The sequence below is a fragment of the Budorcas taxicolor genome, chromosome 21, assembly GCF_023091745.1.
Source record: "Budorcas taxicolor isolate Tak-1 chromosome 21, Takin1.1, whole genome shotgun sequence".
NCBI lineage: Eukaryota > Metazoa > Chordata > Mammalia > Artiodactyla > Bovidae > Budorcas > Budorcas taxicolor.
In genome coordinates this window covers 25,895,846-26,039,613 of record NC_068930.1, presented here as the reverse complement: position 1 = coordinate 26,039,613, position 143,768 = coordinate 25,895,846, and the positions used below count along the sequence as shown (strand labels likewise).

General features: G+C 46.2%; 1 protein-coding gene, 1 long non-coding RNA gene and 1 other non-coding gene across 3 annotated transcripts; 1 reads left to right on the top strand and 2 right to left on the bottom strand.

Annotated features, from left to right (window-relative positions):
* Positions 1-566: 566 nt before the first annotated feature.
* LOC128066784 (uncharacterized) lies at positions 567-2,875 on the bottom strand. The gene is made up of 3 exons (XR_008201243.1): positions 2,787-2,875; positions 2,021-2,069; positions 567-747 (listed from the first exon to the last, which is right to left on the bottom strand). It is a non-coding gene; the product is annotated as an uncharacterized LOC128066784 (long non-coding RNA).
* A 37,531-nt stretch (positions 2,876-40,406) lies between these two features.
* Positions 40,407-130,154, top strand: HOMER2 (homer scaffold protein 2). The gene is made up of 9 exons (XM_052659406.1): positions 40,407-40,579; positions 92,748-92,904; positions 100,425-100,556; positions 114,308-114,400; positions 119,924-120,030; positions 124,086-124,242; positions 126,409-126,519; positions 127,691-127,771; positions 129,243-130,154. Exons 1-9 carry the CDS (start codon positions 40,575-40,577, stop codon positions 129,429-129,431), a joined length of 1,032 nt encoding a protein of 343 aa, XP_052515366.1. The 5' UTR covers positions 40,407-40,574; the 3' UTR covers positions 129,432-130,154.
* Positions 89,288-89,360, bottom strand: TRNAG-GCC (transfer RNA glycine (anticodon GCC)). The gene has a single exon. It is a non-coding gene; the product is annotated as a tRNA-Gly (tRNA).
* Positions 130,155-143,768: the final 13,614 nt, after the last annotated feature.

Sequence of the window (143,768 nt, the reverse complement as noted above, 5' to 3'; positions counted from 1 at the left end):
CACAGTTTAAATATCTGGGACGGAGAACTGGGTGGACAATGAATGCAATGGGAGACATCAATTTTGCTGGTGGATAATGCTGTGAGAAAGAATGAGACTCCTCAGGAAGGCTATGGAAAAAGAAAGAGTAACAAAAAACAATCCTAGAGAACATCACCATATAAAGATGATAAAGAAGGGATAAGAGGAGAATCCCAAGAGATTATCATAGAAGGCAAGAGATTAAAGAATGAAAGGTCATCAGTGTTGAATAGTAACTGGAAAGAACCAAGAAGAAAAAATTAATTCGATTTAGCCATTAGGAGCTGATTAGAGTAGCAGGGATTAAAGCAGGACTACAATTAATTAAGAAGTAATTGGAAAGTAAGGAAATAGAAATCTATACCGATTAGTCTATAGTAAGCTTTCAAGAGGCCTGGCTGGAGACACACACAAAGGGCAGTAGCTAAGGGCTTACTGGAAGATTATCTTTTTTTTTCCCCAGACTAAAACACCTGATGGTTGGTGACAGGAAAATAAAAGAGCCAACAAAGAAAGAAAAAGACTGAAAATACAGTGAAGTGAAGTTGCTCAGTCGTGTCCACTCTTTGCGACCCCATGGACCGTAGCCTGCCAGGCTCCTCGGTCCATGGGATTTTCCAGGTAAGAATACTGGAGTGGGTTGCCATTTCCTTCTCCAGGGAATCGAACCCGGGTCTCCCGCATTGTAGGCAGATGCTTTTACCCTCTGAGCCACCAGGGAAGTCTCTGGAAAGACAAAAAGGCCTTTAAACATACAGCTATTAAAGTCGAGGGTAATTACTATAGAATGGTATCTATTTTCTTTTTTTCTCTAATACATTCTTATTCTAGGTGTTCTGACACACGAAAACAAGTACTATAAATATTATCTAACGGCTATGAAAACAGAAGTTTTTTTCAGCTGAGTTTTCCAGGGCAATTATGGATTCACATTTGAAGCAGTATTTAACTAAATTTTCAGAGAGCCCCCTACCTCTGAGAAAAGATTTGACTTAGGCTGCAGAAGGCCTAATCCTTGAGGAACCAAGGAAGAAAGAGTTCACTTCTTTTTATCTTCAACCAAGATCTGGAAGCCAGCCAGCCCCGGAAGTATTTTGGAGGTAGCCCCCGATGCCCTTGGGCTTCCCTGATAGCTCAGCTGGTAGAGTCCACCTGCAATGCAGGAGACCCTGGTTTGATTCCTGGGTCAGGAAGATCCCTTGGAGAAGGGAAAGGCTACCCACTCCCAATATTCTAGCCTGGAGAATTCCATGGACTGTATAGTCCATGGGGTTGCAAAGAGTCAGACAGGACTGAGCGACTTTCACTTTCACTTCACCCAATGTCCAGTCCTTCCTTGATGCAGTCCCATCCCCTACCTTTCCTAACCTAAACCCTATCTTTCTATTCTTTGCCTCAAGACGTTTTATGATGTGGGGCATATGTGACACCATGTTAAAACTTTAAAACCAAATCTCTCTTATTTGACATCCTAGAATTATTTTTCTTCCTGTATCAATTCAGTTTATAATAAAAAGCTTTTGTCAAAGAGATGTGATATTAGAAGACAGCTTTTTGATTAGTTTGTCTTTCCTCCAAACTCCTCAAAACTCATGCGAATATTTATACTACTGTCGTCCCAACGAAATTACACAGATTATTATTTGGATTAAAGAAACAGTATCTAGATGTTTTAACTTCTTATATGTCTTATTAAATACCAATGTGTCTGAGATTGGCAAACAGCTGTCAAATTCTCAAATCCAAGGTATAGTTGAAGATAAATTCAGCAAATTAAAACCGTGCCTCAATTTCTATAGGAATTACTGGAATCACCAGAAAGGTGACCCATACCTAACCATAGGGATGATAAAAATCATAAGGCAAGGCAAATGTGCTACTGTATTTTTATGTTCTCCCAGGATCCCCCTCTCACAAATAAGCAAATGTTTATCATCTTTATCATTACTGGTGAGGATGAAACTTAAATAGGATTTTAATTGATCCATGCTTTACTCACCTCAGGGATTTGAGGCGACTGTTCTGTTTAATGTTTAGACTGTGTAGATCTGTGGGAAGAAAAACAATAAACTTGACTCCCTTGAAAGAAACTCTCAAAAGGTGTGTGCCGCGGGGACGGGAACCGTTAAGGGTCTTTAATTAAGTGGTAGGATTAAAAGACTTCCGACGCTAATTTGAAAGAGGAAATTGCAACTGAAAGTGCTACCGAAGAGCTAGAAGATGCTACAAGACGCCCTCTGGGCCTTCAAAATCAATTCGAGCGTGAATAATAACTTAACAAAGGACGTTCTTTTCTGTTAAAAACAAACACAACAACAACAAACAAGGCAGGTGTGTACTCGAGGGCGGCTAGTTTTGGGGCCCTAAATAAAACCACACGGAACTTTCGCTGTGGGTCACTAGCCTCGGAAAGGACTACCCAGAACGGGCAGTCATGCCCTAAGAGATGAACCCAGAGAATTAACCGACGAAGACACCGACTGAGAACCGCTGCGTTTCTCAGTTCTCTCTCGGAGCTTTGGCTGTTGGGCTCCTTGTAAAACACCTCGGCCCCAGGCGCGAGGGAAATTAGAGGCCGTGAGGGTGAAGCGGCTTCTGGTTTCTCCAAAAAGTCCGGTCCCAGAACTGCAGAGCCCGAGGACACCTCGCCGGCCACTCAGTTCGGCCTGCCCGCCCGACTCCCTCCTCCCTGCGGCCCGAACGGACTCCTGCGCCCAGGACTGTGTCTGTCCCGCTCAGGGCTCCGGATGCGCAGGGAAACCTACCTCCGGTCCAGGGCGCTGGCACAGTACCTCTCTGTACACTCCTGCAGCTCTCCCAGGTAACCGAGCCACTTCGGCCAGAATCCGACCGCCTCCTGACTTCCGCTTCCGGCGCGCTGGTCCGAGGCTGGCCTGTGAAGTCTCGCGGGATCTCCAGCTCTCCGTGTGCGTTTTCCCCAGTTTTCTCAATGCTGATGGCTCGCGCGGGGGTCTGTGAGAGAAGTTGCTGCTGCTGCTGCTGCTGCTGCTGCTGCTGCTGCTGCTGCTGCTAAGTCGCTTCAGTCGTGTCCGGCTCTGGGCGACCACATAGACGGCACCCCACCAGGCTCCCCCGTCCCTGGGATTCTCCAGGCAGGAACACTGGAGTGGGTTGCCATTTCCTTCTCCAATGCATGAAAGGGAAAAGTCAAAGTGAAGTCGCTCAGTCGTGTCCGACTCTTCGCGACCCCATGGACTGCAGCCTACCAGGCTCCTCCGCCCATGGGATTTTCCAGGCAAGAGTACTGGAGTGGGGTGCCATTGCCTTCTCCGGCGAGAGTAGTTAGGTCGGGCTAAAAGTGTTGATGGTTTCCATGCGCTTCCAACCGGCCTAGTGACTGGCAGGAAGAGACGCATCGCTGTATTTTGAGCCCTCTTGATTTGGAGCCGGCGACGGCTAGGGACGAAAGTTCTGGAACTTCTCAGCTGAGAAGGGCGGGAAAAGCTGCTTTCGGCCGCCTGCGCCGAGTCTGCGTGAGGAACTTAAGGCGATTGCCCGCCGAGTAGGCGCGAGGGGATCCCTTCAGCGATACTACACCCTTCACTCCTGCTCGGGCGAACCTCAGTAGTAAGATTTCTCTAGTCCGTTCTGTACCTGTTTTTGCCGAAACACTGCCCCGCTCTGCTCCAGCTTAAGTCGTCAGTACCCAGCTCCCTTCAGGAGGCTTGTCCGTTTCTTCTGGAATGTTCGTAGGTGTATAAACGCTGACTATCCCGCAGAGTATTTTGGCCTCCTTCCTCCCGAATTGCTTTCCAGAGTGGCTCCCTCATTTCTTTAATACTCTCATGAGTTTCCAGCTTGGAAACATCAGTGTTTCTATTTGATGCCGTTTCTGTTTCCCCATTGATACTGACCAGCGTTTTTGGCCTTTTCTCAAACAATAGAAATTGACTAGTGACAAGAAATTCAGGGGAGGCTCTGTAGAGGCTCATGTCTATATCTTGGGATGTTGACATTCTATCCTTTAATTAAAGCTGAATGAAATAATAGCTCCATCTAGAAATAAGTTTTCCTTCTACTGAATGTTCATTATGCTTTGGAAACCATTCTTAATCTGTTCATTCAGTACCAGTTTCTCAGTTGGAACTTCCATTTATGTACAAGTCTTTTCTCCCTACTAGACCATAATCATTCATTTCTGCATCCTGAGTGTGTAACGTAGTGCATTGTATAAAATAAGCACTCTGTTTGTGGAATGAACGATGAACTGTGAATTTTCCAGTCTACGTTTTAGAGACATTATCCTAGCTCAAGTGTGAAAGATAGTATGGATGAGAACATAGGATAGTCTTGGTGTTGGGTAATAAAGGTGAGAGCAAAAAGACCAAGATTACAATAATTGATCAATTGGATTGACCATCCAATTGGTCCAGCCAAGTGGATGATGGGAGAAAAGGATCAGGAGGAATCAGAAAAGACTCCAATTCTTTAAGTCTTGGAAATTGTAACTGAGAAGGGATGTGCATAGCATGTGTCGGTTTTAAAACAAAGATGAGCTCAGAGCTCAAAAAAGATTTTTAAAACTTGAGATAGTAGTGAAATATTCAGAAGAAAAATCTTAGGGGGTTTTTAGAAATACAGGACTAAAGCTGATGAAAGAGAAGTTGTACCTAAATAGGTAAATGTGTGAGTCATCCATGAAGAAACAACAGTTGAAAACATCAGTGTATATGATCTTTCTGAAGGAGAAAGTATTTATAGAGAAAAGCAGAAGGCCAAAACGTACAGCTCAGGAAATAAGCCATATTTAGGAAGGGGAAATAGGAAACAATAAACTTGAAGGGGAAATTGGAATAAAGATGGGTAGCAATGTAACAGTTGAAAAACTCAGGCAAATGCTTGCTTGGTTGGTATCAGCAGTCAGAGACGATATTTGGGAAATCAGTTTTTGAGTCCAGCTTTCTGATTTCTTTGTGACTTTATTATAGTGTTATTTCTAGGTAATGAGAATTTACATATAAAAGAGTATATTTATTTTCTTTAAATTCCAAAACTGCACTTAGGAGCTCCTAGGCTTCAGAGAGTTTCTGTGAAAAACTGGGGATGCCAGCCAGTTTTCAAATGAAACTATCTATGCACATAATATTTTCTCATATTCTGATATCTTGTCAGTTACTATATTTCACTTTCTGGCATCACTGAGAAATAATCTTGTGTGTGAAAGGGAATTTTCCAGTTAACTGACAGTCTTTAAGCACCAAAACTTGTTCACTGGAACCACTTTTCTAGAAATATATGTAAAATGTAGTACTTACTTCTGTACCATAACCAGGGTAAGTGGGCCATAATTTAATCTTTGCTTGGCAATTAAGGATAATTGTTACAGCATCAACTGCTTGCCCAGTGGCTCAGTGGTTAAAGAATCCACATACCAGTGCAAGAGGTAAGAGTTCAATCCCTGAGTCATGAAAGATCGATCCTATGTAAAAGGAAATAGCAACCCATTCCAGTATTCTTGCCTAGAAAATCCCAGTGGTCAGAGGAGCCTGACTACAGTCCATGGGATCACAGAGTCAGCCACGACTTAACGACTAAATAACAACAGCAATAACAATTCTATTCTGCTGGGTCATAATGTGTTTGGGGCCTGTTGACAACCTATGGAAAAAATTTCCTTTTATTAGTTGACTTTGCTGTTTCTGTTATTACTGTTGTAGCTCAGTGTTTTATCTTCTCATAGCTTTATAGATTGGCCTAATTTGAAGCCTCACTTTGACCCAGAGATCTAGAGGCAAACACGCTAGCAGAAGTCCCAGGGGGAATTGTAGCAGCAGAGAGTTTTCTGAGGCTGTGAGTGAACTTAAGACAATAATCATTTTTAAAATGATTAAACTGGAGCTGAAGAGGCAATATAATTTATTCAAAGGAACAGCCAGTAAGTGGCAGAACAGGATTTGGAGCAAGTCTGTGATACTTAAGAAGGCCTTGCTTTTTCCTCAGTGAAACACTGTTTTCTCCTTTTCATTCCCTACTGTACAAGTCTTGAGCCACATTAAACAACTTTGCTGCTGCAGCACAACCCGAACCCTTCCTCTCCACAGTTGATGTAGAGCTCCAGAAAACAGGAACTCCTGCAACCTCCCCACCAAAAAGTGAACTCCACGTGGTACCTGTTGCCTCACATTGCTTACCTTAAAAACAAAAAATCTCTTGAAGTTGTATTTCATAAGCAGAACCGAAGTCAAATGGCTTGTCCCTGGCTTAAAGGAAGACTGGGCCCTTGAACTTCTAGTATCATCCTTGGAGAGATAGTGCTCATCAGGTAGTAAATTGTCTGAACAGAAAGATATTCAAAAGATGCTGGGCAGCCCAGAAATGTGACATTTATCCACTTTAGCTTAATTACACTTTGCCTTGTATTATGGTTCATTTTATATATATAAAATCACAATATTGAAGTGGTGAAAGGATCATCTGGTTGAATGCTTTTTTTTTTTCCCCTCTACTAAAGACCCCCAAGAGATTAAATAACTTCTCCAAGGTCACAGAATTGATCAATGACAGAACTAGACCTTTAACCTACAGGCATTCTTCATTAGTTTGACATCTTTTTGAGTGTTAGATGCCAGGTACTGTTCTAGGCCCTGAAAGGATAAAAGCCCTGCCCTCATGGAGCTTCTATTTCTAGTGGGGGAGATAGACAAAAAAATGAATATGTACATGCTATGAAGAGTAATTAAGCAGAGTAAGAACACAGAGGGTCACAGGCTGCTGCTTTGGTTAGCATGGTCAGGGAGTGTGTACGTGATAGTTTTCATCTCAGCCCATTTCCTTATATGGTGGAGTCCCTCTTTTCTCTCCTATCATGAAGGTAAAAATTGAATACTTTGTTTATTTTTAACATCCATACCATTCACAAGGGAGTAAAAAAATCTCTCTCTCATTTCTGGGACAAGGCAGATTTGCTGAGTTTGTAGTTTCATAGACTGTGCCCAGTGGCACAATTTAACTTCTGTTTCTATAGCTTGAGTTGGAATTACCGGCTCCTAAATATTCTTTCGTCTTTATATTGTGTTATTCAAACCATTTCCCCCTTTCCACCCCACCCACTCTACTGCATCACAGACACACCAGAGCACAAGGGTTGAACTCAAAAAATGAGAATTTTAAAATGATAATCTTCCACTCATTTTTTCTGACCTGCAAAAAATCTCATCATGTTTCCCTGCTCTGATTTTAGCTTCTGCAAAATGGGAATAATAATCCTTGTTGATTGTCTGCTTTGTAAGATTCTTGTAAGAATTAATCATTGCATGTATAAAGCACTTTAGGTGCCAATGAGGAGAGATGCTATGTAAATTATAATGATGAAGTTATTATATGTTACATAACGGTTTAATCTCCAAGAGGGAAACATTTCAAGTTATAGGAGGCATTGGTTTAGAGCCACATTTGTACTCCTGTGGCTTTAATTACATGGAATGGTTTTGGTCAGAGATTATAGGATCTTAATCCAGTTCTCCATCTCAGGGTCGGCTTCCCACATCCAGAGTCCTTTGTCTAGGGGCCTTTATTCAGGACACTGCAGAAAGCAAGCCAGTGTTTATTGCAAGTTTGTTTGCTGTCTGAGTATTTCTAATTACCCTAGAAGCCAGTTGATATTGTTAAAGAAATCACAGAAGGAGAGAGAAGCAATCTTGGGGATGACAGAACTATGAATTGGTCTTAGTAGGTTGGACTTAAGTCTTTTCCACTTCTAAAGTGTGTGATTGTGATATGAAGGTGTTTTTTCCTCCTTTTCCCTAATGTTAGATGAGTTAAGGACACAAGCTATGTTTTCCAAGTAGACATAATTTCTTCCCATTTCTATTCCATTTGACAGGCCTACCCACAGCTAAATGATGGCTCTAATCTTCGTTATCCTTCCTTTGTATTTTTGGTGACTGTTTTCTCTGTGTGCTCCACTGGCTAGCTCTAGTCATCAGCGCTTGGTCCTGTCCACCTCTTCCTCAGATGTGTGTGTTACCCTTAGAAAGGACCTTGGAAGTGTGGAGAGGCCAAGAGGCTTGTCCACAGTTTACTCTCAGCCATTCCTTCCCCCATAACACCATACTCTCCCTCTAGGTACTTTTCTAGAATCTTTTCCGGTGAAGTGATGCTCACAGTTTGAGTGTTCAATGCATTTTCCAAGCACTGGAAAGAGGCATGAGTAAGTCAGGATCTCTGTCCAAGGGTGAACAGCTGCTATCTTACCCATTAAAAAAAAAATTTTTTTTAACATTTATTTATTTGGCTGTGCCGGGTCTTCATTGCAGCGCATGGGATCTTTAGTTGTGGCATACAGATTCTTTAATTGCAGCATATGGGATCTAGCTCCCGGACCTAGGACTGAACCCAGGCCCCCTGCATCGGGAGTGTGGAGTCCTAGCCACGGGACCACCAGGAAAGTCCCTTACTCATTTCAAGAGGGCACATCTCTAGGTCCCATTCCTGGGTTTTGGCAGGCTCACTGTCCTTGGTGACAGGTGGCATAATCTTCCATTTTGTGAAGCCCGCCTTGCCTGGTCATCTTTCAAAAGAAAGATACAGAAAAGCCCCATTTTCAAACAGATGTTCAGGCAATGCAGATGTCTTCAAAACAAGTGAATATATTCTAGGGAGTAGAAAGAGGACCAGGCAAGGAGTCAAGAAACTTGACTAAATCAAACTATTACTCGCTATGGATTATCATGCAGACCAAGGCCCTCTCTGGGCCTTGGTTTTCTCATTTTCTTATTTTGCAGATAATATTGAGGCTTCAATATCAGTTCCCTTGATTTCCAGATCTCACAGGGAAAGACCTCTGGTGCAGGGTGCCCTCTTTCTGCCCCTTCCACCTTTCGTCTTCCAGTCTCTTGCTGCTGCGTCTTTGATCAGTGTCCCCTCAGCTCTCTGAACATCACTCCTGTAGTTACTCCTTCTCTTCTCTGTTTTCAGCTCTCCTTCTGGAATGGCTCCTCCCACCCCCACCACACCATATAAACTTGCTCAAGTTTCTCCAGTCTCAAAACAAAACTGATACCCTGCCTCAATCCTGTGTCCTCCCATAAAGATCTCGGATCTCCTTTCCCCCTCATGGGGCGCATCTTACAAAGAGTGCCCACAGCCTCAGCATTCTACCCTCCCCTCTTTTCTGTCCACTGCAGTCAGGTTTCTGCCCACAGACACGCCACTGAAACCACACTGGCAAAGTTCCCTAGACAAAGTTGACCTAGGGCCAAGTTCAGCTGCTGTTGGTTTTAAATCTTCAGTTTATTTAATATCTGGGAAGCATTTGACACTTTTATCTCCTCCCTCCCTTAAATCTTCTTCTCACTCTGTCTTCAGATTTCTCATGATTCTTCTCTGCCCTGGATTGCTGTTTCTTTCTCCTCGGCTGACCCCTCATTCCCCTACCCATGGCCCTGACTCTGCTCTCCTGGTGTTGCCCTTGGAGACTCAGACTCTGCTATGACTTCAGCTTCCCGCTCTGTGCTGATGACTCAACAATGGATATCCCCAGACATATCTGAGCTCTAGACTTGAAAGTATTGCTGCATGCTAGAAATTTCTATCTGGATGTCCAGCAGACATCTCCAGCATGTATCTTAATGTGAATTCATCTTTCTTCCTGAACTTGTTCATCTGCCTCTATCTCTGTTTTCAGAGAATGATTCTTTCTTAGCCACATCAGAAACCTGGAAGTCACCCAGGACTCCTCCTTCTCTCCCATCCTACCCGCCCAGGCCCTCCCCAAGTCCAGTGGACTTCAGCTCCTGACCACCTCTTCTATTTATTTACTCCTTTTTCTTCCATCATTCTCTTAGTTCTGACCCTCATCCCTTCTCATGCAGACCAGGTGATGGCCTCTAACTGGTCCCCACATATAGTCTGTGCATTTATCACAGTGTATTGTAATTTGTTTATGTGCACTTAAATGATAAGCTCCTTGAGAAGAAGGCTGTATCTTTCATGCCTTTAGCAATTAACATAGAGTCTGGCAGCCCATATATAGGAACATTATATGAATAAAGTTCAATAAATGTTTATTGATCTTGCCCCTACCTTCTTCTCCATTGTATGTTAGACTAATCTTTTCCTACTTCCTCCCCTCTTAGTTGGAGAAGGCAGTGGCACCCCACTCCAGTACTCTTGCCTGGAAAATCCCATGGGCGGAGGAGCCTGGTAGGCTGCAGTCCATGGGGTCGCTAAGAGTCGGACACAACTGAACGACTTCACTTTGACTTTTCACTTTCATGGATTAGAGAAGGAAATGGCAACCCACTCCAGTATTCTTGCCTGGAGGATCTCAGGGATTGGGGAGCCTGGTGGGCTGCCGTCTATGGGGTTACACAGGGTTGGACATGACTGAAGCGACTTAGCAGCAGCAGCAGCAGCCCCTCTTGGTACACACTCTACCTAGGTAAAGACTCAGCTCACCTCCTGAGCATAGCACGTGTTCCCCAGACACCCGTTTATCACGGCACCTGCATCACCTCACTGAGTCTGTTTCCATGTCCGTCTTCCCTGTGAATGTCAGTGCCGGGAGTCTCTGCCTTGCCAACACCTAGCCCCGGGACTGACACACGAGGCAGTGAAGAAGCCCTGCGACTATATGAAGGAAGGAGTTAGACTTGCTGAGCTTCAAGTTCTCCAACTCCAAATCTATACTGTTTGACACAAAAACTGACATAATCTCAAAGTTTTCTCCCAGCAGATGGTCAGAGCAGTCGAAACACCAATTCAAACAGTTGGCAAATACAAAGGTAAACATTTAAGAAAGTGAGTCAGAATGAAGGTGAATCCTCCAAAAGGAGTGAGAACATTGACAAAACAGTGTCTCCATGTAGTCACAAGCACCCCCTCTGCATCTGATGGTGGGTTCCATATGTTCCTCTCAAGGCGTGTGACACATATGCCTTGAGAGCTTCTCAGCAGGGTGGGTGACAACCTACTGATGACTAAACCCCCACTGGCTAGAAATGAGCTGAAGGCGTGTTATTTCTCTGGAACAAAAATTAATTTTTTTTCAGCGTTTTAATTTGCTCATTTTTGTAAACACAAACTTTACTCATTTATTTAATATTTGTCTCTGTTCAGTTAGAACTCTAGGAAAAATCCCTAATCTAAAGACTTAAGATTTGCGACTTATTTTTTCACTCCACAAGCATTTATTAACACCCAGTATATATTTGTAGGCTCAGTGTTGGGGGAGTGAAAAGATTTTTTAAAATATAAATTATAAATCTTAAGATCTAATTGAAGAATCAAGCAGAGGATATGGATGTAGATATGCATAATGTAAAAGAGCACATGGTAACATGATGAAGTGCAGGAGAAGGTGATTCCAACCAGATATCCAAGTACGAGAGGGGTCAGAGTGGAGACAATATCAGCTCAAAGGGAAAGCAACCAGGAGAAATTTACTGAAGGTGGTAAATCTCCAATAAGCACAGCAACACACAGAGTAGCAGTAGCACTGGTGTGTAATTTGGATTCGAGGGGTAGAGAGGATGGAGACTGGTCATCCTTCTGTCGAATGTGCTTCAGAGAAAGACTGAGACTGCTCCATCTCCCCCTTCAGGCCACCTCGTACTACTCCTCTCTCCCAAGTCCCCTTGGGGGACCCCTGACCCACTGTCATATTTGGGGTACGAGCTGTGATCCTGGCTCACTTGGGGAAATGCACGTCTCCCTTCAGAATTTTGCACGTTCCAGTTAGACACTGTCAAGGACTGACTGTTTTCCCCAGGGCAAACAGGAGTCGGCCCCCACCCACAGGTAGGTGGGCATCTCCACAGAAGTCATCAGCATCTGCAGGTGGGGAGACTTTAGCCAAGAGAGAGGTTTAGTTTCCTAATTTCTAAAATGCAATTATGATAATCATTTCTACCACCTACAATGTAAGAATGAACTAATTCATTTTTTCAGCACTTTTCCAGACCAAAGGAGAACACTCTGACTTGGCTGATTTAAATAGTAGGAAGAGGTTCTGATGCAAACATTTCACAATAGCCCTGGTAAAACAGCCCTGTCAAAATGTGGACACCTCTACTGCTACTATTTATTGAGCATTTACTATAGGCCAACCAGCTGGGCAACACTTTTATGTTACCTCATTTTATCCTCACAATGACATACCAAGGTAGATATCTCTTTTTAAAAATTTTTATTACATATTTATTTTTTTGCTGTGTAGCTTGTGAGATCTTAGTTCCCCTACCAGAAATTGAACCTGTGCTCCCTGCAGTGGAAGCACAGTGTCTTAACCAGTGGACCACCAGAGAAGTCCCTATCTTCTTTCTTTAAAAAAAAAAAAACACACACAAAAAACAGCAAGGTTTAGAGATGACAGATAATTTGTCCAAGGCTACACAAGCAACCAAAAAATGAGGTTTGACCTCAACTCTCCTATTTCCATAGAAGGGACCCCAGAGAACCTGAAGAACAGCATATTTGAGCTGGAGTTTTTTTTTGAGAAGTAGCTGTGTGACAGGCTCTGTGAGGAGAGAGTAGAATGCAGATGTTCAGTGACACCAAAAGTTGCTAAGAGTCGTGAATCACTGCTAACAGTCATGAATCGTACTCTTACAAAAAGTGACTCTTGTGATATGTCAGTTATGTGGGGGAAGGGGGGAAGGGGGAGGAAGAGAAATGATGAAAGCAGCTTTGAACCCGCTTGAATATATGGCTAGCACTTCAGTGAAGACCTGCGGTAACTGGCTGTGGAGCACAGAAGAGAAGATTTCGGCCTAGAAGATGTGAGGAGTAGGAGTGAATAATTAAAATCTCTGTGTCCAAACACCTAACTCTGGGTAATCTGCCTGCTTGACATACCCCTGGGAAGGGTGACAATCCTGACGTGAATAGTGGCTGTGCAGAAACAGCTGGTTCTCTGTCGCCCTTGTATCAGTCCTCCTCTTCTTCCACAGAAGAGAGTGGGTTTTCAGGCACTGGTTCAGACCTGCACTGACAGAGTCAGAGTTTAACAGCAAGAGCCATCAGTTTTTGGTTCCAGGAACACTTTACAGTCTATTTGAATTTCAAAATAAATTCTGCATAGCAGGTTGTTGCATTTAAACTGTCAGGTATAGGCTGGCTAGCCACCCAGGCTCAGGGTTCTTGGTGCCAGAATTACTGACATTTATTTAAAAATGATGTCAAAGTTAAAAAAAAAATGATACCTTTAGTGGTTTTGCCTTCCCAACAGCCTCTACCCATGCCCTCCCCATCTCTTTCTCTCTGTATGCGTATGTGTGTCTCTTTGTCTCTCTGTCTCCCGCTTTCTCTCCTCCACCCCTTCCCTTGTCCGTCCTGCCTCTGACCACCACTTCTTCCCTCACCTAGTTCAGAATTCTTAAGAGCGGAAGGACAGGAGTCCCCAGCATTAGAAACAGGAACCGTGCCCTGGTGCCCTTTAGGAAGCTGGCACAGCAGGAGGAAGCACACAAGCTCCCTCTCCCCTCCCAGAATGATTAATTACCTGCACCTGCAGTGTGATCCTGAGCCCAGGCCTCAGCCGAAAAATCCAGAAATCAGAGTTGCTTGTTACCAAGGATTGGCTCTGTTAACCGAGCTTATTTAACCAAACCCCCATTCTGGTTTCTCGTTAGATCAGATACCAGCTTGTTAATTCACAATGAGAAATACACCTTCCTTTCCATCAGTGCCTCAGTATCTGGGCACCACTTGGAGCCATGGACTCTGGCCTTGCACCTCTGCATCCCTGGAACACAGTTGGTGCTCCATAAATATTTGCCAGACTGAATTGAATTTTGCCAGGGATAAGATGTGTGTATCTTCAGCCATTTTTAGTCAAACAGAACCTAGAGATATTTTTACCTGACATATTAGTTTAGTCAAATGTTGTTTCTGAGCCACAAAGATCCTTGCAAACACTGCAAGGCAAGATTTATGAAGTAGCCATTTTTAATTTTTTTTTTTTCTCCACACAGCTGACTTCATCATAAAGAACATTCATCTCAGGGGATTTACCTAGCAAGATATCATTCTGCTTCATTTTGTGTTTCCTCTTTTCCTTTACATCCAAAATGAATGCAATAAAGGATCCCACTGTGCCCCAGGTAATAATAGCACAGGCAACTATAGACTGTCCACTGTGTCCCTGAAATAGATTCTCGGGTAGAAAGAACAACAGCCCTGTCATTTAGTGAGTGCTACGGGAAGCAAGGATCAGAGCCGAAGACACAAAAAGACTTATGAGTCAGTGGAGTCCAATTTAGTCTTGATGGAAGCACAAGGCACATTATTAGATCCATTTTCAGGGAAAATTATATTGTTGGAAAGAAGAGTCCTGTCCGTTTGTCAAACCCTGTCACTAAGGTTCCTAGGGATAGGGACCTCTTCTCAGACCCCCAAAAAGGCTTTCCCTTTTCTTGGTTCTACAGACCCCGTTAACTATAGCCTGCCAGGCTCCTCTGTCTGTGGAATTCTCTAGACAAGAATACTGGAGTGAGTTGCCATTTCCTTTTCCAGGGGATCTTCCTGACTGAGGGATTGAACCTGGGTCTCCTGCATTACAGGCAGATTATATACCATATGAGCCAGCAGGGAAGCCCCTGATATATAATAAATACTCCTAAATGTTTCCATACCCATGTGGCAGCTCTGTCCTCCCCTTTCCTCCAGCAGGTAGAGTTTCTGATCTGAAGTTTAGGAGATTTTGTTCAAAACTCTTGGCTGCCATGACCGCTCTCTGAGGTCAGTGTGTCCAGGACTCAGCCCTTGACCTCTTCTCATTCTCCATGCATGCCCTTCATGTGAATTGTATTTATTCCTGTGGCTTCCACTGTTATTTGTGTTGCTGGTACCCTTGACCCTCAGTTATGGTGTATGGTTCTGCCTGTATTTAGACATCAGTATGTTCTGTGCACGAATCCTCTTCCATTCCTCATTGGATATCCCATATCCCTTTTCATCAGGCTGCCTGTTCAGTTCAGTTCAACATTTACTGCGTATGTTTGGCAGTTCTACTGTAGTTGTCGAGGATACTGAGGTTCCTTTCTATTTAAGTGAATATTCGTCTAATTAATTTGCAGGGTTCTTTATTTTAACTATCCAGTCATTGTAGTAATCCCTGAAGTCTTAACTATCAGCTACTGTTCTCTTTCTCTCCCTGCATCCTCCCTAAGATTATTCATTAGTACAGTTTCAATTTCATAGAGATAATTCTCAAATATCCATATCTGATTCCAGCTATCTTACCTGTCTCATTTAATGTATGCACTTAGATGTCCCTTTGGGTCCTTAAAATAAACAGCTGCTGTGGCTTTGATTTCTGAATCTCTAAAATGCAGAAGTGAATGGGGAGATAATTTAGTAAGTTGCAATGTGTCAATACAGTGCAGCTTTTCGCCTCTATTTAAAATGCTTACAAACAACTGTGGATAATTACTGCTTCTCTATTCACTTTCTTAACTCCCTCAAGGAGAATCCCTTTGTTTTCTAATCAGGAAAGAAGTAAGGGAGTGAGATGATCAGTTATGTCTCGCAGGGGAAGGTGGAAGAGAGACAGCAGTTTGCTGTCACCTTGCAGCCACACCTAGTGAATCCCCAAAGATTTCTCAGAACCCTTCAGTTTCGTTCTCTCCTCTCCCTTCCAAGTGCATGGCTGTGACAAGAGCTGCCTTGGAGTTGAACCTTTAATTGCCTTTCTCCCCTTCTCCAGAGTACTTTTAAGACTGTGAGCTGCCTGAGAAAAGAACCATTCACTTCTGTAACCCCAAATAGTAGAAGAGCATGCAGTTGTAGAAAGAAGGAAGAAGGTCTTTCTGTTCTGTTATAGGACAAAAAAAAAAAGGCTGACTGCAAATCAGCGAATATAGAGTACTCCATTTAAGTAAAGACAGGGAAAAGGAACTTTCACTCTTTGAAAGGATGTATGAGAACCGGAATGCCTCAGAAAAGGGGACTGTGCACTGGAGAAAGAATGGTGGGAGGGAAACTTCACTGCAGACCCTTTTGTACCTTTTGAAATCTAACCCTGTTGAATTATTCATGATAAAAAATAAGTAAAATTTAATTTTTAAAAAATATGTTGAATGTATTTGAAATATCCAGAATAGGCAAATATGCAGAGAGAAAGCAGATTAATGGCAGCCAAGGGCTAGGAGGAAGAGGGAATGGAGAGGGATGGCTTAGTTGGGTCTGGGCTTTCTTTCCAGAATGATAAAATTACTCTGCAACTGAATAGTGGTCATAGTCACACAACATTATGAATGTACAAAATGCATTGTATACTTTAAAGTGGTTAAAGTGAATTTTGTTACAGGAATTTTACCATAATTTTATATATATGCTGAGTCACTTAAGTTGCTTCAGCCCATATATATGGGTGTGTATATATATTCTTAATGAGTAAATGAATGAATAAAATGCCTATTTTCAGATTTATATTAGATATCAATGAGATATCTGTGTGATGAGGTATCTCTGCTTTGTGACGTTTTCAGTGGAAAATTCCAAATGTATACAAAAGTAGAACAGTGTCATGGACCGTGCTTACCTAGCACTCAGCTTCAACAGTTAGCAATTCATGGCAAATCTGACTCCATTTATACCTGAACATTTGTCCTTCATACCTACTGGATTATTTTGAAGCAAATTGTACATATTTCAGTATGCATCTCATAAAAGCTATTGACTCTTTAAAAAAAACAGCTTATAGTGCATTATCAACCTAAAAAACTTAAGTTATTCCCTAATGTCATCAAACAGCAGTGTTTATGTTTCCTAGATTGCCTCACAAACATCCTCCTTAGGGCTGACTTCTTGCTCTGTGGTTTTAAAGTGACCAATCTCCTTTTCCCAGAACTGACCGGGTCAGCTCATTCTTAGCCATAATGAGATCTGGAGGAATTTAAAGTTTCTTATCTGAACATCTTGAAGTTGGACAAGATGCTATTAAAGTTCTATTTCTATACAAACATTTTCTAAAGAGTTTCTGATGAGGTCTTTTGCCTGCTAGGGCCCACAGTGCTGTATGGCAGCAGATGTCAGTCAGGAAATGCCAGTGTAATGATTGAAATCTGAATTTGAGAGGCCCCAGTTGGGCACTGGAACTCACCAGCAAGAACCTCTTTATTCTCCCTCTTGATTAGTAACTTAACCATTCCTGAAAGTGCAAGTTTGCTATGACCAGTGCGTTCTCTTGGCAGAACTCCATTAGCCTTTGCCCTGCTTCATTGTGTACTCCAAGGCCAAATTTGCCTGTTACTTCAGGTGTTTCTTGACTTCCTACTTTTACATTCCAGTCCCCTATGATGAAAAGGACATCTTTTTTGGGTGTTAGTTCTAGAAGGTCTTGTAGGTCTTCATAGAACCATTCAACTTAAGCTTCTTTGGCGTTACTGGTCAGGGCATAGGTTTGGATTACTGTGATATTGAATGGTTTGCCTTGGAAACGAACAGAGATCATTCTGTCGTTTTTGAGATTGCATCCAAGTACTGCATTTCGGACTCTTTTGTTGACTATGATGGCTACTTCGTTTCTTCTAAAGGATTCCTGCCCACAGTGGTAGCTATAATGGTATCTGAGTTAAATTCACCCATTCCAGTCCATCTTAGACTGATTCCTAGAATGTCGATGTTCACTCTTGCCATCTCCTGTTGGACCACTTCCAATTTGTCTTGATTCGTGGACCTAACATTTCAGGTTCCTGTGGAATATTGTTGTTTACAGCATCGAACCTTCCTTCTATCACTAGTCCCATCCACAACTGGGTGTTCTTTTTGCTTTGGCTGTATCCCTTCATTCTTTCTGGAGTTATTTCTCCACTGATCACCAGTAACATATTGGGCACCTACGAGCCTGGGGAGTTCATCATTCAGTGTCCTATCATTTTGCCTTTTCATACTGTTCATGGGTTCTCAAGGCAAGAATACTGAAGTGGTTTGCCATTCCCTTCTCCAGTGGACCACATTCTGTCAGACCTTTCCACCATGACCCGTCCATCTTGGGTGGCCACACACGGCATGCCTTAGTTTCATTAAGTTAGACAAGGCTGTGGTCCTTATTTAACTTATATGCAGAGTACATCATGAAAAACATTGGGCTGAAAGAAGCACAAGCTGGAATCAAGATTGCCGGGAGAAATATCAGTCACCTCAGATATGCAGATGACACCACCTGTATGGCAGAAAGTGAAGAGGAACTAAGGAGCCTCTTGATGAAAGTGAAAGAGGAGAGTGGAAAAGTTGGCTTAAAGCTCAACAATCAGAAAACTAAGATCATGACATCCATTCCCATCACTTCATGGGAAATAGATAGGGAAACAGTGGCTGACTTTATTTTTGTGGGCTCCAAAATCACTGCAGATGGTGACTGAAGCCATGAAATTAAAAGACACTTGCTCCTTGGAAGAAAAGTTATGACCAACCTAGACAGCATATTAAAAAGCAGAGACATTACTTAGCCAACAAAGGTCCATCTAGTCAAGGCTATGGTTTTTCCAGTGGTCATGTATGGATGTGAGAGTTGGACAATGAAGAAAGCTCAGTGCCGAAGAATTGATGGTTTTGAAGTGTGGTGTTGGAGAAGACTCTTGAGAGTCCCTTGAAATAAAAGGAGATCCAACCAGTCCATCCTAAACCCAACATCCATTCCTGGGTGTTCATTGGTAGGACTGATTTTGAAGCTGAAACTCCAATACTTTGGCCACCTGATGCGAAGAGCTAACTCATTTGAAAAGACCCTGATGCTGGGAGGGATTGCGGGCAGGAGGAGAAGGGGACAACAGAGGATGAGATGGTTAGATGGCATCACTGACTCAACGGACATGGGTTTGGGTGGACTCCTGGAGTTGGTGATGGACAGGGAGGCCTGGCGTGCTGCGGTTCATGGGGTCGCAAGGAGTTGGACACGACTGAGCGACTGAACTGAACTGAACTGAAAGTGCAGGTGAAAGCTGCTCAGTTGTGTCTGACGCATTGCGACCACATGGACTATATAGACCATGGAATTCTCCAGGCCAGAATACTGGAGTGGATAGCTGTTCCCTTCTCCAGGGAATCTTCCCAAACCAGAGATTGAACCCAGGTCTCCTGCATTGCAGGCAGATTCTTTACCAGCTGAGCCACAATTCAGTTCAGTGATTCAGTCGTGTCCGACTCTTTGCAACCCAATGGACTGCAGCACGCCAGGCTTCCCTGTCCGTCACCAACTCCTGGAGCTTGCTCAGACTCATGTCCATCAAGTTGGTGATGCCATCCAACCAACTCATTCTTTGTCATTCCCTTCTCCTCCTGCCTTCAATCTTTCCCAGCATCAGGATCTTTTCTAATGAGTCAGTTCTTCACATCAGGTGGCCAAAGTATTGGAGTTTCAAGTTCAGCATGTCCTTTCAATGAATATTCAGGACTGATTTCCTTTAGGATTGACTGACTTGATCTCCTTGTAGTCCAAGGGACTCTCAAGAGTCTTCTCCAACACCACACTTCAAAACCATCAATTCTTCAGCACTCAGCTTTCTTTATGGTCCAACTCTGACATCCATACATGACCACTGGAAAAACCATAGCTTGGATTAGATAGACCTTTGTCGGCAAAGTAACATCTGCTTTTTAATATGCTATCTAGGTTGGTCATAGCTTTTCTTCCAAGGAGTAAGCGTCTTTTAATTTCATGGCTGCAGTCACCATCTGCAGTGATTTTAGAACTGAAGAAAATAAAGTCTGTCACTGTTTCCATTGTTTCCCCATCTATTTTGCCAGGAAGTCTGGGACTGGATGCCATGATCTTCATTTTTTGAATGTTGAGTTTTAAGCCAGCTTTTCCACTCTCTCACTTTCGTCAGGAGGCTCCTCAGTTCTTCTTCACTTTGTGCCATAGGGATGGTGTCATCTGCATATCTGAGATTATTGATATTTCTCCCAGCAATCTTGATTCCACTTGTGCTTCATCCAGCCCTGCATTTTGCATGATGTATTCTGTATATAAGTTAAATAAGCAGGGTGACAATTTACAGCCTTGACATTCTCCTTTCCCAATTTGGAACCAGTCCGTTGCTCCATGTCCAGTTTTAATTGTTGCTTCTTGACCCATATACAGCTTTCTCAGGAGGCAGCTAAGGTGGTCTGGTGTTCCCATCTCTTTCAGAATTTTTCACAGTTTGTTGTGATGCACACAGTCAAAGGCTTGGCATAGTCAGTAAAGCAGAAGTAGATGTTTTTCTGGAACTCTTTTGCTTTCTATGATCCAGCGGATATTGGCAATTTGATGTCTGGTTCCTTGCCTTTTCTAAATCCAGCTTGAGCATCTGGAAGTTCTAAGTTCACATACTGTTGATGTTTCACTTGGAGAATTTTGAGCATTACTTGGCTAGTGTGAGAGATGAGTACAATTGTGCGGTAGTTTGAACATTCTCTGACATTGCCTTTCTTTGGGATTGGAATGAAAACTGACGTTTTCCAGTCCTGTGGCCACTGGCATATTGAGTGCAGCACTTTCACAACATCATCTTTTAGGATTTGAAATAGTTCAGTTGGAATTCCATCACCTCCACTAGCTTTGTTCATTGTTATGCTTCCTAAGACCCACTTGACTTCAGACTCTAGGATGTCTGGCTCTAGGTGAGTGATCACACCATTGTGGTTATGTGGGCCATGAAGATCTTTCCTGTACAGTTCTTCTGTGTATTCTTGCCACCTCTTCTTAATATCGTCTGCTTCTGTTAGGTCCATACCATTGCTGTCCTTTCTTGTGCCCATCTTTGCATGAAATATTCCCTTGGTATCTCTAATTTTCTTGAAGAGATCTCTAGTCTTTCCCATTCTATTGTTTTCCTCTATTTCTTTTCCAGTCACATCCACTGAGGAAGGCTCTCGTATCTCTCCTTGCTTTTCTTTGGAACTGTGCATTCAGATAGGTGTATCTTTCCTTTTCTCCTTTACCTTTTGCTTCCCTCCTTTTCTCGGCTATTTGTAAGGCCTCCTCAGACAACCATTTTGCCTTTTTGCATTTGTTTTTCTTGGGGATGGTCTTGATCACTGTCTCTTGTACAGTGCCACGAACCTCTGTCCATAGTTCTTCAGGCACTCTATCAGATCTAGTCCCTTGAATCTATTTGTCACTCCCACTGCATAATTGTAAGGGATTTAATTTAGGTCATACCTGGATGGTCTAGTGGTATTCCCTATTTTCTTCAAGTTAAGTCTGAATTTGGCAATAAAGAGTTCATGATTGGAGCCACAGTCAGCTCCAGGTCTTGTTTTTGCTGACTGTATAGAGCTTCTCCATCTTTGGCTGCAAAGAATATAATCAATCTGATTATGGTATTGACCATCTGGTGATGTCTACATGTAGAGTCATCTCTTGTCTTGTTGGAAGAGGGTGTTATGATCAGTGCATTCTCTAGCAAAACTCTGTTAGCCTTTCCCCTGCTTCATTTTGTACTCCAAAGCCAAATTTGCCAGTTACTCGCGGTATCTCTTGACTTCCTACTTTTGCATTCCAGTACCTTATGATGAAAAGGACATCTTTTTTTGGTGTTAGTCCTAGAAGGTCTTGTAGGTCATCATAGAACCATTCAACTATAGCTTCATTGGCATTAGTGGTTGGGGCATAGACTTGGATTACTGTGATATTGAACGGTTTGCCTTGGAAACAAAAAGAGATCATTCTGTCACTTTTGATATTGCACCCAAGTGCTACATTCTGGACTCTTTTGTTGACCATGAGGGTTACTCCATTTCTTCTAAGGGATTCTTGCCCACAGTCGTAAATATAAAGGTCATGTGAATTAAATTCACCCCTTCCAGTCTATTTAGTTCACTGATTCATAAAATGTCAATGTTCACTCTTGCCATCTCCTGCTTGACCACTTCCAATTTACCTTGATTCATGGACCTAACATTCCAGGTTCCTATGCAATCTTGGTCTTTACAGCATCAGACTTTACTTCTATCACCAGTCACATCCACAACTGGGTATTGTTTTCATTTTGTCTCAGCCTCTTCATTCTTTCTGGACCTATTTTTCCACTCTTCTCCAGTAGCATATTGGGCACCTACTGATCTGGGAGTCCAGTTTTCAGTGTCATATCTCTCCCTTTTCATACTGTTCATGGGGTTCTCAAGGAAAGAATACTGAAGTGGTTTGTCATTCCCTTCCCTAGTGGACCACGTTTTGTCAGAGCTCTCCACCATGACCTGATATCATGGGCTTCCCTGATAGCTCAGTTGGTAAAGAATCCTCCTGCAATGCCGGAGACCCTGGTTCTATTCCTGGGTCAGGAAGATTCACTGGAGAGGGGCTAGGCTACCCACTCAAGTGTTCTTGGGTTTCCCTTGTGGCTCAGCTGGTAAAGAATCTGCCTGCAATCTGCCTGCTAAGGAATCTAGGGGAGACCTGGGTTCGATCCCTGGGTGGGAAGATCCCCTGAAGAAGGAAAAGGCTGAGCCACAAGGGAAGCCCAAGAATACCGGGGTGGGTAGCCTATCTCTTCTCCACCAGATTGTCCCAACCCAGAAATCGAACCAGGTTCTCCTGCATTGCAGGCAGATTCTTTACCAACTGAGCTATCAGGGAAGCCCATTCATATCTTTATTAAATAGAATTCTGGGTGACCCTCCTTCTCTCTCTGGAGACTCCTTTAGTTTTCCACATTGTCCAAACTAGTATCAGAGGGGCAAGTGCTGATGGGATACCTACCCTAGGGGATCACAGCCAGCGCTGTCTTAAAGGAAACAGGTTTGACTCTTTTCTTTCTCTTCCTCCACTGTCCTCTCTTTTTGTGTGTGTTTATAATGCATTGATTAACCCACAAAAGTACATATTTCTGTATGACCTGTTTGAAGGTTTATTTGCTTTTTTAAATAATTTTTTATGGGCATAGCGTCTATTTACAATGTTGTGTTAGTTTCAGGTGTACAGCAAAGTGAATCATTTATACATATAGTATAGCCACTCTTTTAAAGATTATTTTCCGTATCGGTCATCACAGATCACTGAGCAGAGTTCCCTGTGCTATACAGTAGGTTCTTGTTGGTTATCTATTTTATGTATAGTAGTGTGTGTATGTAAGTCCCAAATGCCTAATTTATTCCTCGCCACCCCTTTTCCCCTTTGGTAACCATAAGTTTGTTTTCTGTGTATCCTGACGTGATCCTGTATTTTAACATTTCCCCAAAATGTGTCCTTTGGAAAACTACTTAAAGTTTCATCGTTACGTTCCTTTTATTTAGGAAGTATAGTGCATTGTATTCACTTATTAAAGCTTCCTGAGTCTACATTGACATATTAAAAGTTCTTTAAAAACAAAAAGCCAGGGATATCCCTGGTGGCCCAGTGGCTAGATTCTGCACTCCCAATGCAGGGGGCCTGGGTTCAATCCCTGGTCAGGGAACTAGATCCTACATGCCATGACTAAGACCCAGTGCAGCCAAATAAATATTTTAAAAAGCACCAGTAAAGAAACCTATTTCAGTTTGTTTAGCCCAGTATTTCCCAAACCTATGGAATATGGAACCTTTCTCTGATGCTTAACACCTGTTGATATTCCATGGAAACACTGCTATATGTAACTTTCTGAAGGGATGATAACAAGGAGCCGTCTCAGAAACTGTATTTTCATTAAAGTTTCACTGGCTTCATTAAGAAGATGACACTTCTGCGTTTCTAGCCTGTTTTTTATCAGGCTGGATTAAAAAACGAGCCTCTCTGGCTCATTTTTGTTGTTGTTCAGTCTCTTAAGTCGTGTCCAACTCTTTGTGACTCCATGAACTGGGGTCAGCACGCCAGGCTTCCCTGTCCTTCACTGTCTCCCAGAGTTTGCTCAAACTCCTGTCCATTCAGTTGGTGATACCATCCAACCATCTCATCTTCTGTTACTCCCTTCTCCTCTTGCCCTCAATCTTTCCCAGCCTCAGGGTCTTTTTCCAGTGAGTCAGCTCTTCACATCAGGTGGCCAAAGTATTGGAGTTTCAGCTTCAGCATCAGTCCTTCCAGTGAATATTCAGGGTTGATTTCCTTTAGGATTGACTCATTTGAAATCCTTGCAGTCCATGGGACTCTCAAGAGTCTTCTTCAGCACCACAATTCGAAAGCATCAATTCTTTGGCACTCAGCCTCTTATAGTCCAACTCCCACATCCATACATGACTCCTGGAAAAATCATAGCTTTGACTATATCAACCTTTGTAATGATTCCTTGTGCCATGGAGTAGTTGTTGGGGATGGGGGGGGGGGTCATATTATGTAGGCAGGGGCCCACTGGAGCCACCTGAATGTGAATGAGCCTCCCAGGCTTGTATCACAAGGGCCTCAAGGTGAAATTTCAGCTCACACAGTATAGTTAGTATCCAGTGTCTCCCTCTGTAAACCCTGACCTTGGATTTGGTAGATATAAACTTCCCAACTTATTTCCATACAATGACCCAGCTGGCTCTAAAGATAGGCTATGATGTCACTGGCTATCTATAGTCACTCCCTAATTAATACCTGGCCAATGACTACCTGACTCTTTGTTCTAAATTGGGATTGCATGTCACTGTTATCCCTCAACTGTGGGGAACGAAGCCAGGGCACAGTGCCAGAGCTGCCAGAAATTTGGGATCATCCGAGGTCTTCGGCAGTAGAATAGAAGTAAGAGGCAGCATGTGGGCCTCATGTACAGAAGACCTCTGGGAGTCCTGGGGCCTACTGGACTTGCAAGGGTTTGGGAAAGTAGTCTGAGTAGCTTCTAGAAACAGGAAGTCAGTCTGGCTGAAAGCCTTCACCTACACAGTCGGAGGCAGGAGTTTCCTCCTCCCCGCCCCCCCACCATCTTGCTGATGGAAATTTCTTCCCAAATTTCCCTTTCATAGGAATTACTCCAGGCACTAAACATGCAGCTTTCCACACCCCACCCCCAAAATACTAAATTGGTCCATTTAATAAATATCCTGAGTGATCTATATGATGAGTTTGGGAAACACTACCCTAGTTATTCCAGGCTCAGTCCATTCCTCCAAGTACTTTTGTTTCCTGTTGAGGAGGAACAGAAGATGCCACCCCAAAGTATTCCACTTTGGCATGTGGATTATTTTGAGCTGAGAACAGTCAGGACCCAACAGACTCACAAAGAGCTTTTTACCTTCCCTTACCTGACTAAAAGAATTTAAATAGAGGGCATGTACCAGGAAGACAAACCTAGACAACATGTTAAAAAGCAGAGACCTCACTTTGTTGAGAAAGATCCATGTAGTCAAAGCTATAGTTTTTCCAGTAGTATGTACATATATGAGACTTGAACCATAAAGAAGGCTGAAAGCTGAAAAATTGATGTTTTCAAATTGGGGTGCTGGAGAAGACTTTTGAGAGCCCCTTGGACAGCAAGGAGATCAAACCAGTCAACCCTAAAGGAAATCAACCCTGAATATTCATTAGAAGGACTATTGCTGAAGCTGAAGCTCCAATTCTTTGCCACCTGATGCAAAGAGCCAACTCATTAGAAAAGACCCTGATTCTGGGGAAGATTGACGGCAGGAGGAGAAGGGGACAATAGAGGATGAGATGGTTGGATGGCATCACCAATTCAATGAACATGAGTTTGAGCAAGCTCCGGGAAATGGTGAAGGTCAGGGAAACCTGGCGTACTGCAGTCCATGGGGTCACAAAGAGTCAGACATGACTGAGTGACTGAACAACAAACATTAGACCAGCCAAAGAACCTAGAGGGGAGAAGGGAAAACTTTCTGTCCCTATACTGCCAATTCATTGTTTGGTCTGTCTTGGTATCCCACAAGGGTCTTGTGTTCTCTCAGAAGAAATGGCGAGGACCTTACCCTCCTCATCTTCATCTTCTTCAGGGGCTTTGGACTTCTAGTTCCTCTAACTGAGGCCTGTGGCTCAGCCTCCAGCTAGAATAAGTTTATATTTTCTCCCTTTTCTTGGGTTATTTTTCCCCTGCTTGTTTTAATAAGAATCATTTAATAATAAGAAGAGATGGTTGGGTGGACTATTGGTGCCCTTTTGGTGCCTTTTATATTAAACCTGTTCTTTTATATTATCTCTGATTAGCCAAGAGGATTTTTGGAACACATACTATGTGTAGAACTAGGAATAAAAAACGAATTAAAAATGTCTCTACTTTTTGGGACATGTTTGGATTTGAGATAAAGAAAAAAATGCTGGAAATGGATGGTGGTGATGGTTGCACAGCAGTGTTAATGTATGTAATTCTACTGAACTGTACACTTAAAAATTATGAAAATGCTACAATGAGGCATCCCCTCATGCCAGTCAAAATGGCCATCACCAAAAAGTCTCCAAATAACAAATGCTGGAGAGGGTATGGAGGAAAAGGAACCCTCTTGTACTGCTAGTGGGAATGTAAATGGGTATAGCCACTATGGAAAACAGTATGGACATTTCTTAAAAAACTAAAAATAGAGTTGCCATGTGACCCAGCAGTCCCACTTCTGGGCATATATCTGGAGAAGACGAAAACTCTAATATGAAAAGATACAGACCCTCAATGTTCATCAGCACTATTTATAATAGCCAAAACATGGAAAGTAAATGTCCATAAACAGATGAATGGATAAACAGGATGTGGTATATGTGTGTATGTGTGTGTGTGTGTGTGTATATATATATATACACACACACACAATGGAATATTACTCAGCCATAAAAGAGTTAAATAATGCCATTTGTAGCAGAATGGATGAATCTAGAGATTATCATACTAAGTCAGAGAAAGACAAATATTACATGATATCACTTATATGTGGAATATAAAAAATTGTACAGATAAACTTATTTACAAAGCAGACTCACAGACATAGAAAACAAACTTATGGTTACCAAAGGGAAAGAGTGGGGATAAATTAGGAGCATGGGATTAACATATACATTACCATATATAAGATAAGTAACAAGGATTTACTGTATAGCACAGGGATCTATATTCAACATGTTGTAATAACCTATAATGGAAAAGAAAAAAGAATATATATGTACATATACATATATAAACGTGTATCACTGAATCACTTTGCTGTATACCTGAAATAAACAGAATATTGTAAATCAACTATACTTCAATAAAAAATTATGAAAATGGTAAATTTTATGTTGTGTATATTTTATCATAATTGGGTAAAAAAATCTTGTTCAGACAAAAATACACCCTAAAACTAACTGAGGAAGACATTTACAAAATGATAAGCCAATAAATGTGAAGGACCATGTGATTTAAAGGGATACTGGCCTGAAGTAGACCAAATACTGAAGCAGCTTTTGTGCTAGTTTTGAAGGAGGTAGAGAATTGGTAGATTGGAGACTTACAGCAATGAAAGATGTGGCGTGTGCAAGGAGAGCAATAGGTCAGATCTAGCAGAAAGCAAGTGTCTAAAGGGAAGGGTCTGTCAAAGAGGCAGCCCTCACACTACCGACCACCCTGGGCATGGAAAGTGTCCTCTGGGGGGATGAGGTGATGAGAAATTGCAGAGAAAGCAATGAAAGAAATCTCCACAGGTGGCTGGTGACTGTACTTTGAGTGAGTTAATTTATTTGGATTGCCAGGTGTTAGTTGCAGCACACAGGATCTTTGATCTTCATTGCAGTATGCAGGATCCTTAGTTGCAGCATATGAGATCTAGTTCACTGACCAGGGATCAAACCCGGACCCCCTGCATCGGGGACATAGAGTTTTAGCCACTGAACCACTAGGGAAGTCCCAAGACATATTGTTTTGATTCAGAGTGATTTTCTGCTAAGTATTCTGGTAGTATTATTGTGAAGTTACCAAAAGGAAACTCCTGTAGAGCGCAGAGGGGTGAGATGTTGGAGAGATGGTTAGAAATGGCCAGAAGAGGTATACTCAGTTCTGGACCCACTACCCGATCATGAACCTCTGCCATGTGCAGGAGCCGGGAAGGGGCTGGAGGTGGGCTTCCGAGCAGAACCCAGCTCTTAGCGGGGAGCCCAGCACAGTCAAGGGATTTGTGGAATAGACAGAGCCACAAACCCACTGGGCAGCTGTTATGAAACAGGTGGCTTTCAGAAAAGGTGGTGTTTGTGAGGAGGACCCAAGATTTGTAGGGGGAGCTCACTTAGAACAATTGGCAGATGAGCTGAGCTTGATGGGAGGTGGAGATGCTAGGAACCCAAGCCACGGTGGCCTCCAGATGGGCCTGGGAAGAGAGTGGGAGAGGGGCTGTGTCTGATAAGCTCCGCATGCCAGCTGAGCCATCTGGGGCAGGGCTGGCACATAGTAGGCGTTCAGTAAATATTTGCTACATTGAAATGAATTGAAAACCCACTTGTTTCTGTTCTGTATTATTTGGTTTTTGTGTGTTTGTTTTTGTTTTGCCCTTAGTTTTCTAGTGAAGAGTTACTACATTTTTGTAAAGAGAAGATACTTGATTCAGCTAAATCAGGCTAAAAGGGGGTGGATCCACATCTAGAACAGAATGGCCTCCTGGGCGCTGCTAATGGCCACTCTTTGATCTTCACAGACTCCCTTTCCTCCCCTATGCCTTCCTGTACCCTACCTCTGCTCCTAGGACAGGTTCTTCCTGTGTTTAGATGTTGTCTTTCTAATGGCTCCCAAGCTTCCTTTCCCAGCTCCATGCCTACCATGTCTAACTGCCTACTGGACATCTCTTGTTTATTCCTCAGTATTTGCATCTCAGCATGTCCAAAGCTGCACTCATCAGACTTCCCTGGTGACCCAGTGGTTAAGACTCCATGCCTTCACTGTAGGAAGCACAGGTTTGAGCCCTTGCTGGGGAAGTTCCACATGCCACATGATGCAGCCAAAACACAAAACTGCACTCATCACCCCTCCACTCTGACCCACTGCTGCGCTCCCCTCCAGGAGTCCACACACCCTTGAGATGTGTCTCTGTGTGAACGACATCTCAAATTGGACACCTCCGCACCACACACGACTGCACCATCTTCTGAACTCATCCTCAGTCTCGTGTCTACCCCAGACGTGACTCTGGAATCTTGCCTCACCTCTCCGAGCCTGCCCCATCCCATCTATTCCAGGTATAAACAGGTAGCTCCCTGTTCTACGGCTGCTGCCAGTCAGAGGCAATTCATCCACACAGCTCCCGCCCCTCTCAGAGAGCTCTAGCAGGCTTTAGAATTCTTTCTGCCCTGTGCTCAAGAGGCGGTACAGCTCTTCCTTGGCTCAACAGATTTCTTGGGTTTTGGGTTCTCCTCCGAAGTCCTAAGTCTCAAGAAAGCCTAGCCAGCGAGTGTATTCCTTTTTGTTCCTACCAGTTCCCAAGCTCCTGGGGCTCTGAGTCTCACATCCACTTCTGTTGGGCACCAGGAGGCTTACAGCAGTGGCTGGCAACCCTGGCTGTGCACTCCCACTACCTGGGGAGTGTTACTGATGCCTGGCCACCAACCAAACCAATTAAATCATTCTCCCTGGAGGTGGGACCTCAGCACTGGCATTTTGTCATGGCCCTCTGGGTGATTTTAATCCTCAGCCAAGGTTTTGAGCAACTGATTTAAAGCATCTATTTCCACTTTCTCTGTCCTGGGGTGTCAGAATTCTGCCCATTCTCCAGCTCTCCAGCCTGGCCCTTTCAAGTTCTTCTCCAGGAACTTGGAATGACACTTCTACGTCCTTGATTATTGCTCATCCAGCAATTCACCCATTTCCTCTGTAGCCGGTACTGGGAAATGAATATAACTGTTTACTCAGAGCGGGCATCTCTTATGTGGGGGCACCATCCTGTATCCGTTGACTTTGATTTCCCAACTCTTGCTTTTCCTTGGAGTGTCTGCTCCCGTCCTACTCCCAGTTCATGCCCTCCTGTGAGAGTCTCACCCCAGGGCTGCATGTGACCCAGACTAAGGCAGTAAGGGCATTTCATCCTCCTGGCCACAACAACTGGCTCAGGGATGGGCCCATGCCCCAAGGCAGGCCAGTCAGGCGCAGTGCAACTCAATCCTGAGACTTTGGTTTGAACTGGTTGGGAAGTTTCTCATTTCCTGCTGCGCATAAACGTGTGACTAGAGCCAAGAAGAGAGCTTGTCCGAGGATGAGCCTGGACCGAGCAAGGAAGACCCAGGGAGGGATTCTGCCCTTGAAGGTCACCATCTGGTGGCAGAGGCTCACCTGTAGACAAGTCCCAAAGGAGCAGTGAAGGGGAAGTCAGGGAGCTGGCTCAGGGAGGTGGAGCAGCAGGATTGAATGTCCCTGGGGGGTGATGGTAGTGGCTGAGCTGCTCATATGGTCATTGCCATTTTGTAAAATTTAATGTTTATTTAGAGCGTAGTTAATTTACAATCTTGTGTTGGTTTCAGGTGTACAGGAAAGTGGTTTAGTTGTACACATGTATCCACGCAGGGATCCAAGTAGCTCAGCCAGTAAAGAATCTGCCTGCAATGCAGGAGACCCAAGTTCAATCCCTGAGTGGGAAAAATCCCCTGGAGAAGGCAATGGCAACCCACTCCAGTATCCTTGCCTGGAGAATCCCATGGACAGAGGAGCCTGGCAGGCTACAGTCCATGGGATCACAAGAGCCTGACACCGACTTAGCAACTAAACCAGCACTACCACCATTCTTTTTCAGATTCTTTTTCCATATAGGTTATTACAGAGTATTGAGTAGGTCCTTGTTGGATATGTCTTATATACAGCAGTGTGTCTATTTTTTCATTAATTTTTATTGGAGTAAAGTTGCTTTCCAGTGTTGTGTTAGTTTCTGCTGTACAGCAAAGTGAATCAGCCGTGTGTATACATATATCGCCTCTCTTTGGGATTTCCTCCCATTTAGGTCACCGAAGAGGACTGAGTAGAGTTCCCTGTGCTGTGCAGGAGGTTCTCATTGGCTAGCTATTGTATACATAGTAGTGTATATATGTCAGTCCCAATCTCCCCATGCATCTCCCCTATCCAGCCATCTCTGTTTTTGCCTCCTTAAATTCTTTGTGGAGGCAGCCAGTGAGGTCCAGCCTCTCCTGGAGGCTGGATTGTTGGATGCTTGATCTCTCTGCTCAGCAGCTGAGCTTCCCATGGTCCTGCACACAGGAGATCCCTGGTCCTCCCACCTCATTCAGGCTCCCATCCCTTACTGGAGGCTAACAGAGACCCTTCCTCTCCTTTTCTGGCCTTGGCTGAAACCTTGCCTAGATCCTCCTAACAGACTCTTCTTGCCTCCAGTCTCCTCCCCTTTGGACCATGCTCCCTACTGCTGCCAGAGACTGTAAGATGCTCATCTGATCACACCAGCCTCCTATTTCAAAACTCTCACGTGCTCCCTGTGGCTGTCAGAATCAGGTCCAAACTCCTTAACATTCCCCTGAGGTCTTTCACAAGGTAGTACCAACCCACCTCTCCTGCTTGGCCACTTCCTTCTTGTTGTTACTGTTTAGTCATTAGGTCATGTCTAACTCTTTGTGACCCTATGGACTGTAGCCCACCAGGATTCTTTGTCCATGGGATTTCCCAGGCAAGTATACTGGAGTAGGTTGCCATTTCCTTCTCCTGGGCATCTTCCCAACAACCCACATTGCCTGTATTGGCAGGCGGATTCTTTACCACTGAGCCATCTGGGAAGCCACTTCTTACCACACACTATTGAGCTAAACACGTGGACATTCCCTGTATGAGTCATACTCTTTAATGTCCCTGTGACTTAACAAGAGCTGGTCTATTTGCAGGAATTGACCTTCTCTCCCATACACCCTTTAAGATCCAGTTCAGGTGTCCCCTTTATGAAGCCTTCCCCAGATAAAGCCAGTACCTCATGGGACTTTATTCATACCTTGGCTACATTATATTTTACTTATTAGATTGTTTGAGAACATAGTTGTCAGATTGTCTGATCTATGTCAGAATACGTGCTAAGGTTAAATGAATGAATGAATGAATGAATGCTGTCAGAATCCTCAGAGGCATCTAGAACAGATAGACTTCTCCAGATAGGAAGAGGAGAGAACAAGTAGCAATGTTGGAAACCATCCAGAGCTCGTCTCTCCAAGAGCAAGTCCTTGGCTAGATCAGAAGCAGGTGCTGGAGCTGGCATCTTAAAGAGATGGCCCATAGTCTTCTCAGACCCTCAGGCGCCCTGCAGGGACATCCTGAAGCTATGAAGAGCTTTGGGCACAGGTTGGCAACATGTTACTGGGCAGGAAATGCATGAGCCGTTTCCATACAGTTTCAGAATCCTCAAACCGACTCTACTAAACTGTAAATTACCAACTCTATAAATACCATTCAGTTCAGTTCAGTTCAGTTCATTTCAGTTCAGTCGCTCAGTCGTGTCTGACTTTGTGATCCCATGAATCGCAGCACACCAGGCCTCTCTGTCCATCACCAACTCCCGGAGCTCACTCAAACTCACGTCCATCAAGTTGGTGATGCCATCCAGCCATCTCATCCTCTGTCATCCCCTTCTCCTCCTGCCCCCAATCCCTCCCAGCATCAGAGTCTTTTCCAGTGAGTCAACTCTTCGCATGAGGTGGCCAAAGTACTGGAGTTTCAGCTTTAGCATCATTCCTTCCAAAGAACACCCAGGGCTGATCTCCTTCAGAATGGACTGGTTGGATCTCCTTGCAGTCCAAGGGACTCTCAAGAGTCTTCTCCAACACTTCAAAAGCATCAATTCTTCGGCGCTTAGCTTTCTTCACAGTCCAACTCTCACATCCATACATGACTACTGGAAAAACCATAGCCTGGACTAGATGGACCTTTGTTGGCAAAGTAGTGTCTCTGTTTTTGAATATGCTATCTAGGTTGGTCATAACTTTTCTTCCAAGGAGTAAGCATCTTTTAATTTCATGGCTGCAGTCACCATCTGCAGTGATTTTGGAGCCCCCAAAAATAAAGTCTGCCACTGTTTCCACTGTTTCCCCATCTATTTCCCATGAAGTGATGGGACCAGATGCCATGATCTTCGTTTTCTGAATATTGAGCTTTAAGCCAACTTTTTCACTCTCCTCTTTCACTTTCATCACAAGGCTTTTTATTCACTTTTTGCCATAAGAGTGGTGTCATCTGCCTATCTGAGGTTATTGATATTTCTTCCGGCAATCTTGATTCCAGCTTGTGTTTCTTCCAGCCCAGCGTTTCTCATGATATACTCTGCATATAAGTTAAATAACAGTATTAATTCAGTCACAATAAAGAATGAAAAGTTTGCTCTGGTCCCCCCATGATAACCAGTCATAATAATAATACTTGAAATGTATTCAGAATGTACGGTATATTCAATGGACATGAATTTGAGCAAACTCTGGGAAATAGTGGAGGACAGAGGAGGCTGGCATGCTGCCGTCCGTGGGGTTGTAAAGAGTCGGACATGACGTAGTAACTGAACAGCAATAACAAATACCAAGGAACTCAGCTAAGCACTTTACGTGTTTTCTCACTTCATCTTCCAGTCCAGTGAGGTATCCCCATTTTACAGGTGAGCGATCTGAGGCTCAGAGAGGTTAAAAAGCTTGCTCAGCATCACAGAGATAGTCAGTGGCAGGGGTGAGACACAGGCCAAGTCTGTCTGACTCCAGTGTTTGTGCTTTAACCCTGTGTTCCTTCTGCTGTCCCAACAAATCAGACTTTTCATTTTCTATACTCCCAAGCCTTGTCCATGCAGACTAGTAGCTTTTACCTAATTATAGCTATAGCACAGTGAATATAATAACATGGATGATTTTCTGAATTTAACTTTATATCATAATACACACCCAGTCCGTCACCAAGTCCTGTCAAGTCTCCCTCCAAAATACACCTCTGATCTATAATCCACTTCCCTTCCTCTCAGCCCTTGTCTTCTGTCTGGGTTTCTGCTAGAGCCTCTTAACTGGTCTCCCAACTTTCACTCTTGTTTCCTTCTTATCTCTTCTCCTCCCAGTAGCCAGAGTGAGCTTCAAAAAATGTAAACCAGACCATTCTCCAACCTGTCCGTGTGGTTGGATAAATCCCGTTAACCCTACGTCAGGGCCCTGGGGACCGCTCCCATCTCACCCCCTGCCTTGCTAAACTCCATGCACTCTAACTGCACTAACCCTGCAGTTCCTCAGAACTTCCCAGCCTTCTCCACCTCTGTGCTCCTCTGTCTAGGACCTCTTCCCTCCACCATATCCTGCCCTTTGTTCTTCAGGCCCTTTTTTTTTTTTGATGTGACCATTTTTTTGTCTTTGTTGAATTTGTTACAGTGTTGCTTCTGTGTTTTATGTTTTGTTTTTTTGGCCAAGAGGCATGTTGGATCTTAGCTCCCCCACCAGGGATCAGAACCCATATCCCCTGCTCTGGAAGGCTAAGTCTTAACCACTGGATTCCCAGGCCTCTTCTTAAATGCCTCTTCAAAGAGGCCATTGTGACAACCCCTCTCAACCTACATTAGGACCATTTTATTCACACAGATAACAGTTTTTATGTTTCTGATTTTTTAATATTTCTACCCACTCTTATAGTTCCATGATATTATAGAAGTACTTTGTCTCTTTTGCTGAGCACTTGATCCCTAAAACTCAGCACAGTACCAGGCACATAGGAGATGATTAATATTTCTTGACAGAACATTTTCTATGTTACTATCTAGAAATATAGTACAAATTATATCACAGATATAATCTTAATAGCTGTAAAATATACCTGATCATTACCTGTTTAATTAATGACTTTAATAAGACATTTATTTCATATGTAGTGGAGAGAAGGGTTAGAAGACAAAAAAGTTGAAGTCCCTGGATTAGCAATACCAGAAATCTGAACACACTAATAATATTATACATATACACAGTGAGCCTAATTTTGCTGTTGAAATAAGAAACATACATGGATTACAGGTTTTGAAATCAATCAACAGCATTGCTTTTAAAAATAGAACAGAATGGAAACTGTCTGAATGCTTTGCAGGTGAGAATTGCTTTGTGTAACTTTCACTTACATGTATAATTTTTGTTTCCATTTTGTGTAGGTATAACTGTAGATAAAGTGGAAGTACCTACCTGGCCACAGTGTAAAATCTGTTTCTTACTGTAGGTTGCAATTAAAAAAAAAAATGGAAAAGCAAGATTTTGATGCATTGCCTTTGGAGTTATGCAGATGATTTCAAGTCCGAGACATTCCCTGGTGAGGTTCTTGTTCAGTGTTCCACACGTTCACCTTTCTGAGATGACCAGTGATTGGACTACTTGCAGGATTCTAGTATACAAGAAACTCCCAAGGCTGCTTTGTTTTATTTGGGACCAACTTTAGACTTACAGAAAGGTTGCAAAGACAGTACAGGGAGTTCCTATGTACCCCCACCCCGTTTTCCCCCATTGAAAATTAAAAAAAAAATTTTTTTGGCTGCACTGCGCAGAGTGTGGGATCTTAGTTTCCCAACCAAAGATCAAACCCACACCCCCTGCATTCAGAAGTCTTAACCACTGAACCATGAGGGACGTCCGTCCCTATTGTTAACATCTTACATTACCATGGAATGTGTGGCATAAGGAAGAAACCAACACTGATACATTACTATTAACTAAATTCCAGATTTTATTTGGATTTCAAAATTTTTTCTTCTTTCTCTTCCAGGATCTAAATACAATATTTAGTAAATCATCATGTCATCACCTTGGGGCTTCCCTGGTAGCTCAGATGGTAAAGAATCTGCCTGCAATGCAGGAGACCCGGGTTCGATCCCTGGGTCAGGAAGACGGAAGATCCCCTGGAGAAGGCAACCCCCTCCAGTATTCCTGCCTGGGAAATCCCATGGACAGAGGAGCCTGATGGGCTATGACGCCCATGGGGTTGCGAAGAGTTGGACGCACTGAGTGACTAATGCTCAGCAGCCAAATAATAACTCATGTCACCTTAGTTTCTTCTGGTCTGTGACAGTTTCTCAGTCTTTTCTTGCTTATCGTGACCTTGACAGTTTGGCAGAATACTGATCAGGAATTTTGTAGAATGTCTCTCAGTGTGGATTTGTCTAGTGTGTTTATCATAATTGTTGCTGTTCAGTTGCTAAGTCGTGTCCTATTCTTTCGAGATCCCTGCAAGCCTGCCAGGCTTCTCCATCCATGGGATTTCCCAGACAAGAATACTGGAATGGGTTGCCATTCCCTTCTCCAGGGGATCTTCCCAACCCAGTGATTGAACCCAAATCTCTTGCCTTGGCAGGTGGATTCTTTACCACTGAGCCACCAGGGAAGTGCCCCTTTCATGATTAGGTAATGGGCTTAGGGAAAAATAACATACAGGTGAAGTCTACTTCCCTTCACATCCCATTGAGGGTATGCGATTCCAACGTGGCTTATCACCGGCGATGTTAACCTGGATCACCGGTCAAGGCAGTGTCTATCCGGTTTCTCCACTGTAAAGTCGCTGTTTTTCCCTTCCCATTGTCTCTTCTTTAGAAACAAATCACTAAGATGCTAAGACCAGCTTACTCTCTAGGAGGCAGAGGAGGGGAGTGTTAAATGCTACCTCCTGGAGGGGAGAGTACCTACACATATTATTTGAGATTCTTCTGTACAGAAGATTTGTTTCTTCCCACTTATTTAATAATTTACATCAGCATGGATTCATGTGTATTTATGTTACATTTTGTGTTATAATCCTGTACAGTGTTATTTATCATATTGCCCAAATTGTTCCAGCTTTGGCCATTGGAAGCTCTTCAGTTAGCTCCTGTATCCCTTCAGCACACACCCAGCCCTTGTGTTGTTTCTTTGTTGTTGTTGCTTTGTTTTGTTTAGTATCTCCTTATTTTACAAGATGCTCTGTGCTGGTTTTCATTTTTCCTGCCTTAGACTACTATCAGCCATTTCTCCAGGAGCTAGCTTTTGGGAGACAAGAAGCCAGAGATGTGGACCACAAACCTCTTAGGCACAGGGGCTGCCCAGGATGCCTGGGAGAATTCATTTGCAGTACAGAGGAAGGGCACACGTGGAGCCACTCTGTTTTCCTTAATTTCGTAGGTTCATGCAGCTCTCTGGTGAGCCATCAACAGTTATCCAGTTTGCCCCTGTTGGAGCCCAGGGTGTCCTTCCCGTGCCACCTATCAGATTCCGGAGCCTCTGCTGCCCATACAGAATGGCAGGAATTCTAGGTCCCTGAGGTTGTGCTGGTCAAGACATGGCCTCCCAGACTTCTGGGACATCTCTGCCCTACTCATTTCCAACTCTGGGTCCGTTCAAACGCTAGTTTTTCTTTTCCTAAGGCTATCAAGTTTGGCTTCTACCCCACCTCCTCTCTCTTGTGCACATTCAGTAAGTGTCCTTTCTTCCCTTAGAAAAAAGAGCCTGTGGGACAGACTTCCCTGGAGGTCCAGTGATTCAGACTTCACCTTCCAGTGCAGGGTGTGCGGGTTTGGTCCTTGGTGGGGGAGCTAAGATCCCACGTTCCTCATGGCCAAAGAAACAAAACATAAAACAGAAGCAATATTGTAACAAATTCAATAAAGGCTTCTAAAACTGTCCACATTAAAAAAAAAATCTAAAAACAAGAAAAAAGAGCCCACCAGGCACGGGCTCCCTTCACCTCCCTCACCTTCCCCTCTAGCCCCTCTGCCCCTCTCCAAGGCCAGTGCCTCTGCCTGCTGGCTCCCATACCCTCCTGCTTTCCCCAGGACTGCCCCTTCCTTTTCACATCTGCAGTCTTGTCCTGCATCACTGACTCCTCTTGCCCAACCTAAAAGGATCCTGAAGTCTCTTGGCCTGAAAAGACTCTCCTTGGCCTCACCTCAACGTCCAGTCAGCATGGAATCTCTCCCTTTGACTACAGGACTTTTTTTTTTTTAATATTCATTTATTTATTTGGCTGCATCAGATCTTTGTTGCGAATTCTTGAGGCATATGGGATCTAATTCCCTGATCAGGGATGGAACCTGGGCCCCATGCATAAGGAACTCAATCTTGGTCACTGGACTGCTAGGCAAGTCTCAACTGTGAGACTCTTGAACAGGAAGGACTTCACCCATCATTTCCCTTGGCAACTGGGGCCACGAAGACCATGTAGATGGGCAATATTCACAGGAAAAGGGTTACTGTGTTGGCTTCAATGGAGGGAGGAGGCACTAATAGGGAAATTAAGTGGCCTCTTTCTAGGGAAAATTCCAAGATGATGAAATACTGCTGGCAAGAACTGGAAGCTTAGACAAGGCTCTGGGCATCTGGGAAAGCTCCTGAGAGGCAGCTCCCAACCTGGGCCTGGAGTTGGGGGTGAAGGAGAGGAGTGGAGGTTACCTCCTACCCCCAGGGACAGCAGCCTGAAACTGTGGGGAAGGAGGGACATCCATTTCCCACTCTTGTCTGATCCACCCTTTCCTATAGGGAATCCCAGCGTATTTAACCTTACCGGGCTTATACCTCCCGCACCGCCCTGCTTTTTGCTGACTGTGTGAAGCAGCCCAGGTGATTCAGCAGCCCCACCTGTGTGGCCTCAGTACCTCTTCCCAAGGTAACTCGGGTGTTGCCCTTTCCACCAGTGGAGCCAAAGGAAACTCCCACTCAGGTTTGGGGACACTGCGTGGTCCAGTGCACCGTGAGTCTATTCTCCGATCCTCCTACTCCAACCGAGCCGGCTTATTCTAGTCCTCTTTCCTGACTCCTCCCTTTGATACTGCTGGGAACCCCCACCTCCGCCCCCAACCCTACCAGCTTCACCTGGCCTTTGGAATTCAGCTGGTGATGAGTTTCCTCCAAGATCAAATGCTTATCCAGTCCTGGCTCTGTGTGTTGTGTACTAAGTTCCTTCAGTTGTGTACGACTCTTTGTGACCCTATGGACTGTAGCCCACCAGGCTCCTCTGTCCATAGGATTCTCCAAGCAAGAATACTGGCGTGGGTTGCCATGCCCGCCTCCAAGGGATCTTCCTGACCCAGGGATCAAACCTGGGTCTCTTATGTCTCCTGGCGTTGGTAGTGGGTTCTTTACTAGTAGCGCCACCTGGGAACAGACTTACTTGTGCTTACAGACCCTGGCCAATTCTGTTTATCTGTGGCCTAGGCTATTCACTCATTCATTCATTCAACAAATGTTTTATGGAGGACTTTCAGGCGCTGTTCTAGGCACTGGACATGCAGTGATGAGCAAAATGTATTACGGCTTCATAGAGTGTGCAGATGTGCCTGGGTGATGGTTAAATTATTAATTTCATAGACATTACACACAGTGAGTGCGATGAAGAAAAAGTACAGGGGTTCACAGTCTTGTCTGGGGCATTAGATAAAGATTCCACAAGGAAGGGACAGTTTAACTGAGATCTGAAAATGAGTAGGAATTGACGAGGCAAAGGGGTTGGGGGTGTCAGAGACAAGAGAGGAAAGTATCTTCCCAGACTGAGAACAGCAGGGGCTGAAGGGAGGATGGCCAGTTATCTGGTGCACAGGAAGCAAGGGGACAGGATGCAAGGAGAGGGAGGTGGAGGCACCATGAGGCAAGGCCTTGTGAGCACATTCGGTATCTTGTCTTCATCCTAAGGATGGTGGGAAGGAAATAGGATCAGGCCTGTAATTGAGACAATTACTCATAGCGGGTCACCAGTCCCAGGAAGAGACCTTGAGGGTTCCCAGGTAAAACTGTGGTTCCAGAAAACATGAGGATAGGCTTGGGGTGGTGGCCCTGCTTCATATGCTTGCTCCTCGACTTTTGTTTACTGTCCTGAGTATAGAAATACTGCCCAGGCTCAGGTGGGCAGCATGTTCTCAGGAGAAAATGATCCTGTGAAGGGCCCAGAGTGGAAATGAAGGTTAGGTTAGTCCCGTACCCGGCCTTTAGTAGGGGCTTGGGACCTGACACGTAGACAGAGGACTCAGCGATGGCTCTTCTTGAAGCTCCACCCTTACCATCTCAATTTCCTTTGCTCTAAGCCAAGTTGATTAAACCTCCTGAAAAGCGATTATGCTCTAATCGGGAGACCCCAACCCATCTTTGCCCACAGAAGAGCCCAGAACACCTGCGGCGGGTGTAGGATCCGGAATTTCATGGTGAGGGTGCCCTGAGCCAAACCCCTGGAATGGACCCGCAAGATGAAAGGGAGCTTCAGGGGGGCACACGGCCGTGCCCATCGCAGATTCTGAAGACTTTGGGCTCAAAGCTGAATGTATGTCCTTGGGCAAGTCACTTCCTCTCCTGGGGCCTCGTTTCTGCAACTGCAAACGAAGGGTCGCCCAAGTCCCCTCAGTCCCACAGGCTGAATGCTTGCTCTGGCACTGCGCCAAGCCCCGCGGTGGGCACGGGGCGGGGGAGTGCCAGTGCCATGTCTCCAAGGGAAAGGAGGGGGAGCCCGGGACGCGGGTGGCGACCGCGGGGCGGCGCCCGGGGACACCGTACACCCCACCGTGGCCCCCACCCCTTGGCTGGGCGCCTAGTCCCGGGGGCCACAAGGTTACGTAAGGAGCCGGGCGGGGGGAGCGGGGCGGGGCGGGCGCCGCCCGAGCGCGACCGCCCAGCCCCCGGCGGCCCAGCCCCCGCCCTCCCGCCCGCCCGCGCCTGGTGGCGGCGGCGGCGGCGGTAGTGGCAGCCGCGCAGACCCGCGGAATGGAGCGGCGCCGGGGCTGAGCCGGGCGCGCAGGGGCCGCCGCATGTGCTGCGCGGGGAGCGGCTGCAGAGCCGGCGGAGAGGGAACGCGAGAGGCCCCGTCGGAGCGGCCGCCGGAGCAGCGCCGGAGATGGGGTGAGTGAGCCCGCGCCGCGCGCAGAGCGCGCGGCACCCCGAGGGGCTGCGGTGCCCTGGCTCGCGTCCCTAGGCTCGAAGCCCCCCCTGAGCGAACCGGCCTGTACGCCCAGCACTGGGAGACTGGAGCCAGGGCGCAGCCGGCTCCGGAGAGCCTGGGGCCGCCCGACCGCGCGCTCTCCTCCCCGGAGCCCGGACACCGGGCAGGGGCACCCCGGCCTGGGCGCGGACTTTCCGCGCAGCGCGCGTGGCCTTCGCCCTCTAAGGCAGCCCGGGCGCGGGGACACCGGGCGGGGACAAGCACACTGGCCGGCCTCCCTGCTTCGGCCATTCCGCCGCGGTCCCTTCGCTCCAGGCGCGATCAACTCCAGGGCCTGTGTTTGGGAGTCTAAGAAGCAGTTGGTCTGTCTCCACAGTTGGGGTTTATTACGTACAAAATAGAATTCGAAGTTTTCCTGGAAAGGGAACACACCAGATAACAATAACCCCCCGCATAGGAATAGTGGACTTTATGCTTTGAGATGACGGAGGATGTGTAGGTAAGGCTTCAATCTTTGAAACAACTGAGTAGATGCTCAGGAGAGAAGTTGAAGCACTCTGTCGAAGTGACTAATGCATCCGAGTATATAAAGTAATTTAAAAAGCAGGATTGATTTCTCCTTGGCGTCTCTCTGAGCAGTAGGCGCTGTGAGTCAGGGAGCCGCTGCGCTAATAACACAATTAACTCCGTGCATCTGCTCACCCGATGTAAGCACATATTGATGATGTGCTGTACAGGTTCTGGGAGTGGTTATTATTCCCATTTTACAGATAAGGCAGCAGAGGCCTGAAGTGGTTGGGTGACTTCTCCCAGGTTGAGCAGGCAGCTGATGAGTGTTTGTAGAATGACCCCTGAGCGCACGGGCAGAGCCGCCGGCGCAGCCTGACAGTGGGCTTGGGGTGGGTTGGTGGTGGGTACCTGAAGGGGAGTTCCTGAATCTCTATGTCCCCTGCTGCTGAGCTGAGCGCCCTTCACTCATTCCTCAAGACCTAAAGACTTCTGCGGGGTGCTAGGTCTAGAGAGCTTGCTTTCCTGGGCAGGATTGGTGAGCAGTAGAAAGGGGAAGGGTCCTCCTGGTGATCTGACCAGGCTTCCACGGTGGCTTCATTGTGCCTTAGTCCTTACCAGTTTGTGGAGTCATTTTACCCAGTGAATTTTTACCTCTGGGATCTGTAAAATGTTTGGAGGAACCAGAGGGAGGCTGAAATGAATTTTGAGAAGGAAAGTGTGAGAACTCCAGACCGACGTGAGCAGGTCAGAGGGGACAGAGAGGAGCCTGGAAATTTGCTGAAGACACTGGTGCTGATCCAGATTTCACACGGAGGAAGCTGTTAGTGGTTTTTACCAGAGGCACCCTGGCCGGGAAGCTGTTTTCCTGTAACATTTCCAGTGACCTCTTGGTTGGCTATGAAACGGCTGCTCTTTGTGCAGTGGGAACCTTTGAGGTTCTCATATTTCATACTTTAAAAAAAAATGTATAGAAAGGAGTTGGCAAATGTAGGTCTCAAGATGGAAGATAAAAGGAACCTGGTAATTTTAACTCTCTCTGTACACCCCCTGCCCCCACCCCCACTCCCAGCCAACACAAAACCAACCCAACACACTGGCAGGATCAAAGATAAATATTGAAGCTCCGTGGTTGAGATCAAATGGTTCTGTGGAAATGAAAATGTTTACTCATAAAAGCTTAAAGAAAATGTCAGAAAATAATTTTTGTTTGTAGAGAAGCTGGGAGGAGTAGTTTGGGGATTTTGTTTAAATACTGGATATGTCTTTCATGTAATTTTAACATCATCTGATAAATGTCTGTTACTCACTTCTCGTAGGTAAGGGTTGGTTGGTAACTCCTACCTACTTCTGCCATTTTTTAATATATCCACCTCTTCTATAATTTATGTGAACATACAAACCATGGCTGTAAATTGAGATGGAGCTAAGGGCTGGGTAAGCTATTCACACAGAGGAGGGAGCCATTTTCACCGAAAATAGAACCAATGTCATCCTTTCCGAGAGTTGAGTAGGATGGAGGGGGATGAACTAAGAAAGGGCAGCCAGTAGAAAAGCTTGCTGTGATCCTACAGCTTTGTCACAGCTCTACTGTGTAGACACGACCAAAATTTAAAAGGAGGAAAAAAAGTCAAACCTGAGTTTCTCTCTCCCCCACTTAAGATGCTTTTCCTCATTCAGAAGTTCACTGCTATTTCCCGCTTCTCTTCTGAGAAGTATTGTGCATTGTGTATCCATTTCTCCAGTAAAGTTGTGTTTTCACTCCCCCAGGAAGTTGTTTCCTACTTTCTTCCTTCCTCAGGTCTCCCTCTTCTCCCCCGACACACATCTTGCCTCCCTTTTCATTGACAAAAGACAGCCACAGTCCAAGGAAGAGCCTCACCACCGCCCCCCATGCCTACAGTCCCGTGTGTGGCCACCCCCATGTTTTCCTTCCTACCTGTTGTCCTGCCAGAGGCTTGACCCTCCTGGAGGACCAGACATCACATCCCCTTTCACCTTGTTAGGGAACATTTCTTGTTTTCTCCCCTCCGTCTGTCTCTAGGGTCTTTCCCATCAGTGTACAAACATGCTTTGGTTCAATGCTGTCCCATGGAACTTTCCACACTGATGGAAACATTCTTATCTGTGGTCCAGTACGGTGGTCACCAGCTACCTGCGGCTGTGGGGCACTTGAAATGTAGCTAGGGTGACTGAGAGCTAAATTTTTTAAGTTTGAATAGCCACACGTGGCTAGTGGAGCCTCCATGGTAGACAGCACAGCTTTAGCATCTCTCATTTCACTGGGTTGGCCAAAAAGTTGATTTGGGTTTTTCTATACCATCTCATGGAAAAACCTGGACGAAATTCTTGGCCAACCCGATACATCCCTGTCCTTCTTCTGTTCCACTTCTTTGCTCCCCTTTACCTGAGAACATCTCAAAAGAGAAGCCCGAAACCACTGTCTCCATTCATCTCCTCTGCCTGCCATTTGTTAGCCCTTCATAGCCTGTAGTCTGGCTTCTGTCCCCACCTCGTCACCAGAACTGCCGGGTCACTGATGGCCTGCATGTTGTCAGACCTCTGTCCTTGTCTTCCTACCCTCCTCAGCAGTGTTCCTCCCCTGTGGCCACTCCCCCGCCTCCCCTCCACACTCTCCTGGGCTTCTGCTTCCCTTCCCGATGACTCCTCGTCAGTCTCCCTGCTGGTTGCTCCTCTGTCTGACCTCAGAGTGATGGGGTTGCTTAGGGACTGGTCCTGGTTCCTTTTTGCTGTCCACCCTCTCTTCCTTGGTGATGTTATCCCATCCCTCCATGGCTTTCAATATATGCTGGCAACTCCCATATTTATATTTCTTTCTTTTTTTAAAAGTTTATTTTATTTATTTGGCTGTGCCAGGTCTTAGTTACAGCCCTTGTGATCCTCCATCGTTGTTGCAGCACGTAGGATTTTTAGTTGCAGCACTAGATCAGGGATCTAGTTTCCTGACTAGGGGTTGAACCCAGGCCCCCTGCACTGGGAGCTCGGAGTCTTAACCACTGGACCACCAGGGAAGCGCAGTCCATTCCACTGTATTTCTAACACAGTCCTTCCCCAGGGCTTCCTGCTGTTGTTTATGCACAGAGCTCCCCAAACCTCTCCTTCCCTCTGTCTCTTCCATCCCCAGTCCTTGGCCCCACCGTTCACCCACTTGTAAGAGTCATCCTTGATTCTTCTCTTTTCACCCCTGATATACAGGCTGTCAGTGGGTCCCCGGGGTTCTGCTCCTGGGATATTATCTGGGGGTGCATTCACCTCTCCCTAGAATCACAGCTCCTACCCTACCCCTGGCCATTTGCTTCCATCCTGGACTAACTTCCTCACAGGCACCCCCAGCATCCACTCTGGGGTGTCTGCAGTCCACTCTGCACATGGGAGCCCAGGTGATGAGTCACGCCACTTTTCAATCAGGTCGCACCCCTCCTTGCCTTAAGCCCCCGCCAGCTGACAAGAGGTTGTCCTGTGCCATCTCCTCCCAGCCCCTCTGGCCTCCCTCCCTGCCTTCTGCTGACCCTGGCCTCCTTTGTTTTCTTGCCCTGCCTGGGAGGGCTTTGAATTCGTTCTTCCCTCCACCTGGAATGCTTTTGCCCCGGTTCTGCAAAAACCTTCCTCCTTCTCATCCTTGGCATTTGGACATCGAGATCACCTGCTCAGGGTCTTTTCTAACCATCCCTGTCACCTGCTGAGGTGGCCACACTTTGTTCCCACCATTGTTCACCACACCTGCTGTTGTTTGGGTTCTTTGTGCTTGTTTATCATCTGCCTTCCCCAATAGCATCCCGAGAGGATAAAGTATTAAGTTCTTCACCAGTCAATCCCAACACCTGGCACCATGTCTTGCACCTAATAGGCTTCCAATAAATTTTTTGATTGAGTCAATGCTTGAAGTGGTGGGCAGCCTTGCCTGGACACCAGCCTAGAAGTCGTGATAATTTCTGGATTACCTTTTATATAGCATGCTTAATTGAGAGTTGCAAGGGCCAAGAGAGAAGGAAATCACATTTGGAGACAGTTTTCCTTTAATGCTGAAGCACACTGTTTAGCTTTTATTGTGACTTGGGTTAATTTTCAGGCTGTCGGCTGTCACCCGAGCATTGGGGTTGTAAATTGTCTTTCTACCCGCCTGCAGAAGGCTAAGAGAAAAGCCAGCTTGTGTGCTGTTGTGACTTTGGGATGATTTTGTCAGTGTTTACAAACAATATCTACTGTATTTCTGTTTGGCTTCAGTTTACACTCATTTGTTTTGTTCAGCCAAGATTACGTTGCGCTTGGTTATCTAACACCGGGGGCCTTCGCTTGGTAATCTATACTGGTTTGCTTTCTTCTGATGATCATTCCTTCTCCTTTAATTTTCCACTCCTCCTGAATCACACCTAATTTCGTAGTTCTTGAAAGTTAGAGACTTTTGCAGAGGGGGGGTTTCGTGTTGACTAAAATAAATAACAAGCTCTCGAATATATTGAGGAAACTTGTCTTCTCTTGGTTCTGTTATGGGTTTCTTTTGTGTATGTGTGTGTGTCTTTTGGCCACACACCACGGCTTGCAGGATCTCACTTCCCCGACCAGGGATTGAACCCCAGCCCATGGCAGTGCAAGTGCAGAATCCTAACCACTGGACCACCAGGGAATTCCTCGGTTGTGGGTTTTTTTGTTTTTGTTTTAATTTTATCTTTGGCTGGTAACAGTGTCGCTGCTCTAGGGCTTTCTCTAGCTGTGACTAGCAGGGGCTACTCTCTAACTGCTGGGCATGGGCTTTGCATTGTAGTGGCTTCTCTGATTGTGAAGCACGGGCTCCATGGTGCACAGGCTTCAGTAGCTGGGGCGCACAGGCTTAGCTGCCTCACGGCATTTGGGATCTTCCCAGACCAGGGATCAAACCTGTGTCATCAGCTTTGGTAGGCAAGGCAGATTCTTAACCACTGGACCACCAGGAATGCCTTGTTGTGGGTTTTTTAAACTTGGCTTCCTGAGGTCTCAAGCTCGTCATCTGTAAGGCAATTGAAGAATCTGTCGAGGATCCAGGATGAGCAAACCTACCAGTTAGTTGCTGCCCTTGTGGAGTTTATATTTTAGAAGGAAAACATAAGCCACATACACAAGTGCCAACTATATGTGTGAGTTTAAACAAAATGCTGTAATCCATAGGGTGTCAGAGGAACTATCAGGGGAACATAAGAAAGATTCCCCAGTACACTAGGCAGAAATACTTAGGGAGACCCTTAACATGTAGGATCATCCTCATTGTTTAGACAGTCCTTAGTGTCACCCTTCATGTCAGAGCTGGAAAAATACACAGTGCTTGGCATCGGGTAGATAACAAGTAGATATGTGCCGAATGAATGAATGACTCATTTTGGGTTGACTTTCACTTTGGGAAAATGCTGTCATGCTTATTGGAAACAGTCCTGAAACTCCTGACTTGGTTTTAGGATGGACTTGAGGGCATGTTTGCTGCTTGTACACAGTTCCCTGAAGGGGGACCTAGAACAGAAAGGGGCTTTGTTTTTTGTCTGATGGGCTCAGTGGTTTGTGTAAATTATTAGGTTTCCTTTCTGCAGTGGCTTCTGGGGAACTTAGGAGACAGAAGTGTGTTGACCTTATCACATTGATGAGATCTCATCCTTTACGTCTATTCTTCGCTCAGTTTTTTGACCCTGTCCTTGTTTTGCCTTCACTCTTTCACTAAGTAAAAAAAAAAAACAAAAACAGGAAATAGCTTTGCTTTTTTCTAATTATAAAAGTATTACATGTTCATACTAAAAAAATAACAGTGTAAAGAAGAAAGTGAAAATTACTTGTCATCCCACATTGCAAGGATAACCTCCATCCGCAATCAGATGTCCATCTTCACAGACTCTTTTCCATGTATACATGTCTCAGTGTCTAGATAGACATTTATGTAGAGCAAGCAATATCAAAAAATTGGATATTTTTATCAAAATGGAATCATGTCACACATCTCTTTTGTAACCTAAGTTTTTCAACTTAAAATACCTTGAATGGACATCTTTCCCTGCCAGTTACTATAAATATACACCATCATTCAACTCCAAACCTACTTCTGATTTATCATTTTGCTGAATTTTATACATCTCTGCAAACCTGCTGAAATCCTTTTCTAGAGCAAGGCAGGGTATAAATTAAAATATAAAAGCCACATTTTGATAATCTTTTAAATGAATTACTGAAGGAAAGAAATGGTAGAGGAGACCAAGATCACAATTAACATTAGGTAATTTGCGGAGACAGTGTAATTTCGGATGAGTCACCGCTCCTTAGTGAATCCTGGTAGGAACACCCAGGATCCATCGTGGTTGCTAAGGGTGGCTGGTGGACGAGGACCCAGCTGCTCAAACTGTCTCTGCTTGTTTGGAAATATTAGGGCAGAGTAATTCTGCTGTAAGACCTAGAAGAGAAGGCTGCTTACAAGCCGAAAGCACCCATGCCCACCCCTTAGACATCTTCTCTGCAAAGTCCTGTGTCTGCTGGGCATCAGGCACCTCCTGCAGAGAGACTTCCCTTGTTGAGGGGATTGACAAGAATTCACAGTCAGGGAGGTCGGTGCAGTCCCTGCTTCAGTTGTCAGGCAATTAAAAAAAAAATCTGGATAAATCCCGGGACAGATTACCTATGCCAGCATTAGCACCTAAAACCTTTGGGAAAAGACTTCTTTTGGTATATGCAGTGGGGATGGGAGCTCCTATCCCCTTTGAAAAGAAAAATTCATTGCACTTTTGTCAAAAGTGAACAGCACCCCCAAACAGAGTTACAATAGAGAAAAAACATTCTTCAGAATATTAGAACTCTCAGGTGTGCTGGGTTAGACTTTTTTTTTTTTTCTAACATGAAAATAAATTAAGCACAAAGGAGCCTCAAGAGGAGTTAGGGCCAAGAGCTGCTGATTTGCATGGGTTTGGATCCTTGGGTCCCCAAGCCCTGCATGTTCTCTGCCTGCACTTCTAGGTATTGCGCGCATGGCCTGCCCCCACCCCCAGTCATATTTATAGGCTTGGAGGTGCGTGTTGGCAGCCAGAGCCAGCTTCCTAGCGGGGTGTGCATTGTGTGGGAAGAGTGTCAGGTTGGGAACCTCTGCTGAATGTACGATGAAGCCTCCCTCCAGTAGTTCTGCCACCGGGGACTGTTAGTCATATGGTATCATTCTGGTAGAATTTATTTAAATTATATTTCAAATTAGCTTGTTAGAATAAAAATATGCATGTGGGAACACATTTAGACATTTGTCAACGACTGGAGATTTTTTTTTAAATTTTTTATTCACAAGCCTGGTTGATAGTCATCTTATTCTTCTAAGGAACTGGGGACCATGGCATCCTCCACCCTGTGCAGAAAAGCTTAGGATAAAGCATTGCCACCAGCCGAAGCAGTTAGCTTAAGAGCTGTGCATTAAGAGACCCCAGTAGTTGTTGCTGTTTAGTGGCTAAGTCGTATCTGACTGTTTTGCAACCACATGGACTGTAGCCCACCAGGCTCCTCTGTCCATGGGATTCTCCAGGCAAGAATACTGGAGTGGGTTGCAACACCCTCCTCCAGGGGATCTTCCTGACCCAAGGCTCCAACCGAGTCTCCTGTACTAGCAGGCGGATTCTTCACCACAGAGCCACCTGGGATGCCTAACAGACCTTGTAAACAGTGCTAAATACCCAGGTATCTCCCAGCCAAGTGGAGGCTGCATTCCAGCTGCCGGCAGGACTCTGACCAGTCCTTTTCAGTTGCCTTGTTCTGGGAGGTCTTGGTCCAGCTCTTGGGTGATGAGTGGGACCATCCAACCAGCCTTTGTCTCCTTCCTCCCCTTGTGCATTGGGGGATGTCTTTTCTGTGGGTTGCAGGGTAGAGTTTGTCCACAGGGATCCAATTAGTGAGGCATATTGCAGACCCTGCTGCCCTGGCATTGGAGCCCTTTTGGGATTTTTAATTGGGAAAGCTTTTAATTGGAGTTGTTCAGATAAATGGAGAATGGGAGGGTTGCTTTGGTGTCTGTCGTCCTGCGGGAGAGGGGTGATGGAGAAGGTCCTCTTGGGGATGAGGAACAGGTCCTCCTGTTCTGGGAGGCTCTGAAGGGCAGGAGAAGGAGCTCCTGGTAGACATGGCTGATTTCAGCTCAGTTGGTCTGAGGACGAACTCTCTAACCCCTCCAGGCAGACTGAAACTAGAACTGGCTGTCTCAGCAAGATGAGTCTGTTGTCATGGAAGTCCACCTGTCTGGAGACTGGAGAGGATGCTGAGTTCAGATCCCAGCCCTCCTGGCTGGCTGTGTGAACTTGGACAAGTCATTTTATCTCTCTAGCTTCACCATCTGCATCTATCAAAGGACTGAGACAACTGACTAGTAAAATGTGTGCATAACGTTTAGAACACTGTTTTGACACATAAATGGCTTCCCAGGTGGCACTAGTAGTAAAGAATTCATCTGCCAATGCAGGAGATACAAGAGATGAGGGTTCCATCCCTGGGTCAAGAAGATCCCCTGGAGAAGGAAATGGCAACCCACTCCAGTGTTCTTGCCTGGGAAATCCCACAGACAGAGAAGCCTGGTGGGCTACTGTCCATGGGGTCGCAAAGAGTTGGACATGACTGAGCACACACGTATACTTCACTGACATAAATATTTCATCAGTGGTGCCCAAGTTCTCTAAGATCATCATGGTCATTTCTGCCTTGGGTGGAAGGTCTACAAGTGGCTCCCGATGTGACTTTCGGGGATACATGGTTGGACATGGTCCATTCCTGGGCCCTCCTCAAGTCCTCAGCTGCTCTCTCCCAGTCCTGAGTATTGTCAGAGTTGGTTCTTTGTCATCATGTGACCCAGAGGATATGCAGTTTGTCTTCTGAGGCTTCCACTCATATCACTAAGCCTCTCAGTTCGTGTGGGTGGAGAAATGTTACTAGCTAGTGGACAAGAAAGGTAAGGAAGCTGACCCACCTATCTTCACAAGAAAACTAGTCTACCGGCCAGTTGCTTTCATGGGGAGGTGCAAGAGTGGACCAAAAACAGAAACCAAAAATCAGTATCTCCCCATTGTGGGGGGCATCAGACTAGTGATTTGTGCTGCTGGTTAGGGAACCCTTCATTGTATACTCATTCACTTATTCATTCCACAAATCAGGGCCATCTGCCTTATGTGCTGTGAACAGTCACAGTGATGGCCGCATGATGCTCTCAGTCTGGTAGGGGAGGTAGACGTCAAGCAGACGTTACCTAGTTAACTAACATGGGAGGTATCAATATGGGGCCATGGCTCATGTGGACCAGACAGTAATTGGCTTCAGGGTCTCATATCTCTGATTCCCACCCGCTTATATGGATCTGAACTCCTCTCTGATCACTCTTCATCTGTTCATCAGCTCTGGTAACTTTCTTTTTAAAAGTTATTTATTTTCAAATTTTTTGGCTGCACCACAGGGCATGTGGGACCTTAGTTCCCCAGCCAGGGGTTGAACCTGTGTCCCCTGCATTGAAAGCACAGAGTCTAAACCAGTGAAACACCAGGGAAGTCCCTCCTGTAACTTTCTTGGCCATCCCTTAGCTTTTGAGCACCTTCTCTGGGCCAGGCGACAGGATGACAGAGGCTGTTGGGACAGGGTTCCTGCCCTCCCAAGGGAGATGGATGGTGGGTAGCTAATTAGGACAATGAAATAGCCTTTTATTGACATGTCACTAAGGATAAAATTCCTAACTCTTTGAGAAGTTGCAGAAGGCTTCTTAAAAAAGGTGACTTTGGAACTGAGTCTTGAAGGATAAGGAGGAGTTTCCGAAGCAGCCAGAACTGCAGAGCAAAGGGAAGCGTTGGGATGGAGAGGAGGCAATAGAGTGTTCAGGTCAAGAACAGAGACCTCGGACGCAGGCCTGGGCTGGCTGTTCGCTGGCTATATGGCTTGAAGTGAGATACTGACCTTTGTGAGCTTCAGTTTCCTTATATGTGAAATGGGACTGATGATAGTACCACCATCATAGTGTGGTTGTGAGGATTAAACGAAGCACACACTGTGATGTGCGTTAGCTGTTAGTAGTGGGCAGGGAGGTGAGAAAGAATGTGAAGTGCATGGTGAGTGTGGAGAAGGGGTCAGGAGCGTACAGACATGAAGGAAAGGCCTTTGTGCTACATGTTTGGGACTTTATCCCATAGGTGGCAGGGGGAGCCAGCCATGGGTGAGGCTGGAGGTGGGAGGAGCAGTTCGTCTTGGTGCCTAAGAATGAGGCCTGAGTCCCAGGCAGTAGCAGGCAGTGGGCTCAGAGAGGACGAGCTAACTTGGGTTAGGAGGCAGAAACATGCGATGTCCTATGGAATTTTTACTTCAGTCTATAGGTAATGAGGGAACACTCAGTTTTGAAGAGAAGAACATTGCTTGTGTTAGGAAGATTATTCCAGAGATGATAATGAAGGGTAGCGCAGAAAGTTGAGAGACTGGAGGAAAGAGACCTCATAGAAACTAGCCACAGTCCAGGCAAGAAGTGTTGAGAGCACAGAGCATGTATGGCCCAGATTTATATATGTAAACCATGCCCTGTTCTGTGCTGGATTGTGGCAGCTTCTAGGAGTATATATAATACAATTAAAGCAGAAAAATATATGTAAGGCACCTTTCCAGAGATGAGAGAGTGAAAGCTTGAATGTCTTTCCTATAGAGTTGCTAAATCAGGACACAAACTAAACTATTAACTTAATGAAAACTTAGTGGGTTTGAGTTAGTATGCAGAGTGTGTCTATACAATATCTCATTTAAATCTCACAACAACCCTCACTTTCACAGTTGGAGAAACTGGGCTTGAGAGATTCAGTAATCTGTCCATGCTCACAGCCAGGAAACCAAGCTCACGCCTATTTGAGAGCAGAATTCGTGTTCTTAAGATGCATTTTCTAGAGGCCAAAGGCACCCCGAGAGTCATGTGGGAGGTGGACCCACAGCTCTTGATTGTTGTAACGCGAGAAAGGGAGAGGTGGAGCTGCCAGCAATTCAGGTATTTCTAGACTGTTTGAGTGGATGGTGGTGCTGTTGACTGAGATTAAGAACACAAGAGGAGATGCGTTTTAGGGGAGAGAGTTGATGAGAGTTTAGTCTGGGTGAATATGGTGAATTTCCACTTGTAGTGGGTCATGTGCAGTGGCCTCTATCAATAGAAATTCAGCTCTAGCACTCAGCAATTAGGGTAGAATCAGAGGTACAGATTTGAGAGCCATCACCTCTGAGATGGACTTGATCACCCAAGGAGAGAGTGGATCAAGAAGATGAAGATGGGAGTCTTCCCTGGCCATCCAGTGGTTAAGACTCTGCGCTTCCAGTGCACGGGGTGTGGGGAACTAAGATCCCACATGCTGCGCAGCACAGCCAAAAAATAAAAATAAATAAAATAACAATAAGAATAATAAAATATTTTTTAAAAAAATACTTTAAAAAGATGAAGATGGAACTCTGGGAAAGGGCACTAGTTGAAGAGAAGGAAAAGAAGCCAGTGGGTGAGACTTAGAGGTGATGATACTGGAGGCAGGCTGGGGGAGAGCAGTTTTGCAAAAGCCAGGAGAGAGGAGGCTGAAAGGGAGGTGTACTCAACATGGGTGAAGGCCTCGGGAAGCTGGGTAGGGACCCAAGGTGCATGCTGTTAAATCCTGCTGTGGGGGTGGGAGAGTTAGGGCACTGATGGGTTTTAAGAGCAGCTTCAGCCAGGTGTGAAGGCACAAATCCATCTGCAGTGGTTTAAGGAGTGAGTGTACGGCAGGGGAATAAAGAAGTCAGGCTAAGGTTGAGGATGAGTCAGGGTAGTAGGAAGGCTGATTTTCATTTCATCAGTTGAGCATGTTGGGAGGCTGAGGGGGGAATAGGAGTGGAGATTGAAGATATTAGAGAAAGATGACAGGCAGTGTGGTTGGCACAGGGAAGTGGATGGCAGGAAGGAACTAGAACAAGAGCTTTATGCTGGGAGGATCACCCTTAGAGACCAGGCAAGGTGCAGGTATGGTGGCATTTTGAGGCTAAGGTGGAAAGGGGAATGAGGAAGCTGGGTCGCCTGGATTTCCTTCTCTGTGTGAGCTAAGGAATTGATCTGAGAATGAGGGGGTAGATTAGGAAGAGAAGAAATGGTTTGATACAACTGACTGTAGGCAAATACAGATTTGTGAGCAGCCTTGCAGTGCCCATTGGAGACTGAGGAATGTATTGGTAAATGTGCTAGTTGCCAGCATGCGAGGTGACCTGGGGGCAGGAACAGAGGCAAGCAACCCCAGACCCAGGGGCTGGGCAGTCAGAGATGGCCAGCCCAGCTGGACTCCAAGTGCTTTACCTTCCGCAGCCCTGGGGGATGCTGTATGGAGGAGGGGAAAGCCTGCTTCATCTCCATCAGTCACCTCTCTGCCCTCGCTTCTCTGAATAGCCAGCCATTGTTCTGTTGTTAATAATCTTCCAGACCTTTCCTAAAAAATGCATTAAAATTTTTGCCAGCACGACCTCTTTGAGTAATGAGATCTGTAAGTTTATTAACCTCTGTGAGAAGTAGATTTCCTTGCTCCATGGGAGCAGATAATCTCCTGGAGGGAATGAACATTAATGTGGTGACCCAGAGGGTCAGCTCAACACCTGAGGGCACAGGCTTTTCTGTGGGGATGGCTCATCTTGTGCCCTTGCCCCCATCAGCTGACGTGATATGTGCCCCATGGAAGGAGGGCTGGGCACTTCTGCATAGCCCTCTCCTTGGTGCCGCTCTGAGTTTGCAGTGGCCCGAAGTTGAGACAGTCAGAGAAACCAGCATAGCAAGACCTCGTCTCTTTCCCTCCTTTCTCCTGTGTTTTGCTCTGCTGGGTCTTCCTTGCGGTGTTTGGGCTTCTCTAGTTGTGGCACTCAGTCTCAGTTGCCCTGCGGCATGTGGGATCCTGGTTTCCCAACCAGACGTCAAACCTACATCCCCTGCATTGGAAAGCAGATTCTTAACCACTGAACCACCTGGGAAGTCCCCTTGTTTCTTTTGCTGAGTCTAGTTCTCTCAGTATGAGGAGGGGAGGGTTGGGCATGATAGCACTGAGTTGTATGCAGACAAGAATATCTAGACAGTAGTTCTGTTCTTAGAGGCCCAGGAACCCACTGGAGTCGGAAGGGCTTTAGGACATGTGCTATATGACCATGTTGAAACACATCCTCTGTTGTTCCAGTGGCAGCCTTCAAATCTGCACATGTATTGGACAGTTGGCATAAGCTACTTGCAGGGCGTTCAGCTAAGTAGCAGCAATCCATGACTTCATCCTCATTAGTTTGGTGTTTCAAGTCTGTTCTAACCTCGTCTGACCTACCTGCCGTCAGTGTACCTGAATGCTTGGCCTGTGCCTCTCTATGTGGTTTATCACATAAAGTTGATTATAACAAAGTGTTATATCAACATAATGTCATAATCTGCTTCTTCCCACCCTTGCTAACTAGACCAGCACAGTCCCATAGAAATACGAAGCCACATATGTAATGTTACATGTTCTAGTTTCCATTTAAAAAAGCAAAAGAAACAAGTGAAATGAATTTTAATGTCTATTATTTATTTATTTATTGGAGTATAATTGCTTCACAGTGTTGCATTAGTTTCTGCTGTAGGACAAAGCGAATCAGCTATAGGCAACATCTATCCCCTCCCTCTTGGACTTCCCTCCCACCCCATCCCACTCTCTCGGTCATCAGAGCACTGAGCTGAGCTCCCTGCACTATAGAGCAGGTCCCCACTGGCTTACTGTTTACGCATGGCGGTGTGTATGTTGCTGTTTAGTCACTAAGTCGTGTCCAGCTCTTCTGTGACCCCGTGGACCGCAGCCCCCCAGCTTGCTCTGTCCATGGGATTTCCCAGACAAGAATACTGGAGGAGGTTGCCATTTCCTTCTCCAGGGGATCTTTGTGATCCAGGGATTAAACCTGTGTCTCCTGTTTCTCCTGCATCGGCAGGTGGATTCTTTGCCACTGAGCCACCTGGGAAGCCCCAGGAGTGTATATCTTGTCAGTCCTAATCTCCCACTAACCCCTCCCCACCCTCCGTGCCCACATGCCCACTCTCTACATCTGCATCTCGATTCCTGCCCTGCAGATAGGTTGATCAGGATCATTTTTCTAGGTTCCACCTATATGCATTAATATACTACATTTGTTAATTCTAACATATTTTAGCCAAATATATCAAAAAATATTATTATTTTTAACATTTAACAATTTAAGTCAGACATGGCCCCCCTCTTATTTCCATGGAATTCTCGTTCTAGTGAGGGAGACAGATTCCACCTGTCTCTGCCCACTCCCAGCCCTCTCTTCCCCCTGCGAGCATCCACAAATAAAATAGCTGCAAGTTGTACTCAGTGCCATGAGGGAAGGAAGCAGGGGCTGAGCCCAGCTTGAGGCCGTATGTTTATGGGCTGCCTCCGAAGAGGTGACATTTAAGCTGCTCTATCACGTGAAGAGCAGGAGCAGATCGTTCTAGGTGGAGGGAGGGGCGGGGTTAAAGACCCAGTGTGGGAAGGGGCTGCCCAGAATGTTTCAGAAACTGAAACCTGCGGGGCTGGCTGGCAGCGAGGGAGGGAGGGGCGCCCAGGCCGGGGTTGGAGAGTGGGTAGGCATGAGGGCAGACTAGATCTCATAGGCTGTGGCATGGACGATGGCTTATATTTGAAATGCTGTGAGAGCAGATAAGACTGAAGGGTTAGGACAGACCTGTGGGTGGTTAAGATTCTGTACTTCCAGTGCAGTGGATGTGGGTTTAATCCCTGGTCAAGGAACCAAGATCCCACATGCCAAGGGATGCTGCCAAAAACAAACAAACAAACAAAAGACAGAAAGGTTTTAATAGGCCTGTGACAGCCCTTCCTATGTTTTAAGAAGACTTCTCTGGTGCTCTATGCAGAATGGATGAAAGGGGATAAGACCTGAAGCGAGAAGTGGCAGGGCTTCTGTGTTCTAGTTCAAAGAGGATGCTGGCTGAGCCTGAGAAGGTCACGGAGGGAAGGAGAGAAGTGAGCAGACTGCAGATGGTTTGGGGGAAGATTTGTTAGAGCTTTCAGAGAGATTGGTTATAAGGTAGGAATAAGGGGGAGGGAGGGAATGAGAAGAATCCCTTTGGTTTGGGGTTTAAGCAAGTGGTGGCCACTTGATGCAAAGAGCTGACTCTTTGGAAAAGACCCTGATGCTGGGAAAGATTGAGGGCAGGAGCAGGGGACAACAGAGGATGAAATGGTTGGATGGCATCACCGACTCAATGGACATGAGTTTGGGCAAGCTCTGGGAGTTGGTGATGGACAGGGAAGCCTGGTGTGCTGCAGTCCATGGGGCTGCAAAGAGTTGGACACGACTAAGCGACTGAACAACAATAAGGTGTAGGGAAGCCTGGAGGAGCAGAAGGTGAGGGGTGGGGTGGGAGACTCAAGGTCAAATGGCCACATCATGTTAAGCTTGAGGGGCTGTGTGGAGCTGGGCAGAAGGCAGGGAGTTAATGTAGCTTGGGTTCAGCAGAGGTCAGATTGGAAGAGATTGGGTGACTTCTTGATGAATTGAGAGGGAAGGCAAAGGAGGAGAGGGCTTAGAAGTGTCCATTTTCCAGGTGGCGGTAGAGCAGGCGGAGCCAGCAAGAAAGATAGAGGAGGAGAGCCCAGGGAGGGAGGAAGGACAGGGCTGTGTCTCAGCCGGGGCTTGGGTGTCAGTGTTGAGTGCTGCACAAGTGACCTAGGGCTGAGTGGTGTGGTGGCTGGTGGTGGCCGTGACCTGAATCCAGACAGCAGCGAGTCAGGTGGGCCAGGCACCAGGTGGGCTGGAAGATGAATGGGACGGGGGTTGTGTGAGGGAGGTGTGGACCACTTTCTCAAGTTCTTAATTGGAACTTCCCTGCTGGTCCAGTGGCTCAGACTCCATACTCCCAATGCAGGGGACCCAGTTTTGATCACTGGTCAGGGAACTAGATCCCACATGCCGCAACTAAGACTTTGCATGTGTGTGTTAGTCACTCAGTTGTGTCCGACTCTGTGCAACCCCATGGACCATAGCTCGCCAGGCTCCTCTGTCCATGGGATTCTCCAGGCAAGAAGACTGCACTGGATTCCCATGCCCTCCTCCAGGTCATCTTCCTGACCCAGGGATCAAACTCGCGTCTCCCACGTGGCAAGCAGACTTGTTACATCTGAGCCACGAGGGAAGTCCCTAAGAGTTCGCATGCTGCAACTAGAAGATCCTGCATGCTGCAACTAAGACCCAGCATAGCCAAACGAATGAACGAGTGAATGGAGTTGACAGCTGAAGGTACGGAGTGATGAGACAGTCACATGAGAGGCTGTGGGTAAAGGGAGAAGGTATTTAAGATAGGAGAGCTCCAGCATGTGTGGATGCTGGCAGGAGTGCTGCCCAAGAGAAGCAGGGTGACCCAGGAGCCTAGGCCTTACGGTGGCAGGAGTGGGGTTCAGGGCATCAGGGGAAGATTGTCCCTTGGAGCAGAGAGAGGGAAGGAGGGAAGGAGGCCACAGTGCGAGCAGATGGAGGCAGGTCTGGGTGTGGTGGAAGGTGCTTGAGCTCTAGTCCAGGACTCTTGTTTCTCGCCAGGATGTATGAGGCAGGCTCATTAGCTCAGAGCAAGGGTGGAGGACTGGGGATGGAAATCTGAGGTGAAGAAAACAGAGTAAAATTGTCTGGGACCGGGTGGCCAGCCTCCCAGAGAAACCTAGGCTTTGTGGGCCATTGCAGAGAGACAGTTTGAGGTCAGAGAACATGCATTTAAAGTGAGACACGTCCACCCAGTTTTGTCCACCCCGTTGCTTGGGTGTGGACACAGAGGAAGCAGATGGCAGAGTGCATCAGGTTGGGAGGCAAGGAATTCCCATAGGGTGGGGAACAGTGACGGTCTGCGGGGAGGGCATGGGCCATTCAGGGAAGAAAGTGAACTCACTGAGGGGCACGGGGAAGAAGGCACTGGATGGGAGGCGCTGAGTCCAGGGCGAGGGGTTTGTCCTGTGGGTGGGGGTGCTGACAGGAGGTGGACAGAGGATGAGGCAGGCTCAGAGCTGAAGCCCCCATTGGTGGCAGGAAACACTTGGAGGCTGGCACGGGTGTGGCAGGGGGCAGGTGACTGGAATGGCCTCACCTCCAAGGGCACAGACAGAGCCACACTCTGGGGGCCACGAAGACACCAGCCGCCCAACTCCCCTTGGGTTCCATTTTTGTGGAGGATGAGAGGAACGGACCGGCTGTGTATGGCGGAGCAGTGTTGTCCTCACAGACTAGCTTTGTGTCAGTTACAAAGCTTTGTGAAGGTGAAGGGCGTATTCTGGCTGGACAGCTGGTCCTGCAGGTTTCAAGGACTTCAGGAGATTTGAGAGTGTAGGGAGGAGGGAAAGACTGGCTCCAATTTAGCCGGGAGGACCAAGAGCCTGGATGATGCTGGGTGACTGGGAGGGTGTGGTCCCCTGGCTGTCCCCCAGGTAGAGGGATGAGAAGTGAGATGTATCTTTCTGGGCATGTGAAAGACCTGGGGATTTGAGCTGGTGGTGAGTTCCCTGTGAGTCAGCCCCAGTGATGTGGTTGTCTCGAAGGCTGGCTAAAACTCTGAAGCTCTTAGCTGAAGTAATGAAATAAGTAGAGGTGGGAGTCTGCTGCATGTGACATCCAGAATGTTGTGTTTAGTTCTGGGTGCCGTAGTTCATCTGATTTAGGAAGGAGAGCAGAGCTGGAGGGGTCTGGCCACATGTTTCCTAAGGATGACACAGAGAAAGGTTTCTTTTTCTTTATCTGTTTGTCTTAGTTGCAGCACATGGGATCTTTGTTGTGACATGCAGGATCTAGTGACCCGACCAGGGATCGGATGCAGGCCCCCTGCATTGGGAGTGTGGAGTCTTAACCACTGGACCACCAGGGCAGTTGCCTGAAGGAAGGTTTCTTAAAATGAAGTTTCTAGGGCCTTCCCTGGTAGTCCAGTGGATAGGAATCTGCCTGCCAACGCAGGGGACATGGGTTTGATGCCTGGTCAGGGAAGATTCCACGGGGCAGCTAAACCCATGAGCCGCAACTGCTGAAGCCTGCATGCCTAGAGGGTGTACTCTGAAACAAGAGAGTCCACCACAGTGAGAAACCCACACACTACAACTAGAGAGCAGATTGTACTTGCCACAAGTAGAGAAAGCTTGTGCACAGCAACAAAGACCCAGCACACCCAGAAATAAATAAATACACAATTTTTAAAAATGAAGTCCCTATGTGCAATTCAGGGGTCTGTGAACACCCATCCCCACAAACTGTATGGAGCACTGTATATGTGTATGTTCTTTTCTAGGGAGGATGGCTATAGTTTTTGATCAGATTTTCAAAGCAGTCCTTGACCCTAAAGAAAGGCCTGTTGAAAGGATCTGGGCATGTTCAGCTGTGAGAAGAAAGAACTTGGGCCAAGAGGCAGGGGCAGGAGAGAGCGGCTTCCATGTAGAGGACCACTGCCGTTTGGAGGAGGTGGTTTCCTCCTGTGGACACACCTGGAGGGACTGGGACCAGAGGGAGGGAGGCGCCCGCAGAGGGTTTGGCTCCATGGGGGTGGAAGGGGCCTGAGCACACCTGGGTGTACACGGGTGGGGTGTACACGGGTGGGGTGTACACAGGGCAGAGACAGAAAGAGGTGGCCTGTGATGGCTGTGAAACCGTTGTCCAGACCTTCTTGTTCTGAGAAGCAAAAAGCTCTGGGCTCTGCCAGGCTTTCCTGTAGGGTGAGGATGTGGTGTTGTGGGCTGAGCTTTGCTGGGAGACGTGAAGCCCCTGCAGTGGCTCAGTGCAGCTCAGTGAATGAATGCTGAGGCCCCCAGAAGCCTGCCTGCCTTTCCTCAGACAGTGTCCTCTCAGGGTGTGGGCCCCTCGCCCATCCTGAGGCCTCAGTGGACCCCTCTGTGATGTGGTGTGGTGAGTGTTCCCTGGGCACAGACTTGAGGGGTGCCTAGCCCCAGCCCACATCTCAGCCAGGGCTGTGAGGCCACCTTCGTGGGCCCTCAGGCGCCCACCTTGGTGGCCTGTGCATCTCTTCTAGGATGTGGAGTTGGGTGAGACAATCTCTGAATGGGGCCTGGGGTGGAGCAGAGTATACTAGCTCAGGGTCCCCCTCCCTCCCCACACCCAGCATGCTCCCAACAGGTTCCTGGCCTCCCGCCTGACTTTGGCACCCACAGCATCTGATCTGCTAAGTCTGAAAGCGACTCCCTTGGGACAAAACTGAAGATTAATCAAGTTTGACTTTTGTCAGAGCTTCCTCTTTTATTTTTTCTCCTCTCAGTTTTTTTCTTTCTTTCTTTTTTTTAAAGCAGGCATGTTTCACCAAAGATGGAAAATTGTGGAAAATTGGAATCCCACCACTTGATTGAAAGCCCTATCACTGGCTTCAAGGGAGGGAGCTTTAAAAAGCCACTCCTTGGCTTCTCCCATGAATTTTAAATATTCTGAAAGCTTTGCCCACAAAGGCAACAATGCCTCATCCCTTGAATAATTAAATAGAGCACACTGGGGAAGGCAGGACAGCATAGGCCCAGGCATACCGTTCCTCTGGGAGCCTCCTTCTCAAGTGGTCCTCCTGACAGAGAGATGGATGCGGCTGCAAACACCTGTCTTTCAAGCAGTGGGTAAGGTTGGCACAACCCTGGCAGTGTCACGGAAGCGGATGAAGGTGTCACGTGATATGGCGCATGTTTTCCCTGAGATACCGCCATCCAGCAGCTGTTCGCAGCGGCCCTGTGAGGTCTTGGTTGGTCTTTCTTGTCCCTTCACTGCCACGTGACTGCCCATGCAAGGTGTCCATGGCCTTGGGCCGTACCCCCGATCTCCCAGCCACTGTAGTATTGACACTGGTTTCTCTGTGTACTTGGTGGAAATTTCTGGAGACTCTGTGAGGGCAAGAGAAGGCTTTTTTATCTTCCGGCAGCTGACCCTCCCCTCAGGAGCCATGGTGGCATCTCAGAACTTGCCGATTATTTCCTGGCTGTCTTCCAGGCTCTTTATCTGTGAGGCCACAGAATGGTGTGCTGGACAGACAGAGGTTGTGCCAGACGGTCACTGTGCTTGAATTCTGTGGAAGATTGAGTTTTTCTGGGAGGAAAGGAAGGAATCTTTGTTGATTATCTATAGGTATTATTTCATTTAAGCTTCATGTTTTATGGATAAAGAAATGATTTCAGAGAGGTTAAGTTACTTGGCTAATGTCACACAACCAGCACATTGAGTGGGCTGGTGGTTATGTATGTTGTCTGACTCTGAGACTTGTACAGTTCCAGGAGAAATGAAAAACACTCTTTGTTTCAAAAGTACAAACTTGAGGTCTAAAAGAAGAGACGTGTTTAAGGAAGCTCTGTTAGCACACCTTCCAAACAGCAGGGGTTAAGAGCAGGTATCTTTAGTCTGGTGTGAGCACAGAGCCATTCACACAGCTGAGTTTTCTTTCTTTAAAAAAATTTATTTATTTATTTATAGCTGCGCTGGGTCTTCACTGCTGTGTGTGGGCTCTTCTCTAGTTGAGGCAAGTGGGGGTCTGCTCTCTAGCTGCGGTCTGCAGGCTTCTCATTGCGGTGGCTTCCCTTCTTGCAGAGCACAGGATCTAGGTGCTTGGGCTCGGTAATTGTGGTGCACAGGCTTAGTTGCTTCGCAACAATGGAGCATCTCCCTGGACCAGGAATCAAACCTGTGTCCCCTGTATTGGCGGATTCTTAACCACTGGGCCACCAGGAAAGTGCCTCTCTCTTTCCTTTTTAAATCCAACATGTGCTTTTCGTGATGGTTTCCCACTCATCTGGATTCAGGGTGCTTTTAATGCTGCTTCCATCTGAAAGAGCGTCCATCTGCAAGCCTGGCTGTTCCTCTTGCAGGCTGGCAGAGGACAGTGGAGCAGCCAGCACGCAAAGCTGAGGCTGTGCCTGGCTAGAGACGGCTGTAGTGTCCCGGGCATTCACATCCATGAGGTGGGGACTGGGGCTCCACACCAGGCGCTTCTTCTTGCGTGTCCTCTTCTCCCCTTCTGGAGAGGGGTGCAGGGGATCGTTTGAGAGGCATGTTCTGGTGGGGAAGTCGTCACCACCGGAACACAGCCAAGTTTTCTACAGATTTCTTTCACCCTGAATCTACTGAGCCATTCCTCGGTCTTCCTTTTCTCATCCTTCTCTCTTCCAGTTTCTCTCAGCCCTTTTTCTCAGACCTCAGCAGAGGTTCTCAGAATGACTTAATTCTTCACCCTTGTTGAGTTGTATGTTGCAATCGACATCTATTAAGACGTTGTTCAGATCACGTAATAGGAGTCCAAGTCCCCAATAAGTAAACCTGTTAGGCTGGGTCTGTATCTGATGACTTACTTCGATATTAATCTTGACACAGGGCAGGGTGGTAAGATCACCAAAGCCCACACTGTTCTCACCTGCTTTTTGGCTGTGAATCGGGAGCTTTCTCATATTTGCCAGGGGTTCAGGTTTTAGCTGATCGCCTGCATTGCTTGTCTCAGAGATGCACAAGAACTTTCGTTTCCCCAAGTGTTGTGGCTGCTTTGTTGCAGCTGAGGTTCTCCTGAATGGAATAGAAGGACCCGCCTGTCAGGAACCTGAGAAGCAAGGTACTTGAATGATGTGACTTTCAGGACTGGTTTCCCCGGCAGCACTTTATCTCTGTAGAAGAGGGAGATTTTCAAGCTCCTCCATCCTGGGTGAGAGGTCAGACTAAGTCTGAAGTAGAGAAATTTGGTTCTCTTTGTGCCTATTACAAAAAGTGTTTGGCTTATTTATGTGTCTTTTTTCCTGGAGCAAATCTCTTACCCATGAATGGTTAAACTAACCTAGTGAGCCATGAGTACAGCTTGAAGAGGAAGTCACAAACTGAAGTTATAATCTGACACCCAGATAGGACACTTCTCTGGTGGTCCAGAGGCTAAGACTCTGCACTCCCAATGCAGGGGTCCCGGATTTGATCCCTGGTCAAGGAACTAGCTCCCATATGCTTCAACTAAGAGTCTGCATGCCACAACTGAGAGTCTGCGTGCTGTAACTAAAATATCCTGCATGCCGCAGGTAAGACACAGGGCAGCCAAAATAAATGAAAATACTTTTTAAAAAACCCAGTTAGGATCTTGTTAAGTATTTTTTCCTGAGAGGAAGTTCATGATTAAAGGTCCTCTCCATCATGGTTTTAGAATGAATTTTTTCAGGTAGCCACTGAAACTATTCTTGATGACAGGTAAAATGAGTCCCCCCCGCCCCGCCCCGCCCTGCCATCCACGGGATCAAATATTTGCACAGTGGCATCAGAAACCGCTGTATGCACTCAGATCTCTATGTCTGAGGGCTTCTGATGCTTCGTGCTTAGGCTTATCAGAATCAACAGCTTTACTTAGGTCACCTGTATTCAGGTGCCAGTCAGTGGGGACAGAGCCAGATCCAGGCAGTCCTGGAGGAGATGACCCTTGCAAGCAGCCAATTTAGCCCAGCAATGGATTTCTTAAATCTGAACTTTGCTCCTCCATTCACTCAATTAAGTAATATTTACTGAGTGCTTCCCGGGGTGACTTAAGATGGATCTTGGCCTCTGTCCTTGTAAAGCTTACAGTTTAGCAGAGGAAATGGATATTGAATAATTATGCAAGTGATTAAAATTCATTCATTCATTCAATAAGTTTGTTGAGTTTCTGGTGTACCAGGTGCTGCTCATGGTGCTACAGGCAGGAACCAGAAAGACAAAAGTCTCTGCCTTACTGGCCCTTACATTCAAATGAGATGCACAATAAATCAAATGAAAACAAGTAAATTATGTAGCGTATTAGAGGTGGTAAATACTGTGAGCAATAGAGCAGGGAAAGATGATTGGGAGTAGTAACTGGGTGGGGTGGGTGAGTGGGCACCAGTGGCAGAGAGTGGGGTGCATGAAATGAAGATTATTGATGGGTTTCGAGTTAGTGACAAGGAGTTGGAGGGGCTGAAGGCAGTGCAAGCAACTGGCAGGCCAGTTGGAGGGATCATGTGTACGTGTGTGCGTATTGAAGTGACTGAGAATCAGGACGGGAGTCGTGTAGGAGAGATGGCCCGTTATCCAGGAGCTAAAATCATCAAGAAACGAGGGGGAGTGACATGGAGGTTGGTGCTTGACAGCAGCAGTGAGGGGTAGAGGATGACAGGGCCTGATGACAAGAGATTGAAGACTGGGAAGTTGGAGGGAAGAGGGAAGAGAATCACCTGGAGTAGGCAGCAAGGAGCTTGGTGATCGGCTGTGAAAAATGCCTGCAGGGGAGGTGCCGTGTCCCCTGAGGGTGGATCATAGGGGTGTCTGGCCGGGGAGAGAGAGGCTCAGCAAGGCTTCTGTGATATTGTGATTTATAATAAGAAGTAGATGATTGGTCTTCGTCCTGTTCCTGGCACAGAGCTCCTGAAACCCTTGGAATTTCCTGTGAAGAGAGCTCTAAAAGTGTCTTGTTCGGTTGAGGAGGTGACCTTTAGAAAGCACCTAAGTATGGGGACCCAACTACATGATTGTTGTCATTCAATTGCTCAGTCGTGTCTGACTCTTTGCAACCCCGTGGACTGCAGCACCCCAGGCTTCCCTGTCCTTCACCAACTCCCGGAGTCTGCTCACACTCATGTCCATTGAGTCGGTGATGCCATCCAACCATCTCATCCCCTGTTGCTCTCTTTTCCTCCTGCCCTCAGTCGTTCACAGCATCAGGGTCTTTTCCAATGAGTTGGCTATTCATATCAGGTGGTCAAAGTATTGGAGCTTCAGCTTCAGCATCAGCCCTTCCAATGAATGTTCAGGGTTGAGTTCCTTTAGGATTAACTGGTTTGATCTTCTTGCTGTCCAGCGGACTCTCAAAAGTCTTCTCTAGCACCACAGTTCAAAAGCACCAATTCTTCAGCGTTCAGCCTTCTTTATGGTCCAACTCTCATATCCATTCATGACCACTGGGAAAATCATAGTTTTGACTATAGGGACCTTTGTTAGAAAAGTAATGTCTCTGCTTTTTAATATGCTGTCTAGTTTTGTCATAGCTTTTCCTCCAAGGAACAATACATACATACATACATATTTTTTAAAAAGAGATGTATAAGGATTAATGTATTTGCCCAGAGACCCGTCAAGGCCCTCAAGAAGGCTCCTGCCTTAACATGGTGGCCTGGGGTGGAGGGTCAGGGAACAGGTGCGGGGCCTCACTGGGCACGCACTCGGGAAGGGATCCAGAGGTGCGTGTTGGGCTTAGGTGTTCCAGGTGACTCCCAGCTTATCGCTGTATGTACCCTTGAGTAAATTATTTCATCTTTTCCTCCCGTTTTCCTCTGTTAAAATGAAAACACAGGCACTGACTGTCAAGGTTGTTGGGAAAAGGAGGTGAGCTGTGTTTGTCAGTGCCCAGAACAGTGCGAGACAACCACAGATGATCAATACACAGCGGAACCTCTGCGAAATACCTTTCTGAGGTGCTGCTGATACTGCTGGTGGTATGGATCTCAGCATTGCTGTAGGAACGGAAAGCCATCTCTTATTTAAAAGACAGATCCTTTAGGAGAGGAGCACGAATTGCACGGAAGATGTGCATGTGTTTGTGTGCTGTGGTAAGTCATTTCAGTCGTGTCCAGCTCTTTGCAACCCCATGGACTGTAGACCGCCAGGCTCCTCTATCCATGGGATTTCCCAGGCAACTATACTGAAGTGGGTTGCCATGCCCTCCTCCAGGAGATCTTCCTGATCCAGGGATCGAACCTGTGTCTCTTGTGTCTCCTGCACTGGCAGACAGGTTCTTTACTACCTGGGAAGCCCATGAATGTGCACGGAAGCCGGAAAATCTGAGGATGGAATCTTGAGGCGGATAAAAATGGAGCAAGGAGAGGTCTACACACAGGCCATCTGGGCCTTCAGAGGGGACGGGCAGTGTGTCCTTGGCACATGGGAAGTAGTACGGCTGTTCCAGGCCAGACTCTGGGCACACGTAGGCCCCAACTGTCTAGACACCTGCTGGCTGCCTGTTTCTGCTGGAAGTCGAGTATCAGACCTTTTCCAAAAGGGGAAAGAACCTGTAGAAGATCCAGTCTGATAAATAGTGCCCATCTGATTCATCAGAGCAGAGCACAGAGGGATAGGAAAACAGGTCATTCTTCTAATAGTCACTTCTTTCTGTCTACTGAAGACCCACCAACGCTCTGTACATTCTCTTCCAAACCTGAAGAAGTATAAGTGGAACTTGGCTGTTTGCTCTAACACTTTTGTTCTCTCTCTCTGTGTACCTTCTCTCTCAGCCTTTCTGTTTTTTTTTGTTTGTTTTTTGGCTTGCAGGATCTTAGTCCCCTGGCCAGGGATAGAACCTGGGCTATGGCAGTGAAAATGCTAAGTCCTAACCACTGGACTGCCAGGGAAGTCCCTCATCCCTTTGTTAACACATTATTGACAAGAGATATATTAATGTTTCTTTTGTTACCCAAACATTATTGACCAGAGACATATTAATATGTTTTTAGAGAGTGATACGATTAACATCACTGTGTGAACTTGTTAGAGCTTAAAATTGATCAAGGGTTCATCATACATCTCATGACTGCCATTATCATTCACATTTTGCTGCATCAGGTTTTCGTTCCAACCTCATGTAGATAAAAATGTAAGTTTATTATCGTAAAATTTTAAAAAATGACGTGTCATGAAATTTGAGTGAAGAAAATTTTTCAGTGAATTTCATGTAGATATTTTCTAATTGTCCAAGTGATGTATATACTAGTGTCTCAGAAGATGATAGTTCTTCAGAATACAGTTATTCAGACGATGTGAATATTAGACCAACAAAAAGACAAAAATTACCTTAGCGATTGATTCTGATAGGGACAGTGAACGTGAAACAGTGCTGGAGAAGGCTCCTTTGCCTCTACAATCGAAGACAACATTTCACAAAAATTAGACTTTACAGGTGTCTCAGGTATAACTTTTGAGTGTAATAGCCTGCAAAGTGTTGGTGAAATAACAGAATTAATATTTTGGCTGGCCAAAATAAGAATCACCATCCATAGGCCTTAGTTTCCCCTGGTCAGTAATGAGTTAAGGCATGTTTTCTGGGTGCCGGGCTCTGGCTGTGACACAGCACATCAGACATAGTCCTGGCCCTTGTACTTACCCCAGTAGGGCTGTGCTTTCTGGCCTGGCAGGGCGCCCTGGAAAAGTCATCTGCACAGCACCTGGGATAAAGGACAGAGTTGCTGGTGGGAGCCACAGGCTGGGCCTTCTGCTGACCTGGTGCAGCCTGAAGCTAGAGGGCCAGTACCTTGCTGCACACCTCTGTGTGTGTGCGTATGTGTGCACGCACTGTGTACATGTGCACTTGTGTGTGTGTGTGTGCTGGGAGGAAGACAGTCCCTAGCAGTTCTCCTGTAGGGAAGGGGTCTCACTGCTGTCCAGCAGAGATCTGCTTCTCTGCCCTGTGGAATTTCATAGGATTGTGCTTGCCAGACAGTGGCTGGATACTGCGGGCCCTCTGGGACGTGGGTTCACTGAAAACTTGGGCCACAATTTCAGGTACTTCCTCTACCAGAGTCCGCAGGGGTTCTGGAAATAACCTGCTTCCTAGTCAAGGGGGCTCACAGCCCAGTGTGGGGTACAGCACGCCTGCAGCCACCAGAGACAAAGCAGAGCCACATGAGGGCCATGAGGGAGACACAGAGCTGGGCTCCAGGGGGGGACTCTGGGCTGGCAGTGGACCCAGGTGCCTCTGACAGAGGAGGCGGCGTTGCACTTTGATTTGAAAGTTGGTGGGGTTCTGACCAGTGGGGGTGGCCTGAGTGGTCGGGGGATGCCCATGAATAAGAGGCATTCCAGGGAGAAGGCACAGGTAGGGACAAGCAGAAGCTTCTGTTTCGTTAATCCTGTAGGCTGGAACAGGGATTGATGGGGAGGAGGAGACAGTGGCCAGTTGAGGTCGTGGGTTTGGGCTCCAGTGGGGCGCGGCACACTGCCTTCACAGCCCCTGTGTGAAGAGCCAGGCAGGGTGGCCACCTGTGGTTAGTCTGAATGGAGTGCAGCTGACTCCGTGTAGTACAAGAGAATCCAGCACAAAAAAGCTTTCTTGACTCACGTATCGCTCGTTTGGGGTCCTCAGGGCTGACTTTGAACATGGCCTCAGCTCCTCCTGGGCCAGCAGACACCTAAGGCTGGGGGGGTCTGTGGAGCTGCGGGCACAAACTATTTCTGTGCTCCTTCAAATGCCCGTGTTTATTTTTAAACTTGAGCCTTTGTAAGGCAGGAATGTATCATGCCAGCTCTGCTTTTGAGTAAAAAAGGTCCCCTTGGGCTGATGGAACCTGCAAAAGATGATCCCCATCTAAAGTTGTCCCTTCTCTTCATTTAGTGTCCTGGTGCATGTATGCGAGCCTTACAGGGAAGGCCACAGAAGCAATTTGCTTTAAAATAAAAAAAATCCTAGAAAGAGGAAACCCGCATGCAGGTCGCCAGTCCTGTAACTCGCACTGGCAGATCTGTGTCAGGTGCAGTGGTGCTCCGACAAGGAGGGTCTTTGTGTGTCGGAGGCAGGCGGGAGGTGACAAGCTGGGACGCCAGCCTGACCCCTGCCGTCACCACCCTCACTTCCCACCCATAAGAGCCCGCGGAAAAGGGGCTTAGAAGAGACGGTCTGTTATCTTTTAAGCCTGTGCAAGTTATAACTGAAAAATTAATGAGATTAACATAGAGTTCAAGATGGAGGTCTCAGCACAGTGCTTCTTTCTACCTTTCCTCCCCAGAACCCATTAAAATGATAATAAAGAGATTATTAAAAGTATAATCCTATGACAGCAAAGTGAATGGGAGGGAATTATAAGCAGCTGAGAGACTGGAACACATTTCTGGATGATAGAAGGCAGGTAGAGGCATGGCCATGTCAGAAATGTTGTAGAGACACCCAGAGCCCAGTGGGCCCAAGAGGAGGGGCCAATCTGCCCTGCAGAACCCCAGAGAGCCTCCTGACCAAGCCTGTGAGTCCATTCCAGAGCAGGAACGAGACGTGGTGCTGAAAGCTGGGATGTTTTTCTTTCTTTTTTTAATTTTTTTTTTCATATAGACCATTTTTAACGTCTTTATTGAATTTGTTACAATATTGCTTAAAAAAATTTTTTTCCCATGTTTTGGGTTTTTTTGGCCTCAAGGTATTTGGGAACTCAGTTCCTCAACCAAGGATCGAACCTGCACTTCCTGCATTGGAAGCACAGATTCTTAACCGCTGGACCACCAGGGAAGTCCTAAAAGCTAGAACTTTAATGGACAGTCTCAGGAGAAGATGAGGACAGGTGGGCTCGGTTGGCAGAGGCAAGGCTGGGGTGTGGGTACTGGCATTCTATCAATAGAATAAAGCCTTGCACCTGGAGGGGTGGGATGGGTAGGGGTGCGAGGGAGGCTCCAGAGAGAAGGGACGTATGTGTAACTTATGGCTGATTCACGTTGTACGGCAGAAACCAACACAACACTGTAAAGCAGTTATCTTCCAATTAAAAAAAAGAAAAAGGAATAAAGCCTTCCTTGGTCCTGCGTGGACCTGGGGTCAATGGATGGCGTTTGAAGCCCTGGTGCCTGCTTGGTTAGGTCAGCTAGGGAGGGCACGTGGAGTGCTCTCATGCTGAGGAGCCAGGAAGAGGAAGAGCCAGCAAAATAAATGTCTAATCAGGCAACGTGGGCACAGGGCAATAGACAGTAAAGCCGGGCCTTCAAGGCTCTGAGGGAGAATAATTTTTTAACCATTGAAAAAAAAATTTTGTATCCACTGTCTCCCACAGATGTCAGGCCCTAATCACTGGAACCTGTAGTGTTACCTGATAAAAGGGTCTCTGGAGGCAATTAAAGAAAGGATCTTGAGATGAGGAGCTCAGTGTGGATTATCCCTGTGAGCCTGATGCAATCACATGCGTCCTTATGAGGGAGAGGCCAAAAGAGATTTTACTGCACACAGAAGAGAGATGGGGATGTGAGCTCAGCAGAGGGAGATCTGAAGGTGGAGGGTCAGGTCATGGTAGCCCTAGCAGCTAGAGAAGGCCAGGTGGCCGGATTCTCCCCCGGAGCCTATGGAGAGAGCTTCCTCACACCTTGGTTTTAGCAGTGAAGGTGATTTTGGACTTCCTACCTCCAAGCTGGGAGATGATAAGATCCTTTAGCTTTTAAGAAATATTTATTTGTTTATTTGGCTGCCCTGGGTCTTAGTTGTAGCATGCAGGATCTTCCATCTTTAGTTGCAGCATGCAAACTCTTAGTTGCAGCAATCTAGTGGAATCTAGTGCCCTGACCGGGGATCGAACCCCCAGATCTCTGCATTGGGAGCACGGAGTCCCAGCCACTGGACCACCAGAGAAGTTCCAAATCCTGTAGGTGTTTCTTTGGGTCTCGGTCTTGGTTGGTCTTCGTTGCTGCATGCAGGCTTTCTCTAGTTGCAGCAAGTGGGGGCCACTCTTTGTTGCAGTGCATGGGCGTCTCATTGCAGTGGCTTCCCTTGTTGTGGAGCATGGGCACTAGGGCAAGTGGACTTCAGTAGTTGTGGCACACAGATTTAGTTGCTCCTCAGCATGTGGCATCTTCCTGGACCAGGGATCAAACCCATGTCCCCTGTATTGACAGGCGGATTCTTATCTATTGCGCCACCAAGGAAGTCCCAAGACCCTGTACTTTTAAGCCACCCAGTTAGTTGTATTTTGTAGCCCCAGGAAGCAAATACACTGAGCCAGTCTCATCCAGTGTCAGGGGACAGTGAAGTCAGTTGTAGGTATACAAGAACTTAAGATTTATTCGCACTCATTCTGATGGTCTGTGCCAGCCATACAAGGGTGAAGTCTAGTAAGGAGGCAGCTGGGGGCAGAAAGAGAATGGATGGCTTCCGGGAGCCTAAAGAAAAGAACTTCCAGACAGACGGCTGTGAGTGGGCCTCAGAAGCACCCAGTCCAAATTAGAACTGGAAGCCGTTGGCTCCAAGAATAATATCTCCAGGACAGAGACTGGAATGGATTCCAGGAAATGTTCAGAGAGAACAAGAAGCTGGAAGACACGAGGGTTATAGGAACATGGGCTGTTTCTTTTCTCAATAGGAAAAAAAAGGCAGTAGAAAAACTCCACAAAAAATAAAAAACAATTGCGAGCATGTTGTGATCCAAATGTGAAGCACACTGAGATACCACCTGCCTTGAACAGTGGGGAGCATGCTGGCAAGGAAAAGCTTCTCTTTAAAAAATAAATTTACTTATTTATTTGGCTGTACCCAGCCTTAGCTTTAGGATCTTTAGCTGCGGCATGTGAACTCTTAGTTGGGGCTTCCTCAGTAGCTCAGCAGCAAAGAATCTGCCTGCAATGCAGGAGCCGCAGGAGACGCGGGTTTGATCTCTGGGTCAGGAAGATCCCCTGGAGGAGGAAATGGCAACCCACTCCAGTATTCTTGCCTGAAGAATCCCATGGACAAAGAAGCCTGGCAGGCTACAGTCCATAGCGTCACAAAGCGTCGGACACGACTGAAGCGACTTAGCATGAATGAACGAACGAACACATGCGCAAACTCTTAGTTGTGGCAGGCAGGATCTTAGCTCCCCAACGAGGGATCGAACCCGAGCCCCGTGCATTGGGAGCACACAGTCTTAGTCCCTGGACCACCAGGGAAGTCTCAAGAAGCTGCTCTTTGACCTGGATGCTGGGAACCTTTCCCTCCTTGGAGTGCTTGACTCCTGACTTTGAACTGTGCAGAAGGAAATAGGATCCCAGTGCATTTCTTGGCTCTGCGGGGAGCAGTATTTATATAGTCACAGTCACGCTCTCTTTTTAAATGGTGATGTAGTGCTCTATTGTGTTCATATGTTAACTGCACTCTTGCTGGTGCTGGATATTCCATTTAATTCCTGCTTGCCTTTGACTTTTTTTTTTTTTTTGGTAACTAATGCTGGAGTCTGTGGTCACTTTGACCTGTGAAGCCTCTTTGTGGGGAGAATTGAAGAACTGAATCGTCAGGTAATGTGTAATTACATACAATGGGGGGAGGTGTCCTGGGTGTAAGTGCGACTGCGAGATTCCAGAGGGAGGTGGCTACTGGACTCATCGAGACTGTCCCCATGACAGGGCCTTGGTCCTCCTGGATCCTGTCCTGGCGAGCAGCCTGGTGCTGCTTCCGAACAGCGGCCCGTGGGCAGAAGCGGGGTCAGGTACATGGCCTTACAGGTTTGGTGCCTGTGGGAGAAACCTGAGCTTATTTACATGCCAACAGAAAGGCTCCAGAAACAAAGAGAGCTATTGTTGTCAGCAAGGTCAGAATTGCCCAATCTTCTTGATGTCATGCACACATAGAAAATATTTGTACAGCTCACGGATAAATGCATAAGACTGTTCACAGTCAGAAGTGGCCCATCCAGGCCCTCCAGTCACCCCAGGGTCTGCTCTGCCCCCAAGGGTTGAGGAGATCTCCTTGTCAACAAGCCACTTCCTCCCAACCCAGTGACATCCTTGTACAAATGAAAAGGAAGACAGCTTCCGGATACCCAATCTGCCAGGCAGTAGACATTGTCAGTGTGCCGACCTTTTATGAGCACGGTGATGAACAGATGCCCTCTGGGCTCTGTGCTGTGTGAACCTGTGGCTCAGCATACCTGTGGCCCGATTGAGGATGCTGCTAGGAAGACGGCTAAGGGCCTGAACTGCTGGGGGGCAGACGGAGGCTGGAGATGCTCTTGCCATCTGCTGGCATGAAACTCCTGGGGTTCTGCTGTTCTGACAGATCTGAAGGTAGGGACACCTGGAATAGGGCTGCAGGGAGGTCAGATGTGGGCGCCAAGCCCGGGAGAGACACCCAGGGGAGCATCTGGGGGCAGACCTCTGGGCATCGTCATACAGCAATGGCGCTTGAAGATGTGGACGTGAGTGTGTGTGAGAGTTCCACGGAGGAGAACTCAGGAACAAGCAAGTAAGGCCCTGTGGTCCATCCCACGCCTCTGCTAAGATAGGGCCTGATATTCAAGTAGAACATAGAAACAAGCCTCCCGTGGGAGGGGAATCTGAGCACTGTGATATCCTGTCCCGTGGCTCATGGGCAATGACCCAGCCTGGTCAGGGATCCCAGGCAGCGACCTCTGGCTGCCGTACTGAAGACCTCAGCTCTGCACCCTCGGGTGCTGGCATTCTCTACCAGTGTTCACTCAGTGCCACTGCCAGGGTGTGCTGTCCAGCACAATGTTTCATTCATCTGTCTGTCTGTCCGTAGGGCCAGGAGTTAGATTTTTGAAAATAATCTTATGTGATTTATTTTTAACTTATTTTATTATTATTTTTGCTGCACTAGGCCTTTGTTGCTGGTCTTGGGCTTTCTCTAATTGCAGTAGGTGGGGACTACTCTTTGTTGCCATGTGTGGGCATACCATTGCAGTGGCTTTTCTTGTTTCAGAGCACAGGCTCTCGGCATGCAGGCTCAGTAGTTGCAGTGTAGTAGTTGCAGTTGCCCTACAGCATATAGGATCTTAGTTCCCTGACCAGGGATTGAACCCATGTCCCGTGCATTACAAAGCAGATTCTTAACCCCTGGGCAACGAGGGAAGTCCCCCAAGCATTAGATTTTTGAAGGACTTTTAAGAGTGCAGATAGAGGTCTGGACTTGGGTGCTTGGGTGATGAAGGGCTCCAGCAACCCTGCCTGCTCTCTGCCCCAGGTGGCCTTGGGAATCCACTGCCCAGGTGTTCTCCACAGCCCGACTCTGAGCAGCCGCGAGGAGTGTAGGGTCCAGTCCTGTAGAGCTCTGGTCTCGGCAGCTGTCCCAGGAACATTCCCTGGAACTGAAGGAGGCCTGCTTTGAGGCCCCCACGTCTGAGCTCTTGGACCGGATGAGCTGGTTATAGTTTTGCCCTTGACATTGTGGGAAATACTAGAAAGGAACTTTTGCTTTCTTGGGCACATCTCATATGATTTCCACATTGCATCAAAGCCAAATCATTTAGTTTAGCAAATATTTTGGATTTACATTGTGCATCCAAGCTAGTTTCATGGTGAGTGCAGCCATGAAATTAAAAGATGTTTGCTCCTTGGAAGGAAAGCTCTGACAAACCTGACAGGGTATTAAAAAGCGGAGGCATCACTTTGCTGACAAAGGTCCATGTAGTCAAAGCTATGGTTTTTTTTCCAGTAGTCATGTACCGATGTGAGAGTTGGACCATAAAGGAGGCTGAGCACCAAAGAAATGGTGCTTTTGAACTGTGGTGCTGGAGAAGACTCTTGAGAGTCCATTGGACAGCAAGGAGATCAAACCAGTCAATCCTAAAGGAGATCAACCCTGAATATTCACTGGAAGGACTGATGCTGAAGCTGAAGCTCCAATACTTTGGCCACCTGATGCAAAGAGCTGACTCATTGGAAAAGACCCTGATGCTGGGAAATACTGAAGGCAAAAGGAGAAGAGGGAGGCAGAGGATGAGATGGTCAGATAGCATCAATGACTCGATAGACATGAATCTGAACAAACTCTGGGAGACAGTGAAGGACAGAGAAGCCTGTAGTGCTACAGTCCATGGGGTCGCAAAGAGTTGGATATGACTTAGCAAACTGAACAGCAACCACAGTTATGCGCACAGGAGAGAGGTGCATTGCTCGTGCATGTCAGAATGAACTCACTGTGGCTTAAGAACAATGGATTTATTATTGTTTACTAGGTTTCCTTCTCTTAAGACACACAGTGTTTCAGCCTCATAATATTATACTAAACATGTCAACTTACTTGGTGCTGGGACTTGTTGCTGTCCCCACGGGGGCAGGTCCTCCCTGCTTGTGTCTTTGGTGTCACGTGCAGTGTCCTTGGGTACAAAGAACTGTCCAGCAATTCCCACCCAGGGGCCTGGGAGGGTAGGAACCATGCCCCAGCTATTTCATTATTTCCCCAAGACAAAGGGCAATTGTTCTGCTTTAGGCTCCTTGGGCAGGTAACTAATGCACTTGGCTTTTTGGCTGGAATCCTAACAATTTTTGAGAGCACCTTTGTGAAATCCTGCTGATTAGAAAGCTCTCTGGCAGTTATATGTGACTTCAGTCCATAAAGAAGTGAGAAAACAAATTACTCTTTCATAAATACTGCCTGGAAGGTTAAAATCTTTCCATAAATGGAGTCCACAATGATAATATGAATAATAAGTGACTACTTCTTGGTTCACTAGGTTGGAAGTGGATTAACTGTGAGTTAGAAACAAGCCCAAACAACCACTAAAACCGAGGGTTTTGACTTTTTCTGGGGTAGCTGGTGGTTTGGAAATACCCAGCCAAGCTCAGAGGGCCCCTTGGGATCTCAGTTCTGTTGGTGCCAAATCCCCATCCAGCTTCAGTCATTTCTGTTCCCTTGTGATCTAAACTTTTTAAGGAAAAATAGTTTATTGAGGTATACTCTTGAGTGCTCAGTTGCGTCCAACTCTTTGCAACCCCATGGACTGTAGCCCACCAGGCTCCTCTGTCCATGGCGTTTCCCAGGCAAGAATACTGGAGTGGGTTGCCATTTCCTCCTCCAGGGTATCTTCCTGACCCAGGGATCGAACCTGCATCTCCTGCATTGGCAGGCAGATTCTTTACCACTGAGCCACCTGAGATGGCATACCAAAGTCTGTACATAATTGATGTACACAACTTAGTGAGTTTGGAGATAAGAACACCCTGTGAAACCATCACCACAGCCTACGCCATAAAGACACCCATTCTTTCAAAAGCTTCCTCATGGCCTTCTTGCTTATTATTTGTGTATTTATGATAAGAACACTTAACAGAAGATCTACTCTTTTTGCAAAATCGTAAGTGTACAATATAATATTAATTGCCAGCCCCATGCTGGTCAGAGTTTGGTGGGTTTTTTTGGCTGACCACCAGGGAAGTCCCTATATGAAGTTCTAAGAGCACCTATCCCTCTCCCTCTGTCAACCATGGTGTTTGGGGTCCTGTCACACCTGTCTTGTTTGGTCTGGGTAGTTCTACAGTTGACCTCTAGGTTGGAAAGCAAGCGACTGGTCTCTCTTGCCCAGACACAATCTCAGGTTGTAGCAAGGCTCACTGTCTTTACCTCGCATGCATTCAGTAACCCTAGTGTCGCTCTTGCCGGAGACAACCCTGGCGCTGTGGTCACCATCCCATGGTCTTTCTTGTGCACTTGTAGGTCCAGAGTGCCCTGGATTCTGAGGCAGAGGCCATGGGGATCTTGTTCCTGGGGTGTTCCTATGGAACTGCAGAGTGGATGATTGCTAACTTAATATATATACTAGTGTACACATTTATAAGAATGAGATCATAGAATGATGCTTTCCTGTAATCTCTTTTCACTTTAATACTGTATATTCTTATTAACATCTATAGTGTTAGTGTTGGCTAGCTTTGGTCAGAATTCTGGAACATCTGAGTTCTTTTTGTTTTGTTTTCTCTGAATAAAGAGATTTTGAGTGACACCAGAGCCCTTCAGGGTCTAGCTAGCTCTGTTCAGAAGGATAGAGGACACAGACTGGACTCAGCAACACCTGTTGGCCTCCTTATTCAGTAACTTCTGGATGTAAGTCATTGAACTATAGTTTAATGAAGTTGAGAGTATATCACAATGGATAAAGAAAAAAAGAACACCTTTCCATCTTATTAAATACTACAGTTTTTAAAGGATGAATGGTATGTCTTGATGGGTCTGTTATACTTGATTTAAACAATCCCTCACTTTGGAACATTTAGATTATTTACAAGGGGTATGTGTGTGTGTGTGTAATAAACAGCTCTTCAGTGACTGTCCATTTGCCTGTATACTTTGCACATCCTCATTTATTGCCCTTGAATAGATTACTAGAAGTGGAGTTGCTGGCTTTAAGAGAATGCAGTCATGTTGGTTTTTTTTTGGCTGCACCACGCAGCAGGTGGGATCTTAGTTCCCTGACCAGAATTCAAACCTGTGCTGCCTACAGTGGAAGCACAGAGTCTTAATCCCTGGACCACTAGAAGTCCCAGGAGAATGCAGTTGTAAGGCTTTTGATTCACAATAATAAATTGCCTCCCAGAGCATTCTCTCAAGTCACACCCCATTAGTAGAGTAAAAGAGACAGATGTGTTCCCCTCTAGCAGGCTGGATATTTTTTTAATCTTTTTTTTGTTATTGTGGTAAAATGTACACAACATGATGTACCATCTTGACCACTTTTAAGTGTGCACTTCACTGACGTTGAGTGCTTTCACACTGTTGTGCAGCCATCACCGCGTCCATCTCCGGAACTTTGTCAGCAGAGAAATGGGTTTTTTTTGTTTCTCAGTCTGTACAATTTGACACTGGAAAGCTTCTCACTGTTTTAGCTGACAGTTCTGTTTTTACTGAGAAGGTGCAGCTTGTGGTCAAGTGCTGTGGACACTTGGTGTCTCTGCACTGCAGTCCTCCGCATGGTCAGAGCTGCCTGAGGCTCCGGACAGCTCCCTCCGTGAAGCTCCGCACCCCCAGCCTTGGTACTGGCCGGCTTCGCTGCCCCCTCTTGCCCAGCTTACCCACCTCTGCTCCACCTGCCTTTTCAGTTCCCAACATTTGCAGTTTTCTCGCCCATGCCTGTTCTTCAAGGTTGCCCTTTCCTGCCCCATCCACCTTAGGCCCTCTCCACCAATATTCCCTAGGAGCTGTTCCCAGTGAATTTAAGGTTCTTGCCTCATCTCAAAATAATTTGGAGACAAAGAAATAGTAATAATTGGATTTATTTAGAGAGAAACACATTCCACAGGCAGAGTGTGGGCCATCTCAAAAGGCAAGAGGCCCTGAAATATGGCACACTTAGCTTTTATGGGCTGGATCATTTCATAGGCTAATGCATGGGAGGATTATTTTGGAGAAGACATGAGGATTTCTAGGGATTGGGCCAGTGCCCATGTTTTGGCCTTTGATGGCTGGGCTCAGAACTGTCATGGCGCTGGTGGGTGTGCCAGCTAGCTTGTGCTGGTGTGTTGGGGTGCGCATGATGGGGCTCGGGGTCCACTGAAAGTTGACTCTTCTGCCATCTTGGATCCAGTTGGTCCTTGGCAGTCTTTACCACGTGCTGTGGCCATCTCATTCCTTTAAAGATTGTGCCCTGCCTTCTTCCCTCCCATTTCAGCAGCACCCTCTGCTACTGTTGTTGGAAAATATACAGAATGTAAGTTTAGCACTTGAACCCCTTCTAAGCATTCTAACAATTCATCAGCATGTAGGCCATTCCCAGTGCTGTGTACCTGTCACTGCCGCCCGTCCCCAGAACTTTTTCATTCACCCAAACAGAGGCTCTGAACTCATTAAGCAGTAACGCTCATTCTCGCCTGCCCTCAGCCCCTGGAAATCACCATTCTACTCTCAGTCTCTGCCTTTGATGGTTTGATTCCTACATGTGGAATCATACAGTATTTATCCTTTTGTGTCTGACTTATTTCACTTAGCATCATAATTTTCAGGGTTCCTCTGTATTGTAAGTATATGTCAAAATTCCATTCCTTTTAATGTCTGAAATAGTACATTCCATTGTATGTGTGTAACACATTCAGTTTATCCATTCACCTGTTGGTGGACATTTGAGTTGTTTCTGTCTTTTGGCCCCTGTGCATAATGCTGCTATGAAGATTAATGGATAAGTATTTATTTGAGCCTTGAATTTCAGTTCTTTGGGGGGTATATACCTAAAAATGGAATAGCCAGATCATACAGTAATTGTGTTTAACTTTTTGAGTAACTGCCAAACTGCTTTCCACAGTCCCAGTACAGTTTTTGAGTAAGTGACCAAAAGAGGTAGCATGCAAGTCTCCACAGGCTGAGGGACTCCACCTTGCAGGGAGCCTGGACTTAGGAGTCCAGAGAAAAGGGTCCAAGCAGAGTGGGATGAGAGCCATTTCCTAAGACATACAGAGCTTCACTGTGTGATCACTGTCCGCCTGTCGTGTTAATAGTTTACTCTTCTAAGCAGTGGCCTTTGCAGCTTTAAGGTAGGTAGCCAGAGAGAGGGCTGCTGTTTGGGTGAAACCACAGAAGCAAGAACAGTGACCGAGACAAGGCGGGCAGGAAGGTGGGTTCCTTGGGCTATCGGTACCAGGTCAGGCTCCCCATCTCTACCAGCAGGCACCATTGGCCAGGAGAGGCCAGGGGGCTTCCAGCTGCATGCGAGAAATTTTGGAAGGATCTAGTGATCTCTTCTTGTAACTCAAGCCTCTATGAGATGGTCACGGTGGCCTGGTAGCAAAGTAAGAACTGTGGACATGCTCCTGAGGCACCGGGCACTTTTGTAACCACCTCTCCCCCAGCCACAAGGGTGCTGAGCTTCAGCTCTGCCCAGGCCACTCTGCACATGTAGAGCATGGCAGAGCCCCATAGAGCATCTTCCTAGTCTTTGAAATACGGCCCGCCCACCATCTGCAGGTTTGCTTGTATCTCTCAAGGTTGCCTTCTGTAAAAAAAAATACCATTTGCTTTGGTATTTACTGAACTCCTTTCTTGCCCCTTTCTAAACCCCCATTTTCTGTGTTTTTAGTATTTCTGAAAGCATTAAAAAAAATCCTCCTGTTAATAAAAGACCCCAAGAGGGACTTCCCTGGTGGTCCAAGTGGTTAAGACTCTGGGCTTCCACTGCAGGGGGGCGTGGGTTCAATCCCTCATTGGGGAACTAAGATCCTGCAGGCTGCATGGTGCGATTGATCAATCAATCAATTGATCGATAGAAAGAAAGAAAGAAAAGAGACGGTAAAATAGGCAGCCTAGCATGAGGTGGGTTCCTCCCTGGGACAGCAGTGACCCAGGAAAAACAATGGAGGCCCAGAGTGGGCACGCACTCTGTCTGCCTGGGGAGTAGGTCACCTTCAGTCAGGTGCACCACTGTCCCCTGGAGATATGCTAAGTATCCACTGCCCTCCATTGCATGCCCACTGGGAGGGCTGTAATAAAAAAGACAGTAACAGATACTGGCAAGGATGCAGCACATTGGAACACTCATCCAGCACTGGTGAGGGGACAGAATGGTGCAGCCTCTTTGGAAATAAGCCTGGCAGTTCCTCAAAAAGTTACACATAGAGTCACCATATGACCATATGACTATTCCACACCTAGGTATAAACTCCAAGAGCCAAGAAAACATGTCCACATAAATCTAGTACACAGATAGTCGTAGCAGCATTATTTATAACAGCCAAAAGATGGGTACAGTACAAATGTCCATCAGCTGATGAATGGAGAGACAGAATGTAGTATATCCATGCCGTGGACTAATAGCTCAGCCACAGAAAGGAATGAAGTACTGATGCATGCTACGTCATGGATAAACCTTGAAGACCTTGTGCTCAGTGAAAAAAGCCAGACACACAGAAAGCCACATACTGTGATTCTATGTATATGAAATGTCTAGAACAGGCAGATCCACAGAGATGGAAGGTAGATCGGGGTTGCCTGGGGCTAAAGGAGGGAGGAATGGGAGTGATTGCTAATGAGGATGGGGTTTAGGGGAGATGAAAATGCTCTGAAATTAAATAGTGGTGATGGCTGTACAATTCTCTGAATAAACTAAAAACCACAGAACTGTACACTTCAAAAAAAATAATTTATTTGGCTGCATCAGGTCTTAGTTGTGCCATGCAGGATCTAGTTCCCTGACCAGAGACTGAACCCAGATCCCCTACATTGGGAGCACGGAGTCCTAACCAGGGAAGTCCCTGAACTGTACAGGACGAGTTTTATGTTGTCTGATTTATAGCTCAATAAAAATAATTCGAAGATATCCATAAAATAAAAATTTTCCCAGTTCTGTATTTGTGTGTGTGTGTGCGTGTGCCGAATCTGGCAACTCTATCCTTGGCACCTACTTGTTGTAGAGAATGTTTTATTGTAGTACACACATGAAATATCTACTAGTCTGAGAGACAGACTGATAGTGTAGATGAATACAACGCAAATGCTCTTTTGAGGTATGTCTGCACCTTTGGTTTTTTATTTTACACTTTTGCAGTTGACTTGGCAAGTTACCAGCCTATTGACACCGTGTGATTCTAATTTTAAACAAGAGGTTCCTAGGAAAACAAAAAGAACTCCCCCCCCTCCCGAACCCGAATTCAGAGTGGTAAGGTGTATATTTTACCAGGGTTGGCTTTCCAGATGGTGCTAGTGGTAAAGAACGTGCCTGCCAGGGCAGGAAATGTAAGAAACTTGGGTTTGACCCCTGGGTTGGGAAGAACCCCTGGAGAAGGAAATGGCAACCCACTCCACTATTCTTGCTGGAGAATCCTGTGGACAGAGGAGTTTGGCGGGCTACAGGCCATGGAGTCACACAGTCAGACATGACTAAAGTGACTTAGCGCACACGCAGGGCTTCTAGAACTGGTACCAGGATCCCTGATGCTGCTGCCTGGGGAACCCAAAAGAAAAAAAGTGAGCTACAAAACCAGTTTGCCATAGTACTCTTTGCCAGGAGAGGAAAAAACAAGTCCCAGGAGGAAATGAACCCTGAATGTTCATTGGAAGGACTGATGCTGAAGCTCCAATACTTTGGCCACCTGATGCGAAGAGCCAACACTGGAAAAAACCCAGATGCTGGGAAAGAACAAGGGCAGGAGGAGAAGGGGGTGACAGAGGATGAGATGGTTAGATAGCATCACGGACTCCGATGGACATGAATCTGAGCAAGCTCTCGGAGATGGTGAAGGACACGGGAGCCTGGTGTGCTGCAGTCAAGGGGGTCACAAAGAGTTAGACACGACTATTGACTAAACAACAATAACAAAGGCTTATAAACAAACTTTTTAAGCTATGAAAAAATCGTGTTAATTATGAAAGTGCACGGGTATTCTTTTTGAAGATTCTTTTCTGTTTAGTTTGCTGATGGTAACAGGGAGAGAGTGCTGGTTCTCTTCGGTGGTATGGAGCTGTCTAAGGTGGAGAAGGGGATTACCTTCCCCACAGTGATGTCTCACACCTGTAATTAACATATCACAATATTCCTTCAACAGGCTGCTATTACTAACAAAAAAGTGCTTTGCAGACATTATCACATTTAATCTGAGAGCAGACCGGGCTTCTGGTAAGGTCAAGGGAAGTGACTTGACCAAGGTCATACAGGTGATCAGGTCCTCCTTGGGTGCATGTACTGTTCCTAAACCGATTTTCCCCTTATTCTTAATGAAGAGAAGCAGCCCTCCTCCTCTTCAGCTGTGTCTCTGACAGGTAGACAGAGCCATGAAAGGAGCTAGAATTAAAACGAAACCCATAAGAAGGAGCAGACTTGAGTAGTGAGGTGGGTGACCCTAGATCCTAGATCCTATTATACAGAGTGAAGTAAGTCAGAAAGAAGAAAACAAATATCATATATTATACATACAGAATCTAGAATCTAGAAAGATAGTACTGAAGAATTTATTTTCAGAGCAGGAATAGAGACGCAGGTGTAGAGCATGGTCCTGTGGACACAGAGGGGGAAGGAGAGGGGGGACAAATTGAAAGAGTAGTGCTGATATATATACACTATCATGTGTAAAATAGATAGCTAGTGGGAAATCGCTATATAGCACAGGGGGCTCAGCCCGGTGCTCTGTGAGGACCTAGAGGTGTGGGATGGGGTAGGGTGAGTGGGAGGACAGTCCAAGAGGCAGGGGTCATATGTATCTGTTCTGTTCAGTCGCTCAGTCGTGTCCGACTCTTTGCGAACCCATGCATCGCAGCGCGCCAAGCCTCCCTGTCCATCACCAACTCCGGGATTTCACTCAGACTCGCGTTCATCGAGTCAGTGATGCCATCCAGCCATCTCATCCTCGGTCGTCCCCTTCTTCTCCTGCCCCCAATCACTCCCAGCATCAAAGTCTTTTCCAATGAGTCAACTCTTCACATGAGGTAGCCAAAGTACCTAGAGCTGATTCACATTGTTGTACAGCAAAAACCAATTGTACAGCAATTATACTCCAATTAAAAACATACCATTTAAAAAAAAAGCAAACCCAAACCCTGTTATGTTCTTGACACGAAATGGGCACTGTCAAGTCATTTCAGTATATATTTCAGATGTCCATCACTCTGTTTTCCTTTCCTGATAAAGGTTGGACGGTTATGTGGTGGGTTTTCAGGATGATATGGAACCAACTGGATTTTTGCAAAGCTTAGGCAGCCTGAAGGACCCTGCTCCAATGCTTTTCCCTGCTCCCCTGCTGTTTCCCTGCCTGGTCCTTCATCTCTGAGGAGGGCTTCTCTTCCTGCCCCTGTCCTGGGTGCCTCTCAGCGGGGTGGTCCATTTTCTCCTCTCTCCCTGGGGACTCTCCCTGAGTGGTCTCATTTACCTGTGATTATTTTTTTTTTTTTTTAATTTATTTATATGTTTGGCTGCTCCAGGTCTTTAGTTGTGACACATGTAGGATCTTCGGTCTTCCTTGTGGCATGCAGGATCTAGTTGTGGCATGCGGGATCTAGTTCCCCGACCAGGGATCAAACCCAGGGCCCCCTGCATTGGGAGCATGGAGTCTTAGCCACTGGACCACCAGGGAAGTCCCCCACCCCTGATTTTTATTCAGCTGTTGCAGTGGGTTTCCCAGTCTAGTCTCCTAACCTTGCAGTCACTCCAAGTAGGGGTCCCAGTTGCCTTCTCACATCTCTTCTAGATGGTTCATAAACAAGGTCCACTGTTCAGGACTCATATTTCCTCTCAACTGCCCAAGCCAGAAAACATGGTTCTTTTTTCTCTCTTATCCTTTTCCACACTTGATCTTACTAACAAACAAACAAAAACAGCTTTACTGAGCTATAACTCATACACCATACAATTTACTTATATAAAATATACAATTCATTGTTTTTTACCCTATATTCAGAGCTTGTACAATCATCAAAACCATCTCACTCTAGAACATTTTTTCCTCCTCCGAGTAACCCAGAACGTATTATTATCAGTCACTCCCCATTCTCCCCACTTTATGTTTACTATAGATGAATACAAAAGCCCTCCACACTTAAAATTGAAAACATTATTTGTTCAGTCCTGTAAGAAAATAATATCTGCTTAGTATTAGGAATGATGTTGATGAGTCATGTCTTCAAAACAGACATGGCGTGAAGTCTTCTGTATTTTGTTTTCATCTAGTGTAACAGGAATACCTCCACGCACAGACATGTTACGGCATAAAGAACAACGCCGACTGCTTTTTGGGCAGTGTTTTGCACTCTTGAATTAGCTGTCCCAGGAATCATTAATCATTATGGCTTGGCGGCTCGCCACCTGGCTTTTTAGAAATCATCCCTTGGATGTTTTCTGATTCTTGGCTTTTGGGGTTCACAGCACGTGAATCATAAAACTCTACTTTGAGGACTCCGATCTTTCACCATAGATTCCAGGGGAGTGAGTTCTTTAGTGTAACTGTTCAATATGCTGCATATAGAATACATCACAAATACATGTTGAAATCCTAAAAGTAAGATGCCTTCCACATGTTGGTGCAGTGGCTACTTTGTAAGTGCTGGTCACACATGTGTATGAGGCTTGAAAGACAGGTGTTGGTGATTCCTCTGAAGCCTTGGGTAGAGAACACAATCTCTAAACGATGATATCTCATAATTGTGAGAACAACTATCCAAGTGCATTTAACATTTTTCCTACATATATATTTCTTGGAATGTATTTGGAAGAGAAAATAGCTTTGACATAAATTGGCCATGGAGCACAGTTGGAGACAGTGGCCCCTAAGAGAAAAACCGATTTAAAGAAATCTAAAGAGTGGGTCATTCAGTGTTCCCCTGGCTTCAGCCCACCCTCAAGGCCTTGTCTCTTGCCTCCCCTTCCTGTATCCCTGAGTGGCGCTTGCCAGTCTCTGAGCACACCTGTCACGTCTGCAGAGTCATTTCCCCCTCACATGCTAAACCCCAATGATTTCCTGGGTTCTGGGCTAGGTTAGAGGCGGGGTTTGGAAGAGGGAGAGGGGTTTCTGTGCAGGGTGCTATTTGAACACAAGATGGGATTGCAGTGTTTCTGTTTTTTTTGCTTTAAGTATTTATTTGTTTGACTTTGCCGGATCTTAGTTGTGGCATATGGGGTCTAGTTCCCCAACCAGGGATCAAACTGGGCCCCCTGCATTGGGAGGGCAGAGTCTTTTGTGTGTGTGCTTGTATGAGTGTGTGATTCTAAGGTCTTTATTTATTGTACAGTGTATTGTGATAGTTGACGTTTTAAATAAAAAATATCTTGAGAACTGGGTCTTTTAAAAAAAAAAAAAACTGGAGGATAATTACAATGTAGTGTTAGTTTCTGCTGTATAACACCGTGAATCAGCCATGTAAACATGTGTCCCTTCCCCTTAGGCCGCCCTCCCACCCCTGCCCCATCCTACCCCTTGAGATCGTCTCAGAACGCTGAGCTGAGCTCCCTGTGCCGAGCAGCAGCTTCCTGCTAGCTGCCTGTCGTACACATGGCGGTGTGTGCACCTCAGCGCTACTCTCTCAGTTCGTCTCTCCCTATCCTTTCCCCACTGTGTCCGAAAGACCGTCCTCTAAGTCTGCGTCCCTGTTGCTGGGGAGGGTGGAGTCTTAGCTGCTGGAATACCAGGGAAGTCCTGGTATTGCAGTGTTGCTGGTGAGTTTTGTTTTATTTTCTCCCTTGATCCTGTCCTTGGTCTCATCCTCCCATCTTATGTTTACCTATCCAGCATCCTTCAGAGAAGCCCCAGCCACCCACCCCCATGCAGATGTTCGCCTTCCATCATAGATTTGCTTTTCTGAGATTCTGCCTCTCCCCCTCCCCACGACTGGGATCCTCTCCCAGTGCTCTGGGCCCAGCACCTCTTTGGGACGGTGCAGAGCCTTTCCCAGAGCACATGGTAACAGACCTGTGGGCCCTCAGCCTGTGAACCAGCCCCCGAGCTCTGTCAGACCCACATCACAGGAGACCCGCAGGAGGACGTGGGCTGAGAGCTCCTGAGAAACTGTCAGACCCTCTCCCATAGAGCTAGTGTCGTCATGGAAGCCTGTGAGCTTCCATCAGGATGCTTGCCTCATTCTGTTCCCTGATGTAAATGTGACCCGAAAAGGGGATCCCCAGTCAGTGGAGTAGGAAGTCTGTGACAAACGTGACTTATGTGATAGCTCTCATTTATCAGGTTTGTTAATCTGGGCAGTTTGGGGGCAGGTGGAAATCCCTTTAACAGAATGGGTCTGCTGTGACCCACTTGAAGGGGCTGAGACCGGGTAAGGAGACGGATTCTGGCTAAGGTGCAAGTTTTCTCCAGGGAGGTGCCATTCTGTTGTTCTAAGAGGGTTTAGGGAATGATTTCCGTGTCCCCACTGATGGATAGTACTGCCTGCGTTGTGTACTTAATTCCCTGCCCTTCTGTTTCTAGATTCTGTCTGTTCCATTAGTCTGTCTGTTATTTACTCATACCTCTTTTTTCATTTGCTGGACCCGTATCATAATATATTTCAATATCTGGCTAAATTATAGCTAAACCTCCTCATTGTTCTTCATCTTCAGAATTTTCTTGGCTATCCTCTCATATTAAGTCTTCCACATGAATAACTCTGTCTAGTTCCAAAAATAATTCTATTGATACTGGCATTTTTAAAATGTATATATAATTTAGCGGTAATTGACATCTTCATATTGACCTTCCCCTGTAAGAACATGATGTCTTACTTATTAAGGTTTTCTTTTGTTTGCCTGAGAAGTTATCTTTATTTTTTCTGAACAGATCTGGCTTCTTAAATAGATTCCTAGAAATTGGATCTTTTTTACTGCTACTGTAAATGGAATCTTTTATTTATTTTTATTTTTTGGCCATACTGTTCAGCATGTGGGATCCTAGTTCCCTGACCAGGGATGGAACCTGCACTCCCTGCATTGGAAGGTGAATTCTTAACTACTGGACCACCAGGGAAGTCCTAAATGGGATCTTTTAAAATCTATTATAATGTCTATCTGGAAAGGCTATTGATTTTATTTTTCTTTGGTAATTTTTTACTTAGTCACCTTACTGAATTTTATTATTCATAGTCACTTTTTCAGTTGATTTTTTTGGATGTTCCAGATGTGTAATCCTATTATCTGCAAATAATGATAACTTTATTATGGGGATTTTGTATGAAAGTAGAATTACAAGATACTCGTCAGTTTGGTGGGTTCTTTTTATGAAAGAATGTGCTAGAACCTTTTGTCCATTATTTCCTTTTTCTACCAGATCTTTTTCCTAGGCTTGGGGCCTTGACCCTGCCAGCAAGGGCCTGTTGGCCTAGATGTAGATCGAGGGCGGAGAGCTTGGTGAGCCACCTTCTGTTCCCACATGCCAGGTGCTCAGTCCAGGGCCTGTATCTTCAGAGCACGAGTTAGATGTCTCACAGTGCTATGGTGGGGACTTCCCTGGTTATCTAGTCGTTAAGAATCTGCCTGCCAAGGCAGGGGAAACAGATTCACATCCCTGACCCCGTAAGATCCCACATGCTGCTGAACAACTGAAGCCCGTGCACCAGAACTACTGAGCCCCAACAAGAAAAGTCACCACAGTGAGAAGCCTACACACTGTCACAAAGAGTAGCCCCTGCCCACCCCAACTAGAGAAAGCCAGCACAGCAATGAAGGCCCCGCACAACCAAAAATAATTTTTTTTAAGTTAGAAAAAACTTTTTTTAAAATATGCTATAGTAGGACTCAAAGTACTAGTGCAAGTCCAGTCAAAGGGGAGGATGCTTTAGCCCCAGTGAAGGGCACGCTCATGGTCCTGTGAAAATGCAGGTGCTTTGGTTTGGAGGTGCTAGCAGAAAGCACAGAGCCTGTCTGGTGAGGGGGCATGGCCAGGTGCTCAGCACCCATGGATCACTCTGATGCTTCTGGAGCTGGTCCTGTGGGGCACAGAGCCAGGGAGGGTCCTCGAAGCTGGGTGGACAGTGCCACACCCATCGAGGTTGGGGCCGAACACTTCTCTTGGAACTGTGTGAATGATGTGTACAAGGATCTAAGACCCAAGGAAGATAAACTAATGAGGGCATCCTAGGAGACTTTGGAACATGTTTAAAGGGCTGTAAGATAATGACTGAATGGTTTGTTTTCATTCACATCAGACAGAAGTCAGAATAATAAGGATCATGAGGTTTTACAAGTTCATATCAGGAAAAGCCTAGTGAGCACTGCATAGAGAGATTATAATAAAATATCACTTTACTTTTTTTTCCTGCGAAAAGTAGTCATGCCAGTTCTTTGCAGAATCATTTCACATGGAGCCAGAAATTGTTCATTGCAGGAGTGGCCTTTCTGCTGAGCGGTTTTCATATTCCAAACATACATATGTTTTGCAGTGTCTAATTATTCTTGGGGACAATTACTGTCAGGTTCCCAAATGTGTTCAATGAGCAGCAATTGGTGTTTATTCAGCTCTAAAAAGACTGTGCAAGGGAACAGTAGGTTATATTGTCTGCCTAAAGGAACGGTTTGCCATCCGGAAACATCTGCTTTCTATTTAAAGCACTGAAGAAGGAATGGGAGTATATTTCAAATATACTCCCTAAGCATCAAACACCAAAGAAAGGAGAATAAAACTGGGTATGAAGGTAGTTTCTGTTCCTGATGTACACTCTTCAGCGTTTCCCTGCTGGGAAGGAAAGGTGGCCTCCTGGCACGGACAGTTGTGTTTCCTTTGAGTTTTTCTATTTATACTGATCTGCACACTTATAGGAACCGACTTCTGTGTCCTAGTTCCAGCTCTTACTTTCTCCGGTAGGGCACGGTGCTCTTTCCGAGCTGGGGTCTGCTTTTCTGGATTTTTGTGGTGAGGTTTGCACTCTGATTTTGCCCATGAAGGTGTAAAGGCTTGCTGTCCATGTTGCCTGAAATCATCCTGCAACTCTCAATTTCATTCTTTTTCTTTTAAGTATTTATTTGACTTTACCGGGTCTTAGTTGTAGCCTGTGGAGTCTAGTTCAGTGACCAGGGATAAAACCCAGGTTGCCTGCAATAGGAACACAGAGTCTTAGCCACTCGACCTCCAGGGAAGTCCCTACCTTCACTTTTCTATGTAGAGAATGCTACCCACTCACAGCTCTGTCCAGAGGGTTGATTGAGAACATATGCAACATATACCAGCTAAATATTAACTGACTCCTTTCCATCCTGTCTTTTTCTTCTTTTTCTTTAAATACCATTAGATTTTTTTCTTGTACTTAAAAAAAATATAACTATTATTTATTTCTTTGTCTGTGCTGGGTCTTAGTTGAGGCATGTGGGATCTAGCTCCCTGACCAGGGATGGAACCTGGGTCCCCTGCATTGGCAGCACAGAGTCTTAGCCACTGGACCACCAGGGAAGTCCCAGTTTTTTTAATTTTAGAAAAATAAAATAGAACTCCCCCAGAAGCCAAGGACTTGGTTATTCATGTAGAAATCCCAGTACTGTGGGTAGTTTCCTGGGCTCAAAGCTGTGCCACACTGGCCCTGTCTAGCCCAGGTCCCCAGGCCTGAGATTGCAGGTCTTTGAAGAGCTGTGGCAACTCCCGTGGGGCCCACCCTCAGAATAGGGTCAGTGGATCTCCCTGCAGCTCCTTTCCTGGGTCACCGTGCTCCCTGCACGCCGGAACAGCCGCTTCCCTGGCAGAGGCCTGACCATGGAGACCGGGCTGCAAACACCGAGGGTGTGGCCAGCTGAGCCCACCCACCATGCTCTCCCGACACCCCTGCATCGCTGGTTGTGTGTTGTCGTTGTTCAGTCACTCTCAGAAGGTCACAGCTTGACCACCAGAGGCTGCCCTCTGTCCTGACCAGAGCACCTCTGCCTCTTCATGCCCCTCCCCCATCCTTTGCAACCAAAGATCTGTTCTTGGCCCCTTTGTTGTCCTTTTCAAGCTGTGGGCGGGTGTTTCGGAGCTGTTTTTGTCATTCTGGAGGAGAGGTGCTGGCTGTAGTGGTGACTTCTTCCATTGTTTCTAGATCATCTGATAATGTCTAATGCGAGCTTCCTAAGGATAAAAATCACCTGGAGCTCTTGTTAAAATATAGAGCTGGGACTTCCCTGGTTATCCAGCAGTTAAGAATCTGCCTTCCAGTGCAGGGAACGTGTGTTCACTCCCTGGTCCAGGAAGATGCCACATGCCATGGGGCAACTAAGCCCATGCTCCGCCACAACCACTCATCCCTGACTCTAGAGCCCATGCTCCACAAGAAAAGAGTGAGAAGCCCATGAATGGAAACTGGAGAGTGGCCCCCACGCGCTGCAACTCAAGAAAGCCCCCGTGCAGCAACAAAGACCCACAGCCCAACATTAATTAATTTAAAAGACAGAACTATGAAGGCCCCTTCCCTGCACAGCCAGGTTCCTATGGGGCTAAGCTGGGGCCCAGGAACTTGTATTTTTACTGAGTGCCACAGCTAATTCCTGTCAGAGACTTAGGAAACACTAGTCTAAGGGTGCTAAATCCAGACCCAATCCATGTTCCCTAGTGTGGAGGACACAAGGGAAAACCTGACCCCCTCCCCTGGGAGGGCTCCTGCCTGACGGTGGGTCCCTGCCCAGCTTGTTAGTGCTCTGTGCAAAGGAAGCAGAGATTTTAGCTTAATTCTCTTTTTTAAATTGAGGTATAATTGACATGTAACATTGTTAGTTTCAGTAGACAACAACGATTTGGTATTTGTATACCTTGCATAATTCGATCCTTTTAAAAAGATTTTCTGTATTCCTGTCCTTTCGGTCGCTCCCTCCTCTTAAACATACAGAAGAACTCCAGGTGAGCAAGCGTTTTCCTTTCTGGTGTTGTACTTGTATGGTTAGCAAAACGTGGCACCGAGTGTACAGATGCAAGGCTTTCCCATGTGGATTGATTAGGCAGGCTGGTATTCACGGGCACACACATGCTCCCCAACGGCTGGTCCCCCTCTCAACAACAGATGCAGAACACTACAGTGAGAATATTCCTTTGTTTCCACAGCTGTCATCCTGTGGCCAGAAGCGCGTCAGTTTGGGACTGAGTGGGTGGGTGAACCTGGTCACCGTGGCAGGAAGACAAGCGTCCTTATGATCCACATAAGGAGGCTCTTAACCTGCTCCTGGGACGTACAGGGGAAGGTTTCGGGGGGCTAGGAGTGCTGAGCTCGGTCCCTTCTGGAAAGCTGAACTCTAGAAACAGCTGCATTGAAGTAGCAGGAAGAGCGTGCCCTTGGCTTTTATTCATTCAGAGAAATAGTCATGAGGAAGTTTTCTGCATTGTCTACAGTCCCAGTTGATGGCTAATGCTGGTATTCATGGTGTTACTCAGTATCTCTTGCGTGGGGTGAAATGCCTCCTAAATTGCTTTTCTAGGATACAGTTTCTCTCTTAAGAAAGGGTTTCCTTTCCAATAATGAGCCATGTTTAGTCAGGATGTGTTCATAGACGACTTTACCCAAAACCACTCCTTTCAGAAACCAGAGCACTTAAAATTCACTCTTTCCTTATGATTTTATCTTCTGTTTCCACTTGGGTGTCCCATTCTTTTATGTCATCTCTTTGAATTGTGAGGGTTAAAAAAATTAATTTTTCTAATTTTGATTTAATTTTTTGTCTCTCATAAGTGCTTATTAAATCGATAGCATTTTATGAATGAGAGGATTATTTTTACATCCTGGTGTGGTAGCTTCCCCCCACCCCCATCTTGTCTTATTTGGAAAGGATTTTCCAGCCAGTTAACCTGAATTACCTTTCTTCAAAAATAATTAAATTTTAAGAAATTATATTTTGTAATGAGTCTGTGATTTATTTTGTGCTACTTTGTGAAGCAGACACATTAAAATATGAAATGCAGTGAAATCCATTATAATTTTTATTCATCTGCCTTGTTAATGCTATTGTCAAGATCTAATTAATTCCTCACTTAATAGAAACAGACACCATGCTAATTTGGTTAATAATCACATTAAGAGTTTACAGGCGTGTGAGCGAAAAAAACAACAATGCAGGGACAAGAATAGCAAAAGAGATTTGATGAATACTGCATAAAACCCAAAGATTTGTAAGTTGGAAATATAAAACTTTAAGGCTCAATTATGGATGAATGCATCATTCATAAAATGCTGCAAATATGAGAAGTATTTAGTAGAAATACAGTTGTTGCTTAGTTGCTAAGTAGTGTCCCCATAACTGTAGGGGACACAATTACATGGACTATAGCCCACCAGGCTGCTCTGTCCATGGGATTTCCCAGGCAAGAATACTGGAGTGGGCTGCCATTTGCCCCTCCAGGGGATCTTCCCCACCCAGGGATTGAACCTGCATCTCCTGCTTGGCAGATGGATTCTTTACCACTGAGCCCCCTGGGAAGCCCATAGAAATATAGTATGAAGTCACAAATGGCTTGCAAAATCTTAAAACTGTTGCAGAATACGTACCTGCCAATACATATGTTGCAAAGCCCTAAAAACTGCCAAGAGGATATCAGAAAAAGAACAGGACCCTTGACTGGGATGCAAAAACCCTGCCCCAGGAGTTCCCTTTTAAGCAAATTGCTCATTAAGCCAATTGCCCCTCAGCCTCAGGGTGTTGGGTTTCAGTAACCACTCCTCAGGTGTCTGTTTTTTACCTCCTCTCTTCCCTTTTCTTGTTTTCATTGTTCTCATGCATATGTAACTTTCCCCATAAATGATTAAAATCTTAGGTGGCTTAGAAATCATAAATTATACATGAAGCCATGTTCCATCAACTCACGGGCCCGTCTCTCCTCTTGCAGAGAACAGCCCATCTTCACTACCCGAGCGCATGTCTTCCAGATCGACCCCAGCACCAAGAAGAACTGGGTGCCTGCAAGCAAGCAGGCTGTCACTGTCTCCTACTTCTACGATGTCACAAGAAACAGCTATCGGATCATCAGTGTGGATGGAGCGAAGGTACCATTTCACCGGCTCATTTGAACCTTCCCAGTCACTTATTTTTCATCAAAAGCAATATGATACATTTTTAAGGTTCACTTACTGTATGTCCTACAAACATATCCAAATCTTTGTGACCCCGTGGACTGTAGCCGCCAGGCTCCTTTGCCCGTGAGATTCTCCAGGCAAGAATACTGGAGTGGGTAGCCATTCCCTTCTCCAGTAATATGTCTTGCAAACAGATTGTACCTTCTTTCTTCCCCGTGTGCTGTACAGCAGGTTCTGTATTTTATACACAGTAATATATGTGTGTCAATCCCGATCTCCCAATTCATGCCACCCCGCTTTTCCCCTCTTGGTGTCCATACATTTCTCTACCTGTGTCTCTATTTCTGCCCTGCAAATAAGTTCATCTGTACCACTTTTCTAGATTCCACATATGTGCATTGATATATGATATTTGTTTTTCTCTTTCTGACTTACTTCATTCTGTATGACATTTAAAAGAATAGATTTCCTTGTTAGCACATTGTCTTCGTAAGTAGCATTTTAATGCCATTTTGATAATTATACCAAGGACCTATAATGTCCTTAATCTCTCCCATTATGGTTAGATACTGAAGTAGCTTTCAGTTTTTTCACTATTGTAGATAATGAGCATCTTCATGAAACAGATAACCCTTGTTTGTTCATCGTGCTTATTGCTTTTTTAAATAAATAAAGAATTTGGCTGCTCCGGGTCTTAGTTTCTGCATGTGAACTCTTCATTGCAGCCGTGGGATCTAGTTCCCTGACCAGGGATCAAACCGAAGCTCCCTGTATTGGGAGCATGGAGTCTTAGCCACTGGACCACCACAGAAGTCCCGTGCCTATTGCCTTCTTTTGGATAATTCTTTAGAACAGATTCCTGGAAGTAATGTTATAGGTCAAGATATTAATACTTTATGGCTCTTGATGAATATTGCCAAGTGGCTTTCCAAAGAGTTCTGTCCTCCAGCATGTATGAGAATGCCAGTTTATTGCATCCTTGCCAGCCTTAGGTGTTAGATCTTGTTTGGTTTTGGTGTTATTAGCTATGGGAGTTGAATTTTATTAAGTGGTTTTAGAGAATTTCTTGAAATATTTTTTTCCTGGTGTTTTCATTATTCTGCTGTCTTCCTCAATATTTTAAAAGATATTTATTTATTTCACTGCACCAGGTCTTAGTTGCGACATTTAGGTTCTAGTTCCCTGACAGTGATTGAGCCCAAGTCTCTTATGTTGGGAGCTCAGAGTCCACTGGGCCCCCAGGGAAATCCCTTCCTCAGTATTTTGCCTTATTATTATGGGAGCAGAATAAAGAAGGGTTATCAATAGACATATCACCAAGTTTACAAAAGAAAAAAGCTAGACTCGATGCTTCATAATTTCTTCTGTGTCTTTGATCTGTGTTCATCCTGATGGACATTTTCACATGGATTATCTGCTGTCACCAGAAATTCAGTGTATCTGAAGCTGAATACCCTTATTTGTCCTCTAAACCACCTCTCCATTTTCATTTCCCAGTCATTTGTTGCCAGAAAATATTTTTAAAAAGAAAGCATATGGAAAAGCACAGGGTCAGTTCCCTTTTAGCTGATCACATGGAAGTCAGTCTCACGTTCATGCCTCATTCTAGATTTCAAGGCCATGACTCTTGTCCCGGTGCAGTCTTGCTCAGACTGTTGCAGTAGCCTTCTGACTGGCCTCCTGCCTACAGTGTGTCTGGTCAGTGCTCCTAGGCATTTGGAAGCAGGGGAGTTTTGGGTGCAGGCTGGTTGGCAGAATGGGGCCTGGCTGTGGGCTCCTCCCTCCATGAGCCCCACGACCACGGAGCAGGAGGCACAGGAAGCCTCCATTGAGGATCCCTCAGGAACGGTGTGAGAGCTCGTGGTGCCCCGGATCTTTTGATGAGGCTCCCGTCTTCAGGCAAATTCTCCCTTTAGCTTAAGTTCTCTAAAGGCCTCCTTTGTACTCTCAGCACCACTGAGGTTGCAGATAGAGGAGCTTGGCCTCGCTGTCGTCTCTCTTCCTTCAGGTTGCCACAGCCCTTACTCCTATTTTACGGCTCAAGTCAAAGACAGGCAGTGACTGGCTAAGTTCACGCTGCTGTTGAGGCTTGACAGACTGCTGCCTGTGCCCAGGTCCTCAGATACCAGCTCCCAGCTCTCTGAGTTAGGGCACACTTCCCGCTGCAAGCTGGGTAATCAGGTGTGGCAGGGATCCGGTGAGCACTCAGGGAGTGTGCAAGTGCCTGGCGCATAGTAGGTAGGCACCTTGTGTCTGAGGATTGAGTATCTGGAACGTGCTTTTGTTTTTTTTTTTCCTTCCTCTGGGAAGCATGGTGATAATGCCGTTGTGTTACCGCTTTCCTTCTCTGTGCTTTTGGACTGGAATCTCCTAGACTCTTGCCAGGATGTTCTGCTCAGGGTGGTGAGTCAAGCTGTCTTGCTTTCTTTTATCTGTAGATCCTGTCAGTTCATCCTCCATCCCTTGAGATGGGTTTGCACTTTTGTCAGCTGAGTTATCCAAGGATAGAGTGGGCTTAAATACAGATCAAATGACTTTCCTAGAGAGAGTGTTTTAGTCCTATTAGCTGGGCTCTGAGTAATGTGTCAGCGTGTCAGCCATTGCAGCACACAGCTCTGCAGTTCCTGAAGCTGAGACAGTGGTGGGGTCGGAGCCAGAGGAGCCAGCTCTGAGCAATCGGATGGGTGGAGGGCCCCCACTACAGAACAGAGTTAGTTCAAGCTCAGTGTGGGGAGTCATCAAGTTAGGAGTCACTTAAAAAGTGGGAAAGGGGGCACTTCCCTCATGGAGTGGCTAAGATGCTGCACTCAGCACTCCTGAGTTCGATCCCTGGTCATGGAACTAACGAAGATCCCTTCTTCATGTGCCCCAATGAAGATCTAAGATCTTGAGTGCCACAGCTAAGACCCAGTGCAGCCAAAAAGAAAGTGAGAATGGGGACCTCAGGCTGTGAGTTGCCCCTGGCATCCAGCACTGGAGCCCAAGGATCTCCAGCCACCCCTCCTATGATGCCCGACCACCTGGAGTTCCAGGGGCCCACCTAGAGCTTCTGCCTAAGCAGCAGGGCAGATACACTGTGACTGGGCCTTGTTCTGCAAAAGGGAGTGTCCTGTGATGGAGCAGAAGGCCCAGGTAGTGAGAGGGGCTGGCCTTAGTTGTTCAGTGACTGTGAATGGCACTTGGGGCTGAGGGTAGGGGACGAGTGTCCTGTCCTGAGAGCTGAAGCACAGGATACCAGACAGGGATGCCCAGGCCGCCTCAGCCCTGCTGGACCTTTCCTGGAGCTGCTTGGCCAGCTCTAGGTCAGCTCCTGTACCTCCAGCTGCTCCACACATCAGGTGAGACACGGAGAAGGACCCCAGCATGGCGATGGCCACCACCCAGTCTTCTGCACCTTCCTCCTCCCACCTGCGGCTGAATTCCTTAGCTCCACAGCCCCAGCCTCCACCCTGCCCCAGTGATCCAGATGGATCTCCTGTATTCCCGGGGACTGGAGCCGGGCACGGTATGCTGACCTGAGCCAGGGTCGTGCCACTCTTGTCCACTGCCCCTCTGCATCCCACCCCTGCTTCCAGCTCCCCATCTCTGTGTCCCACCACATCGGGACAACTCCGCTTTGTTTTAGGCCTTTGCTTCCAAGTGTTATCTGAACTGAGATGACAGATGGTCAGGTGCTTTGCGCCTCGGGGGCTGTGTCTTGGCCCACGGGCTGCAGCTCTGACCTTGCGCCTCCTGTCCTGCCTCTCTCTCCTGGCCTGGCCATATCAGGTCTTGTGCTTGATGCCGCTGGGCCAGCTGTCCCTCCACTGCTGCAGCTGGAGGGGAAGCCTGCTCCGCCCCTCCCAGATGAAGGAGTGCATTTGCTTCAGGGACAGGCTGCCGGTGTGAACAAGACTCGAAGGTTGTGGTGAGCAAAGGACACAGCCGTGGAGCCCACCATGGGCACCCCACAGAGCAGGGCTCCCCATGAAGGGACGAGGTGCAGCAGCAGCTGTCACAGCTGTCGTTCGCAGCAGGCACAGTGGCCCCTCTGCCCTGTCCCAGCACTCGCCGTGCTCTCCTTGGGGAAGGCTGCCAGGAGGCCCCCTCCTTCCCCTGAGAGCCATGAGTGCTGCTTATCATAGGAGAAACCTGTGCTCAGACCTGTGTCTCCTCCTTCCTGAAACACTAAGGTGCTTGCTTCTTCCAGGGAGAATATTTCACACCTCAGTCACAGCTGCCCCTCAAGGCTATATTGGTGGGAATACATAGCTCCAGCGCTGCCTGGGGGCTCTGTGGATCCATTTCTGGGGAGGGAGGGCTGCCAGGAGACTGTGCTCTTGGAGGAGCAGGCCTGGCTTACCTGTGGGGTCCCAGCACCAAGCTAGCGGGGGCGACGCCATAGATGTGGACGGCGGATGGGGTCAGGCCTGCAGGAGGTGTGCCATGTCCACAGGCCAAGAGGAGGGTCACCACCAAGACGGAGCCAGGATGGAAGCCTGGCACTTCACCCCAGGTCAGCCCTGCGCATAGACAGAGGGAAGCCATGTGAGGCTACCTCCCACCTCCCAGCTTCCCGGAGCACTGATACAAGCCGTCATATCACCCACAGCCACAACCAACAGCTGTGTGAGTGATGCCAAGTTTCTGCCCAGAACCGCCAACTCCATTACGGAGGAACTCCGTTCCCAGAGCATTTGTTAATTGAGCCATCGCAGCGCTTGATTTCATTGTGCTGTTGGCACTCTTTGCAGACAGCGTTAATCATTGCCATCCTTATGAGAAATTGCCTGCACCCATGGACAGGATCTGCCTGGAGCAGGTGTTTCTCCCAGGGGCTCTGGATGGCTCTCCTGCCCTTGGTTCTCAGTTATTTATAGGATTACAGAAGCCTGTATTGAAAGAGACCGTAGAGGTCATCCAGTCTAGAAATATTTAGCAGCACCTGCTGTGTTCTGCCTGATCACCAAGGTTCAGAAGATATAAGCCCTGAAACCCTGACTTGTTTGGTGTTTTCTTCTAGGAATGGAAATTGCTTTCAAGAACACAGTCAGGGTCCCCTTCTCCACCCATTATTATGATCGTTGCTGTTGTTGTTCAGTCACTAAGTCGTGTCCGACTCTTTGCAACCCCATGGACCACAGCACGCCAGGCTCCCCTGTCTTTCACTATCTCCCAGAGTTTGCTCAAGCTCATGCCCATTGAGTCAGTGGTGCCATCCAACCATCTCATCCCCTGTCACCCCCTTTTCCTCTTGCCCTCAATCTTTCCCAGCACTGGGGTCTTTTCCAGTGAGTTCACTCTTCACATCAGCTCGCCAAAGTATTGGAGCCTCCACTTCAGCATCAGTCCTTCCAATGAATATTCAGAGTTGATTTCCTATAGGATTGACTTGCTTGATCTCCTTGCAGTCCAAAGGACTCTCAAGAGTCCTCTCCAGCACCACAATTCAAAAGCATCAATTCCTGGGTGCTCAGCCTTCTTTATGGTCCAACTCACATTATAGCTTCCTCTTTGGAATCAATATAGACCACTTTCAATTAAAGGAGCAAACATAGGAAATGTTCTCAGCACATAGTAGGATTTCAGTGAATGTTGGTTGCTTTTCTTCCCTGACTTTTTTAAAACAAAAAAGAATAAAAGCATCTATTGATAGGATATCCCTGGTGGTCCAGTGGTTAAGACTCTACGTTTCTAATGTAGGGGGCATGGGTTCAATCCCTGGTTAGGGAACTAAGACCCCACATGCCATACACCGTGGCCAACATATTTTTAAAAAATGTTTTTAAAAATAGTCTATTAATACCTTTTCTGGAAGCAGGCACAAGGTCTTTTGATTGCTATAAGTCATTCCCAGCCTCTTGTGGAAAATTTCTATGTCCTTCCAGCTTCTCTCTCCTTGGATTGAGGAAAACTTACCTTGAAAAGGAATCCAGGGGACCTGCCTCACATTTTGCGACAAGCAGCCTCCTCTGAAGTCTGGAGCCAGACGGGAGACTGGAGGCACTTAGCTTTTTGCTTCTCCCAAGTATTCTTAATGGCATGTGTTCTATGCATTTTCTGAGAAGTTGATTTCAGGGCTCTGCAGGAATTGAGTCTTTCCCAAGGAGTCTCTTTTTCTCCTCCATGAAAGTTTCAGAGGGAATTCACAGAAAAAGAAAGGAGTAGGCATAGGGGTCAGGAGTCCACATTAAAGATTGTGCTTTAATCTTTTTTTTTTTTTTGGCCACACTGCAAGGCATGTGGAATCATCTTGTTTCCTTGACCAGGGATTGAACCCCGATTGCCTGCAGTGAAAGTGCAGAGCCTTAGCCACTGGACCACCTGGGAAGTCCCAAGGCCAGGACTCTTGACTCCTTCCTTTTTGTTCCTTTGGCCAGCAGGATCCCAGCACACGGTGCACGTTCAGTGAGTGCTTGCTGAGTGAGTGAAAGCACCGTGTGCTGGATCATCTTTTCACCTCCGCATTCATCCTCTACTCTTCTTCACTCTGCTCTGGTCCCCGGGGGGCTGCCCTGTTGATGACATTGGAGGGCTTGCGGGGCCACTGGCTTCTGCTTGGCTCTGGTGGGTGGTGGGAAATCAGAATGGTAGAGTTGAGGGCATTTGTCCTGTGGACTTCCTCTCCTGGGGGGCTCACCATGTGCTGGTGCGGCCCTCCGCAGGAGGTCACCTCTCTTGTTAACACAGCCTGTGCTCCGTGACTGTCTCCTTCCATGTCCCACAGCCTCTTCACTCCCTCATCCTTCATTTTTTTAATTGATTTATTTTTAATTTGGGGAATGCACTGAGAGGCATGTGGGATATTGGTTCCCTGACCAGGATGGAACCCACGCCCCCTACAGTGGAAGCATGGAGTCTTTACCACCGGACCACCAGGAAATTCCCACACCTCCTCATCCTTTAAAGCCAAAGGGCAGCAGCAACAGCTAGCCCCAGGTCCCTGCACTGTCCTCACAGTCTCCATGCACCCACCTCACACCTGCCTAATTAATCTGTCAATCAACTCTCCACCAATTATCCCAATCAGAGTGTACCTTTACTTTCCTGTGGGAAGGCAGCAAGCCCCCACTGCTGAGGAAGATTTTAAATGATTTGAGATGGGCCTCAGGGCTCCAGGCACTTAGAAAGGTGAGGAGCTCAGTTCTTCAGAGGATTTGTGACATGGCTAGCCATTAAGGACAATCGGATGCACAACAGCTTTGGGATAATAAATAGCAGTTCTGGAAACTATTCTCTCCTTAGGAGAGACTCTCTCCCACTGATAACTTGTGAAATCTTATTTTAGGCCAACTGCCTGTTTTTAAGTCTCTAAAATTGCCCCTGATCATGGTGGTATGTGTATGACTCAGTGTGGGATGAGCCAGAAGAGGAAGAACTCAGGACCACATGTAACAGTGGGGGAGGTAGGCTTTACATACGAGCTTTGCCAACAGAGGGTGTTTTTAAGGACTCCCTTGGGTGTCTAATTCGATGTTTCAGCGTTGACTCTTTGGGCTATTTCGCCGCAGGTGATCATCAACAGCACAATCACGCCCAACATGACTTTCACCAAAACGTCACAGAAGTTCGGGCAGTGGGCGGACAGCAGAGCCAACACGGTGTTTGGTTTGGGGTTTTCCTCGGAGCAGCAGCTGACAAAGGTAATCAGATGGTCTTCCCCACGGCACCATGAGTGCCGTAGTTCCACCAGGCGTAGTTGCCTGTCAAGGGATCCGGCACTGCCGCTGGATCCGACACAAGCCTCTCCCCTGGTGGCACTGCAGGGCTGCCAGACCAGATGACGTTTTAGAAATCACCAGGTTCCTTAAAAATGGAGATGTAGTTTGGAGAGGGAAAACATCTCTAAAAATGCTGCATCCCAGCCTCAGGACTAGCCTTGCCTGGTGTCCACAACCTCCCACCACCCCAGCTCCCTGCACCCAGGGTTTGTCTGACAGCCAGCAAGCTCAGTGACGCTATGGTTGGAGCCCTCAGAGAAAGAGAGCAAGGTGATGCTCAGTTAGAGTTTTGAAAGGTTTCTGCTCCCAATTTCCAACATGCATGCAGGTGGCGGGGGTGTTTCCCACAACACCAAACAGTTCTGAGACCCCTGTGGGTGTCCTGCAATGCACCTCAATTCTGACACTGTTTACCTGGAAGTAGTGTCTGCTCCCACAGGTGTAGGACTCAGTCCTACAAGATTCTCCCCACTTAAGACTCCCAGCTGTCCCCTGTGTTTCTGGCCGACCGGCTATAGATCAAGGCTTCCAGTGACCCCCCTCCTAAGGTTTAATTTGCTAGAGCTGCTTATAGGGATTCCCTCATAGCTGTCAGTAAAGAATCTGCCTGCAATGTGGGAGACTCAGGTTCGATTCCTGGGTGGGTAAAATCCCCTGGAGAAGGAAATAGTAACGCACTCCAGTACTCATGCCTGGAGAATCCAATGAACAGAGGAGCATGGTGGGCTACAGTCCATGGGTCGCAAGAGTCAGACACGGATTAGCAACTAAACCAGCACCAGCCCCAGAGCTGCTTATAGAACTGAGAAGTGGTTTACTTACTAGGTTACCAGTTTTTAAAAGGGTGTATGCCAGGAACAGCTGGTTGAAAGAGATATTCGGGGCAAGGTGCGGGGGAAGGACCCCCTCTCTGAAATGTGCCCCTCTCCCCATATCTGTCCGTGTTCACCCACCCGGAAGCTCTCCAAACCCCATCATTTGGAGTTTTATGGAAGCTTTATTAACTAGTCGTGATTGATTACATCATCCACCTTTGATGGTTGGTTCAGCCTCCAACCCTCTCCCCTCCCCAGAGGGACTAAAAGTCCCCACCCCCACCCCCACCTCCATTCATGATTGGTCCCCGTGGCAAACAGCCCCCATCCTTAGGTCCTTTCCAGAAGTCACCTCATTGACATAAACCCGGTTTTGATGGAAAGGGGCTTGTTCTAAATCACAAGACACCCATTTCACCCCTATGGCTCTGAACTCAGAACTGAGGAAAAGAGACCAAATATGACAAAAGATGCTCTCACTGCCCAGGAGCTATAAGTCAGGAACCGTGGAGGAAGACCAATATGTGTATATCTTATAAGTCACAATGTCACAACTTCTTAACCTGAAGTCCCCACAGCCCTTCAAATGTCACCCAATGTTCTGTGTGTGTGTTGCTGTTTTTTCTAGGGAAAGGGTTCATAGCTTTGCTTTGATGGCCCAAGGGGTCTGGGGCACTGACTATGGATGGTTAGAAAGGTGTTGAGGAGCCGAGCAGGCTGACCACAAACAGAACAGTGAGGACTCAGGGAACAAACTGACCACATCTAAGAGGCCTCCCCTAGCCGATTGAAGGGCCAGCAGCTTGTTTTAGGAGAACAGGTTTTCCTGTAGGATGGGGGAGAGCCCTGTGTAGGTGTTGAGAATGTGCCGGTTAAGAGCAAGACTGCCTAGGGACTTACCTCGTGGTCCAGTCGTTAGGACTCCATGCTTCCACTTCAAGGGACACAGGTTCTATCCCTGACCAGGGAACCAGGATTCCACATGCTGCAATATGGCCAAAAAACAACAAAACAAAACAAAAAGCAAGACTGCTTAGTTTGTGTGACACAAGAATTTACTGGAAGAATATCAGAGTATCCAGAGAATCCAAGAGAGAGTTGAAAATCTGAGAAGGGCTGGAGCCAGGCTGGCTTTGGGCAGCTCAGCTCCAGAACTTGTCTCTCATCCATTGCCTCGACCATCTGACTGGCTGCTTGGCAGGTGTTCAGTGAGCTGCTGTGCCGACACCGAGCTGGGCCCCAAGGATGCAGAGCGGGTGTCCTGTCCCCAAGCGCCTTAGAGTCCCAGATGCCTGGGGAACTAACGGAGCTTTTAGTGCAGACTGGGCTGCTTGGGTTCCCTGTGCACAGAGAACGGGACTGAGATGAGTCAGGAAGTCACTGTGAAGGGACTTGCTAAATGCACCTTTCATTTGTCCAGTGTGTGCGTGTGTGTGTGTGTGAACACCACATATACACACATGCGCATTTTAAGGAGGCCTCCAAACCCAGCACCTGCACCCAGCCACAAACGAGCCCCGTGATGAAGGGCACACCACAGACTGTGTTTCTCTGCGTCCCAGCTACTGAGGACACTGCCCCTCGAAGCCCAAGCCCCAGGTGGCCTAGTAGCACTCTGCACATTCTCTTATTCCAGCCCCTCACAGAAGCGTTCTCTCCTGGGTACTAACGTCTCCAGATCTCCAGGGCTTAGCATCATGGGGCAGGAAGCAGAAACCCGAAGGGTAGCTCATGGGGTGTAAACGTGGGAGGTGTCGTCTCCATCTCTGGTCCCCCAGTCTCTGGACCATGGCCCTGAGGAGACACATCCCATCCCAGGGGTCTGCGTGATACCTGTGTTCTAGCAGGCAGCACGGCAGAGTTCTGGAAGGCCTGCTGCTTCTGCTGATAGGGTTCGTGGAAGGATCGAGCATCCTGTGGTGTGTAGACCTTGCTTCATTTCATTGCAGAGAAGCTGGTTGCTTGTTTGGCGGTGGTGCTGTGTGGTATGGAAGGCATTAAGTCAGTCTTAGGGTGTCAGGGCTGGGAGGCCTGATGGCTCACAGTCCATGTCTGTTTTCTGAGAGTAAATCGCTGTGTGCTCTGGAGGAAGGGCCTGGTGCAGTCAGCCTTCCCCATGGGGCTTCCTGGTCACTCCGAAGTGTGGTGCAGAATCCGGGCCTCAGGGTGGGTCCCTGTTGTTGGCAGCTGACACTCGGCAGGGCCAAAAGTCAGAGTGGCCATCGGGAGGAGGAGGTGTTGTCAAGGCCACAGTTCTCTCCCTGGCACTGAGGCCAGTGTGTCCATAACCTTCTGAGCAAGTGCTGGGGAAGAGAATGCTGGGTGTCCACAGAGCAGCTTTCCTGTCCCTAGTTCTCAGGATTCTCTTTGCTGAAGGGCGGAGGCTTCAGAAAAGCATGGTCTTAGTCTGCTCAGTTTGTTAAAACAAAGTACTATAGATGGGTGTTTGAACAGCAGCCTCTCACAGTCTTAGAGGCTGGAGTCTGAGATCAGGCTGCCAGCATGGTCAGGGTGAGGTGAAGGCCCTCTTCCAGGTTGCAGATTATCAGCTTCTCATTGGAAGAAGGTCAGTTCCGCTCTCTGAGGTCTCATTTTTAAGGGCACTCTTCCCATTCATGGAGACTCCATCCTGTGCCCTAGTCACCTCTCAAAGGCCCCGCCTCCTAAGCATCACAGTGGCGTTTAGAATTTCCACCTACAATTTTGAGGGAGAACACAGACTTTCAGTCCATTCATTGCAGGCCTTCATGGGGAAGGTGAATATCTCCAGCCTCTGGCTCCACTTGGACCCACAGTTGTAGCCATTTCCCAAATCTCTTTGTCACTAACCCTTCAGCTGGGTTTCTTCCCAGTCCCTTCCATGCAACTTGGCTCTCAACTGTGTCCCCAGGGCTCCGTGTAGATCCCAACTCCAGGCCACTTCTGCTGTGCACACCAGGCAATGAGATGTTCAGATCATGCCACAGGGAGCATTTCCCTTTCCCTCCATCCTCCAGACAGCAGAAGGAACACAAGCAAAATTCTGATGCTATGTACGGGAAGCTTCAAACAGTTCACTGTTGACAGGGCACCTGGGTTTGGGGGGTGGGCAAGGCTGATTAGAGGCCAGCTCTTGAAAGGGCCTTCTGTGCCATGCCAGAGTCTCTGGACTTTATCTCACGGCCTGTGAAAGACTTTAAGCCAAGAAAGAAAATGATCAGATTTGCATTTTATGTATATATTTTTTTCTGACTTCAAGACAGATTAGCTTGTTTTCATCCAGATCAGAGATGAGGAGGGCTTGCATAAGAGCTGGAGACATTAAAGAAATATTGAGGAGCTAAAGTGGCAGAACTTGGTGAGAGGATGTGGGAGGCAGAGTCTGTGGGGTGGTGATGGATGGACGATGTGATGCCATTTTCTGAAATGAGGCAGAGGAACAGGTGCTGTGAGGATCTGAGAAAATTTCTATAAAGTGGAAGCAAGTCTGATGGTGATTTGTTGAAAGAATCGTTAACCAGAACGTCTGTCGGAAGTGGCTGGTAGGGATTGCATGCCTTTTCCCTCTGAAAAAGTGCCTGGTGGAGAGAAGTGGGGTGGCGGAGCAATGCCTGCCCTGCCCAGTGACTTGTATCCAGGCTGAGAGGGCTGGAAACCTCACACTGCTGGGGAGGGTCAGGTGGGGTGGCTTCTGTCAGAGATAGAGTCCTGTCTGGGCCCTCCTCCTTGGCTCACCAGCCCCTGATCCCACCCAGGGCTGGAGTTCTCCACGGAAGCTTTGAGGATTACCCTCAGCTGCCTAGAATAACTTCTTCAATCTTTGGAGGACTCGGAGTAGCTAGGAAGGACAAGGGGGAAACGTTTCAAAGAAAAGAATTGAAAGAAGGGAGAACTCAGAAGAAAAATGAGAAGTGGTTTAAGTTCCATTCTTTGTGCCTCTGAGAACTAAAGAGACCTTGGGCTGTGCCTGCATCCAGGCATGGCCACTTCTAATTTTTCCCAGATGGAAGAAAACGTCCTGTCATTAAAGAGGAGTGCCCTGTCACCCCGAGTCACCCGGTCTCCTCCAGAGGCGTTGGAGTCCCGCTCTGTGACTGTGACCTGCCATTGTCACAAAGACTTATCAAATAAGCCCTGAGGTGCCACCTTTGTTCAGAATGTTGCAAATCAACTTCTCCCCTTTCTCACTGAAGGGAATGATTAACCACACACTGATAAATTACCACGAAGTGAGGCTGGCAGTCTCGACAAGTGGCAATTGGTGAGCACAGAGGAACTTGGGCCCAACGGGTTCCCGAGGCATGTTGCTGAGGGGACAGCTGTGGCTGAATATTTCCCACTTCATGGAGCAGCCACCCACAGGCCTGAAAGAGGAATTGGTAATCAAACACTAACTAGCCTGGAAAAAGGAACTCCACTGTGGATGTTAGCATTTAAGAACACTTCATACATACTTCTCTTTTCACTCCTCCAGAAGGGAAATAGATACCTTGATCTTCATGACTCCCGTTATAAGGACCACTTCACACCAAAATCCAGAAAGTATTACAGGGACACTCTCCACTCTCTGTACAGGCTTTCCAAAATAACAGGAGCTGCGTACTCCCAAGGTGAGCTGGAACGTTGTTCGCCCCCTGGAAAGGGTGTAATGCCTCAGCCTGCTGGAGAGTGTTGAAAAGGGGTTTGCCTGTTCTGACAACTAGAAAGCCTTCTGAAGAGATGAGAGGAAGGAGAACCAAGTGTAAGAATGAGCCAGTCATCCAAGTTTAGACGGTTCCTGGCATCTGACCTTGATACTTTTGGCTCCGTCTCATCCTGCCACGAAGGGGAGTAATCAGGTTGGAGTTGCTCGTGCTGTGATTGATCCATTATTCTTTGTTGAAAGAATAATTAACCAGAACTTCTGTCGGAAGTGACTGGTGGAGATTGCATGCCTTTTCCCCGTGAAGAAGCACCTGGTGGGAGAAGGCGGGTGCTGGGAGCGATACTTCCCCTGCCAAGTGTCTCATATCCAGAGTGATAGGGCTGGAAACCTCAAAGTGCTGGGGAGGGTCGCTTCTAATTTTTTCCCAGGCAGGAGAAAATGTCCTGTCATTAAAGAGGAGTGCCTGTCTCCCTGGGTCACCCAGTCTCCTCCAGCAAGAGTTCTTACAGGAAGCCCAGGATGGTTTGAAGGTTACTGTCAGCTGCCTGGAACAAACACATTCTGCCACAAAGGGCAGTGATCCAGGATGGAGTTGCTAGCGCTCTGTAGTTGGTCCAGCTAAATCCTGACCACCCCCCCAAGTGGCATTTGCTTTTCAGTTATCTCTAATTCAAATTTGCATTCTTAACGCTTACTTCATTAACTCAGTGTCCTTGTAAGAACATTTCCTGGTCTCCTGCCTTTCTGATGTAAAAGGTTCACTTTTCTTTCAGTGGATATTGATCATTCTTCTGATGGATTTTAGTTAGAATGTTTGGTGGCTACAAGTAACAAAGAGCTAATCACGGTGCTTATTCTTTTCTTACGGAAAAGAAGGCCTGAGGCAAGCGGTTGCCAGCATCAGTACAGTGCTCCATGATTTGGGGTGTAGGACTCTGTTTTGTTTCTCTGCTTATCCTTTTTCCTTATGATGATAAAATGGCTTCTCAAGCTCTGTCCATCACATCTGCATTTATCGCAAGAGGGAGGAGTCAGGAGGATGGTACCACAACAGCATCCCTGTAAACTCCTGTGGCAGATTTATTTTGGGAACCCAGTGTCAGTCTTGGGCCCCTGGACCACCCTCCCATACCCACTTTCAGGGAGAAAAAAAGAGGCAGAGAAATGAGTTACCATGATCATCTTAGATCAGTTCTTATTCTCTACCCTCTAGGAAATTTCTGTTCTAGACAAATCAAGATTCTCTTAAGCTAAAGGAAAATTAAAAAATGGATTTTGAATAAGCAAATAGGTAATGTCTGCCATAGGGTCTTCAATGGCCAGGCCCCCCCCCCAAAAAAAAAACCAAAAATGAAATAAAACAATAATTTTTCACTTTCTATCATAATATGATGATTTTGATTATAAAATTACTGCCACACATTTAAAAACTACAGAAAATGATCCTAATAAGTAAAGACATGAGAATTTGGCATCTATTTAGAAATCTTTATAGTTTGAATATCTTTTGATCCATGGGTTTTATTTATAGGAATCTATTCTAAGGAAATAATTGTAACTGCGTACAGAGAATTAGCTACAAGAATTTTCCTCATGGCATCATTTATAATACACCAGCCTAAATGTCCAGCTATAGAAATTAGTTAAATAAACTCCAGTATATCCTTCAGGGTAATATTGTACAGCAATTCAGATAATGTAATAAAAGATAATTGCATGGAAATATTGTCATATTAATATCAAAAGTAGCAATAAAAGCAGATGTGTTTGCTTGGCCAAAAAGTTCATTTGTGTTTTCTGTAAGATGGAAAAACACGAACCTTTTGGCCAACCCAATACAATATCATTCTGTTTTTTTAAATATGTGTGTAGTGGATACATATGTACAGATAGAAAAAAGTTTTAAAAAATTCACGTGGTCAGTGCTTATCTCTGGATGATGTGACTCTACGTTTTAAAAAAATATTTTTCCTAAACTATATTTATTAAATGTACAAGCATATGTGCTTTCATAATAAGTGGGGAAATACTAGAAAGCTTAAGACTTGGAGAGAGGAGCTTTTTCACCAAAGGACAGTGAGACTACTTGTGTCCCAACAGTTGGAGGCTCTGAGTAGAAACCTTCTTCCATCCTTCTCCCAGGGCTCCCTGAATTGCTTCCAGTGTTTCATGATGATAGATAATGCTAGGATTAACGTCTTTGTATAGAAGATCTTTTTTTTTTTTCATTCTCTCAATTATTTTTGTAAGAGAGTTTCCCAAAAGTGACACCACTAGGTCAGTGGGTATAAATGTTTTTTTTTTTTCACTTATGATCAGTGGTTCCAAACTGCTTCTCCAAGGGGCTGTACAGTCACAACATTGCCAGGAATACCTTGCCAGCACAGGGTATTATAACTGTATTTAGTGTTAGCTAATTTAGCAGGCCAAGAATGGTGCCCCATTATTTTGCTTTTGAATTTCCAACAAGGCTGAACGATCTTTTCTTTAAGTTGCTTACTTATTATATTTTTGTGTGTGTGAGTTTTGCAGTTTATCTATTGGGATTTTCATATTTTCCTTTTCAATTTGTACAAACTCTTTCTATACTAAAGATAATGACCCTTTTTCTGTTGTACTAGTCTAAAGATAGATACTTTCCCCAGGCTGTAGTTTCCCTTCTGAGCTTCTTTCTTTCTTTTTATATACAAAAGCTTTAAATTGTTAGGCAGGCAAGTCTGTCACTTTGTGATTTTCCTTTTATTTCTTCCAGGTTTAGAAAATTACCCTCACACCCCTCAAGCAGAAGTTTGATAAATGTTCAGCTCTGTTTGCATCCAGATTTTAAAAATATAAAGCAACTTAGCCATTTAACTCATCATTAATTTATCATGCTACTGGTTTGTGTAAGGATTTAAATCCATTTCCCCTCAGTTTACCAAAATTATCGCAATTATATTTTGAATAATTTTCCTCATTAATTTATGATTCCCCCTTTGTCATAGCTAATTTTTATATAAATGGCAGGGCCCATCCTGACACTGCTTTTAAAATGATTATTCAGGGACTTCCCTGGTGGTCCAGTGGTTAAGACTCTGCTCTCCCAATGTAAGGGGCACAGGTTCGATCCCTGGTCGGGGAGCTAAGATCCTACATGCCACATGGAACAGCTTAAAAAATATATAATAATAATAATAAATACGTGATTATTTATTTACCTAAATTTTATCTGATAGGGCTTATCCTACTTCATGACATTTCGAGCTTATTTTCTGATAAAAATTCTTTTGATTATCACCCATTTGAATATAAAGTCCTCTACAGACCCAGAATTCCTTTGAAGACAGGAACTAAGTCCTTCTTAAGTATTTCAGTGTACCTAGAGATAGCTAGTTAATATTTTTGAATGAATGAATTCACCCTTTTGTGGGGCTCTGTTACTAAAATTTGTGGCTTTTTTTCCCCTCATGGCATGTGGGATCTTAGCTCCCCAGTCAGGAATCAAACTCATGTCCCCCACGTTGGAAGCACAGAGTCTTAACCACTAGACCACCAGGGAAGTCCTAAGTTCATGGTTTTAAGTCAAATCAGGGCATGAGAAGCTGTGCTTCCCTTTGTTGAATGCCCATTGCAAAGCCCCATCTCTCGTCCTCCAGGGATCCATGGAGGTTGCATTATTATTGCCCATATTTCACAGATGAAGAAAACAAGGTGCAGAATGGTTCATCTGCCTGCATGTGAAAGAAGGATAAGGGTTAGACTGGGCGCCTTAGCTAAGGTAGCAGCTAAGCAGGTAAGTCACAGGGCACTGGAGTGTCCAGCACTGGCGTCAGGTGGCTGTGTTCAGCCCCAGTGTGACCCTGGCCAGTTACGAGACCCATCTGAGCTGCATTTGTATGTTGACAGTAGTGAGAGGGCCTCAGAGTGGCTGTGAGTGCATAGTACGACTGTGCATCCTGACTGTGAGAATGCATGTACTGTTTTGCCCTTTTTGAGATGCTCTAGGCTCTTACTGTTCACAGGCATCCCTCAGAGATACTGTGGATTTGGTTCCAGACCACTGCAACGAAGCAGATATTGCGTTAAAGCAAGTCTCAAATTTTTTAGCTTCCTAGTACACATAACAGTTTTATTTGCACGGTACTGTAGTCCGTTAAGTGTGCACTAGGGTTATGTCCAACATAATAATGTATATACCTTAAATACATAGTGGCTTCCCTTGTAGCTCAGTTGGTAAAGAGTATTCATATTCCTGCAATGCAGGAGACCCAGGTTCGATCTCTGAGTCGCAAAGATCCCCTGAAGGAGGAAATGGCAACCACTCCAGTATTCCTGCCTGGGAGATCCCATAGACAGAGAAGCCTGGCAGGCTACAGTCCATGGGGTCGCAAGAGTCGGACATGACTTAGTGACTAAACCACCACCATTCCTTAAATAAAAGTACTATATGGCTAGAAATTGCCAACCATCATCTGAGCCTTCAGTGAATGTAGTAACAACGAAGAGACTTATCACAGATCACCATGAAAGTTTGACATCCTGTGGGAATTACCAAAATGTGACACAGAGACACAAAGTGAGCAAATGCTGTTGGAAAAATGGTACTGATAGACTCGCTCAGTGCAGGGTTGCTGCCAGTTTCAATTTGTAAGAAACACAGTATCCGTGAAACACGATGAAGCGTGGTGTGCTGGTTTAATAGCACTGTCACCTCAAGGTGACATCCTTCTGAGATGTTCTAGGCTGTTACTGTTCACAGGCATCCCTTGGAGATACTAGGGATTTGGTTCCAGACCACTGCAATGAAGCAGATATTGCGGTAAAGCAAGTCACAAATTTTTTAGCAATGACAGAGCTGTCTCCCTGGCCACTCACTCCATTAACATTTGATTTTCTAATCCTCAGGCCTTATCTTTGTCTTAAAGGTTCCCGTGACCTGCCTTGGAATTAAAGCTTTTATAATGTTCTTATAAAGAGGAAGTGAGTACAATTCTATTTTAAGTACAATTCTCTTTGCAAATGGAAAATCCAATCGATAAATGTTTAACAGCTGTTGTGCAAGTCTCTGGCATTCGTGTAGGCACACAAAAGTAACCGGATGTGTCGATGATCATGTAGAAATCAGATCTAGGCTCAAGTTCAGGTTATTATTTACTAGCCATGTGACCATGGGCAAATATTAACCTCTCTAAGACTCTATTTTCTTATCAGGAAACTATGAAAAAGAATTCCTGTCCAGCAGAAGGTAACCAACAGGAGAATGTGTATTGAAAGTCACTAAATTTCTGGGACTTCCCTAGTAGTTCAGTGGTTAAGATTCCATATTTCTAATGCAGGGGGTACAGGTTCAATCTCCGGTTGGGGAACCAAGATCCCACATCCTGCAAGGCATGGCCAAAAAATAAATACAACTTAATAAAAGAAGCCATTAGACTCCTTACCTTGTAAATGTGGCTCTGCTGAGGGTCTAGGGGAAGAGGGTGATAGTTAGGCCCACCCAAGGCAAAACTGTGGGACATCTAGAGGGACCAGCATGATGGCTGTCAGGGGACCAAGAGAGAAGGGACCACTGGACCTTCTGGACTGAGTCTCCAGGAGTTGAGCTGAGGGTCATCATGACAGTCAGGGTCAGGTGGGAAGCCCCAAGCTCCATCCAGAGGCCGCTTGTTTTATCAAAACCTGGCAGGGCTTAATTTTCTGACTTGTTTGCCACTCTCTCCTGCTACCCAAGTCTGGCGCTCTCTCTGATACTTACAGTGTTCATGCCCCAGCACCTAGCTTAGGCCACAGCCCCATATTTGTTTGCTGAAGTCCTGAATGGTGCTCAGACCATGCTTGTCAACTGAGTAAACCTGACCCTGGTGATGACATTTCCAATCTAGTTTATAAGCAACTTCAAATAAGACCCCGAAAGAAAGAGACCCTTGCACCTGCAAGAAGGGTCTGTAAAAAAATAATGCCTTTGGTTTGGGAGCCTGGTGAAGTATTCCCATGCCTCTGGGTACCTCCAGTACCATGGTACCTCCCCAGGTCCTTAGGTTTGGCTGTACTTTGACATGTTTTTTTTTTTTTCCAAGAGGGTGGAAATGTGCAAATCTAAAACCCAGAGCTCATTCATTCTCTTAACAAACTTACTTAGATGTGCTTTCCACCTGGTCTCGTGGGAAGGTGCAAAGGGGAAAAGCATGGGCCCTGCCATCAAGGAACTCATGACTTGATGCTTTTACACTTATGGGGCCCCTAAAAGGAAGGGGGATGCTTCGTCCATCCTCTCTGGACCTCAGACCTTTTAAGCAACAGGTAATGTGATTTTTCTCTGGCAGCTCTGGGTTGGTAAAAATGAAGCCCTGTGTTAGTGGCTTTATTTACAGGCCTGCAGGAGCAACACCAGCCAGCACTGCAAAGCTGACTGACCTTTTCTGCTTCCGCCAGGTGCTTGGTTTACCAGCAGCTGTCATCCGGCAGGGTTTCCCAAAGCAGACTGCTGTTGTTGACCTTGTGAGACACTCAGGGGGCAGCCTATGCCCAGAAATCGAGTTCTTGGTGAAAGCCACAGCATTGTCAGTGGCATTGGCACTGGTTGGCTTTTTCTTGCTACTCAGCAACCACGTTGGGCTCTCTTTTGCTGTATGATGTCAGCATTAGCTATGACAGGAGGTTCTCTGTTCAGTGTATTTGCTAATTAAAATCAGTTGCTTTGTCAGTGACAATAAAGCAGTGATTGATATGATTGCTCTGGGATTTTAATAATTTTTTTAATTTAAGAAAATATTAAAACATTCCTTTAAGCAGAGAGCATAGTAGAATGAACACCCACAGATGCATTACATAAATTTAATAGTGAACACGGCCACATTTCTTCATCTGTTTTCAGGCTTTGCTGGTAGCTCAGTTGGTAAAGCATCCACCTGCAATGCAAGAGACCCTGGTTCAATTCCTGTGTCAGGAAGATCCCCTGGAGAAGGGATAGGCTACCCACTCAAGTATTCTTGGACTTCCCTTGTGGTTCAGCTGGTAAAGAATCCGCCTGCAATGTGGGAGTCCTGGGTTTGGAATATCCCTTGGAGAAGAGAAATATTCTGGCCTAGAGAATTCCATGGACTATAGTCCATGGAGTCACAAAGAGTCAGACGTGACTGAGTGACTTTCATCTGTTTCTATTGTTGTTAAAGTACTTTAAATTACAGACATAAAGACATTTCCTGCCTAAATACTTCAGAGTGTATGTGCGTGCTCAGTCACTCGGTCATGTCCAACCCTTTGCAACCCCATGGACTGTAGCCCGCCAGGCTCCTCTGTCCATGGGATTTCCCAGGCAAGAATACTGGAGTGGATTGCCGTTTCCTTCTCCAGGGGATCTTCCCAACCCAGAGATCGAACCCACATCTCCCACATTGACAGGTGGATTCTTTACCACTGTGCCACCTGGGAAGCCCAAATCCTTCAGTATTTATCACTAAATAATGACATTTTCCGATAACCACAACATCAGCAGCACTTCCAGCAAGACTAATAAAACAGTAACTCCTTGGTGTCGTCTTATCCTCTCCATATCCACATATCCCTTGTTGTTGCCCAGAAATCCTATAATTGGTCTGTTTAAAAGAGGACTCAGACTTCCCTGGTGGCCCAGTGGCTAAAGGCTCTGAGCTACCAATGAAAGGGGCCTGAGTTTAATCACTGGTGAGGGAACTAGATCCCACATGCTGCTGCTAAGACCTGGCACAGCCAAATAAATAAAAAAAATTTTTAAAGAGTACTTAGTCCTAGGCTAACATGTTGCATTTTGCATCTTAGGCTTTTAAAATCTAGAATGTTCCTTCCCCTGAGCTTTTTGGATGTTTTTGTTATTCATGCCATTGACTTGCATGAGTTCTTGGATCTTTCATGAGAGATTATGAAGGTTTGGGGAGATTCCTTCTGTGCTATAGCTAAATTTCTTTTGTTGCATTTGTATTAGGTACTCTTTAACTAGAGGTGTGTGTTTTTAATATTTTGCCATCAAATCTTGCTTCAGTATCTTAGAAATTAATTTAGATCTGACCTGGGCTTTTTTGTTGTTATTTTTTTGCTGGTGTTGTTCAGGAAAAAAGCATTTCTTATATTCACTTCTTTTAAATCTCAAATAAAATCTGTTTCCTGGATTTATACAGAATTTATTGACTTCAAATGAATGCAAAATAATAAAGGTGGGTTCTGAATATCAGCCATGTATCAGGTTAAGGAAATCTCTAATAATTCTTCTTCATGTTCAGTTTGCAGAGAAATTCCAGGAAGTAAAAGAAGCTGCCAGACTAGCCAGAGACAAATCCCAGGAGAAAACTGAAACTTCGAGCAATCATTCCCAAGTAAGTAATTTGCCCGTAAAATAAATGAGTGTGATCAGTGATTAGGACTTTGTTCCTTGTCACTTTTGACAGGAAAGAACAAATTTTTACAGTAGGGCATTTTGAAGGTTTTTTCAACTATTAGCCTGTTCACAGTGAGAAAGATGTGACATGTTTTTATGAGGCTTGAATTTTTCAAGATGTGGTGATACATTTTGGATGGAAAACATTTGATGAGATGAGAGTTAATGCATGTCCCTCATCTGGAATTCTCTCTGGTCACTGTTTAAATACCAATGCCAAGGGGACGTGTTTTCTTTCTGTGTTGGGAGGGGAGGTCTCCATGAAGCATGCTCATGGACCAATGCAGGTACCTGTGCCCATGACAGAGAAAACTTGGTTGATGCCAGAGGCTCCCCGTCTGTTTCCCTATTATAACAAAGTCAGGTGGGAGGTGGCATTTCAACAGCTCTAGTTTAGTCAACGAAAATGTGGCTTTGCCAGGAACTGAGTCATCTGTCTGCCTAAAAGTGTGGTCTCTGACTAAAAGGGACCTATCTTAACCTGAAATAAAAATACCTGCCTTCCTGATGTCTAGAGTGGGGTATGCAGTAGTATGCAGAAGCCTTGACCTCGTGACAGAGTTATGTGTAGAGAGACAGGGGCAAGAGAGACATGAGGAGCAAGCATCTGGGGTTAGGAATAAACATGATGTAAGTGAAAGCTAGGAGTCTGCCGGCCGGGGGGAGAAGAGTGTGGTGGGAGGACCAGGGATGCTTGGAGGGACTGTGAAGGACCCAGAATTCTTCATTAGTGGATCCCTTATTACCTAATTTTGTATTATTGGATAGTGAGAAGACACTGGAGGTGTTTTATGGCCACTGATCAGGAATTGACATGATGGTTGCATGTGGGTGGTGAGGAAATCAGGGAGCAGCCGAGGGCAGGAAGACTGGCGAGGAGGCTGTGGGGTGGAGAATGGCCATACTGGGATGGCCGTGGATGGATTCAGGGGCAAAGATGAGAACCTGCCTCCTGGAAGAGAACCAGGAGGCACGGGCATCCTGAGTGGTCAAGGTCAACACCCTAGGCTTGATCATCAGCCATAGCCAAACCTGGATCAAATAAAAGATGTCCCTGTGGATTTATGGAAATGAATGTGTGTTAGACTCCAAGTGGACAGGAACTTTCCTGAATCTTTATAAGCAGTCTGTAATGTCATCTAAATGATGCTCTTGATTTAGCCTACTAATGTCTGTACTGAGTAATATCTAAGGAACTCTAAAATTGGGCACTTGAAATGGTCTATAGTCTAAGGAGTTTCTTTTTTATTTTTTTAGAATGCTAAATTTTATTTCATTAGATAGAGGAAAATCTATGTTTTAACTGATTTTTTATTGGAATATAATTGATTTACAATGTTGTGTTACTTTCTGCTGTATAGCAAAGTGATTTAGTTGTATACACACACACACACACACACACACACAGAGTTAGATTCTTTACATAGAACTGAATAGAGTTCACTGTGTTATTCAGTAGGTTCTTGTGAAAGTTGCTCAATCATGTCTGAATCTTTGCGACCCCATGGACTATACAGTCCATGGAATTCTCCAGGCCAGAATACTGGAGTGGGTATCCTTTCCCTTCTCCAGGGGACCTTTCCAACCCAGAGATTGAACCCAGGTCTCCCGCATTGCAGGTGGATTCTTTACCAGCTGAGCCACAAGGGAAGCCTAAGAATACTGGAGTGGGTAGCCTATCCCTTCTCCAGGGGATCTTACCGACCCAGGAATCGAACTGGGCTCTCCTGCATTAGGTTACTAGCTATTTATTCTATATGTACTAGTGTGTATATGTCAGTCCCACTCTCCTAATTTATCCCCCCCACACCCCTTTTCCCCTTGGTAACCACAAGTGTGTTTTCCACCTCTGTGACTCAACTTCTGTTTTGTAAATAGGTTCACTTGCACTATTACTTTCGATTCTGCATATAAGCGATAATTTATGATACAAAGTTTCTGATATACCATCTTTTTCTAAATGTCATGTTATAGTGATATCTTTAATATCTGAATTTCTTTATATAATGTTTTTGCTTTAATGTTTATTTTCTCCCCTAAAGTATTTTAAACCTAAAAAAGTCAAGTGTACAGAAATGTTACTATATAGATATATATTAATTACATATAAATGGCTTTTCTAAGCTTTAGTTTTTATTTACCCTTGCTGATGTTTTCCCAGCTATGGAGATCATTGTCCATTTTTCTTTTTATTAGAAATCACACAGTTGCTTGGTTTTTTGAATTTCTTAGAGAATGAGTACTTTGGCCAAGTTTTCTAAATACTTCAAGATTTTAAACAACCTAACTACAAAAAATTTTAATGTGTTTTTTCTGAATGTAAAAGCAATACGTATTTTTTGCAGAAATTTAAAATATGCCATACTATAAAGGAGAGAATAAAAATTACCTATAGTCTTACCTAAGACATTTTATTAATGTTTTAAACTATTTCTTACTAATATAGTTTTCCAGTACATTTTTGTATTATTCTTTTTCATCTTTTTTTTTAAACTTATGTTTGTTATAATCATTTCCTCGTGTTTTCAAATATCACTTTTCAAAACTGTTTTAATGTCTAAATAGAATTCCAGTGTTTGTTTATATCACAACTTATTCCACTAAACTCCTATAATTTGGGACAGTGAAGTCTAAAGAGCCTCTTGATGAAAGTGAAAGAGAAGAGTGGAAAAGTTGGCTTGAAGCTCAACATTCAGAAAACTAAGATCATGGCATCCAGTCCCATCACTTCATGGCAAATAGATGGGGAAACAGTGGAAACGGTGGCTGACTTTATTCTTCTGGGCTCCAAAATCACTGCAGATGGTGACTGCAGCCATGAAATTAAAAAACGCTTACTCCTTGGAAGGAAAGTTATGACCAACCTAGACAGCATATTAAAAAGCAGAGGTATTACTTAGCCAACAAAGGTCTGTCTAGTCAAGGCTATGGTTTTTCCTGTAGTCATGTAGGAATGGGAGAGTTGGACTACAAAGAAAGCTAAGTGCAAAAGAATTGATGGTTTTGAACTATGGTGTTGGAGAAGATTCTTGAGAGTTCCTTGGACTGCAAGGAGATCCAACCAGTCCATCTTAAAGGAGATCAGTCCTGGGTGTTCATTGCAAGGACTGATGTTGAAGCTGAAACTCCAGTACTTTGGCCACCTGATGCAAAGAGCGGACACATTTGAAAAGACCCTGATGCTGGGAAAGATTGAGGGCAGGAGGAGAAGGGGATGACAGAGGATGAGATGGTTGGATGACATCACTGACACAATGGACATGGGTTTGGGTGGACTCCAGAAGCTGGTGATGGACAGGGAGGCCTGGCGTGCTGCGGTTCATGGGGTCGCAAAGAGTCAGACACAACCGAGCAACTAAACTGAACTGATATCATTTCTAATTTTTCATTAATATAAGTAACACTGTGATAAGCCATTCTTGTGTCCTTTTTGTGCATTTGATGGTTTCTGCAAGATAATTTTTTTTAAACTTTTAATTTTATATTGGAGTATCAATTCAGTTCGGTTGCTCAGTTGTGTCTGACTCTTTGCAACGCCATGGACTGCAGCACGCCCAACTTCCCTGTCCATCACCAACTCCCGGAGCCTATTCAAACTCATGTCCATCACATCGGTAATGCCATCCAACCATCTCATCCTCTGTTGTCCCCTTCTCCTGCCTTCAATCTTTCCCAGCATTAGGGTCTTTTCCAATGAGTTGGTTCTTTGTATCATGTGGCCAAAGTATTGGAGTTTCAGCTTCAGCATCAGAGTATAGTTGACAACAATGTTGTGTTAGTTTCGGGTCTACAACAAAGTGATTCAGTTATACAGATACTGCAGGATAAATTCTTGAAATGGAAGTATTGGACTAAGGGTAGGAGGTTTTGTGAGCTTTTGACGCATACTGCAAACATCCCTGCAGAAATGTACAATTCTGACTCCCACCAGGAGTGAATGAGAGCAATTTTTCCTCCCACACACTCACCCACAGAGCTTTGTTGATTTGACAGAAGAAAAATGTATTTTACTGTTTTTTTTTCATTTTGCATTTCTTTACTAGTAAGATTAAATTTTTTTGTTTATTGAGTCTATGTGTGTCTTCTACTGTAAATGTCAATTGCATATCCTTTCCCTTTTTATGTTCATTTCCAAGAACTTTATTTTTTAGCATGGCTAGTTTTGAACCTATACAATACTAGGCAAAATTGTGTAACTGAACCCCATGGGCCCATTAGTTCAGTTTTAACAATTAGGAATTTATGACCAATCAGTGTGGCTCAGCTGGTAAAGAATCCACCTGCAATGCGGGAGACATGGGTTTGATCCCTGCATTGGAAAGATCCCCTGGAGAAAGGAAAGGCTACCCACTCCAGTATTCTGGCCTGGAGAATTCCATGGACTGTATAGTCTATGGGATCTCAAAGAGTTGGACGTGACTGAGCGCACAGGGTAGAAGACCCACGCGCCACCTCGCCCCGCCATCCTCGGGTCGCCCAGAGACCGGAGGTGGCACCAAGGGTCACTTCACTTCGCATTTCATCTATACCCACCCTTTCCCTCCACCTCCCAGACATCATTTCATCCACAAATATTTCAGAGTGTAGCTCTAAGAGCTGAGAACTCTAAGAGTTTCTTTTAAATATAAGTATTGGCATTTTGGTTTTCATATCCACTTTAAATATTTCCCCCACATTATTGTTTACATTCTAATATAGTTTATGGCATTTTTTTGTGATGCAGAAATTTAGCCAGAAATTCATTCCCTTCATGGTTCCTCCCTTTGCCTTTATGATTCTTGGAGACTAAGTAAGATCTTTCTAAGACCTTATCCGAGACCAGATGAGATTGACCTCCATGTGGTATGTCTTATTACAGAAAGCATTACAGAATATTCATAATAATGCTAATAGTAATGGAGACAGCAGACACCCATATCTGATTCCTGGTGGTGGTTTTTTTTTTTTATGATCTTTATGTAGCCTTAGGATAAAAAAGGTTATCTCAGCTTCTTCTTGTCATTTGGTTGCTAAGTCATGTCTGACTCCTTTGTGACCCCATGGACCAGAGCCTGCCAGGCTTCTCTGTCCATGCGATTTCCCAGGCAAGAATACTGGAGTGGGTTGCTATTCCTTCTCCAAACTCAGTCACTGTTTCTTATTATAACCATGCCCACCCCCGCTGCCTTTTTAATCTGTGGCTCTGTCCTGTGTTATTTAAGGAGACCAGGTATCCTGACTTGTAGGTTTATCTGTAAAGTCTTATTTTAAAAGTTTCTGCCTAATGGCCCCAGATGCTATCTTGTGAATAAACGCACAGACTTTCTGGACTCCGTGTGGACTCTCCAGGGCCAGTCTTGTTATTAGTCTTTGTGTTGTGCATTCTGGTTGGAGGCATTGGGTCTCCCACACTCAAAAACACAGCTCCTGCCGCTGTCAGGACAAGTGATAAGCGGTGAAGGTAACCCCGTCTTCTACTCAGGCATCCAGTGTCAATGGGACAGATGATGAGAAGGCCTCTTGTGCGGGTCCTGCCGACACACACCTCAAGTCTGAGAATGACAAGCTGAAGATCGCTCTGACCCAGAGGTGAGCATGTGCAAATCCAGGTGCTGTCGCCCAGGGCCAGCACTCCCCTGCAGCCCCTCCCACTGGGCAGGGCTTCAGGAACTTGGGGGAGGAGACCGGTCTTGCTCAGAACAGCCGGTCTTGTCTCCTGGCCAGAGGAAGACCAGCTGCCTTCGTGGCTGTTCCCTGTCCACATCAGCATCTGTGTGTGTGTGTGTGTGTGTGTGAAAGAGAGATGTGACCCTATGCTTTTTTTTTTTCTTCAGCTGTACTGCATAGCGTGTGGGATCTTAGTTCCCCAAGCAGGGGTTGAACCTGGGCCCTCTGCAAAGGAAGTGTGGAGTTCTAACCACTGGACTGCCAGGGGAGTCCCTGTGCTTAGGTTTCACTTTGTTTTGTTTTTTGAGAAGCCAAATTTATCATTTACTTGTATATGACAGACTGTCTTGAACATCCAAGAGAAACATATAAAAACCTTAAGAAACTATCTTTAAAACAATATAAAATCTCACAAAGACCAGTAGCTTTTCTATATGCAAACATCACATAGACTATATATTTGAAGAAGAGATTTCCTTTATAATGTCTGTATGCTAAGTCTCTTCAGTCGTGTCCAACACTGTGACTTCATGGACTGTAGTGTGCCAGGCTCCTCTGTCTGTAGGATTCTCCTGGCAAGAATACTGAGGTGGGTTGCCATTTCCTCCTCCAGGGGGTCTTCCCTGACCCAGGGATCAAACCCAAGTCTCTTACGTCTCCTGCATTGGCAGAGGCGTTCTTTACCATTAGAGCCACCTGGGAAGCCCTTCCTTTAGAGTATGAATTATTACATATAATGCAAACCATAAAGTACATAGGAATAAACTTATAAAATGTACAGGATCTTTGTGAAGAAAATTCATATAATTTTGAGGACCATACATGAATAATTTAACAAATAGAAAAAAGTCTATTGGAAAGGAGTAGGAAGCCTTAATATTTTAAAAAAGTATCAATTTCCCTTAAATTGATGTATAAAGTTAACACAGTCCCCATAATGATATCAGCAAGATTTTAATTTCTAATGACTACAGTAGCCATGCTTGTGTTTTTGTATCTCGAGAATGTGGCCCCTTTCCCAAAGCCAGGCTGGCCCTCATCGTGTGGGCTGGCCCTGTGAGCACCCTCAGGGTCGCTGTCTTTGGAGTCATTCTGTTCACCTGGCAGGGAACTCTGCCAGCTCCCCCCAGCCTCCCTGTGGCTGCGTTCTTCAGAGCTGCCCTGTGTAAGAGCTCTGTCATATTAATCCCTCCATTTTACACAGATGAGGAAACCAAGGCCCAAGTGGTACAGCCAGTCCTTGCCCAAGGTCACACGGCTGGTAGATTCTCCGCTGTCCCACACTGCATGCCTATACTCAAGGCAGGAGCCTTCAGGAATCCTCCCAGGGGCAGCCAGTCGTGCTCCACAGCTGGAGCCGATGGGTTAGCACCCGCTTCTGCCACCCAGCGGCCTGACCGGTGCTTGGAACTCAGTTCCCATGATCTGACCTGGGATTTCCAGAAGGAACTGAGATCCACAGATCCAGCACCTGCTTTGGACTGTGGGTTTTATCAGGTGCTTCAGAGGACAAAACTCTGGCCATTCTCTCTCAATCATCAGGCAATTGTGAGGACTGTTTTTGGTTGTTTAAGTCACAGTGGACTGCCTGGTTGAAAACGTTTCACCCCTAAAAGTAAATGTTTTTTTTAAATTCCAGTTTAATTGGCAAGTGAATTACAGGAATGAGTGTGAAGTCATTTCCCTAAATCAGGTCAGATTCTCACTCGTCAATTCTGAAATTAATCACATGATAGTATTTGCTGTGTTTTCAGTCTGTGGTGTTTGAAACCCAAAGTACATATTTTCCAGTCACATTCCTAGGACCTTGAGGTGGATGAAAGATAATGCAGATTATTAAAATACAGTTGTATTTACTTAAAAAAATTTTTTTAAAGAAGACTTTAGATACAGAACTTTCCTCAGCCAGGCAGTATAGATTAGAAGCCAGAAACATTTTTTTTTCTTAGTAGCTGAGTCTGATGCGTTGGGTTTTTTTAAAAATTAATTTTTATTGGCATATTCGCTCCCTGGGGTTGAGAAGATCCCCTGGAGGAGGACATGGCAACCCACTCCAGTATTCTTGCCTGGAGAACCCCCATGGACAGAGGAGCCTGGTGGGTTACAGTCCATAGGGTCACAAAGAGTGAGACTCAACTGAGCTACTAAGCACGTCATTGCTTTCCAATGTTGTGGTGATTTCTACTGTACAGCAAAATGAATCAGCTCTACCCTTCCTTTTCAGATGTCCTCCCCATTTAGGTCACAGCAGCTACACAGAAGGTTCTCATTAGTTACCTATTTTATACATAGCAGTGTGTATGTGTCGATACCAATCTCCAATCCGTGCCGCCCCCGACTTCCTCACGTGGTGTCCATACGTTTGTTCTCTGCTCGTGTGACTTTGTTTCTGCTCTGCAAATAAGTCCACCTCTACCATCTTTCTAGATTCCATGAATAAGTGATACTATGAGATACTTGCTTTTCTCTTTCTGACTTATTTCACTCTGTGTGACAGACTCTGGGTCCCTCCACACCCCTGCAAATGGCACTACTTTGCTCCTTTTTACGGCTGAGTAGTATCCATTGTATGTATGTATCACGGCGTGTGTGTCCGTTCCTCCCTCGGTGGACATTTAGGTCACTTCCATGTCCTCGCTGTTGTAAATAGTGCTGCAGTGAACACTGGGCTCCAGAGCAAGGAAACCAAGGGAAGCGTTGAATGGGCAGAGCAGCTTGAGGGGAACCTAACTGCAGTTTGTTTTTGAAAACTTCCCTCATCACAGAGGATCAGACATTATCATGTGGTTTGGTGATAACATGGAGGCATCCCTCAGACCTGAGGTGACATGGTGTTGGCCAGGACTCCCTCACACACAGTGGTTTGAACCTCGGTTCTTCCCTCAGGGGATTCCCAGCCCCGTCTCCTCTGTCCTGTAGTCCTCAGCTGTCAAATCTGGATCCAGGCTGTCTGTTTAAACCTGGGGTCACTGGGCTCCAGAGAGTGGGCCGTCAGGAGCTTGTTGAAAAGATCCACAGCTTTCACGAGTCTCAGGGGGCCTGGGCTCCACCTCAGCACTTCAGAACCTTTATCCCTGAGGCTCATTTCAGGAAGGAGCTAGACATGGGCCAAGAGGGACCCCTCCTGTGGCCAGGAGTCAGTAGGGAGCAGGCAGGGGGTTCTCTACCACAGTGTGTGGCTTCATTCATAGTTTTTTTTTAAATTGAATTAGAGTTGATTTACAATGTTGTGTTAATTTCTGCCATACAACAAAGTGACTCAAAGTGACAACAAAGTTATACATATATGTATGTAGTTCTTTTTATATTCTTGTCTATTATGGTTTATCCCAGGATGTTGAATATCGTTCAAGGTTTCCATTCTCTCCAGAGTTCCCTGTGCTATATAGGAGGACCTTGTTGTCTATCCATTCTGCATGTAGTCGGTTGCATCTTACTAACCCCAAGCTCTCAATCTCTCTCTCCCCCGGCCCCCTCCCCTGGTAATCACAAGTCTGCTGTCTACATCTGTGAGTCTGTCTCTGTTTTGGAGATAGGTTCATTTGCATCATAGTTTAGATTCCATATATAAGTGATGTCATAGATATTTGTCTTTCTTTTTCTGACTTACTTCACTCAGCATGAGAATCTCTAGTTGCATCCATATTGTTGCCAATGGCATCATTTCGTTCTTTTTTATGGCTCAGTTCATTCTTAGTTTCATCTCTTCCTTCTCTGAGAATTCTGCCCTTTCTAAAGTGATACCTTGAGAAAAATCACCCAGCAGGGCAAATTAGTGTCCCTTTAGTGGGGCAAATATGTTCCCACTAAAGAGAGGCGCCAGGCCTGCGGGACCCGTGGTCCTTGTGGCCAGGCCACGGTAGGAGAGGATGTGGCCTTGAGGGCTGGGCTGAGGGGCTGGCTGGGTCCCCCCACCCCGGGGCAGTAGAATGGATGGCGCCCACCACCCCAGTCACTACCTGGCCCCCGCCCCACAGTGCTGCCAATGTGAAGAAGTGGGAGATCGAGCTGCAGACCCTGAGAGAGAGCAATGCCCGGCTGACCTCAGCGCTGCAGGAGTCGGCAGCCAGTGTGGAGCAGTGGAAGCGCCAGTTCTCCCTGTGCCGAGACGAGAACGACCGGCTCCGGAACAAGGTGGGCTCAGCTGAGACCCTAACCCACGGGGAGTGGGGGGCCGGCATGGGACAGGGCAGCCAGGACCTTCCTTCCACTCCTTCCCCACCCTCCCTCCACCTCCCGCCTGCCTTAGTAAAGGGAATGTAGCCACACACAGAAGTGACTTAATCCTTCTATTGAACCAAGTCTCATAGATGTGTTGCCAAGGGGAAGAGGAATCAATGGGAGACAGCAGCTTTGTCTCTCAAAGAACACCCTTCCGTGTGCACTGCAGGGGGGCCTTTCGTGGGCAGCCTCCTTTTGGTATTTTCTGTTGGTTCAGTGACCTTCCGGAGGGTGAGGGAAGAAAACAGACTGGGGAAAGGTGAGGCGTGATTGCTCAGACACCCTGCTTCTGTGCAGACCACTATTTCCGAAAACGTGAGTTAGGAAGCGAGGACAGGGAGTGTGAGGTGGGGAGGGGGTGCCCACTGCCGTCATGTGCCCTTCACCCTCCTACCTCGACATCCAAGCATCTCGACCTTTTTTCAGGATTCACCCATGGCCTTCTCTGTAATCAGTCCCTCATGCTCTGATGTTCGGCTGAATGGATGTGGAGGTTTGGGGGCCCCCAGTTGAGGTCCCGGGGTTGCCATGCTGTTTTGCTGGTCAGCACTTTCACCCCACAGTTGCTGACCGTGGTCTGCTTTGCAGATTTCAGGGTCCACATCACATTGAGATGGGGACTGGCTCCCCTCACCCCCGTTTGTAACCCCCCACCCTGTTCTGAGCGGATCCCCTGGAGACCGCTCGCCTTCCATGTCTCACTTTGTGCAGATGGCACGTGAAACTGCCTCATGTCCTTTTTTTACAAACTGCTGATGGTGAGGGGCGCAGGCCAAGTGCTGACTCTGCACCTTCCCTCCTGGCTGGGCTCATCTGCCTGCCAGAGGGATCGATCGCCCTCTTTTTCCAAGCCAAGAGCTGAGTTTTCTCACTTCACATCTGAGTGTAAGAACCAAAGGGCCGTGCTGCGGGTGGGGGGGTGAACGGGGGTGGAGGGCAAGGGGGTTGTGGAGGAAGCACCTGCTGTGTAACTTGCTCACTGGGTGGGAAGCCCTGGGAACTTGACTTCCAGGGTGGAATGTGGATATTGGGGGACCTCCGACAGCCCCCAAGGCTGGGGGTGCAGATCCTGAGGGTTGCTGCAATCATGTCTGAGAACTGTCCTCAAGGTGACTACCCAGTGCCCTTCACCCTGAGGACTGGCACTGTCCACTAGTGGGGACCCCATTGACCTGGCACTTGTGTTACTTGGTTCCACTCCTGCCGTCCACTCTGTACCCACACTCTGGCCCCTGGAAATTGCCCAACATCAGACAGCAGTGCCAAGGTTGTCAGGCCTATGCATCCCTTCCGGGGGGTCAAGCTGGGGAAGGAGAAAAAGATGCACTGTGAGGATATGCCAGGTCAACCAGCAACTGTCATCTCTCCAGGAACAGGCCCACAGGCCAGGCCCCTTCTGCATGCATCAGTGGGGAAAGGTCATCTTGATTTAAAAGTGCTGGAAATGTCATTGAGTCCCACAGAACTGCTCGATTCTCTACCCTGCTGGCCTCAGCTCTGGAGATGCAACAGAATCATTCAGGGCATGATTAAAGTAATGTGAACGTCATTCTGGGGAGAAGCAGACAGATTCATGGGACATCTAGCCGCTACTTGTGACAGATCCTTAAAAGCAAACCTAGAACTACTGTCCTGTGGCTGCAAGAGAAAACCAGAATCCTGGAGCATCCTGAAGCCATGCTGTGTGACTTCCATGGCTTCTCTGGCATTAAGTGAGGTGCCCTGTGCCAGTATGAGCAAACAGCCTGGGGCAGCCCCATAGCGTTCATTTGTAGCCACAAGGAAACATTTGTAAGTGGGTTAATTTAGGGTTTATTTTAAAAGAGCTGTGGCAATCTCTTGTTTAATGATTAAAGTAAACCCCATGGACTGCAGCCAGCCAGGCTTCTCTGTCCATGGAATTCTCCAGGGAAGAATACTAGAGTTGGTAGCCATTCCCTTCTCTGGGGGATCTTCCCAACCCAGGAATCAAACCTGGGTCTCCTGCACTGCAGGCGGATTCTTTACCGTCTGAGCCACCAGAGAAGCCCAAAGTAAACTGGCACCCCTGCTTTAACATGTGATATTTTTTTATTAAAGATTGACGAGCTAGAAGAGCAGTGCAGCGAGATCAACAGAGAGAAGGAGAAGAATACCCAGTTGAAGAGAAGGATTGAGGAGCTAGAATCAGAACTCCGAGAAAAGGAGACGGTGAGTGGCAGAGCTCTGAGCCGTGTTGCTCACGTCCCCTGGGCCTTGGCGGGTGATCTCCACCCAGGGACACGGCAGGTGGCCGTGGGACGTGTGATCGGCCCTGGCAGCTGCCCAGACAGCAGCACAGAGACAGAGCCAGGAGCCACACCAAGGCACAAAGAGCCCAGAGCAAAGGCCTGACCATCACCCCGTGCAGCCTCCTTGTGTTTATTATATATAGACAGTCTCTCAGATCCAGGAGGAGTTGGGCATTTTCAAACGCTCTTGGAAACTTTCGTAGATGGTCCCTCATCAGAAGTTGAGTTCTGCTGTCAAATTAATGCAGCAAGAACCCCCAGTCACACAGTCATTTATCTCCTGGGGGAACAGGACAGCTAAGTACAGTGGCTCCCTTCTGTACAAACGAGTCCCATTCCGAGAGCATGTTCACAAGTCCAGTTTGTTCCTAAGTCCAACAAAGTTAGCCTAGGTACCCAGCTAACACAATCAGCTAAGTAGTACTGTGCTGTAATAGGCTTATCATACTTTTCACACAAATAATACATAAAAAGCAAACCCAAAAAATAAAACATTTTTAATCTTGCGGTTTAGTACCTTGAAAGGTACAGTAGTATCAGCTACCTCAGCACTGCTTTGACACTTGCTTCTGGACCTCCTGGACTTGAAATAAAGATACTGTACTGCTGTCCTCTGTACAGTCCTGTGTAGTAAGGGACACAAAAGCTCAGCCACGTGTGGAGGATGCTTGCACGTGCCAATGTACACCAGGCCCGTGAACTGATTTACACAACTGGACGTGCGAATGCACGTTCTCATCTGTGTAAGTCTGCAGCTCGAAGGTTCGTATGGAGGGGACTTACTGTCCACAGAGGCTGGAGACTGTGGGCAAGTTACCAGTCCTCTCTCAGCCTCAGTTTCCCTACAAAAAGAGAAATCATACTTCTCTTTTCATGGTGGTATGCAGGCTTCATGCTTTAATTCACGGGACATACTCAGCCTTTAGAATTACCTGATGTGTGTTAGGTATAACATCATCACCATTATTTACACGGACAACACAGGTTCCAAAAGCTGCTTCCATGACTGTACACACAAAGTTGGGGATTTTCAAGAATGCATTTTATCTCACTTGCTCTCATATTCTTTTTCAAACTTCTGTCCCCTGTAGGAGTTGATAGACCTCCGAAAACAAAGTGAAATCATACCTCAGCTCATGTCAGAGTGTGAATACGTCTCTGAGAAGTTAGAGGTAAGAGCGGGGAGCACATGCACTTTGACTCAGTGCGAAGGCGTCCGTCATGTTACCCATTTCTCCGAGGCCTCTCCCATTCTCACCTCACTTGGTGTAGAAGAGTGACTTTGGATCCCTAAACAGCCAGTGTAACTACTTGCTGGTTGCCTGCTCTGCCTCCAGGGGAAGACTCAGCTGTGTCTGCCTTTTTGTTTTTCCACTTACACAAAGGTGTCATGTGTGTAACTGTAGTGCAGGAGGCTGTTTCCTGCCGGCGGAAGTCCCTGCAGACCCACAGAAGGGCCAGGAAGGAGCAGGGGACAGAAGGAGGGGCCAGGGAGAACCTCAGACCAGGGACTGTTCCACTGCCTCAGCCAGAGACCTTGGATGTGACCTTGGGCAGGCACGCCTCTTCCTGGCCTCAGATTTCTGATCCACAGAAGGAGTGTTTTCAGGTCCTCCCTCACCTCTGAGGGTCTCCTCACTTCTAGAGCACTTTGTTCAGGTACACAGCCTCAGTGTTAGTAACTGGTTCCTGTAACACATTTTTAGAAGGCCTCATTTTATCCCCACAAGATGGAAGCTCTTGTTTGCTATGAAGAATGATCACGTAAGGACTCACAGCAGTCCCGCCATTGGGAGCTTGACTGTCTCCATGGCAACACCACAGGACAGACGGTGCGCAGACCCACCGTCCCTGCGTCTGGCACGGCCAATGCTCCCTCACGGACAGCCAGCAGCTGGCCTGGGGCCAAGGAGGCCTTGCCTTCTCAGGGGAGACAAGTCACTCTCCCATGCATGCTGTTTCTCCCCCAGAATGGAACCCAGAGGGGGCCCTGCCGACAACCCTGGGCCTGGGGCTGAAAACCCCATGGGCTGGGATGTCAGATTTCCTCTGCCAGGCACTTTATGAAAGCATTGCTTGGCACCAGGCTGCTTTGGGCAGAACTCTGAGTTCTGCATTCTCTGTGGGCATCGTTTTAAGATGAGATCTCTGCTGGCAAACAGCAGGAAGGAGGGGCACACACCTGATTTCCGGGGGTGGGGGAGCACTTGACACCTCCAGAGGCAGGCCTACCGCAGGGACTAACTGACTGACTATCACAGGTCTCAGTGGGCTCCTGCTTTGTTCCCAGACCCTTCTTTCTGTCTCTCTTTTTGAAAAAAAAATTTATGAATTTGCTTTTGGCTGCGCTGGGTCTTCATTATTGTGCTGGGCTTTCTCCGGTTGTCATGAGCAGGGGCTACACTTTGTTGTGGTGCATGGGCTCCTCACTGCAGTGGCTTCTCTTGCTGCCGAGCATGGGGGCTTCACTAGTTGCGGCTCCCCAGCTCTAGAGCGAAGGCTCAGTAGTTGTGGTGCATGGGCTCAGTTGCTCCGAGGCTTGTGGAACCTTCCCAGACCTGGGATCGAACCCGCGTCCCCTGCATTGGCAGGCGGACTGTCCTCCACTGTATCAGCAGTCCGCCCTCTCTCCTTCCGCTGCAGGCGGCGGAGAGAGACAATCAGAACCTGGAGGACAAAGTGCGGTCCCTGAAGACGGACATCGAGGAGAGCAAGTACCGACAGCGCCACCTGAAGGTGGAGCTGAAGAGCTTCTTGGAGGTGCTGGACGGCAAGATTGACGACCTCCACGACTTCCGCCGGGGCCTCTCCAAGCTGGGTGCCGACAACTAGGTCCCGCGTGAGTCCCCAGGGTGTGTGTAACCCGTAGTAGTGCTAGGACGTCCTCTCGTTCGCGTGGCTTCTGTCAATGCAGGCGCGGTCTGTCGTGTTTCCAAACCAGGGGTGCCGTCCACCCTCTCCTCTCCAGAATAGAAATCCCCCCTCGCTTCTTCTCTGGCCTCGCGAGGTCGTGGATGACTGGACGATTCTGACTCAGGAATCCAGAACTAGGCCTACCTTAAACGTTTACGCAGTCAGGGCAAGGATGTTTATATCTTCCTTAAGGGCTGTTGCAACCATATGAACTGGAAAAAAAATAGTATTTTCTAATCCAAACAAGAATAGCCTTTCCACCTCCTTTTTTTTTTTTTTTTTTTTTTGAGTAGAGTTCATCCACCAAGGTCCAGTGCACAGGGTGTGGCCATAGTAACTTCTCTCTCAGCATATATAGAGATGCTTTCAAACAATGACTTAGTAGATACTTGTCCTGAGAGGAGACAAGTGTCTCCTGGGGGTGTTTCCTGGCTGGGGAATCACCTACATCCATTCAGCCCACTTCTACCGGCTCTCCAGTTTATAAGGTTGCGACAACGTTCCTTTTCTTGGTTTTAATTTCTGAACAGGTTACTGCGCTGTGGGGACAGCACACAGTGAGGGTGCCTAGCACAAAGTAGGTGCTTAATAAATATTTGTTCAATTAAACGTATACAAAGAATTTAGTGTTTTAATCAATGCCCGCCCCCCTCCTGTCAAAGCCCCTGTTGGAAAGTCCCCCGTCCTGGTGCACTGGGTCATTCTTTATCAGGCATGAATGTGACTTTGTGAGTAGACTCATGGATTGGCTCAGGTGCCCCTGGGCCAGGGAAGGTGGCGGTGGAAGCAGCAGGAAATTGTCTGAGCCTCCCCCAACCCCGGGAGCCCATCCTGGTTCTCTGTCCCAGGGTAGGGGTGGGGGAAACCTCTGACACAGCAATCACTCTTCCTCTCCAAGCGTGAGGTCTGGGGATTCCAGGACTGCTGACTGTCCCTGGTAGAGGGGCTGCCCAGGGCTTGGGATTTAGGGTAGGATCCTCTGTTGGGTTTAGATAATTGAAAAAGAAACCACACAGGATCACACAGGCGCACAAGGGAGAGTGGGATCGAAGTGACCGAGCCTTGGCCTTAGAGGAGTTCTGCCGAGGTCTGCTTCCTGCGTCCCTTGGTTCCTGGGAAGGAAGGGACCAGAGCCGTAAGTCTCTCCTCTCTCATTGAGTTTCTTAGTGGAGCACGTAAGTGGGCATCTCATTTGCCCTGTGCATGACGCAATTGTCTGAATTTCCCTGGCTGTAGGCATTTCTAAATGCCTTTGACAGAGGGGGAGGCTTTGGTGCCCCTGTACTTGCTTTGAGAACCGCTGTGAGAACTCCCTCTAAAAAGGTCTTCTCACATGTTGGAATTTATCCCTGCTGAATGTAGATAAGCAATAAAATAGTCTGAGGAGGTGGGCAGGGGACACACGGATGTGACTGTCCACGTCCTACTGTTCTCCTTCCTGTCGCTGAGACATCTCCCAGAGCGAGGAGGTCTGGTTTGGGATGAGGAAAGACGGGAGGCTGGTGGTCTGGAGCGCTGGGGCATGCCAGGGAGACCTACAAGCAGAATGGGCGGCTTTGGTGAGGTCCACTGGGCTGGAGGCAGCCCTCCTGATGGGCGGTGGGGCTGCTGGCCCCGCCCCCTCCCTGGCACTCCGGACAGCTCTCGGGGCAGTGGTGACCTGGAGAGCTAGACTGGCCCTGGGTCAGCCCCGTGGCCCAGCATCGGGCTAAAGGGTGCTCTTCTCAGGTCAGGCGAGTCCGCCTGTCAGAAGGTGGGGCGAGTTTGTTGTCCAGGAGCAGCGGACACCAGGATTCCGAAACCTCAGCTTGGGTCATCTGACGCCCACCACCCCTGTCTGTGAGGCGGTTTATTCATCCAGAAGGAGCTGTCCTGACTGTCCTGAATACACCCAGGGGGCATATTCATTAGAGGACAGAATTGTCAGAGCCACCGGCACGTTCTGGAGCAGCAGGGCCGTGAGCATGGTGGGCTGCTTCTATCCCTGTGTGGTTGAGACCCCTGACCCCTGTTTGCCGACAGCTGAAGAGTTGGGTGAGCGCTGGCAGGTCTAGGTGAGGATTTGCAAGCCCCCATGGGGCAGGCCCCGCTGGCTCTACACCATGCAGCCCAGGAGGGGTGCCCCTCACGGGGAAGCTGACCTGGGCTCAGCAGGGACAGAAACCGTGGACTCTCAGCTCCTTCTGCTTTTCTCTAAAAATCTTAACGGGTCTTCATTTACTTTCTTTAAAAGAAAAAAACAGGCCCAGGACAACCTCGGCAGTCTGTCGAGAGTCTGGCCCTATCCGACAGCCTCTGGATGTCGTGATAATGACCCACTGAATTTGTCTCAGGTCCCCCGTGATCTTGTTTATTAGGAAGTCCAGCTCCTTGGTTGTCTCGATCTTAAGCCAAACGCAGGCAGGGCATAAACGCCACCCGCACCCCCACAGGCACCTCGGCCACATTGTGCTGCTGGAGGGTTTAGAGCCAGGGCTGCATCTTTGTTCCGAGTGGTGTCTCCCGATTTGACATTTCCAAGACTGGCTTCCTAAATCCTGATGCGCTTTCTTTTTTTCTTTCTGCATCTGTAAAATCTGGGACTAAAACAAGCGAAGTAAAATTTGGAAGCCTTCAGCCATAATGATCCTTAAAAATAATTTTCGTTTCAAGTAAAGACCCACTGGATGTGTGGTCCAGTGGAGAGTGGGGAGAGGAGGTGAAGTCTTCCTAGTGCCCAGAGAACAGAAAACCACCTGAGTGAGAGGCCAGGACAGCGTGATCAGGCCTGAAAAGAGAGTGCGTGTCTACCCGAGACTTGGAACTTGGGTGCTCCCTCTGTTCCACACTCCCTTGCAGGCTGTTACTCTGGATCATGGTTGGGTGAGAGAACAGGGCACAGATCTTTCCCCGATTTGCAGAGGAAGCAGACAAGCCACTCCCCCAGGGTCAACCAGCTAGTGAGTGACCAACGGCTTGGGTGGCGTCCGGGTCTCCTAGAGACCCTGGTCCTGTGTCTTCCTACACGTGTCCGCAGCAAGTGACGACGTACAGATCAGCAAATCAGAATTACATTTGTGTTCATTACAGCAGTGAGTTCCTTTTTGAATGATTCTGGCTTTGCAGGGATCTTTTTAAGAGATCATTGTTTAAAATGATGTGGGTGCTCTGAAAGGCCAGAGGGATGAGATGCAAATGCTTTGAGTCTTTCATCAATGGCTTTCGTGGAGATGGAGCTGTTTGTTCAAAACAAGGAGGAGGCCCCAGGAAGGCAGAACAGTAAACAGAATGCTGATGCGGGGAGGGGAGCGGTTGGGGGGGGGGGGTTTCCCATCACTGTCCACCCCCTTCCCAGACTGGAGCCAGCACCAGGTTGAGAGCAGGTGGGCCAGTGGTTAGAACAGGTTGAGTGGGACCTGACCAGCCCCCGGGGGGACTGTCCACTGTCTGAGCTGTTGGTCTCCATCCTGCAGGCTCCTTGTGGACATCTCTAGGCTTGGCAGTCCACAGGCACAGCCTAGAGGGTGGTTGGCTGATGCCTGACCACTGCGTCTGACATAAAACATCGAGCAAAGGGGGGGGGATATAGTTAATGTGCTGCCCAGAGGCGTCACTATTGCCCATTGTGAAAAGACCCCTTTTCGGTAGGAAAGACTGCTTTTCCATAGAAATCAGGGGCCACTGTAGGTGAAAGCCAGAGCCAACCACAGACTGTGCCAGGGACCTTGTTGTGGGACATCTGGTGTGGCCAGGTGCACCTGTAGAAGGCAGGCAGGAAGGCAGCCGAGATAGGGCTTAGCAGAGGCACTCGATGGAGGCTGCCCTTTAAGTCAGAGGGTGCCCTTTAAGACAGAGCCAGCCGCTGCACTCTCCTCATCACTGAAAGGGGCTGTTTTGGTCATTTGTCCTTCTAAAAGCTATGATGATTCTTTTATTCACTTGAAACCTCACTGGGTGTTGAAGCACTGACAATGTAAACTAGAAGCCTGCAGATCAACGTCCATATAGATTTTTAAATGATGTGCATGGTTGAAAAGGACCCTGATTTCTGATTGCATGGTTTTCCCCAAAAGAAATATATATTCTGGGGATGGTGAGTGTGACAGACGTCATGGAGAGGGGGATCCTGTATAGAAACGTGTTGTGTTACGTCTCTTTTGCATACATCTATCTCAAGAATATGGGTTTCCCAGTTCCTTTTTAAACACGAGCCAGGAAGGAGATGATTATGTAAGAATCTGGCAGCTGAGTGAAATGGTCTAGTGAACTTTGGAGTGTGTCTGGAGGGGGCGGCGGGGGGTGGTGTGTGAATGTGTTGGGAGAGGAAGCAGCAGGGAGATGAGGGAGAAACAAGGAAGGGTTCTCAATTATAAAAGATACGTGTAGCTAAGAGGAGTCTCCAGTAATCCTGGTGGTGATGTTATACATTCTGATAGCCATCTTTGAGAAAAAGAGCTTGTGGGTCTTTTGTTTTGAGGAATTGTACAGTGCCCTACTCTCTTTGATGAACGCATAGCCTTGTGAAGAGGGGGCCCCCACCCCACCCCCAGGCCACACAGATCCCTGATGCACCTGGCAGGAGCCCAGAGAAACCACGGTGGAGTCCAGACTGTGGGATGCTTGACAGGTCTGATGATACCCAGCTGTGGGGAGTGTGTTACTGTTCTTGCCACTTTTAAAGTCCTGACTTTAAATAAACTGTTATAGCAGTGTCTTATGGTGTGACAGACAATTAGGCATTTCTTGCATCACATATAAGAATTTAATGATAAGTGTGAGGTAGTTAAGTGGATTCTTCCAAGAATACTGGGGTTCTTTTCATGCCTTTTTGGTACATAAATAATATATCCCTTTTTTTTTTTTTTTTAAGAAGAAACTACAATGAGTGAAAAGAAAAAAAATCACCTGTTATACCATCTGATTATAACCACTGTTAACACTTTGGCATATATCTTTTCAGACATTTTTGTATGCATCTATATAAGTTTTATTACTTTTTTCATGAGATGCAACTATTATACATATTATACTTTTTTTAACTTGCTTTTTTCCTTTTAACACTATATTGTGACTATATTTCTATGTCAGTAAATGTGTAACAGCATCATGTTTAACATCTGTGTAGGTTGTACTTTCGGTACTTAGGTTGTTCCCAGTTTTATATGGTTGTGCTCAAGGATCAGAGAAGGCAATGGCACCCGACTCCAGTGCTCTTACCTGGAAAACCCCATGGACGGGCTACAGTCCATGGGATCGCTAAGATTCAGACACGACTGACCAACTTCACTTTGACTTTTCACTTTCATGCATTGGAGAAGGAAATGGCGCCCCACTCCAGTGTTCCTGCCTGGAGAATCCCAGGGAAGGGGGAGCTGCTGTCTGTGGGGTCGCACAGAGTTGGACACAACTGAAGCGACTTAGCAGCAGCTCAAGGATATGATAAAATCCTTTCTTCTAACATCTTCATGAACTTCTCAGAATATTTACTTAGGATAACTTTCTAAAATTGGACTTGCTGGCTCAAAGTATGAAGGGTGGTACAAGCATGCCCTGTCTTCTCCCCCTCTCCTGGGCATACAGGAGACACCCCTTCCCAGCCCCTAGAGTCATCCAGGTCTTGTTCCTAATTATGGCCAATGAAGTATGAGCAGCAGTGACATGTGACACATCCAGGCTGAGACTCTGAGATGCCCCTGGGCAGGTCTGCAGACTCCTGTTGCCTTGGTGACGTCCCAGGGCTGGAGCCTCTGTCAGCCTGGGTCCCTGAGTGACTGTGTGGATAGCTCCCCTTCTCCCACTATGACATGGCCCCACCTGCATGAACCTGCAGTGTGAATAAAGAATAAATGTTAAGTCTTAACACTACTGGCATGTCAGGGTTATTTTGTTACTGCAGCACACGTAGTGTATCTTGACTAAGAATACAATATGCACATGTTGGGGACTTTTAATATGGGGCTTCCCTGGTGGCTCAGCTGGTAAATATCTCGCCTCAAATTGCCTTCCAGAAAGATGATACCAAATTATACTCCCACCACCAGTGTGTGAGAATGTCTGACTCCCTCTTTTGCACTGGTGTTACTGTGGGGACCACAGGGCTAGTTTTGATATGCATTTTTTTAAATTGAAAGTGTGACCCACCCTAGCTGAAATATTTATTAGATTATATTCTTTTCTTGTTTACCTATTCATCTTCTCTGGCCAGTTTTCTCACAAGGTGTTTAGCTGTCTCACTGATTTCTAAGAAGTTGTTTCCCCAGCTGCCCTCACTGCCCCCTGATTAGCTGACTCGTTGATTTCTAAGTTGTTTTTCCCATAAAAATATTTTTTTTAAGTTCCATGTATGTCTTGGACTAAAAAAATTTTTATCTGTAGTCAACTTTATCTTTTCCTTCATGACTGCTGCCTTTGCTGGCCTGCTTGTAAACGTCTTTGCATTTCTGGTTCCCAGTTTGTATGAATTTTCACCAGTCTTTTATTTGTGTACTTTTATCGTTTTGTTTAAGCAATTAAATCTGTGATCCATTTGGAATTTATTTTCCAAATTCTAATAAATTTGAATTTTATTTTCCAAGTTACCCTAGTATCACTTATGGGGAAACCTTTCCTTTCTCTACTGATACAAGATCCCATTTTTCACTGTGTACACAATCCTTATATATCATAAACATCCTTCTGAACTTGCTGTTGTGGTCCATTGTGTACATTTTGGCACTGGTGCCACATAGTTTGATCAGCTCACATTTAAATGTCCCCGTTTAAATAAATGTCTTCAAAAATGTCCTAGTGCTTTTATATGTTGATATTTCCGAAAGAATATCAGGTTCATTTTGTAATGTTTATAGAAGAACTGGAAATTAAATTGTGTAAAATTTATGGGTTACTATAGAGAGAATTGGGCTTCCTTGGTGGCTCAGACGGTAAAGAATCTGCCTGCATTGTGGGAGACCTGGGTTCAATCCCTGGGTTGGGAAGATCCCCAGGGGAGGGCATGGCAACTCACTGCAGTATTCTTGCCTGGAGAATCTCCATGGAAAGCCCTGGTGGGCTGTAGTCTACAGAGTTGCAAAGAGTCAGACACGACTGAGTGACTTAGCACAACACATAGCGAGAATTAACATCTTCATAATATTTAACCTTTCATTTCAGTAAATTTATAAAGTATTGTGTTCCTCTGTTTATTTTTTCTGGTATAGATCTTTTTTTTGTAGTTGTGGTTACTATGGTAAATGAGCACTTTGTCCATTATATTTCCAACCTCTTATTGTTCACATAAAGGTACACCACTGATTAAATCAATTAAATCCATTGATTTTTTATATTTAAAATATTACATAAAAGCTATATAAATGTAAAGATTATGAAAAAACATAATATGGAAGTTGAAAGTTCCCCATAATTAAAAATCCCTCTGCCCCAAGATAAAACAGTCAACAGGGATCTACTGCTGCTGCTGCTGCTAAGTCTCTTCAGTCGTGTCCGACTCTGTGCGACCCCATAGACGGCAGCCCACCAGGCTCCCCGCCCCTGGGATTCTCCAGGCAAGAACACTGGAGTGGGTTGCCATTTCCTTCTCCAATGCATGAAAGGGAAACGTGAAAGTGAAGTCGCTCAGTCGTGTCTGACTCTTCGAGACTCCCTGGACTGCAGCCCGCCAGGCTCCTCTGTCCATGGGATTTTCCAGGCAAGAGCACTGAAGTGGGGTGCTATTGCCTTCTCCACAACAGGGATCCCTGGTCCTCAAATCTTTTTTTCCTGAAATATACTTTATCATTTGGACCATATGATAGACCCTTCTGCCCCTTGCATTTTTCCCTTGGCAGTAGATCTTGGACATTTTCCTGTCTGTACATATCAATCTACCTCATTTTTCTTAACTCTTCATAGAGAGTTCCGTGGCTGTTTATTTGTTTATCTAACGTGATAATTGGTTATTTTGTAGCTAGTCACCGAATTTCCTTTTAATTGCTTTGTTGTTGTTATTGTTAATTCTCTTGCCTTTTTCCCATAGATAATAGTTCTGAGTAGTGATGGTAACTTTACCTCCATATTTTTAAATAATCTTATTTCACTACCTTATCACATTGACCAGCACTTTTAGAATAATGGTAAATAACACCTATATAAATTGTGCCGATATTGTACATTCTTCTTTATATATATTTTTTACTTGGTGAGAATATCTCCAGTGTTTCTTCAGAAGTACAAATTTGACTCTTGGTATGAGATATTCTTAACATTTAAATTTATACAGTGTTAGGTCCTTCTCTTTCTAAGTTTGCTGAAAGTTTTATCCATAATGGATGTTGGCATTTTATTAAATGCCTTTTGTTTCCCACATCTTTCAAGATGAGCAGATGGTTTTTCTTTATCATGACTTAATATGAATTGTTTTAATAGATTTGCTAATGTCAGACTGTCTCTGCATTTCTAGAAAAATCTAATGTTGTCATGGTATATTATTCTTTGATGTACATCTCCTTTCAGTGTTAACAGTGGTTATTTATGATGCGTTGGTTTATGGTAGACTTTTATGTTCTTATCTATTTTTTTCTGATTTTTCTACATGGCTGTGCTATGACTTGTATAATAAAAATAGGAGCTTTAAAATAAGGAAAATGCTCTGGATTTGGTTTCCTCTTGTTTTAACGTTTGTTTTTCAAATGTTAAAGTGGATACTTGTATAATTTTTTTTCCCTGCTTTCTTTGTCAGGTATTGATGTTGGTAAAGGACTTGGGAAGCTCTATCTCTTTTTTCTATGCCCTGAAACAATTTAAATAATATTGAGAATTTTTTGCTCCTTGAAGTCTTTATAACATATATAAATTTGTCCAAGTCTAGTGCCTTTATAGGAAATAATTCTTTGACAATTTATTCAATGTTCCACACTCATTAGTCTCTTTAAACTTTCTTCATATTCTGTAAGTTTTTGGCAACTTAAACTTCCTAAATAATCATTCTGTTCAGACTTTCAAATTTGCTGGGGTGGCACTATTACATTTTATTTTCTCGTTCATAATGTTCTATGCCTGTGCTTTTTATTTTAGGGCTTAAATCTTAATTTACTGTTTTACCATTTTATGATGTTTTGGTTACTTTTTGTTTTTATTAATTTCTTCCTGTATCTTATGATGTTTTTTCACCTTCTCAAGTTGAATGCCATTTTAACTTTTTCCTGTTTAATAGTAGATATAGTTACTAGCATTCATAAGGCTATATGATTTTTCTTCTGAATATTTCTTTATCTGTAACCCTTACATGTTTAGGTATGGTGTTCTAAGTTCTAATAATTTGTAATTTCAGATTTGACGTTATATTTTACTTAAGAGTTATTTGAAATTATACTTTTAAATTTCCAGATAGTTTGATACTCTTTGTTGTTGTTTTTAACATTTGTTATAAATTTCTACTTTTACTGCCTTGTTGTCAAAGAGGGTGTGGCCTGTACAATTTCTGCATTCAGGAGTTTATTGATGTTTTCTTGGGACCTAATAAATTGTCTATTTTAATAAATATTCCCAGGAAACTGGAAAGGAAGGTATATTCTCAGAAGGGAACAAAATTCAATCTATATGTGTTGATTTGACCTTATTAATCATAATGTTATGGAGTTTTAATTTCTGCTGACCTGATTCATTAAAGACTAAGGAAAGTATGTTAGTCTTCCACTACTGATGTATTTCTATTTATCTTGTGTTTCTAACAGTTTTTGCTTCATGTGTTTCAGTACAATGTTATTTGACATCTTTTTATACTTAAAGGGAAAAGGTATTTTCCTTCAAAGACTTGTATACTTTTGTGGATTTTACCTGATTTTGTTGTAACAGAGTTGTTTATGTAGAAATACATAGTTCAGTAAAATGTTTGTGTCTGTTTTTAAGCCAACAAAAATCTTTGAGAAGCCCTCTGTGTCTTAAGATACTTTGGAAATTCTGGCTCTTCCCAAGGGTAGGTGGATATTCTCCAGGGTGACTTCCTGTGCCCAAGCAAGGAAGACAGTGTGCGTTGAGGCATTTAAGCCTTTGCAACAGAATGAGGGTTTAGGGGAGTTGCCATCAATTCCAGCTCCTGCTTCAGGGCAGCCCCATGCTTGGTATGCTCAGAGATCACCTGCCATCCAGCTGGTTATCTTCTGCCTTCATGAAGTCAATACCGAAGCTTTCCTTTTTTTTTTTCTTTTTTTTTACAATTTTTTTTGATGTGGACCATTTTTCAAGTCTTTATTCAGTTCATTACAACATTGCTTCTGTTTTATATCTTGTTTTTTTGGCCACGAGGCATGTGGGATCTTAGTTCAGCCAGGGATCAAACTCATACCCCTTGCATTGGAAGGTGAGGTTTTAACCACTGGACCACCAGGGAAGTCCCCCAAGGCTTTTGTTAACCCAAGAGGCAGTTTTCTGCTGCAGGACTGTCCTTCTGAGCAGAAGGCAGCAGAGAGTGTTATGCTTGTGTTCCTGGCTATTGCAGGAAAAGCTAATCTCAGAGACTCACTCTACTGGGAAAGACTTTTCCAGAGCTGTTCAAGCAGATTATTCACACGGCAGAGTCTGTGCCCGGCAGAGAACCAACTTTTCCCAAATATGTGGAGGAGGTGTGAATCTCAGTTCACAGCTCAGGAGTAAAAGAAATACCACCTTCTCTATCATCCCTTCATTCAAGAAAATGTCTGTTTGGGGCCTCGATCTACCAGCCTCATGCAATTTGATCTCAGTCACTCCTGGGACCCCCTTTTCTCCAGAGGTGAGTTTTCAGAGGCTGAGGGCTTACGTAGTCCCAGGATGGTAGTGGGGAGCCTATGTCTGCTGAGATGATGTCCCCTGTTCCCGCCCCTGCCCTCTCACTCCACCACCTCTGTTTCACAATTCCCCAGCTTTCCCTGTCCTGCAGAAATCCCCATGAGGCTGTCCTGGGCTCTGACCCCAGATCCTCTACGCACCACCCCCTGTTTGACAACAAAGGTTGAGTGGATGGTGATTTGACTTTCATGTGTGCATGCTAAGTTGCTTCAGTAATGTCCACCAGGCTTCTGTCCATAGGATTCTCCAGGCAAGAATACTGGAGTGGGGTGCCATGCCCTCCTCCAGGGGATCTTCCTGACCCAAGGATTGAACCCATGTCTCCTGCAGCTCTTGCACTGCAGGCAAATTCTTTACCGCTGAGGCACCTGGGAAGCCCCGATTTAACTTGGAAGGCTGCTAGCTGGATCAGCCGATGTGTGTTTGCAAGAGTGAGCACACTACTGAGTGGAAGTGATTCTGTGGCCACTCATGTTCACTTGCTTTCCAGACCCTCCCAGCTCACTCGTGAGTGGCCTCAAGTGCTATGTGAATCACCTTCCAGAGGGGCCTTCTTACACCAGTCAGGCCCTGTTTGGGGCACAAAACACCAAACACCCCTTCTCTGGGACATTTGGGAAAATTGACCTCAATTTTGCAATAATCTTCCCATGAATGAAGTTTTCCTTTCCAGTTCTTTTTTTAAAAAATATTTATTTCCTTAATTCACTTATGGCTGCACTGGGTCTTTGCTGCTATGCTCAGGCTTTCTCTGGTTGCAGCAAGTGGGGGCTCCTCTCTAGTTGCAGTACACGGGCTTCTCTGAGGGGGCTTCTCTTGCTGTGGCTCCCGGGCTCTAGGCGCGTGAGCACCAGTAGTTGTGGCACATGGGCTTAGCTGCCCTGTGACTGTGGGATCTTCTTTTAATTTCAGCATGCGAACCCTTAGTTGTGGCATGTGGGAATCTTACTTAGTTCCTTGATCTGGGATCGAACCCTTGTACCCTGCATTGAAAGGTGAATCCTTAACCACTGGACCACCTGGGAAGTCCTCATATGAGTTCTTAAAAGCAGAGCACCTTTCCTGGCTGTGGTCAGAAAGAGACGGTAATGAAAGAAGAATCAGAAAGATGCCGTGTTGCTGGCTTTGAAGATCAATGAAGGGGCCACAAATCGAGAACTGCAGGCCACCTCCAGAAACTGAAAGAGCTTCTCGCTTCTCCCCTAAAGCTTCAAAAAAGGAATTCAGCCTTGCTGACACAAGGATACTAACCCAAGGAGAGCCACACTGGACTTCAGACCCATGGAATGGTAAGATAATAAATCTATGCTGTTTTCAGGCCATATATTTTGTGTAGTTAGTTCTGGCAGTGATAGATATACTGATAGATATAATAATATTAATAGATAAACCAATATACTTTTTCCATGAGTTTACGTGTCTGAGAGTTGAGAAACTCTGCTGTGTAAATTCAGTCAACTACATGGCTTCACATGATGGGTGGTCATTAATCAAAACCTCTTGATTCTGGCTCCTGCTACTACTACCTGCTTGATGCCCCAGTTCAGATGCAGGAGAGGGAATGAAAGAACACATGAATAAGTCACTCTGATTGGCCCAGCTCATGGTCCTTCACTCTGGGACCATCTACAGGATGCTTCCAGTTAGGGACTGGCTGTCCTAGAATCAGCTTTGGCCAGAAGGCCCATTGTGGGACATGAAACCTGGCCAGAGCAGGCTGCCCTTGTGGCTGGGGCTATGGATGGGGGAGGCACTGTGACTGGCATCCTGGACAGGGTGCAGTGGTCCTTCAGGGGCCAGGGAAGACTTCAGAGAGGAGGATGCTGTGGAGTTGAGACTGAAAGGTGGGTGTGGATTTGCCAGGACCGAGTGGCAGAGGCCTGGTACATCCCAGGCACTGAGGCTCAAGAGAGCAGAGCCGTGTGGGAGCTGATGGCAACCCGCTTGGTGTTGCTGGAGTAAAATGTGTGGTGGGGGAAGGGGCAATGGGGGACAACAGCCAGGTCCTGAGGGCTTGGCACGCCCCACCAAGGGGCAGCCTTTACCCATGTGGGTAGGAGAGCGGAGAAGGACATCACAGGGAGCGGTGGAGACTGACTGATAGCACTCTGGAGGGTGGACTAGGGAGGTTTGAAGCCAGACAGTAGGAGACAATACTTGTCCCCCACTGTGACCCTGGATCCTCTGAGGCCAGTGTGTGTTCAGTTGCCAAGTCGTGTCTTGACTTTGCAACCCCATGGACTGTTGCATGCAAGGCCTCCCTGTCCCTCACCATCTCCTGGAGTTTGCCCAAGTTCACGTCCATTGAATTGGTAATGCCATCCATCCATCTCATCCTCTGCCACCCCCTTCTCCTCATGCCCTCTGTCTTTCCCAGCATCAGGGTCATTGCCAATGAGCTGGCTGTTTGCATCAGGTGGCCAAAGTATTGGAGCTTCAGCTTCAGCATCAGTCCTTTCAATGAGTGTTCAGGGTTGAGGCCAGAGTCTGGACTTAATTCCCAGCTTGGCTGGAAGAAGCGGGGAAAAGGAAGAGAAATGAGGGAGAGAAGGTTCCAGAGAAGTTTTGATGCACTAAAGATGGTTGGGTGAGGAATTTTCTTTGGAGAAAACTCTCTGAAAAGGATTTTTTTTTTTTTAAAGCTTCTCATTTTTGGCAGCCCTTAGAAAGCAAATTCTGAGAATTATCCAAGTCTGAATAAGCTCACTCGTGTCTCAAAATACTGAAATTACAATAATTAAAAATACTGAATTGCAAAATAAGCACAAGCAAAGTCCAACAGAGCTCTGATTTGGCCATTTTTAAAAATACCAAATTCTTTCTAGAGAAGAGTTTTGTGCTGAGGTTGGCCTGTCTCTGGTGGTGAAGGAGGCCAGGGACACAGCCACTGAGCCAGCTTCTGGGGTTTTTGACGGAAGCCCAGCAAGTAGCCAGCAAGATGCTACCTACACAGGAGTGTGGCCCCATGCAACACACACTCCTAAACCCTGCTGGGAACCTACAGGAAGGAAAGGGATGACATGTATAGAGATGACACCTGTGCCGTGTCAGGGGACCAGGGCCTGGGCCCAGGGAGAGGAGTGAGGCACCTTCAGCCCGGCAGCTGGATCTGGGTCTGCATCACTCACGGTCAGGGAAGGTAGGGCCCCTGGCAGTGGCTGCACACGGAGGACCAGGCTGCAGCTGCTGAAGAAACACCCAAGCCTCTCCCAGCTGTGCCGCCTGAGGCCCGTCAGTCAGCGAAGAAGCTGTAAATAGGAACGGTTTGGGTCTGTAAGAACTTCTCTGTGGAAACCAAGGAGGGTCAGTTCATCTTGTTCAGAGGAAACCCAGGGTTGCCATGGCGAGAGTGAAGGGATGAGGTTAGTGAAGATGCTCTGGACAAGTTGAGAAATGAGTGGACTGCCTTGTATTGGTCTCTTCACCTTTCCTATTTTTATTTGGCTTCACTGGGTCTTAGTTTGCAGCATGCAGGAT

What these genes read in the sequence shown, in the direction of transcription:
- HOMER2 (XM_052659406.1), top strand. An exon ending in CTTCGAGCAATCATTCCCAA is followed by an intron (nt 114,401 to 119,923) that starts GTAAGTAATTTG and finishes TCTTCTACTCAG; the next exon opens with GCATCCAGTGTCAATGGGAC. An exon ending in ACGTCTCTGAGAAGTTAGAG is followed by an intron (nt 127,772 to 129,242) that starts GTAAGAGCGGGG and finishes CTTCCGCTGCAG; the next exon opens with GCGGCGGAGAGAGACAATCA.